This window comes from Achroia grisella, unplaced genomic scaffold, assembly GCF_030625045.1.
Source record: "Achroia grisella isolate CSIRO2021 unplaced genomic scaffold, CSIRO_AGI_Agris_v1 utg511, whole genome shotgun sequence".
Lineage (NCBI taxonomy): Eukaryota > Metazoa > Arthropoda > Insecta > Lepidoptera > Pyralidae > Achroia > Achroia grisella.
In genome coordinates, this window is record NW_026712905.1 from 1,761,002 (window position 1) to 1,905,180 (window position 144,179).

The window sequence follows — 144,179 nt, forward strand, 5'->3', positions numbered from 1 at the left end:
AAACGAAAATGTGACATTCTATGTGACACCGTCTTTGAAACATCCATTTTATTTTCTAAGTTCTTAGGCAACGTATTTGAAAACTCTTTGTTATCGTTCAATGTAGGTTGCCTAGAGAAACGAACATTATTTGACGTTGACCGAAATAAATTATTATTAGTCGATTTTGATGTAATTTGACATGTCAAAAATGGTTCGTTGTCAACGTATTGCAAATATTCATGTTTTTTAGCATTATCACAAGAAAATATAGTCTGAATATTACGGTTGATAGGTTCCGAAATATGATGAAATGAATTACTCACATAATTCCGATCGACATAATTAGGCTCCGGAATTGAACTTGGTAAAAAATGAGCATTATCTTTTTGTTTAGGATTCAGTACGGGCTCATTGATGTCTATATGTGGACAGGTAAAAGTATTATGTGCGTCGTTTATCCAGGACGCAGTACGAGAATGTGATGGACTAACCAAACGAGTGGAGCGGCGCTCTGATTCCTGAGCCGCTAGGTTTGCTTCCATCTCAAGTTCTTCTACTTGTTTAGCCTGTTGAATGAGCTTACGTTCATGTTCAAACCTTTTCTGGGCCAGCTGCATAGCGAACTCTTGCTCACGTTCAAACTGCTCACGTTCCCGTTCCATGCACCGTCGAGCTAACTGTGCCTCTGCAGTCAACCTACGTGCCCTAACTGTGGACGATGACTGTAGCGACCCCGACAAATGCACTTTAGAACTGGAGCCATATTTCTTGCGTTCGGTGCTTAACGTAGGACTCTGAATAGGCGTAATAAGTTCAGGGTGGCTTGTCGCGAGCATCAACGTGGGTTCGGCTAAAACGTGGTCAATTTCTGGTGACCGACCGAACCCACCCGCGACGAGCATATCAGACTCCGAACATACTTCGCTAGTATCCTTCGCTTGCGTATATTTTTGTGTCTTCAATCCCGTTTGCATGATTGTCCTCGTAAATACTTCGGCGATAGAGGACCAAACTGTGAAGGTCGGCTCGAAGACCAAATGTGAAGGATGGAGATCAAGATGACGAGCAAAAAGTAAAAACGGCACCGTTGTAGTTGTAGAATATTTTTGTATTAAATTGACTTATGTCATATAAAAACAATATAATATTATAAAAAAACATAAATAATAAAAAAGGTATAAAAATAGTTTGCAACAAATGCACAATTTTTATTCTATTAGAATGACAAAATTTTAACTACGACTAGATCACGACGCTTATAATTAAAAAAAACAATAGACTTTACGAGAATTGTATGTGATCCCTGACGACTATTACTTAGACGTACAAAATCAGATAAACTTTGTCATCAATTCACGTAGATAGGTTATCCAGATACCTCTTTTTAAACAATTTAAGCCCCCAAACAGCTTGCTCGTATGGTGTGTTTTGATAGAAGTGTGAGATTAAGGCAGTATAATTAGTATGATATTATCATACTTTTCTGGTCAGCACCGTCCTCCTGTAAATGTGGTAATGGTAAGTGGTAAATGGTTGGCATTTACCACATACCATTTGATGTGTCGTTATATTCTTTACCATTACAGTTACCTAAAACAGTAATAATTTTAAGAATATCACATTCCTTGCTATTCCAATTTAGAGTTTTTTTTAATAATATAAAGCTCATGCCGTTAACCAAACAATGTGTGATTGAAAAATAAAATTAAACTCGCGGTCGATTGATTAGCTGTCAACCCACAAAACAGTTGCCAATTCAACCCCTACCAGGTGTTACTTCGAGCTTTCAAACTTTTTGAATATTAAATAAATCAGCATTTACTAATCAAATATTTGACTTTCATTATTGAACAGACATTTCAATAATTAAAGCTTTTAACTATACTTTGTAATATATATAATTGATATATAGCGGCAAGGCATAGGGGTATTTTCAATATTTTCTACTTCTCAAAATTACATCCAAAAGGTCGTTAATTTAAATATGGCTGCCACTAAAATAACTGTGTCTAATTACATTTTATATCTCTTCGGTGATGGAAACATAACAATACCAAGAAAAAACAATGAATCCAAGAAATGGCATTAGAATCGCCCCGTGCCACTTTGAAGTCTAAGTTTATCGAGTATTCACCACCATGAGGTCAAATACTATAGATATAATACTACATCTACACTAATAGTCGTGTCGCTACTTTTGCTTTTTGAAACATTAGACTTGTAATGAGAAGTCGACTAATCTTTTATTTAGTTTTACTATATGGTAACTACCACTTACCATCACATAGACTGATGATGTCTATTTTATTTCTAACCTACCCTTTGTATATAAAAAAAAAGAAAAGTATTTATCCACAAAAGCAAAATATTTTAACAAAAGTTTTGACATTGTACCGTATTTATTACAACCAGTAGATATTTACCATTGTTTGGCGTTCAAAAGACTGCACAAAACATAAAAAGTGAATGCCAAAGCAAAATTGTTTCACATCAGATGAAAATTACGAAACCACCCGAGAAATCTACGTAATGATAGAGAAAAGTTGAAAAATTTGACGGTGTTTTACTAAAGCACCTCAAATACTCGGCAAATACTTCAGTCGTTTAAAATAGAAGTGAGGAGATTATCCGGACCTAAGTTTGATACTTGTGGCACTCGCATTTTTGTTTTTATATACCGCGATTATACCAGTTTAAATTTGTTTGAAATTTAAAGGTAATAATACTTTTGAAGGATTAATTTAATTTTTATTCTTAGACACCGTTTTAATTTCTAATAATATCTATCAGATGTAACTTGAAACCTTTATTAATATCCAACGTATATTTGAATTAAATTATTTTATTATAGAACCTTTATGCATGTTTGTATAGTGGTTTAATATGTTGAACTAACGATCCTAAAGGTTGTGAATTTTGATTGACTTTCTCGTGAAAATATCGATAATAAACCAAATTTCTCTGAGGGACAGCGGTAGATCCATATTGTAAACAAATATATTAAGTAAAATATAGGGATGGCAAGTGTTATATTTAGCATGACGGCGCCAGTTGCCAATAGCATTGCCTACCCCTTATAAGTTAGCAGTCGTGAAGGTACAAAACTTAGTGCTATAGGCATGAAATCTATACTTATTATTATATTATATTTATTAACAAGCTTAATTACCCCTGATATCATATACTTTTTTTAAGATAAAGATGTCCTATTTTGGTCCTTATAACACCATCCATTTTCATGTCTTTCAATAATCTTTTCAGCAATTTAGTAGTGAAAAGATAAGAAGGAAACAGACAGATGTTTGACAGACAAACATTGGCATTTGTAATATTAGTATGAATGTGGATTGTCGTGACAAAGTGCTATAAGATGACCAGTAGCTACAACTGTCTGCCATGCCAAGTCGTATGTGCTTCCTGTCACCATTTCTCGTCTCATGTATATTCATTGAGGAAGCGACTAAAAGAACGACAGAAAGGAATATAATAGCAATAACTATTCTTCAATTGACTTCAAGCGGAAGAAAGTTTGTGAATATGAAAATATGGGGTTTGATATTGGTATTGTGAGTTATTACTGTATTTTATTTATTAAACAAATCTAAATGTAATTACATTTTGAATTTAGAATGATGAACAAACTGAAAGTACCTGATGGAATACGGTTGAGTAATTGTATCCACAACTAATTTAAAGAGTCATTTTATTGAAGCCTTTATTTGGCCCATCCGTCATCTTGCCATGAAAAACTTCTTTCTTTATTTTTTGAAATAATCAATTCTTTTCGTTATATATTTAATTTCGTTTTTGGTTCTAAAAATCATTCATTTATTTAGATCCTTTGTGCCCATTATCCTGCACAAACGGGGACCTAAAAATACGACTGAACGCGCTAAAAAAATTACCCATTACTTGGCGAGGGGGCAAAGATTGTAATGTATAGTGACGGTCTCAATAGTCTAGAGATTAACCACGCCTCGTAATTTCCGATGGTTGCAGATACAATTCCTCGCATAATACAAACATTTATATTCATAATGTTATATAGAAAATATTGAAATCAATAGAAACACTATTGATCTCAATATTTTCTATATAACATATGTATTTCCAAAAAAAAATTGTATCAGTTGTTCAGTATACATAACGCAAATTCAGCTTAGCTTCGGCCTACATGGCGCTGTGTAGGTAGTCCAGCATTATTATTAATATTATCAGTTCAAAAAGACCTCTTTACTTGGGGAGGGACAGATATTGTAATATACAATATCGGGTAAGTATTAACAATTCCCTCCATACTAGGTAATATTAATAAATATGTGAACAATTTTAGTTAGCGGCTTTAAATAAAAACCACAGTGTGATGTGTATCAGATATTTATATTTATATGTAAATACAGAATATAGTCTATTTAAGTACCAAACAGTAATATCCGTCGGGCTATTACGCGTGAATGAAATTCTATTAAACATTCAAAGATCTAAAAATACAAATACCATTACAAACTCACATGTATAATATTAGTTACCTAGAATATATTATTTGTCATGAATTATTATTGATATTTGCGTTCTTCCCACATGATCGATAGGCAATTCCACTTACAGCTTCATTCATCTTGCTCTCATATTCCACCAAAGTAGGAAGTTGATTTTCTCCACCTAGAATTTTCCGTCTGATTAAATAACCCCGGAAGGGTATGTACGAAGGTTTTTAAGGAGATTTTATACTAAACCACCCCGGCGAAATAATTGGATTATTGTAAGAATCTCTATATTTTTTTCTAAATAAAATACTGCCTATATTGTGACGGGTTAGTGGTTTAGCGGTTAAGTACACCAACTTGCTTCCGATAGCCATAGATTCGATTCCTCGCCCGATAAAAATGTTTGTATCCACGGTTGTCTGGTACACAGGTTCTGTTCAGCTTGGTACTAGATGGCGCTGTGTGATTCTTTCTGGTTTAAAATTAAGTTATTATTTAATAATGTTGACTACTGGAGATAAAATAAGTTTTATCTTTAAATAACGGTTAAATCTTCTATCGATCTCTTTGTAATATTTTTCTGGAATAGTGTAAATATAAATAAATATAAAATAGTCTCCGTTGGTACCCCTCTCTCACCAATTTATTCGCTAAAAAGCCATCTTCGTAAAATGTATTTCGAAGGAAAAGTAAGATGAGTTTAAAGGGAATAAGGCAAGGAAATTACAAGCACCACATCATAGTCCTTCGGTATAGCATCGTATGAAATGTACCATTGGAGTTACCTGGTGCTGTTTATGTATATAGGTTAACGCTTACTATCGTAGCGGCCGTAAGCTTGTTTGTTTCTAGTTACATAAAAACAGTTATTTGTTTTATAATTCAACTAGCTTTTGCCCGCGGCTTTGCTCGCGTTAATTTATCCCCTTAGGGGTGGAATTTACCAAAATCCTTTCTTAGAGAATGCTTACGTCATAGTAGCTTTATGCATGTAAAATCTCAGCCCGATCGGTTTAATATTGACAAACTTTCATCCCCTATTTTATCCCCTTGGGGATAGAATTAATCAAATCCTTTCTTAGATTGGATGCCTACATCTTAACATCTATCTGCATGTCAAATTTCAACCCGATCCGTTCAGTAGTTTGGGCTGTGCGTTGATAGATCACTATGTCAATCACCTTTGAGTTATATATATTTATGTAGATTAGAACTAGCCGACGTGACCGAAGTTAAAAAATATGTTTTTTTTCGTAAGACGTTTTGTTTTGAATTAGATTACATAATAGTGGAGAATTCTAGTAATACATATGTGATTAGTAAAACTTCATCAATTAAAATACAGATTTGAATATTTATATATAAAATATACATGTTAAAATTTATTATCTCACGTAATTACGTAATTACTTACCTGTTTATAAAAAATCTATTCTAATAAATTATTCTGAAAAATAATCATCGAAAATAAATATCTAATTTACAATATCTTAATAAATTATCTTTTCATAATTGTATTATATTCATCAATTTCTTAATTAATATTTGAATAAATAATTAATTAAAAGAGACTTCAATAGCGTTTGTATCACCAATATGTTTCAACAACGTCAATATTAATTTGTTTCGTATAAAGGTCGTAAAACAAAATAAACAGTTGTAGAGTTTCCTTCTTTTCTTTATTACTTATAAATAGTTTCTCTATGTTAAATGATAGTAAGTGATTACGGCTGCCCATAAGCACTCGCAACACCAGGGGAATAGCAAGTGCGTTGCCGGCATTTTAAGAAGGAATAAGATCTTTTCTTGAATGTTTCAACGTCGAATCGGCTCGGAATTATCATTGCTGGAAGGTGATTCCACAATGTGGTTTTGCGTGGTAGGCTGATTGGCAGATGTGTTAAGTGAGATATCACTGTTTCTTTTCCTAGTAAATTCATACAAACACCACCTGCCGAGGTTTTCTCGAGAGACTACAGCATGGGGGTTTTCAAGAAGGGTATATTAAGGTTTCTTAAGGGTCGGCAACGCGTATGTGACACCCCTGGTGTTTCAGGCGTCCATAGGCTACGGTAGCCGTTTACCATCAGATGGGCCGTATGCTTGTTTACCACCTAAGTGGTATAAAAAAAAATCTAGCCTTGAGTTAAGCAGAGATATTTTTTTGTAAATACATACATAACACTACCTAACCTCCAGACTAATACAAACGATTATACTCATGAATAAAAATGTATATTCCATGTGAATGGAACCCGTAATCATCAGAAGTAAGTCGGCGTGCAAAACCGCTAGACCACCGAGCCCGTGTTTCCATCACCTTTGACGCTCATATTTGAACTCACAACAGTTTTCTCGAAGTCCGAGTAATCTACTAAGCTACGATGCTCTAAAAGTTTATTATATTTATATTAGTGAGATTATATTGTCCAAGCTATGTAGTATTCCTATACACTTGGAAGCAGTTTATCTGAACAAGTTAGTTGGGGGAGTTAAAAGGAATTTTAAGATGGTGTCGTTGCATTTGTTGTATGCGCTCTCTGGGAAGTACTAAACTAAGTGAGTGGAATGTTCTCGACTTTAAGATTCCAAGTCGGATCGTGTTTATTGAAGTTTCAGTATTGCAGTCAACATTGAAATAAGACGTTTTATAGTGGAAGAGGATTTTATAGAGTGGTTTTATTTATGTTATAATATTGTACTTTAGATTATAATCGGAGGTGGTCTCGTTTCGCAGACCGCCTTTCTTCCGATGGTCACAAGTTCGATACCTCGAACGATGCTAACATTAAAGTAGCATCGTTCGAGGTTTGTTCGTTCACTAAATTTATTATTATGATTGTTTATATAAGGCTGGATGTTTTCTATTATGTATGTATATATAAACTAGTAGTATAGTCATTAATAGTAGAGATTCTATGGGAGTATTAAAGAAGTACAATCCATGTGACCATAAGGACCGTGCGAAGAATCGAACCAGCGACCATTGGAAATAATGCGGTGTGTTTAGCCGCTAGTCAACCGAGGGCGTCCATATTATACTTGTTTATTGTCTTTTTTGTGTTTTTTTTATAAGGGTAAGTAAGGTGATGGGTTATTGATTATAGTGTATAAGGAGTATTATACATTATTGTAATTTTTTTATAATTTGAGTACCTACATTATTTGTTTTATATAATTTGGAAGGAGATGTCGTAGGTATTTATAAAGTGTGTATATGAATACAACAGAAATAAAGTAGTTGTTGTTCACACGCGAGGCGTTTCATTACTTTCACTTCGATACTAGTACTAAAATCAAGCTATATTTTGTTATAGAAAGCTCAGCGGATCAGCAAAACGGTGGCAGTACAAATGAGGGCTCAATAAACGGTCGAGTCCACTCATTGGGGTCGCGTCCCGTGAAATTGAACCACTCATTATTGACAATGGGCTCGCCGCATAGTAATTTATGTTTTTATATAACTTTCCTATTTTCAGATAAACGATAAACTGGCCCCTATCCGAGATGTACCCGTGAAATATATCCGTCTTAAATATAGTCGAAGTCAAGATCATTTGTTCGTATAGCACACTAGTATATACCCGCGACTCCACCTGCACAAACTTCCAACCCCTATTTCACCATTGATTTTTTTTTATATTAGATAGCTTAAATCCGTCCTCGCGATAAAATCTATATATATTAATGTAAATTTCATTCAAATATGTTGAGCAGTTGTTTAGTTCTGTAATATTTGTAAGCAGTCACACAAAGAGAAATATTTTCATTTATTATATTATATTATTTCCATTATTAATAAAAAAATAAATTTTAGGCATTCCACAGAAATTTCTTGGCTTGCGGTTGCAATCTCACGTAATGATTTTTAATATTTTTTTTTACTATGTTACTCTTTTTGTGTGTGATTAGTAACAAACAAATAAACGATATATCTATCTATCTATCTATTAATATGGATTTCATTGCCCTTTTTTCACTATCACTAACATCCAGGCCTGCTACTTCAGTTGAGTAAAACAGAAAACTTAACTATTTTTTTTTAGTCTATTCATTCCATCAGGTGGGTCATCATTTTGCCATTGCGGTTATTGCTTTTTTCATCCACGAACAACCATTCTCCCTAACAATATACGAACTTAAATGCACACCGTAACAGCCCGCAAAGGCAATTTAAAGCTTAAGATGCAGTAATATTTAAGCCTACAAGGCTTCCACTAAAAGGGTTCACCTAAATCCCATATTTATATATCCGATGTAATTTGCGAATTCCTTCAAGCGCAATAACGATGGTAGAAACAAGATTATTTGCGAAAACTGTCGTGTTTCATTAAATTATGTATAACGAGCTCGGTTTTAAGTCGACGTTGTGTCGTGTAAGAAACCGTACAATTAAGGTTTTATTTTATCTTGTTTGTTAATGTATAGGCCCATTCTTGGGGGAGCCTCACCTCTAGTGAATGAGTCCCGTATAGGAGAATGCTCGTGTCAGGTAGTCCTCCAAATGGTCACCTGGAGGGTAAGGGGGAAATAAAATAAAATAGCCCTCGTGGACCGACGGCCGGAAAAGTTCACTTCGTAATCAAACCCCTACGTACGAGCTTCTTTGAGGTAATCGAAGCAGAGGCCGCTGACTGTGGTGTTGTGTGTACATCGCGGTATATCAGGTTCAGTCGCGCAGAAGGGATGGCGGTGGAAGAGATCGACTACAGCCAACGGTGGCGCCCAGAATTCTACTGGTCGAATTACAACCTTGGCGTAAAGTGGGAACCGACCGTAAAAGACAGAGCCAAAACTTTCCTCCTGGCCATTATGAAGCACAAAGATACAAAGTTCTTTGATAGAAATGGGAAACTAGCTAACATCCTACCTGATAAGCGGTAACCGTAACCTATCAACATGTGAGTAGAAGAGAGAGAGAGAAACACTCATCATAGAGAACATCAGTAACACTCATCATGCGTTGCCATTCCAGTGGACTAAGCTAACATGCCTCTTATCTTGTAATAGGAAGCAGTTTGTATTATTTGTACATTAGTCTATAGGTATGGACACTGGACAGCACTGTCTCTCTATTTTGAAAACTAAGCGAAGATAAAAAAAAATTGAAAGTCAAGCAGATTCACCCAATTTTATACTCTGAAATTATACATTAGCAACGTATTAAGTCTGTATTTAGCATAGTCTACGAAAGACCATTAACATCGTTATCAATCGATTTAGTATTGATTACGATTAGTAAACTATAGTAGAAACTAAACGAAAATTAATTAAACCTAAATATTAAGCTGATTCACCCAATTTTATACTCATAAATTATACATTAGCAACGTATTAATTCCATATTTAGTGTATATTTAGTCTCGACTACGTTATAAGTACAAAACGGATTTGGTTTGAAATGTTTGCCCATAAAATTGTTATTAGTTTTTCCATCATTGAAGTATCAAAAATATGAATTGACACAAAGTTTTATGGCGTCATTCATATTCGAACTTAATTAAATCTAAATATTATGCAGATTCACCCAATTTTACACTCTTAAATTATACATTTGCAGCATATAAATTCCATATTTAATAGTACATATTCAGTCTCGACTACGTTACAAGTACAAAATGGATTTGGTTTGAAATCTAGGTTAAAATGACTCCAACTAGACCTGTTAGTTTTTGGTTATAACACATGTCGTAGTGGAAGATTGAGAGAAATTTTAATTAAGAAAATTTTAGTACAGAGTATTAAAAATAAAATGAATGTGAATAAATAATATCGCCTTTGTCTTTGTTATTTGAAAACATCACAAACAAAATAACTAACAATACAAATATACAATTAATTTTCTATAAATTAAAGCAATCAGGAAATAAATCGTTCTATTAAAATCTCCGCTCTTGTGAAGCCCAAATAACAAGAGTTTTATTATAAAACTGATTTGAAATTCAAATTTTCTACCGAATCGCTTGGACTATTAAAGTGATTGTAATAAAAACTGGGCACACGAATGAATAGGAACATTACACTTCGGGCTTTTAAATGTGTTTTTATTGTAATAATAAAAAGTTTACCTTACCATTAAAATTTTATTCAATTATTATTGCAGGACAAAATAATTATTTACGTTCTAAACATTTGTTGATTAAATAAATAAATAACCCTGGACAATTAATACGACACCATATAGTCCCACGGTAAGCCGAGCTTGTATTATGGATACTAGACTATCATAAATACTTAGATATATATATTTTTTTGTGAATATATACCTAATACACATAGAAAATACCCAGACCGGTACAAACAATTATATTCATGAATACAAATATTTGCACCATGCAAGGAATCGAACCCGCGACAATCGAAAGTAAAGAGGTGTTATATACCGCTAGACCACCAAGGCCGTCAAATTATTGTATATTGTTTCTATATTTAATATAATCTCATATAGAATGAAATCAGGTACGAAAATGCTCAGTAATTTGATTTGTGTAAATTAAATTAAATCCAGTCAATATACTTTTATTCATTTAGGTTTATACCACTCATTAATGGTAAACTAAATCTACCATCACTTCGGATGTAGTTTCGTACCAAGAAGAGCAGATAAGTAATTTTGCTCTTACTCTCTTATAAATAAGCTTGTAAATGGTTTCCGTAGACGTATTTTTTTCATAAAGAATAAATTTAATCAGGAACCATAACCCAAATGCTAACTTATCCTAAATAGAGATATCTTATACTAGATATTTCCCACGGGTTTACACTACCATTTATTTCCTGATCCCATGGCAATTTAAAAATCCTTTCACAGTGGATGCTTTTACAAATACTATAAAACAAAGTCGCCGTTTGTTTGTTAGATTCTCGGTTAACTTTATCAGATTTAGATACGTTTTCGTTATCGTTTAGAGAATTTCACATTTATAAATAGGTAAGTCACACTTTCGGTATTATAATGCTGGTGTGTTATGGATTGTGTGAAGGATTAGGTATAAAGGATGGCGAAACAAAACTATATATAGACAATTATTTATTTTTATCTTAGAACAATTACAATGAATGGTATAGTACAAAAGCAAAACAATATACAACTAGATATATTCATTTTAAACACATGTCAAATAAATATAAAAAAGTAATTTATTCCAACGACTCTAAAGAGTTCCGTAACAGATGTCTTAATAGCTTATTTATAATTTCAATAACATTGTAAGCCTATTAATAACCTATTAACGAAAGAAAAACGTTCTATCTTTCTTTCTATCTATTACAATTGATGAATTTGTTATTTTAATATCGTAAATTTTTTCATAACATCGTCGTAGTTTCATGTTATATGAAATTATTAATTCAGTAATTATACTAATGCCTGGAAGGCGTGGAATCAGTCGAATGATATTATTAAAGTACTTAGTAAAGTAGTAAAGTATTTGTATAATATATACTTAAAATCACAATTATATTCTCATTTTAATTGTACATATAGTATTATGTCGTATGTAAAAGAATTGAGATCTTTAACTGTTAGACCTACAATGAGAGTCACAGGCAGTTTTTATATTCGTTTATCCATATTTAAAATATACGAGTTCTTTTTATACATTTTATTTTATAACACTTCTGTCACTGCGATCTGCTATAATAAACATCTATATGTATAAGCATCTCTCTATTTTCATTCATTTTTACTTTAACATAGTGGTATTACACCTATGAGAACAAATTTGGCCAATACAAAAAAAAATGCATAGTACATATTTATATTCTATCACATAATAATGATGGTGCTATTCATTATATAGCATATGCTGGTGGTCACTCTATTCTTCCAAATGTGAATTTAAAAATGAATCTGTATTATTGTAAACATGTACAACATTTATTTGAAAAGAATGTGATCTGAGTTTCTTGTTAGTTCTTCTGATCTCAAAATCATTCCGAGCTGACGGTAGATTTGACATATCATAAGAGTCTGTAGTAGACCTACAAGAATAAAGATATTTTGAATTTGAAATTTATGGACAACGGTTACCATTTACTACCAGATACTACTTAAGAGATGAAATCTTGTTACATGATGTACTTAGTGTTCATGTATATAGACGAGGGTTACCACTTCAGTCTGTTTACCATCGACTTTAATACAACAAAAACTAGGATATTTTTTTTGAGTAATTTTACGCCAGTTTATATAATAGACCTCGTAAGCAAGTAGGGTTAGTTATTTAAAAAGTAATAATCAAATTAATGTTCAAAAACAGAATAGAATACGGAAAAGGTCCATAATGAAACACTTGAAATATCACTTCATAAAATTAATTCAATTTCTCTCCAGGGGACAAATTAACACTTTTCGGTGAAACTTTATTTTGCTAATTCCGTTTGTCACGACAGATATGATTAATATTCATAAAATTTCAGTTGTAGTGTCCAAGACCTAACAGAGATTTGTGTTAATCAACTTGCAGACTTTAAAACTTAGTCATTTTTAAATTTCGAGTTTAGTATACACCAGAGTTAGAATGTAAAAATTTGTCTGCGTTAGCCACGCAGTCACTCAGTCTCACATTATATTTCAGTCACCAGAAAGCTTGTTTTGTAACCTGTGTTTCGATTGTAGGTGCAAATTAGGCAGTGAAATTATTAGTTAAGATACATGATTTGGATACTGGATTCGTGACAAAACTCATGAGTTGCATGATTTTTCTCGGGTACCACATAAGAACGTGATTCGTAGTGCTGTTTATATATGTAGGCAATAGTCCCACTACCATCAGGTGGATCTTCAGGTTGTAAGCCATTCTAACGATGACATCCTTAATATAAGTAGTAGAAGTTTTCTTACAGGACAGACAGAGACACATAGGACTTAGAACAAAGTTATTTTTTATGGGAAATTATATTACAACCTTTCTACAAGAAATGTAATGATTAAATGGAATGAGAAATCACAAGGTGGAAAGTAAATTAAAAGACAGAATTAATTTTTACTTATTTATTATAAAACTTATCACAATATTATACATTTAATATAATCATTACATTAGTGATATAACATTAACGCTAAATTAACAGTCAACAAAAGCACCGATATGTATTATACCATAAATTATTGATAATAATTATATTAATACAATCTATCATTAATTATACAAACTGTTTTATTTATTTGTAAATAAATTTAAATACAATTTATGTATAACGAAATAAAATTTGATATTAACAGATATGTGATAAAAATTATATATGTTTATATAATCTTGTATAATAATTTTAATACTATAAGTTATATTTACAATTAGTGCTGTTGTGTTTATCAGTTAATTTGATAGAAGTTTTATTGTGTGAGATCTTTCAATTATATATACTTTATATAATAAATAATAAAACAGAAATTAATTCATAGTACTATAAATAACGTATAAAAACATAACTTATTTATTAAAAGCTAAAGAGTTTAAATATATTTTTCTCCCAAACTATAATACAATAAAGGTATATAATATATATTATATATATGATACAGAGCAACATACTATTGCTACTGTCTATTATTTGTTATATTTTAAAATTATTTTGGTTTTTATTTTCTATTCTGTCTGCTGAAGATGTAAATAAAACATTTACCTATTTATCTTATAATTATCACATCATCAATAAAAAACAAACATTTAATTTAACGAGTTTCATACAATGGACCGAATTGACTGAGCATTGTCTACCCGTTTTATAATTTTAATCCGTGAAAAGCAATGAATTCCGCCGAAAGTGGGCCATGTTGAATCGTGTTAATTTGTCTATTCAGTGAAAAACACTCGGTTGAACTTTCCTCATAATTATGTAAAATAATATAGGTCTACATAAAATATAACAAACACCTTTTAGTATTCAATTTAACCAACATTCATACAATATTAAAACAATATTTGTTACAACAAAATTTCATAAACTGTATAAGTAGAAATATTGTTTTCAACATTGTATAAAATATGCAATATATTAAATTATTAGTATAAGAATAATATTCGAAATTAAGTAAAGTTACTCATAATATTGATTACAGTTTTATTTTAGTAATTTATAATAAAAAATACATTACTGCACCGGAATTCTGTTTAATCTTAAAAATAACAAATTAATTAAAAATAACACTTAAAAAGGTGTACATTTTATATACTATAATATCTGTGCATAGTGTGATTTTTAGTTAAGTATTATTATATTAAATAATAATGTATAATACAAAATATAGTGCGTCACATAAATCATCCTTTAATTTTCTGATATTTGATCCTATTTACGTGGTTTATTATTAATACTAAATGCTAACTATTTTACAGTCAAAGAAAAACATTTATTGTACGATGATATGTTAGTATGTGTATGAAATAACTCAGTTTGACTGATGTGATAATTCCAGTCACTGATGAAAAATATTTACAGTCATTTATAAACATAATTTAATCATGGTGAAATATTTACAATAATATTTCATTATGAAACACATATTAAGTTACATTTTTGATAGTATAAGTTAATAATAAATTTGTTAAACAAACGCATTTACAATATATTTATGGATTTAAATTGCATTCTCCATTCATATAAATAGGATATGTGAACGATAAAGTATTACAAGAACGTAATATTCTTCAACTGTAAACAATTGAATGCCATTCGTGATAGTTCCCGATATGAATAGAAGGAATGTTCATATAATACCTACCTAGTTTTTCATAAAATATTTTTTAATATAGATATTTACAATATGAAATAAATAGTGGAAAGAAAAACACGATATCAATATGATATGGTGACAGTATTTTGAGATATGTTGTAATTGTATGATATAGCTTCTATTATGTTCATAATGAATTAATAATTATTTTATTATGAAAGAACATGAATAATTAAATACATGTATTATAAGATTTAATCTTATGTGCCCAGAGACAATTCGATAAATGAATAAATAAGAAAATTATTGAAAATAAATTGTTACTTATATATATAACGTGTGTTGTTATTAATAAAAAGATAGATATTTACAATTTTTAATAATATAGCTTTTATTACATCGCAATTATTTATTATTGTTTGTATATTACTAATAAATTAAAATAATAGTAAAGTTATATTCAAACATATTTTCTGTTTAGTAATATGATTCTGATAATCTTTTATATTTAATTTATTTTACTGTAACATGCAAGTATTGTACACATAAATCTTTCTCTTGAATCACTCAGTCTATTTCTGAAAACTGCATTAGAATCCGATGCGTAATTTAAAAGATATAAGTGAAAAGACAGCCATTTTCATATGTGTATATATAATCACAACGACATATTACAACACAAAATACTGCAACCCAATCGAATTTATAAATTAACTTGATTTATGTGGATGATGTCTCGGTTGGGAGATTTTAATCAGCATAAAAATTATAATGAGTTCAAATAACTTTATTTTATGTAATTGGAATAGCAAACAGTTTGACAGTTTATCTAATGGTAAGCAGTAACCGTCGCCTATATACTCATGGCAAGTATGAATACGTTATCACGGTACACTCGCGATACCATTAATACTTTGCCATTCGAGAGGAATAAGATGTCATAATTCTTATCCTGTAAATTGATTGTCAATTCTGTATTCTACACAGCTTACAAATTAAGCAGTTTTGCGTCTGAAATAGGTTGACTGAGGTACTTACGTAGACTTTTCACAGTCTAATAGTTATCATTTCGTGTATAAATAACTGTTTCAAATTTTTAATCTATACATATAAATAAAATTGGAGTGTCTGTTTGTAATAATGAAATTACCATTTTTAACTACATGCATACGAATAGAAATACGGTACACCAAAATAATATTTTTTACAATGTTTCACAGTCAGACAGTCTGTTTGTTCCGGCTAATCTTTGAAATGGCTGGACCGATTTTGACGGGACTTTATTTGGCAGGTAGTTGATGTAATAAGGAGTAAATTAAGCTACTTTTATTTTAGAAAAATGAAGTTAATTGCGGGAATAGCTAGTATAGAATAAAAACTACCTTTAAATACAACCAAATTTTATAATTTCATTAAAGTTTTGTAGACACTTATATGGAGGTCCCAGAAAGCGATTAACTAAATGGAACACCGCACAACACCCTCTTAACCCAGTGACGATTAAATAGACTGAGTAGAAAGTTATGTTACTTGGGAATGATTGTCGAAAACGTTATCTTGAAAACTCGTTTGTTATTCAATAAGGAGACAGAGTGAGTACTTTGAAAGTAGATTAATTACTTAACAACTAACAATACAGAAACTGTTGCATGAGTAGATGTGTATGCCCATTTTGTAAGTTGAGAAGTTATAAACTCATGTATATGGTTTCCAAATGAAAATTAATAATACATAAATAAAGAATCTTTACATTAAACAAAATTGCCGCCGCTGTCTGTTGGTTTATATCTTTCAAATTACGCAATGGGTTTTAATGCAGTTTTAGCAATAGATATTCAAGGGGAATATTTATATGTATAAAACAAGACAAGAAATTCAAAAATTTGTAAAGCATCCGTGCGAAGTCAGAATGGTTTGGTAGTATAATATAAAATAAATATAAAAGAATTCATATATAATTAAAATATATTTTTTATCTTCTAATCCAGAGCATTAATTGTTAATTCTAGAAGAATGAATAAGAAACACAACTGTAACTCTATTCAAACCAATTTACATTTTTACAATTGTTAAAATGTCTACATTAAGATAGATTTTAAGTTTTTTTATATGTAAACGGCAAATAAGTAGACTGCCATCGGATCGTAAGTGGTAACTTGTCACCTATATATATAATACCATGAAAATTATGCTATCAAGTTAATATACCACTATAATACCACTCATGCACTTACTAAGCTTAGATGTCATACTTTAAGAAGCATGACATCTAATCTAAGTCAGTGACTTAGTAAGATAGTGAGTAGTTAGACAGTTTTCTAATTTATTGTAAATTGAAAGAACAGTTACACGGCCTACTACATAAATAAAAATTCAGAACCAACAGTTTATCGACTTATTTAATTAATTTTCAAAATTGTCTCGGACACAATTAGACCAGTCAATATTACACGCAAATGTAGAGAATGTATTGTATTACATTATAGTTACATTACATTAGTACTGTACAGTTATGTACACTCTCACTAATGGTCCGTTTTAACAAAGATCCTTGGACGGTATACCAGCATTAGGATCTTTAACAGCATCCGTTCTACGGAGTACTGGACAAAGAAGAATATAAAAATGACATACTTTTAGAATTAATTAAACCATCCAAAGAACAATAGCCTGTGATCTCTTATTTTTTTAACTCTTTATCAGAGTCCTGTAAATATTGTACTTTAAAATTACTTCTAGAATAAAAGAAAAATTTAGACAAATATTACTTTGTAACAATCTGTATTATTTTAGTATTTCCAATCTGTTGAAGAGTTATATTCATAGTCATTAAAATTATTAGTTTTGATCTGCCTTTTATTATTTAGCGATTAATATTTCATTGATAATGCATATTGTAATTAATAATAATGATTGTTTAAATTTCATCTAGTTATTACTGTTTCAATAAGTCTATTCTCCTTTAGACAACTTAAAATTATAATGTAGCATTAAAAATAAATATTGTTCAATGTAATAAAAAAGGTAATAAGTTTTGAAGTATTTCTTAACAGAATTAGCTTAGTTTTAGAAAGTTGATCTTTGTAGTCCTGAACCACTTAGAGCGATTACTTAGAACAGTACTCAATACTACTCGTAACATAAAACTGTTGTGTTATTTAAAGTTTCAGATTAAACTTTAATTTGAAGTTAACTATAACTAAATTTGCTTCACGGCCAAAATATTCAATAATTGATTATGATGTGATTAGCTATTACTGTGAAAAGGAAAACGTTCGTTAGACCTAATAACAATATTCTTTACGAATATTACAAGATTACAAATAGAAAAATACATGTAACATTTTTGTCAAGAAAGAAAAATAAGGAAAAATTCAATGCCTCCAGATAATTCGTTTACCCCGCGTTGATTGTAGCCGACTGTGTTTCTAGTGTGTCAAATATATTCCTGCGATATCCAATAGTCACCGTCTCTTGTCTAAATTGGTCATCTAACTAGGTCACCTTATATCTCCGTACTCCGTCCCAAATACAACCAGTATGGCTGCTAAGAGTAAACTTATGTAGCTGGTCGTAGTCTTCACACCACTTTGAAGTTCTGCAAGGCTGGATCCTGTGCAAAGAAACCAATTAAGAATCTATCAAACCACATGAAGACATAGACGACTCGCTTTACACGAATAGTAATAGAATTAATTTTGTATAATCTGCCGATGAAACTAAAGGTATACCTCTGGCTTTATCGGCATTCTTACTACATTTTGCCATTTCGTAGGACTTCGATTAACAGATTTATTAATGGCAACGCACGTAGGATCAGTACGTCACCATTTTTATGTGATACACGCAGACAGATAAGCTTAGTTTTCGTCTCGTAACGATTTTATGGTTTTTCTTTCTTGCACTGTTAGATACGGTCAATATTATTTACTTAGTCAATATTAATTAGAGAAGATATGAGCAAAGGTGGGCAAATTTTATAAAAAAAATAAAAAAAACGAATCAATTAATTCACATTAAACAACTCTTAAAAGCAATTGCGTCTATGAATACAGACAGCATGAATTTAGTAAACCTATTTTAGTTAATGCTACTATAGTACATTAATTATGCGTTAGCATTCCTGAGGATTAAAGGAGTATATCCCATTTCTGTATCTATGCTTGTATAAGCATCTAATAATAATACATTTAAGGCTATTGGAATATTTGGAATAATTACTCACAAAAATGTTTAAATAGTTCAAGCATGAAAAACAAAAATTATTTCAGTCACTTCTTTCTAATTTTATCCGTCAATAAAGTTATATTGTTTATGTTGAAATTAAATATATTTTAATCTATGTTTAGAGAAAACTTTAAGTTAAACAGTTTAAATAATTTTACGTCAATTAAAGTTTTCGAAGACTCAGAAATGAGTTTGAAAACTTGGTTATAGTTAGTAGTTTATATTATTAATATGTACTTGAGATATTCTACAGTTGAAATGTTTTATTTTGTGAACTAAATTTATAATTAACCTCGTTAGGAAGCAAAAAAATTATCCCTAGAAATGAAGATTCCCGCTAGGACTGTCGCGTATTATATGTAAAACAAGACCTGAAGCTCGGCGCTTACCGTCGATATACAGGACATGTCCTAAATCAATATTTACAATAAAAAAGAGTGGATCAATCAAAACGCCTACTATCGCGATACGCAGGTGAAAGGCACAGAAGCGTGTCTTATCAAGTCACAAAACTACATTTTTGTGGAAAGGAATGAAAACTTTAGCCAAAGTTAGAGGTTTCATAACATGATCTACGACTGTATCTTGTACAGTCTTAGATCATGTTGAGAAACCTCTCAGCAATACACTTTTTAAAAATATACCGTGGAGTTTTTAGCAGGACTCTGCATCTGATCATAAAGCACGAACTATCCAAGCCTCGCTTGAAATAATAAAGACATTTATTCAGTATTACAGTATTCTTATAAGCTATCTATCTTATATACTATACAATTTAAAAGCTAAAACATACTAGTAACGCTGAATGTGACTCATTTCTGACTCTGAAATCAAAGTTCTGCACTTTATAAGAGCTGAAGACTGGCCCAGACTTCAACCGTTTAGACTTCAAATTATGGTCAGTTTAATAGGACATAGCCTGGTTTAAAGGACACGGCGACTTAAATCTCTAAAAAAGCCCTTGGTGCAAGCAGTGGTGAAATTTCCCTTGGAAACAGTACGTAATTCCACAGATTCGTGACCCAACAGATTAAAGGCTTGTATAAAAGCCAAAGATGGCCATTTCAAATATAATATTATTTTATTTTTTGCTGAGACTTTAATAAATATGTGGGTATAAATTTTAATAATATTACCTTACTTCATTAAAAAACTGCATTTTCGTTTGTAACAAAACTCATGGCTGGACTAGGTATATATGTATATATGTATGTGTGTGTATATATGTGTATATATACATACTATGTATAGTATATTAATAAGTAAAGCAAAAACTGTATGTGCTTAATGTGAAACAGTAAAATAGGTTTGGTAACTGAAAACAATGTCATTTATGTAATTTATCTTTATGGCAGTACCCCTACAATTCTCTCTACTCTCGCTAACAGAGCATCTTTCATCTTCATCCTTATCTGTTTTCCTTTTTCTCTTCCACTTTAATTTCCTTTTTGTTAGATTTGATTTTAAATCCATATATACATATCTTTATATATTATGAAACGAAATCGCTTCCGCTGTCTGTTCACTTAGACTTTTTAAATTACGTAACTAATTTTAATGCAGTTTTTAGCAATAGATAGAGCAATTCAAGAGGAGGAAGGTTGATATGTACAATATATTTACACCCGTGTAAAGCCAGGGCGGTAGATAGTATATAATAAAAATGTAACAATGTCTATACATGGAAAATATATATGAAAAACAATTACTTTTATATTAGGAGTATTATCAGCGTAATATAACTGAAATCATTGCTAAAATTTTTGTCAGTTTGTCTGTGCACGCTATCTATGGTTTGACTGATTTATGAGTAGTATACCAATGTATTGTGGTAAGCTTCAGTTAAAATTAAACTTTTTTAAACGTACACAGGGCTGTCTAGTCCCAAACTAAGCTTAGCTTCTATTATGAGTACTAGGTAACTGAAAGTAACATTTAAATATATATTTTTTTTGTAACTACATAATATACGTAGAAAACACACAGACCAATACAAACAATCATACCCATGAATACAAATATATGGAGACAGAAATCAGAAATGTGGTGTTTTAGTTATATCAACAGTTTATATGTAAAAACGTAACTATTGCGTTACTGAATACCATTGGTAAAAATTTGCGGACTCAATATTAGTAACTATCATCATCATCATCATCATCATCTGCTTCTTCCTTATCCCATTTATTTGGGGTCGGCGTAATATGTTTTTCTTTTCCATTCATCTCTGTTCGCAGTCATTCCGCAGTAATATTATTACAAAATGTTATTATTAGGTACCAAAAGTGTTGTAACTGGTTAATGAAGAAATGTTTAATATTCCAAATTTGCATTTAAAATTTATAGTTCCTTTTGTAGACTCTTGTTTTGTTACTTTCATTCTATTCTGTTACGTCAGTAGTCTATATTAATTAATATTTTTCCCCGTTTACGTAGTCTTTTTTCTTATTACTACATGAATAAACTACAACAAAGAGTAAGGTATAATGGAAATAACATACTTATTAATGTAATACTAAGCTTTAAAGCCTTAAAAATAAAGGCCGCTTTTATTCGACACTTTCTTTCTTTTGACAATTTATTTCATAAATTCATCAATATTTACGGTTTAAAAATCTATATTCATTAGATTTTTAAAGAGTGAATATTGATGAATTTATGAAATAATGTAAACATCTATTTTCTCAAATATATAAGACAGGATTACTTTGCAATAAACCTGTATGTATATGCAAAACATTTTTTTATACTAACTTCATCGTTGTAAAATGTTCTAACAACACACATTGTTATTATTTACTTTACATGTACTCTGTGTGTATTTCCCTATAAAATATACATATGTAAAAGCCCCTAAAACATTAAAAAGAAATCTGTATCCTAACGACCTTTATCTAATTTACTGGTTCGGTATCAGTTCTTAAATTTTTTTTTTTGTATTCGATCACTTTTCTCTCTGGTGACTTTAATTCTTATTAGCTTGTTCCATAATTGTTGTTCTTTATAGTCCTTTTACAGACCTTAACTCTTTATTTTTCCCCATAACCCTATACTTGTTTTCTCCCAAAATTCCTCCCCGCACTACAGAATGTCCCAATTTTGGAGAAAATCTCCAATCTGGCTTTACTGCTTCTGCTTATTTTATGTCAATGAAATATCAACGTTTCGAAATCGGAGAGACACGTCAGAACACGTCAGTACTCGTCTGTCATACTTCGGAACGTTGATATTCTTGTTTATTGGCATCTACAGAAATCTGTCAATAAACAGCGTAGGAACAAATCATGCTTATTTTATAAATTCACAATTGACAGCGGAAATTAGAAAGTCAATATTGATCTGTGGTGGAACTAAGAAGTCAAACGCTATATTGTTATATTTAAAGAAAAAAGACATTCAAGATTCGCTTTGTTGATAAAATGCTCGATTTGACTTTATAAGGTAAGTAAACAATAAAATGCTATGTTCCTTGTAAGGCCAATAATTAAATAGTAGTTGTTTTTTTTTAATTGATCCTATAAGGATCATGGGTTTCCATGGTCCATCCACAGAATATACAGTATTAGTGAATAATACCCGAATGAACGAATATTCGGATTTATCCGCAAAAAAAAAATATCTCAGAAATTATATCAGTTGTCTTGTACCCATAACACAAGCTCTACTTAAGTTGGGACTAGACAGCGTAGTGTGAATTGTCCAGGGGTATTATTATTATTTTAAATCTACTTCCTAAGATTGAACTGAAGTTAAAGTTAACCTGCCTGTAACTACATTGAGCAAACTATATGTAGTCTACAATTTCGACGTTATGTGCGTGCTTCCTTTGTAGTTACACGAACTAATCTCTAGACTTTACTCAACTTTACTAATAAGATAACGAAGTCTCATGTTCCTGTATAAAGTTGTCCTCTAATAGTTGCAAACAAAAGGGTAGACTTAAGTAATTCTTGAACGAATACAACAATACTATTTAATATCAACCACATCAGAAAGAACTAGTTTCTTAAGTTTCTGAGGACGCTCTTCAGAATATGGAATAAATTATTCAGGTCTTTAAAGTCAGGCAATTTATGTATAATTTATTCGTTTGTATAAATTGTTTGAAGTATATTATACATCGGGTTTGAGGAATCTTATACAGTTAGAGTTTTATCCGTCAATTTTCCGCTTTTATTTCATCTCACACTTTTTACACAAATGAAAACAATGCAATGAAAGAATGAATTTTAATACACGCTTTATTTCAAACCTTCAAGTAAACGTATTTTTGTATTGTTTCATTACATATTCTGTATAGGTTTACAACAACGTTCGAGTGCCCTCCTTGTAGCTCGCGACTCTTTTACAAATTAAATTATAATTAATATATGTATTGAAGAATTAGCATAAGAAATACTTATCATCTACATTACATATTTAGTATATAAATAAATAACTATAAACGTCTATTAAAAACAAGTGCAATCCGCATTTCAATCTCACTGTACAAGGAGGTGATTATTGCTTCCTAAAAAGTGGAGTTTTACACTATAAATTCTGTAAAATTTTAAGAATATAAAAATGTATAGTTTGTAAAAAGTAATATAGGTGAACGCCTCAGTCTCGCCTATTTCAGTCACCAAGAATTTCCCATTATTAGATGTATTTCGGTAGAAAAGTTAGTGATATTACAAAACATGGGGGCATGACTGTCCTGCGGAATGGCAATGCATGAGTGGTATCCTGAGCGTCACATGACAACACGATATTTGTGGGTTACCACTAAGTCGATCTCCCGTCCAATTCAAAATTACGACGGCTTGAGTCGAGGTTCGAAGCCCTAGCGGTATCCTCAGACTAAAGTCCTACGGATACTATTTTAGTCTGAGGGCGGGAATTGGTATTCAGCCGCTCTATAAGTCCTTCCGCGCATTTGGAGTGCCATCTGCACTCACTCCCGTTGAAACTGTAAAGCCGAAGTGTGGCCAACAACATTAGAGTAGACCGGAAATCTTTTGAATTGAGTTTATATACTGAACTGGACGGTAGAGAAAAAATATTAATGCGAAAAATGCGACGTTCATAAGCGGCAAAAATGTCCAACATGAATAAATGATTGTTGATTTAAATGCTTGTATATATACAAGCATGGCCTGTCTTTGAAATCTACAAGTAGCACTCGTATACATACATACGAGTGCTGCTTGTAGAGACTGTTCTGATCTAACAATATCTGATTTAGTTACTCAACCAGTTGGTTGTATATTTAATATTTTCTCTATTTGAGTATTTCATTAAATTAGTGTTAGTGTAGTGTGTATTCACACACTTCAACTTAAAAATGTAAAATAACAACAGAATTATTTAAAAGAGCAACACGTAGTTTCTTGCTCATTCTTCTTGATGAGAAAGCTTTGAATGAGCGGTAGATGGGAAAAAAATGTGATAACTATTAGAAAGTGCTTCAAAGTATGCAGTCCAAGTTTATTTCAATAAATTATTTTCTATTCTATACCTTTCCAATTATATATAAAAAATGATCTGCAATTCAATGTGAGTTTTGTAGATTTTGATATTATGTTAAATTACAAGGCAGATCCAGTTTACATATCGCGTGTGGCGTGTGTGCTAATCCAATATATAGCACGACACGGTCATTTAGATTTAAATGACTACGCTAAAGAAATTCCATCCCATGTTAACGTCACGTATGTCACGTGACAGACTGAAATAGTCTCATATAAACATATATTTAACCTAATTAATCTAGTAGCTAATTAATATTTTTCAATGCCAAGTAGGAGTCTGAGAGACTACTATTTATATCTTAATTTGGCTCATGTGTAATCATGATAATGATTGAAATTTATGATTAAAAATATTCCAAATGTAGCTATAGTTTTATTATAAAATTTCTAAGAAATAATATTTTTATATATACATACAACGAAGGATTATATGTATATCAGCAAATTTGTTCGTTTATTTAAGTATAGAAACAACCAAAGTTTAGTATAATAAAGGAAGTTACGTTTTCAAAATTTTGCTTAATAAGTAGCCTGATAGATCTAAATAGTAATAGTATTATACCTAATAGATCTAGATAGTAATAATCTAAATAGACTATTTTAGATTATACTAATAAACATTTCGGTTTTTAGAACTAAAGTTTGAAGGACACTTTTTTATTTTTTTTTACATGTCCAAAAAAGTATATAATTCTTTACGAAATATGATTACTAGAGTCGATTTTTTGTTCGCAAGATGACATTAGTTATTTCTTAAAAATAAAAATAATAAATTTAAATATGGAATGTCTAACGTTGAGCTGTGATATTGTTTTGTTTCTATTAGTGAAATTATAAACACATTTCTTACATCTCACATCTATATATATATATATATATATATTACTATTACCACCACCTATATATATATATATATATATATAATACTCGTATTTCTCCGACAAGTCGTCTTTGATATATACTGACCTTGTAAAACATGTACTCTTGCAACAGCTTTCATGTGTAATGGTGCTTTCAATGCACACGTGTAGTTTCCGGCATCCTCCACTTTCAGTCGAGACACCTGTCATCAAAAATACATCTTATTTTAAATATATTTAAAGTTGCTACACTAAAATCGGGTGCATTTATTATATATTTAATATAGAAAACTTACTACGCAGCTTTCAATATATAAAAAAATCTATTAAGGTGTTTTAAGTTCATCTATTTCAAACAAAAAAATAATGTATTTCCTATTTATAATATAAGGTTAAATTACAAAATATTATTTATTTATTTTAGTTATTGATCACTAAAATTTGAATAAAAGGTTGACTTAATGCTATATCATTTTCTCCCAGTCCACCTTTGGTATGTGCAGATATACTTGAATACTGCTAAAAGAATAAAGATTTATAATATAATTATAATAACAAAATTTACATAAATACATAAATATATTAATAGAATAAACTACTTTTTAATACAATAAAAACTGTAATAATATATACAAAAAAAAATTATTGTAACCAACGAAAGTGAAATAATTTTACAAATAGTATAGTAATTCTGAAAGCTACTTTCCCCGTAACAATATCCGCTCTATATTTGCAATATGGTATACTAGGGACCTTATACAAAACTTCATGTAACCAATTAATATGATTTCTATTATCTTTCCCATACAATAGAGATGCGAAGTTATCTCACAAGGTCCGCAACCTGTGTATACCAAAAGGTACCTCAATTATTAAGTTAGCCTATTGACTATACAATAGTTTCAATTTCAATGGAACATGCGTAACCGTGTATATAATGTTTGCGGTAACAAACGTAAGCAAATTCCAAAATTTCAATATCGGTTTACATTGAAACTTCTGTTTTATATTACGTCAGATAATATGGAGAATAAACGTTAATGAAAACTTTTACATTCTGACTATCTAAGTTCTCGACATTCTTCGTTTAATTTAAAAGAAGTGACAAGTAAATTTGCCTTTTATACAAACATTGTTATATAATATGAGGATAGTAAATGATTTTACTTGATGATAATGGAACTGTGCATCCGTCTGTGCCAATAGTTTACGCTGGCGGGGTACCAATGGAGGATGATCAGATAAAAATATGCTCAGATCAGTTAGCGTTTTGTGATAAATTCATCAGGAATTTCTTATTATGGTTTCTAGTGGGAATCAGGTGGAGATCAACCTGACATACCATATTTCTAGCAATGAGGTCATCAGTCACAGTACTAACAATCCCTTTCCCGCCCGATGGCAAGTGATTACCGCATATGGAAATGCATGTTATTATTCTTGTATTATAAAATATTGTTATTGTTAAACATTTATCACAATATATTAATCTATTAATCACACATATTTCGATCAAAAATGTTGATGTTCGCAAAATTAACAATCAATATTAATGGCAGCCATTTAAGATAAAAAAGAAGAATAAGATTTTGTATCTATATACTTTTTGTACCGGGATATTCATATAATATATTTATTATATAATATAAATATATTTATTATATTTCAGTCCACTAATGGCCCATATTATAATACTAATATAATATTGTTTATGTGGTCACATCACTGACAACGGCAATCTACAGCGGTAGCGGCGATACATAATACATATATACATATATATATGTATCGCCGCAATTTATTTATGTATCGTAATAACTGTACTTACTGTATCACTCCTAATCTAAATATATATAACTCAAAGGTGACTGACATAGTGATCATCAACGTACAGCCCAAACTACTAGACGGATCGGGCTGAAATTTGGCATGGAGGTAGATGTTATGACGTAGGCGTCCGCTAAGAAAGGATTTTGATTAATTCTACCCCCAAGGGGATAAAATAGGGGATGGATGTTTGTATGAAACTTTGTCAATTATAAACCGATCGGCCTAAGACCTTTCATGCATAAAGCTACTATGAGGTAGGTATCCCATAAGAAAGGATTTTAATAAATTCCACCCCTAAGGGGATAAATTAACGCGAGCGAAGCCGCGGGCAAAAGCTAGTTATTCATAAAGAAATATCCAATTTTATTCTTATCTGATCCCTAATTCCAGTCATTAGTATCACGTTACAACTTTTATCTCTATACGATTACTGAAATCTTTATCTCAAAATTTCCTAACAGAATACGTAATATATCTTTAGAATTCCAATTAAAACTCTGGTGAATAGAATAAATGAATAATTCATTGTTAATATAAAATAATGAGAATCCAACTGGCGTCGATCGATCTTTAGACTATTCCGAACAATCGTTTAGAATCGAGTGAGATATGTGAGTAATGAATCATACTATAATTTAATATGATGTATTAGCAAAATTCCAATAAAGTTCAGCCTACTCAGTCTGTCTACATTCATTTCAGGTCACTATATAATACTAGCTGTACCGGCAAATCTTGTTTTGCCATATAAAAAACAGGGGTTGATAGTAGAAGGGTGAACATTTGGGGTTGTATGAATTTTTCAATGCCACATTATAAAAAAATTGTCCAATAAATCCCTTGTCTAATACCCTTATCACTGAATGGTATGAAAAATAGATAGTAGCCGATTCTCAGACCTATTGAATACGCATATAAAATTTATTAAAATCGGTCAAGCCGTTTCGGACGAGTATTGTCACTAACATTGTGAACACGAGAAATTTATATATAATACAACGATGTATTGAAATATTAATATTTTTTTTTTATAACACAGGGGACAAACGAGCATGCGGCTCACCTGATGGTAAGTGATTATCGCCGCCCATGAGCACCCGCAACACCAGGGGAATTGCAAGTACGTTGTCGGCCTTTTAAAAAGGAATAAGCTCTTTTCTTGAAGGTTTCAATATCGTATCGGTTCGGAAATACCATTGCTGGCAGGTGATTCCACAATGTGGTTGTGCGAGGCAAAAAGTTTCTAGAAAACCGTACTGTGGAAGACCGCCGTTCATCCAGATGATCAGGATGGTATTTCAGTTTCTGGCGGGTGGTACGGTGGTGAAACTCAGCAGCTGGTATTAATCCGAACAATTCCTCAGAACACTCCCCGTGATATATGCGGTAGAAAATGCACAGAGATGCAATATCTCGCCGCAAAGCCAATGGGTCGAGTCTGTCACATAGACGTTGATTACCAATGATAATATACTATTAAGTAATATCACAGGTGGTGTTTTAAAAGTATTCACATAGATTATTATTTCAACCATTCAGGGGGATGTTGGCAGCTTCCTAAAGTTTGTATCTTGATCTATAATTAACAGAACATTGTATAAACTCATTCCATTCTTCCCAACTTTTTTTTAAGTAAAACCTTAACATATAGACAGACAGTTATTATATGTAAAGATTAAGATTATCACATACTAAAATATTGCAGGCTTTATGTCAGTGTAAGTATTCATCGGTGAAATCTATTTCTTGAGATAAATGATTGAATCGATGGACGCACTCGGACGCAGGTGGGGTCGTGTGGGGAGATATATCTTCAACAATGGATGATGGATAGGTTGAAATGATAAATGATGATGATAATCATATTTTTTAAGGATACTATAATTATATACTATAAGTTATTTATTAATCATTACTTAAGATGCAAAGTAACGTCGGCATCTCGTTTTACCTATTTTAACTGGCTTCAGTTGAAGGTATCCTACTAATATTATAAACGTGGAAGTTTTTAAATACCTGTAGATGGATATATGGATGTTTGTCACTCTTTCCCGCAAAAACTACCGAACGGATTTTAATATGGCCATACTTCAGAATAACATATAGGCTATAAATTTAATGGTGAAACTGCTGGCACAACAGTCTCATCGCATATGAAACAATAACTACAGAGAAAGACAATTTAGTCGTCAGAAATGGCACCACATGAGAGACAATATAGGCGTCTCTTGTACTCTATAATGTTTATACCGATGTTCATACATCTACAGTTACCATTTTAAATCATACTTACTATTTTATTTAAAAAATAAGTAATGTTTTTTATGCAGTAATTATTCAATAGACCTATATGATATGTCAAATCTACCGTAGCATGTAATTTCGTAGACGACGTTAGGAATGAATCTCAAAAATTTTGTTTTGTGTTAGTAAATTTTTTTAACAGGCATGGAATTGTCTTGTAAGTTACATTTTAACACAATTGTATTATAAGAATTGAGTAAGAAGAACTAAAATCGGAAATATAAAAAAGACGCAATAAATCCATATTACACGCAATAGGTAGAGTTTTTATTAATTATACATAATTTCGTAGAAATGAATAATATTTATACTACATAACCTGAATATATTTGATCGGTATTTCTAGAAACAAGATATAGGGCAAGAGAGTGTTTTTCATTAATTTTACAAGCAAAATATTTTATTAGCCCGTTTAGAGAACTTTTCTTTTTCTTTAATATTCATAATTTATTTGATTTACTCTTTGTTTGTGACAACTTGAAACGAACTTGTTTTTATTTAATATGATGGAGAAACGCAATCAAAGGAAATGCTATTAATATTGTGGTGGTTTTTTTTTATATGGTTAAGACGAATTTATAATTATTAATTTCTGACGACAAACTAAAAGATTAAAAGAAAATTCTAAGCTGAAACTGAAAATCAATTGGTTTAGATAGCGGATAGGTGCGTGTTTGATTCCAGATAGAGCTTACAATATGTTTTATTGTAAAATATTATTATTGCCATTGCCATTCGAATTTAAATACAAATCATTACATAGTGTAAAACAAAGTCGCTGTCGCTGTCTGTCCCTATGTATGCTTAAATCTTTAAAACTACGCAACGAATTTTGAAGTGTTTTTTTTTAATAGATAGAGGGATTAAAGAGGAATGTTTATATATAACACATATGTACAATATACAATACTAATAATATAATATAGTTTTAAATAAAGTATGCAGATGATTTTGTACAATGTCTAGCTAAGTAAGTCCGCTCATAACTAGGTTAGTTAATAATAGAATATCAATTAGAAATCAATGTAAAAGAAACTAAGCAACGAAAATCATAAAAAAAAATGTGAGAATAATAGAACGATAGCGAATTATTCAGTAACACGTTCCAAAAAAAACTAGTAGACTTGTGATCATCTCTCAGAATAACCTATTCAACATTTTATTTAATGGGTATTGCTAATTTGTGGTATGAATTTCAATGTAAGTTCTATTTCTATAGTGTCTACTTTCTTTTGCAAAACATATAACAGGAATAACTAGAAAATTCTAAACTCAATATTGCATTTAGCAAAATGTCTATTTACATAAAATCATCAGATATCAACATAAAGTAATTGACAATATTTGAAAGAATATTTCACAAAAAATAAAACTCTTCTTTTAAATTATTTTATATAGGTATTAAATTAACTTATTACCAGTATAAAGATAAAATTATAGTATATAACATTTCCACAGGACAAAGAATTATATCATACTGCGATTACTTTAATATATTGTTATGCTGCTGATATGGCAAGTAAAATGGTTTAACTGATGTAAAAAGTCGTATAACTCGTCACCTAAATACTTGTATATAAACTGTAACGCAGACATAACTATTGCTACTCGCCTATTCATATCATGATGGAGTTGGTGGTCTAGCAACACAATTTACTTCTGATTGTCGCAGATTCGTTTCCTTGTACAAACAAATGGTATGTACAAATGATGGTACAAACATTTATATATCACTAGCTGTACGCCTCGGCTTCGTACGCGACACCGTCCACTTGAATAACTCCATCTATTGTTAAAAACTACATTAAAATCCATCGCAAAGTTTAAAAGATCGAAGCAAACAGACAGCGGAATCAACTACATTTTATACTATGTAAAATGAGTATGATTGTTCTTATCGTGATTGTATTTACAAAAAAAAAAAATTTCAGTATTTATAGCTCGACGACTACGATCTCGGTGACCGACGGTCACGGGTTCGATTCGATAGATCGATAAATTTTTATTTTCATGAGTATGATTGTTTGTATCGGTCTGGATGTTTTTTTATATGTATAAAATGTATGTATTTACAAAAAAAAATATCTATGTATATGTAGTACCCATAACACAAGCTTTAGCTAGCCTAACTTGGGTTTAGATGGCGCTGTGTGAATTGTCCTAAGTTTACTATATTATTATTATTACTATAGCTCTTGTCTAGTACCCATAGCACAAGCTCTGCTTAGCTTGAGTCTAGATAGACAGACTAGCGGGTAGCACCGCCGCAAACAGCTAGGTTAAAGATTAAAATCCTACTAATAATTTATACAAATTATACACACTGTATTATACGATATTGTACTTTAACTTTATTACTGATAGGCAAACCACTACACCAGCGTTACGCTTAACGACGAGGCTTTTGTATGGAGATCGCTTGATTAATTAAGAGCCTTGGAACAGAGAGAATCCAGTCTAAAATCTCTGAAGCGGAACTATTTATCTACTCCGTCCCTCAAACGACTCACTAATCAATATAAAATTAATTAATACTGATATATATCATAATGATTTACATATGTATAGTTACGCTTAATAGTCGTGCGGATACATTACAAATCTTTTAATATCTTGTGTTTTTAATACTATATTTAGCACGTATTATGCACATAAATCTTCCTCTTGAATCGCTCTATCTATTACTGTGCACTGTATTAAAATCGGTTGGGTAATTTAGGAGATCTAAGAGTATAGACTGCGGTCTCGACTTTGTTTTATACTATTTAAATGTATATATTACTAGTTATATATAATAATAATATACCTGGCCAATTTACACAACATCATCTAGTCGCACGGTAAGCAGACACAAGCTCTGCTTTATGGGTAGTAGATAACTGATATACATAGATTTTTTTTGTATATACATCCTATATCACATATAGAAATTATACAGACCGATATAAACAATCACACTTTTGAATACAAATCTTTGTACCGTGCCAGGAATCGAATCTACGACCATGGGAAGGCGGTATGCTAAACGGCTAGACCACCGAGGCAGTCAACCATTATCATGGTAAAATTGTTTTGAAGATTGATTATTGAGATCTAAATAGTATTAATATAACAGTTTGTCAATTTAAGTAGGTTTTATATAATAGTTTATCACTCACTATAAACTTTGTACTAAGTCCTCTGCGTTACCTCTGTATAAACTTATTCCAGTCGCCTAGCAGGGTACAGGTCCATACCTGTACCCTGCTAGGTCCATACCTGTACCCTGCTAGGCGACCTCCATACCCTGTACCTCCATACCTATGGAGGTATGGAGGTACAGGGTATGGAACTATGATATGACTTTGAAATGGTGCCGCATGGAAAGCCGCCAAGTAATTGCTTTATAAGATTGTGAAATATGCCAGTGAAATTATAGGGTATAAAGGTATGACATGACTCTGGAATAACACCGCAAGAGAGGTACCGTGAAGTTATAGGGTAGGAAGGCATGACATTTTCTCTGGAATGGGCAGCATGAGAGGTAGTACGGCCGTGACGACGTGATGTCTGTATATGTCTGTGCTGTTCATGTATATTGGCAAAGGTTACCACTTACCATCAAGTATACCGTTAGCTTCTTTGCAATTCCAATTGTATACAAAAAAATGTGCTATATGTATTATAATACTGTGTACAGAAATATAATTAATTACCTATGTCAAAATATACCTACAGCGTTTGAAACAAAATATTGTATATGTAATTTATCGTATAATTTGTGTAAACATAATTTATCTTCAAAGTACGTAAACATAATAATATTACATACTCTTCTCTATGTGCTTCCAAAGATTAAACCTTTTATAAAATATACTCAACATATATTTTTCATTCTTCCTGCTTGTGGATATCAAAAAGCTAAATTAAATGCTTACAAGTAATATCAACATATTTAATACAATCCATACCACCCTGTCTGATTTTGGAGGAAGCCTTTAGTTGATCAAATAAATATATTTTATATTCGACGGATCCGGTGGTCTAGTGGTTTATCACACCGCCTTACTTCCAGTGGTCGCGGGTTCTATTCCTCGCACAGCAAAAACTTTTATATTCATGATTACGATGTTTTGTATCGGTCTGGGTGTTTTCTATGTATAATATGTATGTATTTAGGAAAAAAAGTATCTATGTATTTGTATTAGTTATCAGTTATTATTACCCATAATACAAGCTTTAGCTAGATTAACTCAGGTCTAGATGTCGCTGTGTGAATTGTCCTAAGATTATTATTATTATATATATATTTGTTATATAGGTAGATATAAAATAACTTTAGTGTAAATGATTAATTTTGTAACGGCAGTTGAATAATAAACGAACTGTGAAGCACTCCTGTGACATTTATTACCAATATTGATATTTTATTCGCTGTCTGGACATCCGTGGACATTCGTGGCATCCAATAAGATGAAATGCTTAATTAATATTTATATGGAACCTATTTTGTAACTCTTATGTGCCAGTATAAAGAAAAAAGTAATTTATTTTATTTGTATAAAGAAATTCAAGGTAAGTTATTTAAGTAATTATTTTTTCAGAGTTTTTAGATATGTAAAAATTAACTGTCTCTGTAATTAGATTTAGATAAGTGACAGTTATTCTCTCTCTCTATCTGTCTAGCCTTTTCACATTTCAATTGGGGCTGGCTCTCCTTGACTTTCTTCGCCAGGCACGTCTGTCCTAGGTCGTCGAGTCATTTAGTTCCGTTTTGTTTAGGTTGTTATTAATATTGAACTGCAATTTTAGTAGGGGTCTTCCTCGGGACTTTTTCGACAAAGACAAATAAATAACCCTGGACAATTAACACAGCGCCATCTTGTGCCATGGTAAGCAGAGCTTGTGATATAAATATACTGATATAAATATTTAGATATCTTGTTTTTTTTTGTAATTTATAAGATATATAGAAAACACCCAGACCAATAGAAATAATCATAATGTTTGCACCGTGCGTGGAATCGAATCTGCGAGTATCGGAAGTAGCTTTACTTCCTGTGGACCACCGAGGCCGTCTCGAAGACAAGTGACAGTTATTACTCAAAATAACAGGAAATTTTAAATAATTTGATACCTTTACATTAAGTAGTCATTTTAAGTACCGTATTCTCGTCACGATATTAATAATATATAATCTACTTATTTTATGCAATTTTTTTATAGTTATAACTTTAATTTATTATCTAAATTTGATACCTTGTAATAAACGAATACATAGCTCCGTATCCTGTGTAATTTGACTGTCATTTCAGCTTATAAATCAGCTTGGTGGCAAATATAGGTTAGGCAGATGATGATGCGTGAGATCACGCAGACGACTTTGCCCAAAGTTTTCCTCAGACTTTCTACTCTCATCACGAAGTACAAACTTTAATATTTTATTATTACCATCTATATACACCTACATAGCGTTAATTACCAGCTTTTGTTCTCAAATTTACCCGCATGAAAGTTTGTTCCGTATAAAACGGTTCATTGTTAACTTAAGAAGTATAAATGAATTGCATATATCAAATCTATTTTGCATATGTTTGCGTAGAACCTAAAATATTAGGGAATTTATCAGTAGAAGTTAAGAATGTGATGGACACGATCAATGAGGTATGTTTTCTGTATGTTAATTATCTCGTTTACTTTTATAGATTTATTTTATTTACAATATTTATATTATCAAAACGTAATTATTCTATATGCGTCTTTAACACCTAACTCCTTCTTAATAGCTTTATTTTATTTTAATTTATTTTAATGGGATCCTGAATGGTTTGAAAGTACAATTGGACCCGGTAATTGGCACTGTTTTTCCGTCTGCCTGTTCCTTTACGTGTACACTATAAATATTTCCAAAAGTTAAAAACAATTTTATATTGTACTTAAGTATTGTTAGTACCGCTTCGTGAAACTACACTTGGTTGTAACTAATTTCCTTATTTAACAATGTAAATTGTTGCTGTGATGCTTCTTATATTTTTTACCTCAGAAAACTATTTTGTAACAGTAATTCACAGATTATAAGCATAACTTTTGGACTTCACAATTTCAATCATAAAAGAAAAAAAAAATTACGTCTTATTTCTTTATACAAAAGATTAAATGTGAATGTGACTATTATAAAGAGAGAAAGAGATAGAGGTAAATTAAATGCTTAATTATCTGCCATTCAAATTAGAACCCTAAACTGAAAATAGGGCTTATTAATGACATGCAAATTGGTGCAATTAAATAATTTATCTTGTTATATTTACTCGTATAAATTATTTGTATATTTATACACATTTATATAATAATATGGCGTATCTTGTTTATACATTTCGTTGCGAACAATTTAAGTTGAGAGAAACTGCGTATTTCACGCGAGAATGTTCATATGTATTCCAGCTAAAAGATTGTTTATTTTATCTGTATAACCACTCTGGTACTAAGTGGGAGGAAATATTTAAGTCGCCACTTACACTTCAGCTGTAGATGTATTACAGCAATTTAGACGAACCGAGGTAAAATTACAGGGCCTTGGGGCGCAGTGTGGGTGTGGCCTTAACGGCGGCGGATTGACGAGTCGTGGACTAATTAAATTAACTATGTAATGTAATAAATACAAAGCACGTATCTAAGTAAATTAATGCGTAATAGACGTAATAGGTTTGCACTGAAAATAGTATTTATATCTATTAACAGAGAGTTGCTTTTTACGGAATGGAAATAGTAAACAAACTAAGGGCCAAAGCATTAGTAGCTTTTGTTTACTCGTATATATATGAATAGTGCATGCCGCCTATATAAAGGAACACCTTATGCGTTGTTATTCCGGAGGTATAAGATGTCATGTCTCAATAACCTGTACTTTCACTGCTGTATATTACACTGCAACTGAATTACAGCTTACGGAGCATTCTACTTAATGGTTGACGCTGTCTGCTCGCTTAGATCTTTTAAACTGCGCAACGGATTTTAATGCAGTTTTTAGCAATAGATAGAGTAATTCGAGAGGAAGGTTTATATTTATACTAATACTAGCTGTTCCGGCGAACGTTGTTTTGCCTTAAAATAAAAAAAATAATTTAGGAGTGGACTACCCCTAACATTTAGGGGGATGAAAAATAGATGTTGGCCGATTCTCAGACCTACTCAATACGCTCACAAAATTTCATGAGAATTGGTCAAGCCGTTTCGGAGGAGTATGGGAACGAAAACTGTGACACGAGAATTTTATATATAAGATTACAAGGCTGATGAGTTTGTTTGTTTGAACGCGCTAATCTTAGGAACTACAGGTTCGAATTAAAAAATTCTTTTTGTTTTCTGTTGACTTCAATTATTTTGTGTTGGATAGTCCATTTGTCGTGGAAGGCTTTAAGCTATATAACACTACGCCACGAACGATAGAACCGAAGCATCAGTGAAAAATGTTGTAAGAATGGGGAAAACGATAGTGTTTATGATAACCACGCGAACGAAGTCGCGGGCACTGCTAGTGTATAATACATGTACATCCGTGCAAAGCCGAGGCGTGAAGCTAGTTAGAAATATATGAGAGACCTTGTTAACAAATATAAAACAGTAGAATATATTTATTTTTAATTATAATTTTATTGTTATAATAATTCAAAACTGGATTCATATGTTATTATGAGTATATAGCTAAGAAACTAGTTATGCTATGAGGCGCCTAGTAGTCATTACTATCAATCTCGCTTTCCTAGATTAACAAAAATATTTATTCCATATAAAACATTACTGAGAATTTTAAGGCTAAGTCAAGTACCTCGCACACAACAGGAAAGGCAGTAAATGAAATATGCGGCAGAAGGGAATTATTTATAAATTGCACTGAATTATTCTCGAACTTTCGCTACATTGTATCTTAAACGAGGATATACGCAGATTAACTGAAACGCGCAATACAGGTGAACCAGAAAGACTTTCTGGCAATTTTCAGCCATTAAATCTATTCAGATTTGTTTCAATCGATTGTTTTACCTTACCTACATACCTTAGTTCTTGTAAGTTTACCTAAGTAGACCTTATCAAAACTAGGTATTGTATAGAATCTTCTTAGAGCAGTTGCAATCTTTTAATATTATTGTTTTTTTGTTATTTCCTATTCAATTTATACTTATAAGTATAAATTGAAATATTTGAATTAAATTTAAAATTAAATTGAAAATTGAAAAACAGGAAAAATAAAAAAAAACAATCTTAAATCATTACTACATAATTTGAAATACATAATTTATTACTACTATTTATACTTAAAGTTTCTATTATATTATTAAGCACTTCCCACGTGCACTGCACAGATCATCGCCATTTCTCTATTTATCTTTTTTATTAATTTAATTTTTAAATATCTATCTACTTATTTCAACCGACAATCAGCTTGCTTTGTAAGCTGTTTCAGTTGTAGGGTTCTATTAGGCAGTGGAATTACAGGTTTAGAAGTATAATACCATAATACTCCGCTAAGAATGAATGGCAACAAATCATATGTGTTACATAATAATGTGATGTTCCTAATGGTGTTCATGTATATTGGTGAACGATTATCACCATCGATGGATTGTAATTTCAATTACATTAAATAAGTAATACAACTGATATAAGTCAAATATACTGCGAGATACGAGTTCAAAACATAAAATGAATCATACTTCGTTTCATCTTTCCAGCTTTTTATGGGTACAACTTTTTCAAGTAAAATACTCATTGATAATTTAACTTTCTATACCAGAAATTATACATCAGTTATCTATTATTCGAGTTTATCTATTATAAAAAAAGGTTTTCTCTATACGCTATTAGATTGAGATATGAATGTTGTTTTCGATAATTTCCGTAAGCTTAATATTTTTGTTTTTTATTTCAGACCACTATGTTATAAACAAAATTTTCTTAAAGTTATTAATAAAATTAATAAAAAAAATTAATGTTAGTAAAATCCAAAAATATAATTTATAACAAAATAAGACTGGACTATTTTTATCATTGCTATACAACTCCACCATATGGTACAACAATGGTTCATGTCCAAACAGTCCAGTTTGCCTGATATGATGTTCACGATACTGTTGGTGCTACCCAGCGCACCAGATGCAATGCTAGAGGTCGCTTTAATGTGCTTTTACTAAAATAAAATTCATTTTGGAAATTCGACTCTAAATCAAATATTTATAAAATCTATAAGTGTGCGATATTATTTCCCGCTGGCATTAGGACCATACCTCGGGGGTGATTAACTCGTAGCTATCAGACGGTTAATATTATGTAGGTGTAGATACTTTGTACGCAGCTTCTTGTATCAGGATGTGTTATTATTACTCTCTTCCAATAGTTTGCGGTGTCATTTGGGCTAATATTCTATTATACCGGATGATGTTGGTTCCCATAGTGAAAATGGGTCACGAAGGAGATTTGTTTATCTCACTAGCGCACTGCTTGTCTTCCGATGGTAGCGGTTTCGATTCCTCGCACAGTACAAATATTTTACATTTGTATTTATGAGTATGATTGTTTTTATTGGTCTGAAAGTTTTCTAAGTATATTACATGTGTGTTTACAAAAATAAGTAGTATAATATTTGTATTAGACGGACAGACAGATAAAATTTTCCATGCCTATTGAGGCAAAACTTAATGGGACATTAATAATAATAAATTTGATTTAATTTACTACTCATGTATGTAATGTCTATGTCATGTGTGTATTATGAGTTGTAAATCAAATCAAATCAGTGAACTGAACAGTTTTCCCAAAATCATAAAGTAAAAAAAAAAAAAAAGTTACTGTTCACACTGCACCGTTTAGTCTCATGCTATGTTGTAATAGTGTTTTTTTGTTTTTACTTTATGATTTTGGGAAAACTGTTCATTTCCATGCAATATCATTAGCTATCCCTCCACTAATCCCGTATATATATATAATAGGCATAATACTTGTATGTCTGTGGGTTTGGGGAGACAGCCGCCAAGATTGTGAACACACCCCAACGGCAGTTAACCCGTGGCTATCATACAGTAAATATCATACGCTTTGTTATCTACGCCGGTTGTAAGGGTTCATGTAATTGCGTTAGCTTCTGAACAGCAAACATTCGTTATATTAATGTCTTAATTACGTCGTTAAGTACGTATAATTAAGGCTTTGCGGGCGAAAGATACAAAGTTTTTTATTTTTGTAGCATCTTTGTTGTCGATTTTTTTTTCTTTTCAACTTATCTTTTCGGTTGTGTTAAGTGTCGTTATCAATAGTGAGATAATAGTCAAGTTTTATTATTCCATTTTGTTTGAATTTAAACAAAAGAGATGTTATGTAATCGTGAGATGTATGTCTTTCTTGTTTTTCTGTTTACATAGCTTTTCATGAGTCAGTTCAGGTAATGTAATTCTTCTTCCAATGTAATTCCAGGAAGGGTCGCCAGAGGAATTAACTGTCGATGTCATGTTGACCATAAAATACTCGCATATCTTCGATATATTTTCTTTTTCGATTAGTTTGATGTAGTGATAAAATTATTTAGAGACGATTTGAGCAAAGGTGGATATCTCTGCCAGACAAATTCTCATCTAATACAGGGACATAGGTTGTAATGATTGGTTAATAAGTTAGTGCTAAATATTATTAAAATGTCAAATAACTACTAGTAACTAATCACACAGAAATCAAATATTTTAAATAAAATATCACTTTTTCTTTCTTGTCTCACTATTTAAATAGTGATATTTTTAAAATTAATACGTTTTTATTTAAAATTTTATATACAAACTCGTTCTCTAGTAGTAGAATAAAGATAAATTTATTATAAGAGCATTAGAATAGTCATTATTCTAATATGCTCATATTAAATTTATTTGAATAAAGATTATTTCTATTCTATTCTGTTCGAACGTTACCATAATAATCGTATAGATAAGTGAATTAATAATGTGCTACACGTACAGTAATATTTTATGTATTTCGTAATAAACTAGCTGTGAAAGCGGTTTCAACCGCATGAAATAGCCTATATAACTATATTCTGACGTATAAGCTATATTACTGTAAGGTTTCATCAAAATTCGTTTAGTAGTTTTTGCGTGAGAGAGTAACAAACATCGATCTATCTATCTATATATCCGTACTCATATACTATCGCATTTATAACATTATTTATGCCACAAAGAACACAGCACGCTAGTAAATCTATTGAACTATTTCTAAATAGTTTTCTAATGTAACTTTATTTGGCAGCGATTTTATTTCTTCAGAGCAGGTTTGCCAAATGAGACTCTTTAATTGCAATTTGGGTCACCGTAAAAATACCCAGGAAGGCTTTCTTTTTGTAGTAGAAATTGTAAAAGCTTTTTTTAGTGAGTCTTCTTAAGTCTTTAATTTAGTTTTACTAAAGTACAGGAACTAAGAAAAGTTTAATGAAAGTGGTTAGAAAATAAAATATAGATATATAATTATATCTAATATATATTTGGGATACAGGAATATAGATAGAATAAACATAAAATTAATTGTAGATAAAACTGTTTACTATTCTTTCGTTTCGTTTCTTTATATGTGTTAAAGTTATTTGTCTGTGATTAAACGCCGTTAATGAAAAGTATGCTAATGAAGAGGAATAAAATAGATATGTAAACACATCTATTTTATTCCTCTCTGCAATAGAATATTCTAGTATTTCTCAAAAATAAGCGAATAAGACCAGGTCCCTAAAATAACGATTATACGTACACATCATCGAATGAAACCCCAAGGGATAGATAGAAAAGGAAAGGTAGAAAACATATGTCGACTGGTAAACATGTAATTCTGAGACATACAAAATTACAAAGAATATTACTACTTAAAAACGGATATAATATAATAAATTTTATGTCATATTGAATTATGATTACAAATGATAATGATGTTGATTAATAATTAATGCATGATGAATATATATTTATTGAGCGTGTAATATTATATAAATAAGATAATTAGGTAAATAATTGTATCACGTATTGACTGAATAAAAGGCTATATTACTAAATATTTAAAATTCTGATATTGTCACAAAAAATATATTTTATATGAATTCCAAAGGTTTATAAAAAATATTCCTATTTATTTTATGATAAACTCCAGCATGGCTTAAAAATATAAGGTAAAATGCACCGAATTTTTTTTAAAAAAGAATCATTCCATTGTTAAGCTTCTTTAAATAGCTCAATTAAAAATATTTGTACATTTTACGGAGAATAAAAATTAAGTACATAAGTATATATTAACGAACTAGCTATGCGTCGTGATTTCACATGCCCATTTTGCTGAATTCCTGTTGGTACTACCATAGGTAAATGTTTCAGTAATAGTGTCAATTATTGACAAAGGTATCATTCTTCCAATGCAAATAGTTTCCAAGTAGTCCAAAAATTAACACTTTCAAAATCATATTAGAGGTACATAGTACTAGAAATTACCGTTCAGTCTAAAACGTAACAGATTGACAGATACAGCTTCGCATTTTTATTTTAAAGTTTGTAAGAATATATGGTCGTATGGATGGATGTTTGTTACTCATTGATGCAAAAAAATACTGAACGGATATCTATAAAACTTTACAGTAATATACCTTATACGCCAGAATAACACAAATGCTAAATTTAAAGTGATAATATGTAAATTAAGTGACATATAATGATAAATATCAAGTAAGTGTGATGCAGACGAACTGGCTAGTCTAGTTATATATAAAATTCTCGTGTCACAGTTTTCGTTCCCATACTCCTCCGAAACGTCTTGACCGATTCTCATGAAATTTTGTGAGAATCGGCCAACATCTATTTCATCCCCCTAAATGTTAGGGGTAGTCCACCCCTAAATTTTTTTTTATTTTTAGACAAAATTTTTAGTTTCAATTTTTTATGATACAACATACGAAAATACATAAAATCCTAAATTTTCACCTTTCTGTCATCAACCCCTATTTTTTTATAGCGTTATTAATTTAAATTACCTGCAAATGACTGGTGAGCGTCAAATGATCCGTTTCCACTAGTACACCGCCTCTGAGCTCGTCGAGTGACACTGTACTGTTGCCTCTGTACCAATGCATTTCAGGTACAATCTCTCCAGGATGCAAGTGGAGTATTGAACACTTCAGTGACAGAGTTTCCCCGCTCTCCAAGAACGCTTCTTTGCTCATTCTTATTTCCGGCGCTGTGAACATACGTTACAAAGATATTATGGAAGTCTTCACTAAAAATTGTTTCATATAAATCGGTTTATGATGTGGAACGTTCCAGACTCTTTAAATGAGATACATTTGGGATGCCAGCCGGAAATAAGATGTCTATTTCTTAATAGAATATTCAAAGGAAATTTTCATATAGGAAGATTTTTTATTGAATCACGAAAATAACTTTACAATTATTATAAGAAGATTGAATGGAATTTGAAGTTACCAAACATTACAAAGACTCTTTAGTTTTACAGTTAAACCTTATGGTTTAACTAGAGCTCCAAACACTTATCTTTACTATAATAATAACAGCGACATAGTGTGGATACAAACCCTGTTTTCCTAGTAATTTTTACTATTTTTGACGGCATCAGTGTGAACCATTACTTGCAAAGGTCATGGGTTTGATTATCGCACTACGCAAACACTTTGTATTTTGAGTATGATTACTTGTTTAAGATAATACAATGTCTGAATATTTTTTTTGTATATTATACATATATGTATTTATAAAAACATGTTTTTATGTAATTGTATCAATTGTCTAGAGCCCATAATGCCTGCACCGCTTGGCTTGGGGCTAGATGGCGATGTGTGAATTGTCCAGGATTATTATTATTATTATATATAAGCATAAATATTTCTATTTTTATGGTATACTTACGATGTACTACTAATTTAAAACGTCTTAACATAGGCGGATGTGTGGATACATGACAGCAGTAGATGCCAGAATCTTGGACTTTTGCATCTGACAATGATAATCTCCAGTTATCACCAGCTACATCCATTCTGTACCTGTGAATATACAATACTATTAGTAATATAATAGTATCGTAAATACAAATTAAAAGAAATTGTGGGTAATAGTTTTTGCAATAAATTCAGTTATCGATACTAATAGATATACTTGTGTATAATAATTTTAGGAACTAATAAGGGTCTAAAAGAAGTATTATAAAATGGTTTGTATAATTAGAATACTGTAAACTAGCTGACGATCTACTTGATGGAAAATGTTAACCTATCCTATACATGAGCTACTACTATAGCTATCTTTACACAGTATAAAAATAAAGTTGCTTCCGCTGTCTGTTCGCTTAGAGTTTTTAAACTGCGCGACAGATTTTAATTTTTTAGCAATAGATAGAGTGATTCAAGAGGAACGTTTTTATCTATAATACATGTACACCTGTGCGAAGTCAGAACAGGTAGCTAGGAATGGAATAAATTCTGACACTCGTGGTATATACTACACATTGTCTCTCCTGAAGACACAACAACTTAACTTCACTACGCTGTCTCAACCTTTACATAGAAATGGACCTTATGAAGTAAGCTATTTAACAGTCAAATTGGTTAAGCCAAATGTGATGTCTTAGTACAAAAAAATATTGTTTTTTCGTACCTATAATCTGCAGTATGTGTATCTAGATCTAAGGTAAGTAATTCTAAATTTTCCTCATCTGACACTCTAAGCCACGAAACCTGTAACAAAAAAATAATGTAATTTTAATACACTCAACCTACTCAGTATAATAACAAGATATATAATAAACATAAGTTTTAAAATATGAGACTAATCCATTAATTAAACAATAGAAAAATTTAATTCTCATTTTTTTGCCTAACTTTTGGTGGCGAATTGACTAGGAATTAATAACGATGGTTTCCAGAGAGGATCGCAAACACGTCGACCTGACGTGGTAAGTTATTAAAAATGTGGTCACTAATACATTGTCATGTCAAACAGCACCCACGCCCTTTCGTTTTTTTTATAAATGTATTTACTGCCAAGACTGCATTGTCTATTATCCTATTATTTAAACTTGCTATGTGTGTATGATATAGTTTGTCTTAATGAAATTGTACTAGATACTAAATTTGACATAGTGTAGTAGAATAGCGGCTGGATCATTCGACACACTGAAATACAGATGATGTATATTACTTATAGCACAGGTGTAATACTGATTATTTAGGATATCAGAGTCCTCATATTGTATACACAACTTTTTGTCATTTGATTATCTATAACTAACTTCTTAGTTAGTTATAGTTAGCATTAGTTCTTTTTAAATATTGTAATTTTGATAGTATATTAAATAAGCATTATGTATCATGTCAATAAAGCATTATTATGTTTGTAATTAATCATATACAACCTTAAAAATAATAAGGGCTGAGTTTCATGTCTGTTGTTATTGGCTTGACGCGGTAGATTTTACTTATTATAAGTGTCTGTAATAAACCTGCATAACTAAACAAATATAATTTGATCCCTATAAACCTTACTACAAGTTATTAGCATTATTTATTTATTACCATTTTATCCCTTAACGAAGTCACTCTACAATCGAATATGACTGTAGAACCAGTATCCGCATCAAGTAGAGTATCATCTGACTCCTCTCCTTCAAAGGACGGTGCTTTGAATCTGAAACAAATTAATGATATTTACCGATATTTAATGATTTCGCTCGTATTCGCTTAATCTTATTTCCTTACTTTCTCACTTACTTATTTAATCATTAAATACTTATACCACATATTTAATGATTTCGCTCGTATTTTTTGTCATAGTAGTGAGACGTAAGACTTCATAACACTTCATGAATTCACCGTGCGTATGCCAGGTCCATCGTATGGTGGAGAGGGAAACTCCGAGCAGTTTCCGACACTTGTGATCCAAAACCTTTATGTCTTTTAAAGTCGTCTGTGTCGTACCTCAGTATCATCTACTCGTATTTAAGATGCTAATTAGCTTGTTTTGTAAGCTATATTTCAGTTGAAGGATGATGAAGTAAACACTAAACTTATAGAGCAAAAGGTTTCTTAAGGGTCGGCAACGCATACGTCACACCCCTGATGTTTAGGCGAGCATAGGCTACGGTAACCGTTTACCATCAAATGGGCATATGTTTCTTTGCCACCATCGTAGTATTAAAAAGACTAACAGAGATTAACTTTATATAAAGTTAATCTCTGTACCTTTGATATCGATGTACCTACTGTTTTATTCTATTAACTCAAAATATGTAATTCTGTAACCCTCGTACTCCTTTATATATCGTCAGGTAACTGTGGGGCATGTTTGATACTAATTAGAAGCCACTGGATAATTAAAATTAGGTAAGAGGATAATTGGATATAGCATATATAATTAGATTATGGATGAAAAACACTTCTGAGTGAAACCCGAATTTAAGCGTTAAAGGAAATAGAATATAATTGTTTGTTATTTCATTTATTTCAGGGTTAAATATTTTGAATAAATGGACTTTTTTTATGGATGATAATTTTAGATCATTTTTCGTATGTCATGCCTGTCATGACTACTATGATTATAAGTATATTCTTCTTCTTACTATTTATTAATTACTATGATTATGAGTATATTCTTCTTCTTTATATACTGGAGGCTGGCGATCATCCTAACGATCTTAATCTTATCCACCGCTGTTCAGAACAGGGATCTGGTGCTAATCCCGAACCAAAGTCTTAAGTTCTTCAGACATGGCGTGCGGCAACTACTCGGTCTTAGTCGGTAATTATAAATATATTCCACTTATATATATACACTTATACCAACTTAAATATAAACCTTGTCTTTATGTTGTGGAACTGTCTCTTTGCCTGCTTGTATCTCACATAAAATCTATTGGAGAAATTTGTATAAAACTTTTAAGTTGCAGTGTAGTATTTTATCATTATATTAAATGCAAAAACTTGGACCATTTTTTACAAAAATTGAGCGGACGGATGAGTATGACATTTCTCACACTTATAGTTTATATGAAGGAGTGCAATAATAATATTTTGTTTTAATTATACAAAATTAATAAAAAAACATTACTCCAACTAGAGTATATTGTCAAGGATTCTATACTCTCAATAATGATTGTAAAAAATATGACTTTATAATGAACACCTTTTTTTTTTTTTCACGTCAGGAAAATCCATCATGGAGAACCATTCCCTTAGGGAGGAATGGATACTGCCGGACTCCTACCTGCTAAAAACCTGACGACTGTTCCTCCTCGACATAATCGCCGTGGCCATGGGATACGCAAGCACCGGCATGGTTCCCATCGAAGGGACCTTTCCATCTAGGCGTGCAGGGAACAGTCTCTGCACGCCACCTCCAGACCCTAATGCCTCCCCGGTGAGCTTCGGATTGCCTTATAATGAACACCTAACCACTCAATCAGTTGGGAGGTTAATTTTTACATTTCAATAGAAATAAATTCAACAATGAACAAACTTATAATTTAAATTAATTACCGTCGAATTTAGAGTATTGGGCGAGCACAAGTTCTTATAAATTTTTAATACGCCATCTATTATACTATTGTTAGTAGAACTAGTTACAACTTAGTAATTGTATGGGAAGTGTTAAACGTCGTTTGTATACATGAACATCACTATGACATTACATTATCATGTAATGTCCGTGATACCGCTCATGGTTGTCACTTCCAGAGGACTGAAGAGGCTATTCATCTCATTCTGTACTAGCTGTACACGCGACCTCGTCTGCGTGGAAATTAACTATATTTTTCTAAAATACTTGCCAAAAAAAGTCCCGTCAAAATCGGTCCAGCCATTTCAGAGATTAGCCGGAACAAACAGACAAACAGACAAAACTTGTTAAAAATGTTATTTTGGTGTATGTACTTTATTTATATTCATATACATGTAGTAAAAAACGGTTACTGCAATGTTACAAACAGACACTCCAATTTTATTTATATATCTTTTTTCACCCTTCAACGAAAATATATCTTACTGGGCAATCTGTTTAACTCTATAATTAGATCAGACTGAGATTCCCAAATAAAATTATAATAAATTATAAATGTACTAAAATATCATTAAAATAAATCTTCCATAATTCTATAGACTCAATACTACCATCGAATGGATGTCATTATATTTAATACGATGTGATTGCATCAAACATAAGATTTCAGATCCTGATAAATACACTAAAATATTTCTATGAACTCCGCTCAGACGTTCTCTTATAATGAGATATCGAAAAGCTAGACTTTAATTCTAAATATAGCTAAATTAGTATTAACTTACGTCTAGTCTCTCTAGTTTATTCTCGTAAATTAGTGAAATAAACTTTTTAAACCTTTCTATTTTTTTACAACCCACATATAACTTTGAAGTCACTATTGACCTTCCCCATATAGTTTGCAGTCTTTTTCATTGCCCGAAAGTTAATTATCGTATAGATTTATGATTAATTAATAACTTGGTTTTTATAATATGGATATAGATTTCAATATGGTATTTAAGCATTTTGATTAGGAATGCCAAATTTTAACTTTTAACCTTACTTATTACTAGTAAGATAGTGGCTCAAACAGATAGGACGGCGATGACTCATGAGGTAAGGTCGTAATAAAGGAAAAAGTATTAGAATAATTGCTTACATTTTTACCTTTTATTATTATAAAATAATTGAAATTTTAGAGATGTTATTTTGTTATAAAAAGTAATTATCTGTACTTATAATAAATATCTAACATTATTATAATTACGCAGTTAAATCTTACTTCATACTAATATTATAAACGTGGAAGTTTGTGCGTATGGACGGATGGATGGTTGTTTGTTTTTCCCAGAAAGGCTACTGCATGAATTTCAATGAAACTTTACTATATATCTTAGATCAGAATAACATATAGGCTATAAATTTCACGAAGATGAAAACGCAGCCACAGCTAATAAAAAATATGTATTAGTTTGTAATGAAATTATAATTATTATAGCAATAAGAAACAATTTGATTCAATAACTAAACCTTAAGGAGCTTGTTCAAATAAGTAGCGTTGACGCGTAGAGAATAAAAATCTCAATAACCTATAAGGATAATGGATTTTTTCTTTGAAAGAATTTCCGGCGGTAAGGTCCTATCATCAATACATACTTTTGTGATCATAAGCCATTCAGAAGGCTCAGGCAAGTGGCAAACAATTCTATTTCTAAATACGTTTTCGCTTCAGTAATGGTAAAGAAGGAAAATAAGCTTTATTTATTACTGACTAAGAAATAAAATCTGTCTGTCCGACCGACAATGAGACTTCTGAAGTATTTTCTCGTTCTTTTCCACACGTATGTATGTTAGATTTATTGTTTTCTAGCCACTGTATTGAAGTGGAAACCTATTTAGAGACTAGATAAGATTTAACATGTAAATTAGAATCTCTTACATCATTTTCTTTTCTCCTTGCTTGGGAAATTGAGCTATAAAATATCTACCTGTATATATCAGTACCAGTATTATGACGAAGAAAGGTTTGTAATTTTGGATGATTGCTATATTCTTCGATACTATTAGAGTGGTAGATAAAAAACAAATTGTTATGACTATTCAAAAGTGCTTAAAATAAGTTTATTTAAATAAATGATTTTCTATTCTATTCCATTGAACCAATTCAGAAAATTCTTTCATACTCAATAAATGAAGTCTTGTATTTTCCATTTATCGAGGATGGCTATATACAATAATACGGTATGACCAATAGAAGCCGAGCTACAATGAAATGTATTACAAGCAAGAGTAAAACGTGACGTAGTGGAAGTTACGCGGGTCAGCTAGTCAGTAAATAAAGTAAAACTATTATTTTATTTTATTTTAAATTAATCTTTACAAAGTATAAAATGAAGTCGCTTTCGCTTTGTTAGCTTGATCCGTTTAAAGCGGGTATATATATTTAAACATATATACCCGCGCGCAGCCGGGGTGTATAAGCAGTGCTTAATAAATTAGGTTTTTTATATCTTAACTTAGGGAAAAAGACATGATTCTTTTACCAATCCATATTTATTATAATTTTAATGAATGAACAATATTAATTTAAACTTCATTATGTTTATGAAAGGAAGTTTTATTTACCCCAGTGTTATATTTACCTTATGATGATTTATTAATATTTGTAACTGGTATTTGTGTCTCATTGGTAAGTCAATTATTTTATTATTTGTCTCTGGTATGTCCATGAGAAATTAGGACATCATTTTGCAGCCCATGTATTAAAATTTAGCTTGATTTTAGGTATTTTGATACCGTTTAATGTAGAAACCTATACTCTTCCTCAAGTCAAACTTTTCTCAATGGGTACCTACCATAATGTACTCACGTAGTAAGTTCGTACGTACTACCCTCATTTGTAAGGTTTATTACAGCCGCGTATAATTTCGCTATCATATTCTCGTTAAATATTTCCTTTCTCTGAAAAAGTAAATCTAAAGAATAATAGCCTCGTAGCTGGAAAATATATATTACTATTCACTGTTATTTTTATTATAAATATATGGAAAAGAGGCCATGAAATATTCAGAATATAACCGTGGAAGCTGATATTTCCCAGATCTCGGCGAATGGATAGATGCGGTCAGGCATCGACATTCAATTGAAATCGTTAGGTACGAATATTTTGAGTATTTGTGAAAATAATTCATGCGAAATGTGGTAACATATCAATGGATTGACGGAAAATAAAGTTTAATTATGTGTAATAATAATAGTAAGCCGCAAACAATCAAATGAAAACAAATAAATATAAACAAATGATACAGCGCATCTAGTACTAAACTAAGCAGAGCTTGTATTATAGGTATAAATACTTAGACAACGGATATAAATACTTAGATAGAAAACACTCAGACCGATACAAATAATCGTATTAATGAATACAGATGCTTGCCACATGTGAGGAGTCGAACCCGCGACAATCGGAAATAAAGTCAACGTAATATAGTTACCTTGGTTGCTGTGTCGCGAGATTACGTTCACTAGATTGTCTAAGAAAAGACGTTAGACAATACAAGGACGGTAGTAGAAAAACTGCTGTCACCTACCGACATTAACATAGGTGTTACTCCAGTCAGCTCGTGACCACGGCTAGTGCAACTCAGTCGAAACGTCGAGAGAGGTAATTACCTTTATTTACCATAAAATTATTCGTGTTAAGACCCCGTTAACAATATAAAAAACTACAACGTTATTTTTCTTCTACGTTGTACAAGAACTACATAAATATATGCAGATTTATGTGAAGGATTTTTCTTTGAATACATATGTTGAACAAGGCGTCTTATCGAAACAAAAAATACGGTTGAATGAAACTATTTTATTCAAATAGGGTGAGTTGTTACAGACGTGTCTCGGCTGCGAATAACCTGGATGTATATTACACCGCAACCAAGCAATACTAATTTCTAAATAAGTTATATTTTTCTCGCCTAATCCTGCCGCCATCAGTTTCTCACACGATTTGTTTTTCGGTGTGAAAGTTAAGGTATAACGTATTAATACAGGATAAGAGGCGTCGTATATTAGTCCTGTGGAATAGCAACGCATTAGTGGTATTGAGTACGCAACGTGATAACGTGATGTTTGTACTGCTGATCTTTTATATAGTTATGGGTTGCCGCTTGCCATATGTTGTACTGCTGATCTTTTATATAGTCATGAGTTACCGATTACCATAATTATGTAACAGCAGTATGACTGTTCAGGTGCTGCTGTTATATTGCTGAAGTATATATATACATATATAATGTCACTTTCCATCTCATCATGACATCACATTTTCCACAGACTATTCCAAAATTAACGATTTAGGATTACAAAAATGAGAATCATATTCGAAATGGGTATTGAATTAACAAATCAAATTTTTGAGTTATAAAATATAGAATCTAAATGAAAAGTAATCATTCTACGATATTCCTTAGTAGTTTTATATTATAAAAATTATTGTATTAAAACTTATTGTAAAAATTCCTACATTTATTCCTTTCGAAATTGATATACTCGCAGATATAACCTCATATTAAGTGAATAGAATAGTTGAAATTAAGAATGTCTATTTGAAAAAAGAATTACATTATTCATTATATCGAATATTATGATAACATACACATATTAAGATAGAGAGACGGTTGAGAGCCTCCGTTGGAGATCAAAGCAAAGCTTATTTTCTATTATATTTCTTTATTGTTTTCAGATGTGGCCATCATGTTTTTATATTACACGGTTATACAATTTGAGTACTTAGTTTATGGCCAGTACCTTTTTGCATTTTATGATCTTGAGGAGAATCTCTTTCACTTTTATGACTGGAACTAAAAATATGTTTTTGTTTTTTTTTAAATTTGAAACTTCTTTTAATTTTTATGTACTTACAACGTTTTCCAATTTCGTTGTTATGGTATTTTTAACGACCGTCTAGCATTTTCAAAATATAATTTTATGACGTTATGTTATATAAGTTTGATATTATATAAAAATAAATTACTTAAATATAAAAAAAAAATATACTTTCACAACTGTCATATAGAAGTACTTTTTTTAAAAAAAATAGGTGAATTACAAGCATTATTAATATGTGTTTAAATATTCTTTTCATTAATTTTATACCCACATTTTATTTCACTGCAACAGTGGCCCATACATAAGAATATGTACATACATATATGTAAAACTCAAAGTTATTTTATGGTCTCATCCATTATAACATTTACAATAATCAAGGATAGTGTAATAAGTGCCCACACCAATAAGACGTGGAAACTTTCGCACTTTGTCTTAAACAATTATATAAGTTTTGGGCTGAAAATTTTCCAGTAATAAATACCACTCACTTATATGTCTTACTTACTTACTACACAATATTATAAATCCGAAAGTTTATGAGTATGGATGGATGTTTGTTACTCTTTCATGCAGAAACTACTGAACGGATTTTATGAACACTTTATAGTATAGCTTAAAGATTACTGTAAAGTTTCGATTCTGAATAACACATAGGCTATAAATGATGATTGATGCGGGTGAAACCGCAGATACAACTAGTAGAGTTATAAATAAATCTGACTTATAGAAGAAATTTTTGTAACAAAATAAATTTCATTAGTGTGAAATCACAACTAGTTTACAATAAAAGTGGATAAGTAATGAGACTTCTGGTACTGCTAATTCAGACAGTTCAGGATTCAATTTTTAAATTAATTACCTAATATTTTTATTTAATTAGTATTTTACAATTTAATTAATTCGTATAAATTAATAATATATTTATTTATATTATTAACCAGGTCTTAACACGAATAATTTTATAGCCGTTGTCACGAATTAACCAGTCAGCTCGTGACCACGGCTAGTGCAACTTAGTCGAAACGTCGAGAGGGGTAAATGCCTTTATTTAACATAAAATTATTCCTGTTAAGACCCGGTTAATAATATAAATAATGTATATTAACCACGAAAGTTTAAAAATAATTAATACATTTATTCAGCGAAAACGGATCTATAGATAGAGGTGTGAACGACATAATGCATAACAGGGAGCGGTTTTGTAGTAGTGATCTATGGTAATACAGACAATAGAAGAAGATAGTGTAACAAGCCCATAAGTGCACACAGAGGTATGAATAAGACGCGGAAACTTTCTCGCTGCTTTGCCTTACCCAATTACACAAGTTTTGGGTTGAAACTTTGCCTGTAATAAAACCCACATGTCTGTAGTTTCAAGTACAGATTCAAAGAATTTTATATGACATAAAAGTCTTTTTATCATAATTCCATTTGGTTATTTATATCATAGGTAATATAAACCAATTTTAGTGTACTATTTCATGTTTATAATATGTTACTATCAGGATTGGTATGAGAATTATTATTTATATTTCTAGTTAGCATTATACTAGATATCAGCCCAGCTTCGCGCGGGTATACATGTATTATAAATATAAATCTTCCTCGTGAATCACTCTATCTATTAAAAAAAACTGCATTAAAATCCGTAGCGTAGTTTGGAAGATCTAACCGAACAGACAGCGGAAGTGACTTCATTTTATATAAAAAAGCTTTTATTTAATGCAATAATTTGTATAAAATTTATGTATATTAAATTATAAAAAAAATATTGAGTCATTATTCAGTCGTCAGTCCCTATCCGATATTATCATCATATTAATGTAAAATATTCTATTTATTTGTTTTTGTATATTTAAGCCAATGCAGCTAGAAATCCCAGTATCCCTCATAATAACCATGTGGTTGATGATAAAACGAGCATGAGATGTCAGGTCAGTTAGTTCTTCGAAGCAAATTCACCAGGACGGTCCTGAATCCGGACGGACTAGGATTTCATATAGTAAACTAGCTACAATGGGCTAACTGACCTGACGTTTCATACTCGTCTTATAATCCTCCACTGGTACCCCGCTACCGTCAGCTGACCACTTTCATCGTCATCCGTAAAAATATATAGATAGAGAATGTTACATAAAGGTTAAATGACGTCACAGTTAAATGACGACAATATTAGATCTTTAATATAGTATATTTTTTTTTATAAAAAAAAGAAATAACAATGATAAAGAAATAATCATGCTCTATGTAACATATTATATATCCAAAGTCACAGTTTCTGTACTACATATTTCGAGTTTTATTTTGAAGAATTGTATGTATATTGTAATTTTGTATTCAATATGCCAGTATTTATATGAGTCTGTATACAGTTTCTAATGCTTTTAAACTTAAACCTTTATTCCATTTATATTTTAGGTACAATATAATTTGAAACACAATGTTGGCACAGCATTTCCCATTACGAAGATGAATCGTAAAAAATACAAAGGAGGTAAGCTTTTAAGATCCTTAGTGTCTATAAAGTTTATGCATCGGAATTACTGTTATCATGCTAATTTCGTTATTATAGCCTTACTTCATTACTGGAGTCCATTTAGTGAAGATTCATAAATTGAGCGCCGTTTTTAGAATTACCTGCTTTGTTGTTTCCTCGTTTTCTATACAAGTCTAAGGGTAGAATTTAGAGTAGATTTATTTTAAAAGCGAGTATTGAACTCTCTGTTTAAGTAGAAATCATAGATTTTTTTTGTTTTCATTTTTTTTTTAATTTATTGATACCCTTTATCCTGTAGCTTTAATTGAGACTAGCTGTTTCCACGGTTTCAGCCGCGTGAAATTTATAGCCTAGATGTTATTTTGATGTATATCTTGTAAAGTTTCATTAAAATCCATCTGGTTGTTTTTGCGTGGAAGAGTAACAGTCATCTATCCGTCTATCCATCAATACTCATAAACTTTGTTTATAATATTAGTAAGATAAGAAGTAAAATAAAAGATAGCCTATGCTCGTTCTGGTTATGTAAAAATGTAACAAACAGACAGACACTTTCGCATTTATAATGACTACTGAGTTTAATTTTATTCTGTCATAATTATATATCATTATTTATAGACAATAGTAGTAGTTTAGTAATTATATAACATCACGTTTATGTGTCCTGTGCAGCTAGCACTTAAAAAAAGTAAACTATGTTTGGTGGAGGAATATTGCACGTTGTAATTATAAAAAAAAGTTATTGTTAAATAATATATTAAAATCGGCGTTCTATGTCGAGTCGAATGGAATGTCGAGTTCTATTTTCAAGAAGTTTAATTTTATCTATACATATAATAAAATTGCAGTGTCTGTTTGTAATATTGAAATAAACTTTTTGTAATACTGCATGTATTAAAAATGATTATAAATACGGTACATACACCAAAATTAGATTTTTTACAATTTTTGTGTATCTAATTCGTGTAATCTCTGAAATGATTGGACCGATTTTGATGGGACTTTTTTAGCAGGTAGCTGATGTAATAAGGAGTAACTTAGGCTACTTATATTTTACAAAAGCTCTTTTATTTTAGAAAAATAACATAAAATTCCACGCGAACTAAGTCACGGGTACAGCTAGTTTTGATTAATATGTAATGACTATTTTCGATCGCAAACAAATTGCAATATAATAAAATACCTGTATTTTTAAATTACTCCATAATAATTATTCATATAGTATGTAAATGAAATTTTGTTTCTGAATATTACTCTTATTTGACTATTTTATTTTCAGCTGTATTTTTGATTGATGTTTGTACAAAACATACTTTGTATTTGGTACTGTAAATCTATTTAAAATTAATTGAGCATTTATAAATATATTTGTATATGATACATTATATAATAAATAAATGCTCGAGGAAACCTTCTTAATCGTTCACGTGGAATAATATATGAAATTACGATATATATTCAAATTATGAATGAAAAATTAGTATGTATAATATTTTTTTAATATAATATCTACATATAATATTCCAATGTACGCCAATGCGTAGACTGTAAACTAAAGTAGAAAATTATTTTGGAATATAACCTTCTTAATTATTAAAAATAACATTTATATTAACATGATAAAGAGGTAAAGTTTGTGAGTTTGCGTGTTCGTGGTAATCTCCTGTATTATGAATATATATTAAAATAATTTAAATTAAATTCTCTATCAGATCATCATAATCTAATCAGATTCATATATATGAATCTGATTTAGAAAATTATTTTAGTGTTCGACAGTCTAAGAACGCCATAGGCTACAAGAGATCACGGTACGACCAATAGGAACAGTACTGCAAATTAAAATGTATATTGCATCATTATCTGCTACTCCCTTATGTTTTTCTCTTCTATTCATCCCTGTTCGCAATCATCCTATTAACTCCCTTTTTTACCATTAGTATTTTAAAGGTCATATGGCAAAAAGTTGTAATAATAATAATAAACTCTTTATTGTGTACACAGAAGAAACATATATGAAAAACTGTAAATAGAAAAGTAGTAACAAATGTCAAAGAACAAAATATGTTTATAATCAACTAGCTTTTCCCCGCGGCTTCGCTCGCGTTAATTTATCATCTTAAGGGTGGAATTCATCAAAATCCTTTCTTAGGGGATGCCACGTCATAGTAGCTTTATGCATGTAAAGTCTCAGTCCGATCGGTTTGAAATTGACAAAGTTTCATACAAACTTTCATCCCCTATTTTATCCCCTTGGGGATAGAATTAATCAAAATCCTTTCTTAGCGGTTGCCTACGTCATAACATCTTTCTGCATGCCAAATTTCTCTCGATCCGTCCAGTGGTTTGGACTGTACGTTAATAGATCGCTATGTCAGTCACCTTTGAGTTATATATATTTAGATTTCTTACTTTGTAATGTAATTTTTGTATATAAAAATAACTTACTTGTCATGAAAATGTTTATTACTCGTCGCGTAAGAATCGAAAATGTAATTCAACATGGGCGAGTCTCCCTTCCCTTGTCTGTTTTGTTGTCGTCTAGGCTTGGTAGTTATTCTTGTGTTACGGAAGACAGTTGGGGGCGGCATAGTGAGCGATGTCAGCGGGGACGTGGGTTCAGTTCCTTGGATTTCTGAAAAAGATTGATAGTTATAGTGGGATGGTGACATATCGCGGCCAGTTGAATAATTTCTGTAGTTTCAATTTCTGATTTGTAGAAAAAAGATCGTGTTTTGTTAGCGTATAATGGTGGACACTATAGTCAATTGTGTTTTTTATTCGGAACACCGTGTTTATTTTTCTAACATTTCTATTAAATATATATTAGATTATACATATATGAACGGATTTTAGTCACCTGTATTCGTGCTTATAAAAATAGACAGTGGATATTTTTTTTAATATAACATAGAAATACCTAGACCAGAAATAATATGATTACAAACATTTGTGTCACGCAGACATCAAATCCATGAAAATATGAAGAGATGGTGTTTTAAACTGCTACCGCCAAAATATTTGCAGTTGGTATGTTTTTTATTGTTTTGTGTTTTTAATGTTTTTTTACTAAAATTATTTTTTAGATTTATATTAATACTATTAGAAACCTACTCCGAATACTATTTGAATTAAAACAACATAATAGATTGTAAAATCATGGAAGCCATTATATATTTTGTAAAATTTTTAAAGTAATAGGTACTTCTATATCTATAAACATAAATCTGCCTTAAAATAATGCCTAAAAAATAGGCAATTATATTATTCATATAATAATATCATTGCCTATATGATATTATTTATATACTTATAACACACCCCACAAGCAGCACCCGTTCACGAGTGAAGGTCAAGATGAACATGATCGTGACTTTAATGTTGGTATATCTTTGCTATCCTCTTTTAATTTAACTTTCAATACCTATTAGAAGCAATTTGGATTTTACCTGTTATGTTTTGAGGAGCGATGGCCCTGGTGAGCATCGCCATCAGCAATACGATGCGGTTCATGCCGCCGCATCCTACCCGCTCAGCAGGCTCTGTAGACAACACATGCCACTTATTAATATTATAAACGCCAAAGTTTATGAGTATGGATGGATGTTTGTCATTCTTTCACACAAAAACTACAAAACAGATTTTGCTGAAACTTTACATATACTTAAGTTGTAGTTTTTGTATTATTATGACATTATTCTTTTTTTTTTAATATTGTTTGACATTTAAATTTAATATTTTTCGTAGCATTTAAGTATATTGTATGCCATCTAGGCTAAATGCGAAATGTCGGACAAATTCCTTCTATATCTAAAGTTACCACTTACGACCAGGTCGATCATCGTTTGCCATTTTATATATGACATATCCAACAATTATTTTTCTCTCTGAAGCAATCGTAATCTTAGTGGATACATAAATGGTCACTTAATGCAAATAGTGTAAAAGGAACGAAATTGTAGAATTTCGTATGAACTCTGTACAAAGTAATAAAATGCAATAAAATGAAGAAGAATGAAATCCATTGTCATTCTGACAATATGACATGACCAAAGGTATTTATTTTTGTAAATGATATATATATAAAATATATTTCAATATTTCATGTATAATAAATTATATTTATCTAATACATCATTGTACAATAAATGATTTAACTTTGTCCGACCACGGGAGACTACAATGTAGGTACGGCCGGCTTACCGTAGCAAATATTTATTATGTTACACAAAATAAACATGGAAACACACAAACCCCTGGGTTTTGGTTACCCCTAAAATGAGATTATGTAAATAAATATGAAATTAAAACGGGTCATGCTTGTTTTATTAGCTTAGAGGAAGCGAGAACAATGTTTGTATTGAAACTTTTAATTTTAAAACGATGATTTAGTGTTTATTTATGTAAATATTAATTTTAATGTGATTACATCCTTTTTTTAATTATATTTAGGAATAATTAATTTTTTTGTCATGCAAAATTTTTAAGAGAAAGCAAATTCTCTAAGGGATATGATCTGTAACGAGAAAATTCAACGGAGGACCAAACTGGACGATATAGCCCTCAAAGTATGTCAGCTGAAGTGGCAGTGGCTCAGGCATATTAGCAGAGTCAGCGATGATAGATGGGGAAGAAAGGTTATGGAGTGGATGCCGCGTATGGGTCGACGGAGTGTCGGGCGCCCTCCTGCAAGATGGACCGATGACATTATGACGGTGGCCGGGAGTGGATGGATGCGGAAGGCGAAAGAGCGCACATGGTGGAAGTCTTGGGAAAGGCCTACATCCAACAATGGATAAACACAGGCTGATGATGATGATGATGACAAAATCTTACTAATATTATAAACGCGAAAGTTTGTGAGCGTGGATGGATGGATGTTTGTTGCTCTTTCATGCGTTTTGTCTAAACAGATTTTAATAAAACTTTACTATAAAATAGCTTATACATTAGACTAACACATAGGCTAATAATTTCATGCGAGTGAAACCGCTGGCACAACTAGTACTAGTAGTAGTATTATGTACGATAAAAGTGGAGCAGCAAAACCATAATAAGAACAAAAAAATATACATATATGTATACAAGTATACAATATAACTCAAATCTAAATCTTTAGACTACTATCAAATTAATTATATCACAAAAATAATAATTTGAACAAATACATGTTAAAATGGAATGAAAATATTTTGAATTAAAAATGTTGTACATATTTTTTGTTACTCTTTTTTTTTGTCACATTGTTTTCCCTCTAGTTTTAAGTTGGAATGAAGTTAGAAACTAAATTAAATTTTTCACCGAATATAATTTATATAGTTTATTTTATTATCTACATAATATATTGAATTTTGACACTTTTTTCAATAAATGCATTATTTTAACTTTGTGAAATTATAATTCAATAAATTTAAATTATATTATTAATAATATACCGCGGGCACAGCTAATGATAGCTATATTAAATATTTATAAAGATAAATTTACAAACAATAATAATTTGTTTTTTTACTCTAATTATATATGTTGTGCTAGTATATAGTATAACTACAATCTTCAAAGTTTTCATAGTTATATTAATAATTGCGATAAATATGAATAAAAGTAAAATTAGTTTGTTTTTGGGCACACAAATAGCCTATGCATATTAATAGGTACTATGAAGCGAAAGAGTGTTTTTTCGTTAGGAAACGGATATGAGAAGTTCGTTCATTGCTTGATAGGTAGATTATTCCAGAGCAATATAGGCTATATACTATAAAATATGTATAAAACTAACAAATTTATAAGCATCAGAATGAATCGCCTTCGCTGAAACTATTAGTACAAAATATAGAGAAAATAAAAATCAATTATATGCTCATTTTTACATATCTCTCTTTCTTGTCTTCATTTTATGGTTGTATATATTTGATTTTTTAATAAATATATAATTTATTGTACTTATTTTTAATAATCTTATATATAAAATTCTCGTGTCACAGTTTTCGTTCCCATACTCCTCAGAAACGGCTTGACCGATTCTCATGAAATTTTGTGAGCGTATTGAGTAAGTCTGAGAATTGGCCAACATCTATTTTTCATCCCCCTAAATGTTAGGGGTAGTCCACTCCTAAATTTTATTTTTTTATTTTAGACAAAACTTTTAGTTTCTATTTTTTATGATACAACATACAAAAATACATACAATCCTAAATTTTCACCCTTCTATCATCAACCCCTATTTTTTTATAGCGTTATTAATTTATATGGCAAAACAACGTTTGCCGGGACAGCTAGTTACATATAGAAGAGACGTGTTACATAACAAGCAGTACAAATACATACTACTAAACTTACAATTAAATTTGATCAAAACACAACTTATATGATGACCACTTCGCCATTGCAGAAGTCGTCAACATATCTTCATTAAAACTTAACGTCAATTGGACTTGATAACAAATATTAATACTCAAAATTGAATTTCCCTCGGGACCATCGCACGATATGTTTAGTAAGTTGAAAACCCTGTTATTTAAAGGCAACTTGGAATGGGAGCTTCGATTTTACTAGGAATATACATTTACGCTATGTATATAGCGTAAATGTATTCATGATTATGATTATTGTACTGGTCTGTGTGTTTTCTATGTATATTATGTATGTATTTACTAAACGAAAAAAAATGTCGTAGATTCAATATAACATAATATAAATTTTGACCGACTCCGTAGGTAAAAACCTCGTACAATATACTTTGTTAGAGAATGAAAATGCTCTCGTATTTCTACAAAGATTTTTGTATTAGCTTCCCTGTACACAACAATCATCTCATTTGTCATTCCGATTATATAAAAAATACCTGCAATATTATTGGAAATATAATTCGATTCGTGATGGAAACTGCAATGGAATGGAAATGCAATGGAAGCTGACGCATTAGCCGATAATACAGAACATCCCATGGGATGTTTGCAATAATAACAAAGTTTGCGGAATACCGGTATATATTTTCAGAACATACAATACCGAATACATTCGAAAATCAGTTGTATTTTTGGCATTAAAACATATTCAGAACTTTAAAATTATTTCCTTGAGAGGGAAAAAAAAATAGTACTCTTGCAATAAATTACTTGAATTTTGGCATAAAGATAGAGTATATCAAGAGAATGGATGCAGACTATCTTCAGTATCAAACATTAATCAATAAGGACTGAAATAGGGGCTGAAAGTCCGTACAGATAAAATGGCGGGTAATATCTTGTATTTTATAAATAAACTCGAATACTTAATTAATATTAAAATCAGATAATATACCGGCTTCATCTTCAGACACTCCGTTTATTTTTTGCATATTTTCAGGGTCTTATTCATACTCGTATATTTTAATAACAAAAGCTTCCTAGAGAATAAAGATCGTAGAAAAATACGAGCCAGTGCAGATGTGCATCGAATTTGCATAATTCACCGTCGGCAGCTCTAAACGCTTTTCAAAAACCATTTTAATTTCACCAACACATCTGTAATATTCAAATTTTAGTGTTGTAAAACGTAGAAAGAGAATGGGAAAGAAGGAAAAACTAAATTACAAAGAGGTTAAAATAATATAAAATTACTTCAAGAGAAGTAGAAGTAAGCCTTTGTTTAAAATAAAATTATTCTAGTTACGATTCCATTAACAATATTAAAAAAATAACAGTAAAAGCAGTAATAGTAAAAATAAATAAATAAACTGTTAAAAATATAACTATTTCAAAGTTTTTAATGGTAAATTTATTTCAAAAAGAAATATTCGTAGTTAATAATTATTATTTATCAGTTGTATAGTAACTATAATAACCTTTTACTATAATAACTATATGTTTATTGGGATTAATTTATTAATCAATAATTAATTTTTATATGAAATTGGAATGACAAAAAGCTGAACCTTATTATTGTTTCTCTGTGAGGGAAAAGAGATGTATGTAAATGTAATGTATTAATCAATATTTTTTTTATGATATAGGAATGGCATAAAGCTGACTGCCAACCTGACAGTAAGTGGCAATTGCAGCCTACATATATATGAAAATCACTATTGGTATCACGTCATTATGTGTAATAATTTTAGAATACAAAGATGGCCTGATGGCATAAACGGAACTCTGTAATTTCTAACGTTTTAATCGTTACAAAACAAGTTACTTAGCGCCTGAAATAGATAAAACTAAAGTGTTTACACTGACGACTTTGACAAAGTCTACCTTGGTAAAATGTTTAAAAAGAAAATTTTAGAATACAAAAATCTCATGCCTCCGAACTTAGAATTTCTACTCAGAAAAGCAATCTGCTTGTTTACGGAAACAGATGTGAGTACAACTTTGTACAAAGTCGATAAAATTTTTAAATAAAAATAATCTGTTAAAATACAATATATATTCTATTATCCACTATCCGAGTATTCTATTTTGTAACACGTCATCAGTTTACATAACTTCAACTTTAACAATGGTTTAAACTAAGCTTAAACTTCTAAGCGGACAATTTGCATAAACCCATCGTTTATACTGTATAGGTACTGCATGAGTATTCATCCTTATGAATCTAGTTAACTTAGTTGCTAGTTGCATCTCTACGGTTTAAACGCTTGTGACTATCTCTTACTAAAACTATTATGTTGATCATTTATCCGTTAATACTGTTATTTGAAGTAAACGTAGACTAATAAACTCGAGTTATGTTAAACTGAATTAAATAAAATTATTTATTTTCAAAATACAGTGCTTATAGTTTAAAAAAATTGAATAGTATGTCCAGTATATTCAGCCTTCATACAAAAGTTTCGGATTGTATGTATTTTTAAAAAACATAAAATAATCCAAAAAATTATGTAAATAATTTTAAGGTGGACAACCCTTATCTTTATATTATAGTATTAATATATATAATAACCTACTCTCAGACGTACCGTGTCTACATACAAAATGTTTTAGGCCGTTTCGGAGAAGTGTTGCAACTAACACTGTGACACAAGAATTTTATATATGACCAAAAAATTGAATTTACAAATGTTTATGATTGGGAATCAAATTTCAGATTATTTCATCGGACTTACAACAATGTCTCTTAGGATTTGTAATCAAATATCTCCTATAATATTTTTTAATGTAATCAAAATATAATGGTTTAGGATACCACGGATATCACACTATCATTTTTACATTTTCGGATAGTCGCACGTAATCGATTCCTCTTAGTACTCACGAAGGCGATTTTTACAATCTTTTGTATTTATGAGTATGGTTGTTTGTTTTCTCTGTATATTATGTATATATTTACAAAATATATGTATGGAAGTATTTATATCAGTTGTTTTGTACCCATAATAGATGACCTAGATGACCCGAGATGTTATTATTATTAATCATTTAAAAATCATATAAATAATCTTTATAAAAATATTTTTTACTAGCTGTGCCCGCGGTTCACCCGCGTTGATTTTCTATAAATATTATAGTCTATGTGTTATTCTGACGCATAAGCTACTCCTATATTACTCTATCCGTTCAGTAGATGCGTGAAAGAGTAACAAACATCCATACTTACAAACTTTCGCGTTTATAATGTAATATTACTTTACTCGCCCCGGCTTGTATACATGTATTATACAAATACTTCCTCTAGAATCAATCTATTAAAAAAACCGCTTCAAAATCCATTGCATAGTTTTAAAGATTTAAGCATACATAGGGACGGACAAGCACCGACCGCGATTATGTTTTATACTATGTAGTGATATATATTATAATATAACATAGTATGTTATGATTAATATTAACAATGTCAACAAATATCAAAGTCACTAATAACCCTATCTGAAATTACAGGTATAAAGGTGTATTAATTAATTTAATATTTTAGTACTCACACATATTTAACCCCATCTGATATCATACATACCACATGTCATTGACCTCGTACACGTTAGCAGTATATTATATTTCCACCGCCAAATTGAGTAGATTAAAAAATATAACAAAAGAATGTCGAGTGCTATTCATAAAAACATCAAGCATTTTGTAAACAACAGTTACTATCTTATCAATCAAACGAGTATATTTCAATCAATCAGTTGTCTCGTTTGTACCCATAAATACAAGGGACGTAGAGTATGTTTTATTTTTTTAATTTGTAATTGTAATTGCTAGCAAGCTCATAGGCCACCTGATGAGACAATGAAATAGACCAATTTTTTATAGTTTTAAATTTACATTTTTAAAACTGTACTTAAAATGTCTATTCTATTCTAGTTTTTAATTATTTTTCGCTCATAGCCTGTCAGATAATATATATAGATATCAAAGAAATAGATAATATTTCAGTATAAAACCATTTTAGAGATAATTAAGTTAAAATGTAATTAACACTGTTATTTACTTAATTCAGGCTATTAATGGCCCATACTATTATAATACCTTATAGTCTAACATACATATAAAATACTAGCTGTGCCCGCGGAATCGCCCGCTTTATTAGTCTATGTATTATTTTGATTTATAAGTTATATCACTGTAAAGTTTCATCAAAATCCATTCAGTATTTTTTGCGTGAAAGAGTAACAAACATATGAATGTTTGTTAATCCATGCTAACAAACTGTCACATTTATAATATAAATAAAATATAAATATAATGACTATGGTTTTTGCACAAGGAATAAAAACAATATACATTTTATTGACCCCGGTGGCAGTATATAATATTTCCTGCGCCAAATCCAGTAGATTACAAAGTATAACAAATGAACGTAGAGGAACCATAAGCTTCTTAAATCCCGTGCCAACAGTTGTGAGGATGTGAGGGGATATGCGTAATGTATGGGAATGAATATATATTTACAAATGGCACAAAAGGGTAAACAGTAGCCTTGTAAACTGGTATGAAATATTAACATAATATTCAGTTTTGCGGCGTAATAAAAAGGAGGTAATTGTTCGATAAAATTATACATTTAGGTTTTCTTTACGTAATGTTTACATATTCGATACTTATATATTTATTTATTAATTTATTCTACAATGCTACTAGGCCCATATTATAAATACCTTATAGACTAACATACATATGAAATAACTAGCTTTAGTCCGCGGCTTCGCTCGCGTTAATTTATCCCCTTAGGGGTGGAATTTATCAAAATCTTTTCTTAGGGGATGCCTACGTCATAGTACATTTATGCATGTAAAGTCTCAGCCCAATCGGTTTAAAATTGACAAAGTTTCACACAAACTTTCATCCCCTATTTTATCCCCTTGCGGATAGAATTAATCAAAATCCTTTCTTAGCGGATGCCTACATGATGGATGTTCCACCTGCATGCCAAATTTCAGGCCGATCCGTCCAGTGGTTTGGGCTGTGCGTTGATAGATCACTATGTCAGTCACCTTTGAGTTATATATATTAGATATAAAATTAAGACATTGAAATTGTCTGTGAGATCACGGCACTGACGGCGGCAATCTGCCACGGTAGCGCCGGAACACCACACCCATCGGCCAGTAGTCTCCTTCATGAAGGTGGGCAGCATGTTGGTTGGGACCCGGGCTACAAACGCCTTGAAACTCGCGTTCTGGCTCGACTCCAGCTGCGTCACCCTCAATGTCAGGTTACTCTTAGTACGTATAAAATCGACAATGTAATATGTATATATATAAAATTATTTACTCTTATTCAATCATTCACTCAATTTCTCATACATTTACTGAAATTTCGGTATTAAAAAGTTTGAAGATACTTATTTTAATATTAAAATAGTGAACGCGTCATATGAAAAAAATATAGTACTTCATAAATTGATTCCTCTTGTTTCACAAAACAGACAGTGTACGGAAGCTGCGAAAAATATTGCGTATTTATATTAAAATAATACATAAAAAATAATATGTCGAAATAATTTGGATTCATTTAGTTGTTTTTATGATCAAAGAGTACCTCAGAAATGTAAATTGAGACACAAAGTTTTTTGGATGTTGCCCACATTCTAATTCCTTATTCTTTGGAATTTAGATGTGGAGGCTGTAAGTCACTAGACCACGATGCTTTCAATGCGTATGTTTGTATAGACTCAATTTAGAATTCTTCTTAAGGGCACTGCCTTTAAAACATAGTACTTATTTCCTTTCCTTCAAGCAGCAATGGAAGTGTTTAAAGAATTCATGACGAAATTATTTACAGGATGGGCATGAAAAACGGCGAAATAATCCCTCCATTCATGTATTGTGTTCACCTTGTGAATAGTTTAGTCCGCAGAATGTGTATTTAGAAAAGGACTGGGATTTCAATACAATATACTATGGGAACGAGATATCTACTTACTTTTAGAATGAAAGGCAAGTATCTGTAAGCTTTTTCAGGGCTCTATACGTCTTTGTTGTACCAACGATATCTATTATGGCCTAGCTTCTAAGTGGAACGAAATAGGGTCTTGAAATTTTCGACATAATAGCCTCAACGCCATTATTATTAATGACTTAAACAAGGTTTTAAGGGTTGAGTGGAGGCCCCATTCCGCATGTATAAGTAAACGGGAGATGAGTGTGTTTCTATTTCTAAAAACGTATGCAAATCCTTTGTGGAATTATTAAATTATTTTTTGTATCTACTCGCAGAATATGTAATCAGTCTAAATTATGCATACAAAAGAACGAGACAGGATGTGCAAAGTTTTTCTGTGAATTTTAGTGATGCTTAAACTTATTTCATAAATAACTAGTTGTTGCTCCTCCGACTTCGTACTTACTCTTTTCGTAACCTTTTATCTCAACTTATCGTAACTTTTTTTATTAAAATATTTTTTTTCTTCTAAAGTAGCCTGAGTTATTCCTAATAACATCAATTATTTACGAGTGAAACTCCTGTCAAAATCGGTCCAGCCGTTTTACAGACTAGCCAGAATAAACAGACTGTTTATGTGTCTGTTTATTCTGGCTAATCTGTAAAATGGATTATTATTTTTAAATTAATATATTAATACTAATACTACCTACTTAAATAATGTATATACTTTTATAAGAATTTATTGATAGAATGTTAAATCGACAACACAAACAAACACTTCAATTTCAATTATTTGTATAGAACATAACGTAGTAGTTTTTGACTTTTGAGTACCCTTTGTTTTCTGAAATTACAGACAAAAACTTAACCTTGTTGTTCAATATGCTTGCATGAACTTGAAATTTTCCAGGTTTAAAGTGTATTAGTGTCTCCTTGGACCATGTTAAGAGTTTCGGAGTTGCCGAAGAATAGAGTTTTATAATACTATTATACGAGGCATATTTTTGTAAGAATCGAAGTCCGCCATTGATGAACAGGGTGGTATTTTAATTTAAATTTAAACGATTCTTCCTTATTTTTATTTTTTTTTATATACTACGTTGGCGACAACCAAGCATACGGCCCATCTGATGCTAAATGGTTACCGTAGCCTAAGGACGCCTGAAACACCAGGGGTATCACGCGCGCGTTGTCGACGCTTGTGATAACAGTATAGTGATAAAAAAACAATATATATTTTATACAAAAAACTACATAGACTATATAGTTTTAATTGTTTTTACGTAAAATATATTACAATAGAATTAAATTATATTCCAATGTATTGATTTTTCTTCGCATGAGAAAACACTAGCATTAAGATAATAGCAAATTGAGTGTTTGGAATTAAATACCAGATAAGCTGAAACTAATTTCCAGCATAGTTAGGAAATAAAAAAATATATATGAAATATATTCCCTGAAATCCTAGCGTAAGTAAGGAAATAATTTGCTTTATTTGTATGATAATACGCAAATATAACAAGGACAATGGGTCTGTGACACGAATAATAGCGGTCGTTATTTGCTGCCAGGGTTGTCGAACTAAAAATATTTAGCCTTCCTGCCGAGAGGTCAAAAATCCATACTTCCATAAACATAAATGTTAAAAGGTACTTCCAAGATACTTTAGTTATTTACTATAAAGTACATCAATATTATATTTTTAAAGTATGTTCTAAACTAAATTATTGAACGTTGAAAAATGAAATGAAGATATATATTTTATCACGAGGACGGAATGTGTAATGGCCCTTCCAAGAAGGAAGGGGGTGAAATAAGGGATGAAGATTTAAGCAGATGAAGTCGCAAGTAATTTTTTTATTTATGTATGTAAAAGTATTTTTGGTTCAAAATAACAATGAAATTGGACAGACAAGTTAAAAAACATTAACAGGATTGGGCTATATTTTATCTCATAAAATCCTCTGAAAGGGGTTGAAATAATAGAGGACAATTTTTATAGATGAAATCCAGGATAACAGCTAGTCTTGTATATTATTACAATTAACCTCTCTAACAGCGTATATCATAGTATATCGACCGACTTCCGTAGGTACAATTTTGTAAACAGCCGCCTTACTTCCGAAACGGTCGCGGGTTCGATTCCTCGCGCGGTACAAATATTTGTATTTATGAATATGATTGTTTGTACCCGTCTGGCTAGCTAGTTAGCTTATTATTATTATATTATCACTATTTATTTTTTTTAACTTTTATCTTGTATAAAAGAAAGTGATACTCACTGACACGGGACATAGCCAAGTGTGAGACAGGTCGTGCTATGTGAAGATATTATTATTATTATTATTGTAAACATACAAAAGCATCCGCGTAGATAAAAAAAAATATCTGTACGAGGATTTTCGTACGGTCGACAACCCTGGTTGCGGTTGTATATTATTTGTTAATGTAATATTTTCGCAGCTACGAGTGGCACGCATGAACCCCATTTATGTGTAACAAAAAATATGTACATACGCTTAATTTACGCATGTCTCATTACGCAGTTCGAATAATTTCACTTGAACCAGTCAGCAAGTAAAAATGACTTACTACCAAAATTAATGTGTATCAATTCAGCAATCTCGCTATACTTACCGAGCATTTTAACTGAAGTACACTTTGTACAAAGTTGCGATTGTTAGAACGAGGTTTGCAATCGATGTCTAGACTGGCTGATATGGCCAATGAGAAGTATGTTTGAATATTTGAAAAGAGAGTGTGTTTTGTCATCTTGTCTGTCGTCGTATTGATGTATCCGTATAACTTATCTATATATATATATATATATCTATCTTATATATTATCTATATATGTATATTGTATTAAATGTATTTTTATCTTATTTTACCTTCATTAGAAATATATTTTGTTTATCTTATTCTACGTTGTTTCCATGGATACCACTATAGTTACTCTGTTAAAGTGAGAAGTTCAGAGGTAACTTCCCTCACAGCGATGACAATATTTTTTTTTTACATACAAATAATATTATAGGTATACAAGTATATATACACATAAATCCTTATATTTATTTTTAATTAATTATTACCGTTTGCATCTTTTCGCTGGTCTTGCTGGTGTAATGAAAATCGGAGATTTTTGGCTAGTTTCCTTGAAATTGGTCAAATTGGTTTACAATAGCTGCGTATGATTATGCGTATGCGATAGTTAGTAGATTTCGAAAATGAACTGTAACCGTCGTTGTTTTATCTCTGGCCCGGTGAAATCCCGATGTTGCAGTGTAGCTATAGTAAAATAATATTTTGGGCCACACATTCGTACACCCGCGCCTGAATTATTACATTTTTATTGAATTATTGTTTGTACATATTGACCTACTCACACTTTCTATGTCACGCTGTATTGAGTTGCCTGGAAAAACAATCTTTTAGAGATAAGTTTTCCTTTGTTAACATTATTTCTAATGAACATACCTAAATACCGTATTTAATATGCAGGAAAGTATATAATACTATATATTAATTATATTATATAATTATAAACATAAATTCAGAAATTATAGGCTTTATTATTATACTACAGGCGAACTGTAACAACATTATTAATACGTACAAACAATATGAGGGAAAGGTAGATTGATTTATAAAATTCAACAAAGGAAGTTATATAAATTAACATGTGGAAACATTCGAACTTTGCACTCTATATTACCATATGAAAGTGAAAGTGTAAAGTTTGGTAGCTTTTAGACAATTCATAAAGCTCACTCATTCAACTTTTATAAGCGGTGGTATGGGGAAAAATTTTCTTTGTACAAAATGAGATTTGACTACATTCAATAATTGCGGACAATCATTAATTCTCTGTTAACTATAACTGACTTATTTTGTTTCTCAAGTAACGATTTATTAATTACATGACTCTGGTGTAAATACTGACAAACAATTTATATGATTGGGCCTCAGATGTAAACCAATATAAATCAAATTAGTTCAAAACACGAAGCGAGGCTCGCCTTCTGCCACAGTGAATTCAAATGTACCTAAAAATTTGTTTATGTAAAATGTTTTTTTCACCAAGACGTCCTGTATTTCACTATATTATTATAATATCTCTAACTACCTTATGTAGTATAACAGTCGAGATGACTATCCCAGATGGCGCAGTTAATGGTATTATCAGTATTATTAAACTAAGTAGTTTCAAAATATACTTCTCAAACAAATTGTAGACAAAATTGACTACAATTTGGACTAGATTCGGACATTAAAACACACTAATAAACATCCCTTTTCTGACTGTCGGCTAAAAACAACAATTACTCAAAAGTATCGTAGCATTCCAAATTAATTAGCCCCCTAATTTTGGCTTAACTGGCGGTCGCACTGTCAGGGTGCCGTCACGAACTGCCTATATGCGAGGCGTGCCGATCCCTAAGGTCATTAGTATAATGTGTTTTGTGTCTCCCTTTTAAATAGACAATGCTTCGGGCCCGTTTGCTTTTAGCCGACTTGAAAATAGAAGGAGAGTCTCAAGACGGTTGTTTTTTAATGTTAGTTACCTCAGAATCTTGACTTATGTTTTATTAAAAAGGATCACGTTTTAGATTGGACACATAGAAATTGCATGTATAACATGAAGCAAAAATATTGTATTTATATTTACAAAAACACGGTAAGCGCAAATTAAACAACAAATGCACGGTTAAACTGTGATATATATATTATAAATTTAATATTTATTTATATTAATACTTAAAAATATATAAATTAAAATATGAACATTACGCATGCACTATCTGTAATGTTCTTAGTTCAACACATACATATTTGACATATACACAAACATGCATATGACCAAGTTAGAATCAATAATTGCCAACCGCCATTCACTTATGGCAGAAAATAAGCGTTTTAATGTTTCAGTTTGTTGTTGTCTTCACCAGAAAGTCAGTCAGGAATATAAAAAGACATTTCTTTTTGCTAATAAACCATAATAATAACATGTACCTTGTATGTCCCTTTTAAATAAAAAATGCTTTGGATTCGTTAGTTTTTCCTACAAATGGCAACAATTCCGTTGATTAGCCTGTTCTCTGCTAGGCGTACTTAATGAAAATTGAATTCAAATTGAGTCTTTGAACTTCAGCTCTGGATGAGCGGGTCCAAAAGATCTTTGATTTCAATAGATGCTTGATTACAATTTCTCCGATTGTATAAATCTTTTTGACAAAACTGTACCTTTTGGACGTGGTAAATTAAAAAGATCATAGTAACTGAGTGGTTAATAACTCCGACTGGAAGATAAAAATGTAAGATTAAAATTAACTATCCGATGATAGTAAACATCTTTAACTAACACATTATTCTATTGTTTTATCTTATATCTAGATTATTACAATGCATCTGTCCGTATGTACAGATTAAGGCTGACAAACTGCTCATGAATACAAATCATAGTTAATTCCTACTGTTTTTCCTAACTCATCTGAATTCCTACTAATTCTATCATTCTATACTGCCCGAGATAACTGCGAACAGGGATGAATCGAAGATAAAAACATACTACGCCGACCATTAATAAATTGGATAAGGAAGAAGCAGAGGATCCATCATTCTACACTCATATCCAGTATGTAAGTTACTGCAGGCAGGTGTATTATTCAATTAAATAAATACCCAAATCACATTTTAGAGAGAAATATTCATTAACTTATAATCACGCATTCAACACTTTGAAAGTTCTAGAACTGTTCCAATATCACAAAGCTATTGTCTGTTTTGTTTAGATAGGAAATATATCAAACGCCACGATGTCTATTCCTAATACAAGTTCATTTTGTATGCACTCGATGTTGCTGTTCAGTGCACACTCAATGTAGCGAGTTGCAATGCACATATAGACACAACAGCCCAGCGTATTGCGTACAGCTTGGATTTCACATGTCCGCAATCCCATAGCTTGGTGTTTGCTTGTTCCGATTCCATGGACAGAGAAATGATACAGTCGTTGGTGGCTACAGGAAATATTTAATGCATGGTAAGTTTTATATCCTTACTAGTATCATAAATCTATATATAAGTATCTGTTTGTTACTGTTTCACAAATATTCGACTTAAAATTCTAATTAAAATTTGAAATCAAGATAGGTCATTGTAGGAGAATGGCAATAGGTTATTTTATATTTATACGAATAACTTACAATACACTTTGATATTACCATTGACTGTACATTGAATGTAACGAGTTGCAGTGCACATATGTCTATATGTGCACTGCAACACGTAATAACAGCTCAATGTATTTCTTGGATTTCGCATGTCCGCAATCCCATAGCTTGATTGATTGCTTTCTCCGATTCAATGTAAGAATAACAGTCAATAAAATTATTATTCCATCATATATCCGTCATATTCGTGAACGAGTGCTGCTTGTAGGGACGATCTTTATTTAATCTTATCACTATAACTGATTTAATCTTATTATGTTTTTATATATGACCCTAATAATTAGTGCTAGTTTGTAATCACACGTTTCGACTCGTAAATTGTGAACTTACAAGGATTATTTAAAAGAGCACATACAAGTTTACTCGTTCTTCTTGTGACGAGACAGCTTTCCGAATGAGCGGTAGATTGAAAAAATAATTTTGTTATGACTATTCAAAAGTGCTTAAATTAAGTTTATTTGAATAAATGATTTTCTATTCTATTCTATTCCCATTGACTGTACATTCAAAGTAGAGAGTTGAAATGCACATATAAATGCAACAGCTCAGCGTCTTACATGGATTTCACATGTCCGCAATACCACTGGTGTTTGCTTGTTCCGATTCGATGGACAGAGAAACGGTATAGTCGGCAGCGTCTTATTTTCAATAGATTCTAAGTTTTAGCTTTATTTCTGTATCCGTACCAAATAAATTCGAAAACGTGTCTGTATACCAAACTATTTTCTACTTTTTCACGAATAAACTGCTGTTGCATCTTAATGAAATTGAGATGATTCTATCAGGAGCATGATAATCGGTTATATATATTTTATCTAAAAAAGGTAACAGTTAGTCTATGTTAAGTCACGTCTACCGTTAATTCAGAATGTAGTAACTAACAACAGTAATTAATAAGATATCGCGATGTTGCCATTTAAACGCAAGAGGCAAGCGTATTGCAAGGCGTAGCGCAAGGCTGCTTGGATTTAACATGTGCACTATCCTCTTACTTGGTGTTTGTTACAGTCGATAGAAAATCAGATAGAAGGAAATATGACATGCATGGATCATCTTCTATGCATATAAAGTTATAAAACATGTTTCTGAATATATCACATCATAAATATGTTTGTTTATATTAAATAATTTACTTTAAAATGATAATGTAATACCAATTTAATTCCTATGGTAGCTCGCCCTTGCTACCTCGCTTTGGATTTAAATATATACTAGAGTTGCCCTCGATTTCATCTGCTTATATATTTTTATTTAATTAAGACAGTTTATTTCTAAGAGTACGATGTAGAAAGTAATAATAATACTACATTAGTATACAAAACTCATATCAGATTATTATTAGATCACTGCAAAACCTCAAACACTAAATTATTTAGTAAAATAACTTTAAAAAATTATGTAGTGTAAAGTGTAATGAAATATATGTACAGATTATATGAAAATTGACAGTCAATTAAACAATCTCAGCGTCGATGTACGCGTTATAAGCAAATTATGCGTTACATTACATTACACTTTACGCAGGTTTACACTACACTTAGTTGCACCCTCCAATATATCATGTACATTCAACTTGTTTAGCGAATATTTGATGGAGTGATACGAATAGTGGAATTCGTGTTTTCAATTTAATTTAATTTGGTGATTCAAAAATGGAACCATTTGTTGTATCTGGTTAATCAGAAATGTATTTTTTATTCTAAATTTATAGTGCCTTTATAGTGCATTCTTGTTTTATACTTCGTTCTGTTATGTATATAGTTTTTCCCAATATATACCTATACTATACTATATGTACTATACCTAGTCTTTTCGTTTTACCTATACACAAATAAAATAAAACTACAACACTGTTACAGTGTTTATAGGAACTTTAAAAACGAAGAACGAATAAAACTACAGTTTACCTATAAATATTGTAAAGAAAAGCGTGTTTTATGTGAGAATCGGGAACAGACTGACTCTTCCATCGTCACTAAATACGAAAAATTTAAAAAAGAATTGATTTGAGATGCATTAACTTTATATACCTAATGTACATATATCATTAATCCTTTTCAATTAATTTTAGAAATACGAAAGTTAATTCTCTCCATGTTAATAGGAATGAAAAAATTTGTTGGTCTGTTTGTTATCTTTTCACGACCAAATGACTGGAGGAATCTTAATGAAATTTGTAAATAAAACATATGAAGTCGCAGAAATATTTGTGGAACTCTAAGGAGGGCTTAAAAGGTGAGTAAATTTGAAGAAATTCCAAGGAACGTAGTAAAAACAACAATTTTATTTTTCCTCGTATGGAAACTGTTCGTACCTGTTTCACATACAAACAGTTCTTGAACTTTGACACATTCAATTCAAGTGGAACGGAGATCGCCGGGTCAGCTCGTAAGTTATAAAATTGTATTGACGACGTCAGAAAAGAAAACTTTCAGTGGTATTTTCCATATCACCAAAATTTTAAACAATAGGTATATTATATTACCATAGTATTTGAATTTATTTTAGAAACGTCATAAGTTAGAATACGTTATAAGTTAATTACTGCCCTACAAGTTGAAATTGTCTTGACGTCAGACATGAATGTGTGACGTCTTTATTTAAATTTTATAATAGTATCATTGCCTTTTTTCTCTTTATTTATTTAGGGGCTTAGAGCCCACGCACACAGAGAGCGGTCAGAGTTCTGCGTTCTAGTGAACGTTGACCACCCCAGAGTTTCAACGCACACAAGCGGCATGCAAATTCTCGCGTTCTAGTTTCGTTTGGGTCGTTGCACATGAAACATGTTACTAGAAAATTCGTCATCCGATGAAGAATTATTGCTCTTGTGGAGCTTAGCAGCTTCTAAAAAGAAAAGAAAGTATTGGGTGCACCCAATTAACACAACGCGAAAAGAACAAGGCGAATTTCGCGGTTTTTATAGTCTATATAACTTAAATCGTATAATAAACTCCTTTCCCTAACCAATTCAATCAACTTTTCCGTGTTTCCAAACTCAGACATCGCAGCGTTACGGCGTTCCCTGTCTTGGCGGGAAAAGAACTCTTGGAAAGCGAAGTTCCGCTTTGACCGCCGCGGTCAAACTGCCCGCTATGTGCGTTGTTGTTATAGACTCGGTACATTCTAATAAACGCCGAACGCGGAACTCGGAACTCCTGACCGCTCTCTGTGTGCGTGGGCACTTAGGATCACAGTAGTGAGCATGATCACAGTAGTTAGCTCTGTTATAGCTTATAAATTAATTACATATTTCACATTTATATTACATCGAAACTTTTCCGAAGAGATATTACTGATTGAAACCTTTATCCATAAATTTATAAATTAAGACAGATTGTTTTGATTGAGGTTCCAATAATTTGAAAAATTCCTAAATTAATTTTGTGCAAATTTATTTGTTTTAGCAAAACTTATATTTCTGTCTCATTTTTGATGCATAGATAGAAAAATAACTAACATTTAATAGTCAAAACGGCTAATTAGTTAGTTAGTTTAGCAACAGAAAGAGAGAAAAGGGGATAGTTAGTAATGGGAACTAATAATCCCATTGCTTGTAATATACCATGTCAACTTTACCTCCACGTGGTTCCCTCTGAAAACCATCGTGATAGTAGACAGTAGGAAAAAAACTATAATAAAAAAAGTACGTTTCTAAACGACTAAAATGTCCAACTTGAATAAATGATATTTTATTTGATAAATTCATGCTGAATTTACCACGATGTGCTAACTGATTTGACCTCATCCTCATCTTCTCGTTCTCCAATGATGCCCCAGCGTAAACCGTTAACGCAGGCAGATGCACCATTATCATCCATAAGAAAAAAAAATCACGAGAAAAACTTAGTATAAAGAATTTAACAATCACTCTGAAGTATACAACCGCAGGTTCCCTCAAGTCGATATCAATGAGCATAAAGTATTTTTAATTTAGATAACATTCGTGAAAAAGGGTGTCGACCAATGCGTTAGATGTTTGCGACCAACTTAACGCCCCCGGGGATCAACCCAACCCTTTTAGCTTTATTTATCAGAAATGGAACGAGAGTCCGTTGGGAAAACTTCGTTTTGCATGACAGCTCGTTTTTTACGTTTTCATGTCGAAATGACGATTTTAAAACTATTTATGGTATACAAACTACGTACGGATTTTTTATAGCTGTGTAAAATGTGTAGTAATATTATGAATGTTTATGTTATGTTTTTTACATTTTTATAAAATATACAAGGTTTTAGTTAAAAAAATGAATGATAGAATTTAAAAGCAAAATGTATAATAAAAAAATAATAAGATATATGAGTATGATACCAAGAATACGTCATATATATATATATAATAATATGTATAAAAATCTGACATAGTATATATATATATATATAATGATACGATATAAAAGATCTACATATGGTCAATAGATCCAAGCAGTGTGAATATTGGATTTATTGTGAGTGAATTATTGAATCGCAGTGTGAATATTTATAATATTATTATACAGAATAATATTATATTATATATTATACATATAAACAAATAGACGTAAAATATTTACTTTCGATTTTTCATTATTCATCTTTTACCTATTTACTAAGCATAATGGTTGGATTTTTCCGCAGAAAATTTGTACAAGACGCGAAAAATAAGAAGGCGCTTTTTACATTAATAAAATATGAAATTAATTAATGTGAACATACCCTTTAAGAATTTACTACTTATTTTTATAAAAATAAAAAAAACAATATACTTTATAAAGTATCGAATGATCCAGCGTTGACTTTATGCAAATTATTATGAAACTTAACAATTAACAAGAAAGCCTATATTCCACTGTTAATATTTTTATTAATTTAGATATTTTTTAATTGTATTATTTTTATTTGTAAATTTTCGTATATAAGTATCCTTTAATAGTCTCTAGGTCCCTGTGTATATATCTGTAACAAAATTCGTTACAATGGATTTGTTGGTTCTAACAAATGAATCATACAAAACTCTGTCGCATTTATAATATGTATTAAAATTTGTTACGATTGTACTGTCAGTATTTTTGTAAAACTTCTTTCTTTATTATTGTAGTTGTTGTTTGAATTGATTGAACTTTTTCTTCACATCAGAGTTTAAGAGATTCAAAGCGAAATCCCTTGGTACTTAACGAAATACCCGAAGTTGGGTTATAGATGAGGCTTGGGGCCTATTACGTGAAACTACTGTGTGACATCGAATTCGTCATTCTACCGATTACGTCTATATTTGAAAGCTCAAATTCTTGACTTTTTCGAATGTTTTCTATTAGTATGTGTGTATAAAAGTGTACTTACATATGTATATATTTTATCGAATTCAGCCCAAGTCAACGTGCTGTCTCTAATATGGTTTAGTGTAGTGATGGTTCATCCGTCATACTCATGAACGGGCTCTGCTGCTGGTCTGCTCAGATTACGGACACTTATTAAATTATTTCCTTTTAATAAAATTGCAATATCATAGCTTGTGGTCACTCTATTCTCCCAAATTAGAATTTTAAAATAAAAAAAAATGAATAAAGTAGCATTATTATTAGGTATTGTGACGTAGACTAAATCATGTCCAGAAATTGAATTAATATTATAATAATTATAAACACACTATTTCAAATATATTTACATTAAATATTTTTAAAATGGTCTGTTTATTATTAGGCGTGAAATTATATATTCTTTAAAATCCAATAATCTAACTGCCGTATAGAACTCCTAAATATCCATGTCACACGATGTAAATAAGGTAACAAAATGTGGTGTTACCGACACAAAAATATATGATACAAACACATAATTACATTTTTTTAATTACTATTGTATTACAGACAATTTGTTATTGTAACCTGAAAATTAAATGACTTCATAATTAAATTTTTAATTATTAAGTAGTGTAATTACTAAGTTATTAAATTGTTACTAGTAAACAAAGTGTGAAGCATTACGAAATAGTTAATTAGTTAAATTAGTTTTTAATTTAATTAAAATTTAGATATGTATATTATTATATTATAGACTTCGAGCTATATTTGTACCATGCGTTACTTTTTTTGTCACTTGAATGGCAAATAAGCTGACGACTCGCCTGATGGTAAGTGGTAACTTTTGTATAAATATTTATTTGTTATTAATAGAAACGGTATTTGAAATCCACAGGATGCATTTCTCATCTCATTCATATTCTCTCCTATTTATTTTGAATTTATATACATATACTATAAAGTGTTATTTTTGTTTGTGATGATTTGTAGAAAATAAATTAATTATAAGAAAAAATCACGTATAGAATGCTACATTATCAGGAAAAATATATGCTAAATTATATTTTCATAATAATAATGATAGATATCTACATGGTCAATTGTTAAATACATCAAATAACTAAAATACTACCCAGTACGGAGAGAAGAAATATTTCTTCTCTCCGTACACCCAGTACGGAGAGAAGAAAGATAAGTATTTTAAAAGTAAGTATTCTTACTTCTCTGAATTTCTTTTTTTAGTTTATAAGTGTAACGTAATTTGCCAATATCGGGTACTACCAACGAATTCGTCTTGTGACATATTGGCTTCGACATTTAAGTTCGATTCGATTTGTTCCCTTGAAAGATGTGATTTCCGGTATACTGATACGGCCTACGAAATTGTACATTTTATTACATCATACTCGTAGTATACCTCGTATCCGATCGATCTACCGTCCCTTTCAAACGAAATTCAAACTGTCCATTGAAATTACGACGGCCCGAGCCGAGGTTCGAATCCCTAGCGGAGTCCTCAGACTAAAGTCGTATTCGTCAGACGGGAGTTAGTCTTCAGCCGCCCCATAAGTCCTTGTGCGTCTTTGAAGTGCTATTTGCACTCGTTCCTGATCATCCAGTGCGAAAAAAAAAACTCGTAGCAGGTACGTATTATTTACTATGACGTCACAAAATGTGTAATTACGATACGTTAAATCACAATTGATCATTTGTAAATATAATGGGTCATCTGATAGTAAATGTCAACTGTCTGTTTATGCAATACATGAGACATATATGTCATATATGTACATATGACTCCCATCACCATACTAGAGGACTAAGGTATCGTGCCTCATTACTCTGTAATTTCACTTCCGTACCTTACGGTTTAGAACCAAAAGACATCTTACAAAATAAACTACTTCGCAGCTATAATAGGTAAGACAAAGGTATACAGACTCCTTTCTGCAAAGTTAAATAGATTTATTCTTTTTTTAAATGTATTGGAACTGACAATTGATATTTGTAGTCTTCAAACATTTAAATATACTGCGTAATCTCAAACCTTTGCATTCCAAATTTAAATTTTAATGCCAATAAATTAAAAAAAAGAATATGACCCAGTTCCTTAACTAACAACGTTAGATACAAATCCGTCAAGATTAAGAAATCTGACAGCGACTCTATAGTTTTTATTTGCAATGAACTTTTGAGATAAATTCATCAAGATTAAGTTTTGGAGTAAAGAGATTCGACCATAACCTATTTAATTTTTTTTTGTACATGTCAAAGGTTTTGTAGGTTTTTTTTTATTCATTTAATAGAAATAATAATATAATCTTTTTGTTGAATTATTAATGCTTGTTAATTTAAAAAATATATTAAATGTCTCAACTGTGCATACTTTTTTTTTTAACTACTTTGCTTTTCTATTTTAAATACTATAAGTTGCTTCACGTATTAATAATTTGATACTTTTAGGATAGTAATTCCATATGATGTATTGTTGCTATTGTAAAGAAATAACTAAAATCTTCTACATATTTCACCCCACATATTTAAATACAAAATTTTCGGAGGCAACCCTATCATCATATATTTCATTGATGGTGTTCTTGTATCACTCGACAGTAACTTACAAATTCATGAAATAAAGTTTACATTTATAAGATTAAAATAAATGCTATTTTAATATTATTAAAGTTAAAGGAATATAAGTTGTTTGATTGTTAGGCTATATATCACACTATAACGACTAAACAAATGATTGTGAATCTTTGCATCTGCACAGTATTTGGCATGGTATTTCATACAACATGGGTTACTATAAGTTTGCAAATGAAGTCGCGGGTAAAAGTTAGTGTTAATATATAATAATGTTATTATTACAAGCTAAGAAGAGCTTCATATATTTACTATAGGTACATAACCAGAGCTATTATTATAAATACGATCATTAATGATTATACAATCAAACATGAGTACAAATGTTTGTATCGTGCGAGGAATCGAACCCGCAATCATCGGAAGTAAGTTCATGTGCTAAACTGCTAGATCACCGAGACCGTGTTGGGGCGTTAAATACTACAATAGCCATAGCCACTCCCAATCACTCAATCAATTAAAAATTATTGAATTTCTGTATAACAATGTTTTTTTTTTCAATAAAGCAAATTGATTTCAGTTAAAAAGAAAACGTGTTAGTACATAAACAAATTGGCGTACGTTTTAAAGTATCAGTTTCATTTCAATGATTGATACAATTACTCAGCATTTTCGTTATATCGTGTACAAAACCCATCATGATACAAACCTTTCAAACATACAAATTGGTTAAAACATAATTCAAATAAGGCATTTCGGTATAACTAAGTGACATGGTAATATACAATTTTACAATCAATGCCACGATTTCTAAGTTAATTTTAGATTGGTATACATAAATAATGCGGATGATCGTAGCTTTTGTATAAGGGACTTATTACGCTATCAGGTTTGTAGGATCATACTTGTAAATATGACCTATCTACATATATTATTATTAATATTATAAAGCTGATAAGTTTGGTTGTTTGAACGAGCTAATCTCAGGAACTACTGGTTTGAATTGAAGAATTCATTATGTGTTGGATTGTCCATTTGTCGAGGAGAGCTTTAAGCTATATAACTTAAGCTACGACTAAAAATGCTGCAAAAACTAGGAAAATTATTCATGTAATAATAAATATCAAATAAGTGAGATGCAGACGAAGTTGCGTGGGCCAGCTAGTTATACATATTTTGCAGTAGTACCATTATAGGTTCGAGTAAAAACTATTCTATGTATTAATGTAAGTATCTAAGTTATTTATTATCATTTTTATATATATTTCATTGTTCTGTGATGGACATAATATGATGTATTTATATATAAAGTTTCAAACCAATCCGTATAGTAGTTTTTAAGGGATACTGTAACCAACATTAACTAGTTTAGTCCAGTTTAGGTTTAGTTTAGTACACAGCCTTGCTATCAATGATCGCAGGTTCGATCCTCGCACGATGAAAACGTTTATATTCATAAGTATAATTATTTGTTATATACAAAAAAAATGTATTTAACTATTTCTATCAATTTTCTAGGACCGATATCACAAGCTTAGCTTAATTGAGGACTAGATGGCGTTGTGCGAATTGGTCAGCGTTAGTCTTATTATTATTATTATTTACGTCATCGTAGAGTCAGTCAGAAATACATCATCAGTCAGAAATATACATTAAAATGTTTTTTTTTTATTAGATTCGATGTTATCTTTAAGAATTATAAGTGCCGGTACCTACTAAACTACTAGGTTGCGATTCGTAAACGACACTATACTAAATTCGCGTGGGTGTTCAATTCGTGGTAAACAGAAAGGAAAATTTTTGTCCCTCACTAGTTTCGACCACTTTGTTAATTGGAATGAATGACATTACAATTAACAAAGTGCTACGCGTAGATATGTGAATGCGACAATGACCCGACTAATGACCTAAAGTCCTACCTTGCCAAGGTAGTAGTCTGAATGATGATTAGAAATTAAAACTATAAAAACCCCCCAGAGGGCGAGATTATACAGGCGTGTTTTACTTCACACACGCAATATTTAACCAAATAAATATAGGATTATTAATATACTAGCTGACCTGGCAAACGTTGTTTTGCAATATAAATTAAAATCGCAAATAAAAATAGGGGTTGATCGTAGAAGGGTGAAAATTTAGGGCTGTATATATTTTTAATGTCACATTATGAAAACATAAAAATAAAAATATTTGTCGTAAACCTGAAACAAATATAGAAATAACTAAAAAAACGAATTAATTTACAATGCCTATAAAATTTTATTATCGATACGAAATTATAAATATGAAATAAGATATTACAACTCATACGACACATTTTCTACAAATTATAAATAAATCTTTCAGAACACTTATTGCAAAAGGCAAATATAAATTATAGATAATTAATAATAATAATAATCTCAGGACAATTCACACAGCGCCATCTAGTCCCAATTTAAGCTATCTAAAGCTTGTGTTACGGGTACTACATAACTGATACAAGTACATAGATATTTTTTTTTCGTAAATACATACATATTATACATAGAAAACACCCAGACCGATACAAACAATCATACTCATGAATACAAATGTTTGTGCCGTGCGAGGAATCGAACCCGCGATCATCGGTCGTAAAGCGGTGTGCTGGACCGCTAGACCACCGAGGTCGTCAAAAATGATTAGATACTCAAGTATATTGATATTTAAAAATAACAGTTCGTAATGGATATTAAATTACTATAATTTTACACATTATACTAGCTTATAAATATATTATAGGAAATAGGCTACTTAATATAAATAGCTGAATACTAATCATTTTCATATTAATTCTAGGAAGCCAATATACGTCTGCTCTGCTTTTTAGCACTGCACAAAGTGAAATGAGAGACACAAATATCAAATTCAATATAAATTTGTATTCACTTAAATTTATATTTATATAAGTAGGTAATATTACCTAGGTTCCATTCCATCACGCATAATAATTAGAAGATTAATATTTGCATTTCAACTTAAAGAATCCTGTATCAAGATGCAAAATCATAATAACACTGAAAAAAATATATAATTGCCAGGGAATCGAACTCTAGACCATCAGCAATTATGGCAGTTTCACCGCCATTGTAGCCGCTAGGCCACAGAGGTGTTTAAATTTTTTTTTCATTTACCTCAACCCATTAAACGGCTTTAGATAAAAGTCAATTTGCCACTCGCTAAAAGAAAAGGTATTGCAGGCTTCAACAGCCTGTCCAATTAAAATATTATCAACGGTAATAGACGTTTATAAAAGCAATATAATATTTCTACAATAAAAATTTTTCAATGGAATTACTTCCCCTTTTGTTTTAAAACCATAAAATATTTTTTACTGTAGCCAAGTTGTATATACAAATATCTCTCTTTCACGCAAAAACTACTATATGGATTTTGATGAAACTTTACAGTATATAACTTACTAGCTTTAGACCGTGGCTTCGCTCGCCTCAATTTATCCCCTTAGGGGTTGAATTTATCAAAATCCTTTCTTATGAGATGCCTACATCATAGTAGCTTTATGCATGCAAAGTCTCAGCCCGATCGGTTTAAAATTGACAAAGTTTCATACAAACTTTCATAAGCTAAGAAAAGATTTTGATTAATTCTACCCTCAAGGGGGTAAAATAGGGGATTTTACCCCCTTGAGAGTAGAATTAATTAAAATCTTTTCTTAGCGGATGCAAGTTATAACATCAACATTGGCATGCTGGTGCCAAATTTCAGCCCGATCCGTCCAGTGGTTGAGCTGTGCGTTAAAAGACCATGATGTCAGTCACCTTTGAGTTATATATATTTAGATATATCAAACTAACATATAGGTTACAATTTAAAAAGATGTTATGTAAATTGAGTGAAATATAGTGATAAGTTTCAAGAAGTGTGAATTTAATAATTTACGTAGATGCTATACTCGTATATTCTAAAATACCTTCAGTAATCAGAAGCATATTAAATATATATGTGTCACGGAAAACGCAACACTTGACATATCACTGCGTATATTTGAAACTAACGTGACAGGGGACGAGCCTACCGATGTCTTTCAGTACAATTTCTTTTTATTATCACTGATTTATTATCACTGTCCATTATCGTAAACAGAATTGTTACACAAAGTTTAGCTTTTTAGATTCGTACAGATTCGAACTCATGACGTTTCGACTGAGACTAGTTACCATTAAGCCACATCGCTCTCTTAATTACACACTGAATATTTACAATTACGAAATTCTAAACATCCAAGTACATGCAAATAGTACTTACGTGCATCTCCAAGGTTATCTCGTTTTCATTTGTTTTCCTTTGTTCCAAATAGTAATTTACCATATTTCTAAGAAACAACCTTAATACAATTCAGGCCCTTCAAGGTTTCCTCAATTAAAACCTTTGTAAGAACTTTATTATTATTTGCACCTAATGGGATACTCAGTATTGTTGACTTGTTTCTATAATAATCTCTTAATGATTTTCTGTTTATTTTAAGAGCACGCCCCGGCTTGTACTGAAAACAATTGAGTATTTACAGCTGACTGGCTTTTACCACAGAATATTTAATGATACTGCGTACAGAAGGTAGTTTAATTAAAAAGCAACTCTGGTACGAGCGAAATACATTACAATCCAGATTGCGCGACCTCTAAGCCTCTTTGTTATCGTAAAGTATGTGCGACTACATCTTTTTGAAGAGGTACTATTAGGATATATATACATATATTATTCGATTGTATCTCCCTTAAACCTCCTAAAAGTGAGAACAATTAATTTCCATACATCTGATTCCATTTAGTTATAATTGAACTTAATAATTCTTTGTTTTTATACAAATTCAATTTACCTTAATAATCAATTCCCACGAGAAAGTTTACAACCGAAATCCCTGTAAAAGAAGCAGCGGATACGGCTATAAAATTGTCCTCTCCTAAGAAATAATCCGGAAGTAAATGGCGGCCACCGGTCTTCAAGTCAAATACATTGTGATTTTTATTTGCACCGCACAATTTCGTATTCAGATTGCGAGAAACGAGTTAAAGTCAAACGACGGCAGTAAGATTGTAATCTAAAGCCCTCCAACACTTACAGCCCTCTTCCTGAGTTAGTTTGTTTTGCCGCATCGACGACAAATATTTGTTTATTTCACAAATATTTGTCTTATTGGAAACAACATTTGTTGTATTCACAACGCTTCGCAAATTTGGATTGTGAAGAGTCTAAACATAAAAAAATATAGAGGTATTAATAGAATTGGACTTGAAGACTAAAGCCAAATTGAGTAACTATGAAGCGAAATCTTTTTTTCAGCTAGTAATATTATAATATCTCAGAATATTTCACACAGCGCCATCTAGCTCCAAGATAAGCAGAGCATGGATACTAGACAAATGACATATTTTTGTAAATATATACATACATATAAATCACCCAGACCGATGTAAACAAACTTACTAAAGAATAAAAATGTTTATACCGTGCGCGGAATCGAACCTGCGATCATCAGAAGTAAGGTGGTGGGCTAAATCGCTAAACCACCGAGGCCGGCAAAGAATAATAATGAATAATAAATACGATACAAGAACCTAGTTGCACACTGCTAGCTAGGAAGCCCCAAGTTTATTAGTCATAGAAAGAGGATTGAAAAGATCTACAGAAGTTCCCAAGATACCGATATAGTTCAATGGTTTAGTAAGCTGAAGTGGAAATGACCAGCTACATGGTTCTAGAACCGATAACCGATCCTTTGACCTAATAGACATCTTCTTCTTCTTTCTTTGTCGTGCAACTTTTGAAAATTTTAGAGAAAATGACTTAAGTATTTTTGACTAAAGTTAAATAGGTTTCCAGGAAGTTAGATATTATAAATAACATAGAAATTGTATATGAAATAAATTCTCTTTGAGAGACTACCTCCAACTAAACTACTATCAAATGACAAACAGCAATGTTAACATAAAAATTCTTATAATTTAAACATGAGTAAGTAAACTATAAATGAAATGTTGCCGCAAATATTAAGAAACTTTTCAATTTATGAAAGCATACTTTGGTGAAGTTAAGTGGCTTCTATAAACAACGATAATAAGCTGCGGTCGTTTCATTTGATGCCAGCATTAAGTTTGTTCCAGATACTTTTATTGTAGGTACATACATACATACTCGACATACATACAAACCACCTACTATTAGTATATTTTATCTGCAGTGTTGGAACATGAACGAATTACTGTCCCTCAAAGATTTATATAATACTAGCTGTGCCCACGACTTCGTCCGTATGGAATAGTAACATTGGTTAGCATTTTTAATTATTTAGGCTAATTGTAAAAAGATAAAGAAAAAATTTAGAAAATTACGAAGTCCTATACAAATATTCATTCCCTATTTTATTTTGAGGGTAATTTCTGAATGTCATATTTATTTATATTTAATCAACAACCTAAAAATAGGTTTCAAACTTTTAGCTTTAAAAATGATACTTCCATACAACCTTTCATCCCCTCTTTCAACCCCTTAAAACCTATTTTTTGTATTATAAAGTAGCCTTTAAGCAAAGGGTATTCTTCACATGCGATGTTGCGTGATACAGCTAGTGTTTAAATATAGTAACATACTATATGTAAACCTTAAACAGCATATAGCATATTCACTTAGTAGTACTCCTTAAATAAGTAAGATTAATCCAATGTATGTAACAAATACATCTTCATTTAAATGTAAGGAACCTGAACATTCTAAGGCCTAAGCTAGGCCGTTATCTGAGAAATATAGCCAATTTGAATTCTGTATAATATACCGTAGGTTAAGTGCTGGGCGGTGTGGAAGATAATCAACTCTATATTTATGAGAATATAGAAAAAAATACAATAGCACGTATATAATACTGTGATATCATTTTAAAGACAAATTAATCAAATGACTAATAGTTCACCACTGTTTCTACTCTCTAGACGATTATTAAATTATAAATATTATGAATTAACTTTTTTTTTTATAATAAGAATGATAATAATTAAATGTAAATAAATAACCCTGGACAATTAACACAGCGCCATCTAGTCTCACGGTAAGCAGAGCTTCTATTATGGGTACTAGACAACTGATATAAATACTTAGATTTTTTTGTAAATAGACACATAATATACATAGAATACAACCAGACCGATGCAACCGTCATAATGATAATGATGATAATAATAGAATTAAAAAAACAATGGAAAACACACACCATTCATATAATAATAAGAAGAATAATAATTTCAGGACAATTCACACAGAGCCATCTACACCCAAGTTAAGCTAGCTAGAGCTTGTGTTATGGGTACTAGATAACTGATACATATACATGGATAGTTTTTTTTGTAAATATATACATATTATACATAGAAAACACCCAGACCGATACAAACAATCATACTCATGAATACAAATGTTTGTGCCGTGCGAGGAATCAAACCCGCGACCATCGGTCGTAAAGCGGTACTTGACCGCCAGACCACCGAGGTCGTCATATGGTACCAATAGTTCTGTCATCTACAGGAATTATACCAAGAAGTCTTAGCAAACACCTAGATACATTGCAATCCCCTCCTCTACAATAGACCACATGCAGTTTCATTCTTAACACATAGCCATATTGTAAGAAAATTTCTTTCTTCATCACTTTTATCATCATCATATAACTCATCCACGCTTGGCTAAGGCTCGTGTGTTTGAACGTATTACTCCCGTAAAAAGGGCGATATTATATATCGAATATCTTTAATGTATACCGGAATTTAATATTATATCCAAAATAATTGCTATAATAAAGAAATATTATATCCCAGCCTACTGATATTACTGGAGCATTAATCGTCGTAATTGTTGTTAATGTACATATATCCGTCTGTAATGTAAATAAATGAGGTAATTACTTATTTGAAAGAAAGAAATAAAGAAATAAAGAAAGAAAGAAAGAAAAATCTTTCTTTCTTTCTTTAATTACTTATTAATATTGCTCTCACTATAAGAACTATTATATAGTTCTTTAAAGGCAACGCCAGTATTAATTAACCGCTCGGTAATCGTGTTTATATTTGATGAACCGAACTGTATAAACTCTCTCTATAAAACTCTACTGCACACACTGATTGCAATGCTGGATTAATGATCCAACTAATGGTTGTGTACGTTTATATAACAAATCGCGGTTTGGTCGCAGAACAGTCAACTTCCAAGCTATATCTGAACTCTATTCAACGACTGATGATGCCTCATTCAGAGGCGAAACACGTGTCGCAATATAGGTGTAGACCGATAATAGTCGGAATTTAATCGCCATTAGAGAAGTTCGTAACTATATATTTCCACACTGAATATTTGTGGTGTCACACAAGCTAATTGTAGCGGATTTAAACAAAATAATTTAAATTAAATAGTGAAATAGACTTCCGCAAATTAACACCTAATTCGATTAAATATATAATGAGAATTAAATTTAACTTTAAGAAATTCATATTTATATTTATGACGTGTGTAATATCTCAAATACAGATATGTTAATTTATAAAGCCGTACCAAAATTAATAAGTAATATTTTTTACACCGTCGATTCCAGTATCAATGCTCGTTTATGTTGAGGCGTAATTTATTCTTGACAGCATAGTAATTTCGTATATGAAACTTCTATAGTAATAATACAATAGCATATTGACCACTATTATTATCGTGACGTGACAGGGGTATACTGCCAGTTTGAATTCATAATAACAGGCTCGATGAAGCCCTTGTCAAATTTTTTTCACAAAACAGCAACTACTGCTATATCAAAATCAGTCTCAAGTTAACATGTACCAAGAAATTATTTAGCTACTTATTGTAAATTGTATTGACTAATATAAATGTAATCATCATATGCCAACTCAATAAAATTTACAATAAATAGCTATATCATTTCTTTTCACTGCTGGGTACAGGCCTTTCCCAAGGCGTTCCGTAAGGCACGATAATCAGCTCTTTACTTCCATTTATAGTTATCTATCGTCATCGTCATCGTCATTGTTCTACTTTACTTTACGTCTTTTTAATTTATGATTGTCGATTTTCATTTTAACTCGTATTTTAGAACACATTTACTTTTACATACAATGGCTCTCAGTTCTTACACTGATATCATCAATCCAGTCTCCTTGTAAATTCGTTAAGTTATAACTAGTTCTTATTGTCTCATGACTTACTCTTTCATTTTTTCTAAAAATCTGTGCATCATTAAGTACATATACGTTTTATATTATTTTATTATGTATATGTACATGTATATATTTATGTTTATTACGTGTGCCACCCACCTCTTTACTTTCTCTATCCAAAAAGTAGTCTGGAAGACATTACTTAACGATAAGACTATATTTTGTATCTGTTTATGTAAACTTATTATTTTCTGTATCTGGTGCAATAAACAGTATAAATAAATAAATAGATCTGTGACTAATTATATTTTATCCTAGAGAGAAATTCCATAAATAATTCGGTATCTCGCTGTAACTTGAAATTGATGGACTAGTCGTAACTGTTAATATATGTAATGTCAGAAATGAAGTACAAATAGACATGCCCTTTTATAAGAATGACGTGAGTGTTATTATTATAGAGAATGATATTTGAGTTATTTCCCTACAACACGTCGCTTTAAAAGGTCACTGGAACCCGATGGCTAATCAGGACCATTTGGAGAGACGATGATTCTACTAAGAATCATACTGTACCCGCGACGTAACTTTTACTACATCTGCTCTTAGTCTTCAACTGATTGCAAGATGGATACAGAAAAAACAAGGATATATATAAGAGTGATATATTAATAATATAATAAACTGGAGTTAAATATATAAAATTGATTGTATATTTAGATAAAGCAAGAGATATATCATCCACTAAGGATACGTTAATACCTAAGGGAGTACTTACTGAGATTTTCAGCTTTGGTACCAACGTCTCTCCTAAATTTGCCGCTAATAACATACGTTGTTAGCTACATTTTGTAGTTTATGGTATGAGACACTGAGAGAAGAGATGGGCTTTATTTGACTTCCCTTCTCACTCTCCATTTTTCTGATTCTAATACTAACACTTATTAACTAATAATAACCCTGTAGTACACAGAGATTGTATTATGAGTACTAAACAACTGATATATATGTACTGACAAATACGCATACTCAAACAATCATTTTCATAAATATAAATGTTTGCACCATATGAGAAATCGAACCCGCGACCATCGGAAATAAAGCGGTATGCGCAACCGCTACACCATCAAGGCCGTAAATTTTCAACACGACTCGACCACGAACGTCTTTATTTTAGAAATAGATAATATTATACATAGGTATATGAAAGAGAGGGTTACTATTCAAGTTTCTCCCGTCAGTCCCTGTTACTTAGATTGTATAGTCATTAAAATAACAAAGGCAGACATTTAAATTGAGTTTCCTTAACTGCGGTTAGATTGAATTGTTGCTACATGTACGTGACAGCGGCAATGAGCAAAGTACCCACTCCCACCGAGTTCCACGAATTCTTTATAAAGCCACAATGCTTTATTTAAAGGGAACTTTAAAAATTTTCTCTCCGGTTGAATAAATTTCGCCAACCTAATGTACAATAGCCGAAAATTGGCAGTGGTAATGAGGAAGGCTGCGGAACTTGTGACATTTATCATCAGCTTTCTATTGAAACTTGGATAATTAGTTCGTAACTGTACATCTTCAGGTAACGCCGTGTTTTTTAAACTATTGTTTAATTGTTTAGCTTCAACTTCAGTTGTTTTGCCATATAAATTAGCATTCCTATTAAAAATAGAGGTTCGTGGTAGAAGGGTGTAAATTTAGGTGTGTGAGTATTTTTAATACCACAACATAAAAATGTAAAAAATTATGTATTGGCTTAAAAATTAAAAAAAAAATGAGGTCGAATAATCTTATCACTTAAGGGTATTAGAACAGAGAGCAAATGATTTTCAGACATATTAAGTATACAAATAAAACTTCATTAAAATCAATTCAGCCATTTCGGAGAAGTATAGTAATAAACTATGAGAAGAGAAGTTTATGTATATGTATTTAAAGAAATTTAAAACAGTACAGTTACTTTTATAAACATAATTAAATAACATTTATAATAAAACATCAGTAGCGTCGCTTTGACAGTTTAATATAAGTTGAAACTTCAAACCTTCAGGGACTTGGTTTCTAGGTTTAGTTGCAAAACTTTTGGTACTAAAATATAAAACCTAAACTAGGACATTTCAAGTGCTCATGAAATATTTCAAGTGGAGGCTATTACCCTTCAACACATATGTTTAAAAGACTTTTGAAATGTAAATGAGGACTACTTTTTATGTTCTTTTATTACTTACTAGCGACCGGTCCTGGTTTTGCACGGATGCATTACAGATCTTTAAATTTCTTGGCTTTTTCCATACTATAACTTTTTCCATACCTCTCTATAGCTCGTGACCACGGCTAGTGCAACCTAGTCGAAACGTGTATTATACGGTTAATAATTTAAATAATGTATATTAAACACGAAAGTTTAAAATTAACTATAACATACATGTATTATACATATATATCTTCATCTTAAATATCTCTATCTATTGCTGAAAACTATATTACAATCGGTTGCGTAATTTAAGAGATATATGCGAACAGACAGCAGCGTCAACTTTGTTTTATACTATGTAAAGATAATAATTCTGATATTAACTGTTTTCCCAAATTAACTTGCCTAAATATTATTAAAACAATAAATATAAACTATTTTTATTAATTAATAAAAGATTCTCAATTAGAAAGTTGGTATGATAGTTTGAAAATCTATTTTTTCTATTTTTATCTGCAACGAATTTAATAAAAGGTTTAACTCATGATAGTTAAACATTTTACTAAAATCATAATGAATTTGGTTTCATTGAGTTTCAATAAAGTGATCTTATTTATATATTATATTAGTCTGATTTTGATATATAGCACTGTTGTTAATCATTGATTTTCATTGTTCTCATAATTAATGATAAGGAAGAAGCAGATGATGATATTGTTATTAAAATAAATCCAAGAAATTGTGAAACTCTTTCTTTTGTCTGCGTTCTGTTTTATACAATCAGGTACACTTCGAATTTTATTTGTATTTTTATATAGCATATTAAAACATATGAGATATAAATTAAAGCAACTATCTATGCACAAGCAAAGTACTAATGTATGCCCAGTGATTATGTACATTTAATGACAAAGTAGATACTATAAATTTTATGTGAATGAACTCAAGACACATTTTAAATTTAAATTTTAATAGTGTGTCATAAATGTGTTACATTTACGAATAGAAGTTTATGGAGACTTGGATCAGTATTACAGTTCTAGATATATAAAATTCACTCTGAACTTTTTAAAAGTTGAAGATATATATAGGTATTATTGAGATAGTATTGACGACCTCGGTGGTCTAGCGGTCTAGGATACCGCTTTACGTCCGATGGTCGCGGGTTCGATTCCTCGCACGGCACAAACATTGTATTCATGAGTATGATTGTGTGTGTCGGTCTGGGTGTTTTCTATGTATATTATGTATGTATTTAGGAAAAAAAATGTATCTATATATTTGTATCAGTTATCTAGTACCCATAACACAAGCTTTAGCTAGCTTAACTTGGATCTAGATGGCGCTGTGTGAATTGTCCTGAGATTATTATTATATTAATATTATTATTATAGTAATGTAGTGGTTTTATTATAGACCTCTAAGGTCATAAATTAGCATCTGATAGACACTAAAAAACTGTGTGAATCAATAAACACTAGTGGTCGCCCACTGGTCGAAATTAGACCATATTTAATTTATCATTCAGTAAGACTATAAGCAAGTAATATTAAAGGTAAATATTATTATTCTATTCTCAATTACAGCACAGGTTTTAACAGTAAACCATGTCCAATACATAATAATGCCTGTAATGTATTTTTTTATTGAATAATGTATTTTATATACGATTTAAAAAACATACTTATTAGCATTCTGCACTTCTCTATACAATCCATAATACTGCAAAATTTCATTCTTCTCCGTGCGCACAATTTTTGTTAAAATTGTTAAAAAGTTTTTGCTTCACGTATTATGTAGATATCTGACAAATCTCCGGTGATACGATATAGACTGAGTCAACTTTCAGAAGATCGAGGGACATAGATGTCTCTTAGACATAAAGTTACTCTCCTTTGATGGAAACAAACAAACCAAACAATAGTTGTAGGTCCTAACTCTGACACGTTTGATTTAAATATACATATACCCATGAAGCATAGCCATGTCAAATACATCCATAAAGACGTTAAATAACAATCTCTCTCACTACCCTGTTAAGGCTTATAGTTTCGAAGCTTCATTTTACTATGAATAATTAAGGTATCTTTTTTTTATAGCATAGGGGACAAACGAGTTTGGGGCTCATCTAATGGTCAAGTGATTACAACCGCGGTTTTCCAAGTGCGTTGTCGGCCTTTTTGAAGTCATAACCAGAATACCCTACAATAAAATCTTTTTCAAGTGCTAATGTACTGCTTTACATTAAATTACGAAGTCAATTTCAAAAGTTTTGTTACCAAAGTATCTTTATATTAAAGTTGTACGGCCACAATCAAAGTCTTTAACTCTTGTTATTGAATCTTAGATCGTCTGGCGATTGATATTTGAATATAATTTGTTGTGAATTACTGTATTTGTTATAAGTACGATTTGAGATATAATAATGATTCGCAATTATACAGATATAAACATACAAACGTTCTTTAATTTTATTCAAACTCAAACTTAAAAATATTTATTTAATTTGGATCTTTCGGCCACTTGTACACGTCATATTTTTTATTACTATCAATACAGTACAGTTCGGCTAGCTACTTCAGTTTGGTAGAGATGCGGGTACATTTTTTGGCAGTTTAAATCTTTATATACTGCATAGCACAATATAACCGTGTACCAAATTGGTTTAGGAAGTGTGTAGTTTAAATCATCGTCTTTTAGGAGACAAATGTACTCTGTACAAAATTATCTGAATGGATCTCAGTCTCATTTATTTCAACCACCAGCCTTGCAGCTTGTTTTATAATCCATATTTCGATTGAAAAGTGGAGATATGACAGTGAAATTAAAGGGTAGCAACTCTTTCTCTATCAAGTTAAATATAACCGAATAGCAGCGCAAGGAAGACTGTAAGCGTATTTGCCATTTCAGTTAAATAAAAAGAAGAAATAAGAAGTACGCGAGTATAAGTTTTCTCTAGAATATGAAACACTCATAAATAATATTTTGATATTCATATAAAAAGGAAACAGCTTACATTATCCACTTACACAGTATATAAAAAAGCCAATAAAAGCAATTCCAACACATATAGATGCGATGGATTACATACGAAACGTATATTAGATAGGTAACGGAATATCGATAATATGTCAAGAATAATCGAGTACTCTCGCTTATCGGTTAAAATTCAATTTAAAATTAAGTCGAAGCTGTCAGCTCTTCGCGTTTTCAATTAATGATTGTGAATAAGAACGCGGGGCCTTAGTGTAAATCGCTCGAGGCAATCGACTGCTCAGAACTTCGTATTGATTGTTTAGATGTCCTACTGACTAGGTACATAATTATAACTTGAGAAACAGATGCAAAGATTCCCAAGCCTCTAAGTTCACCCTCTATCAATAATATCAGGCGATTTCATTACCATCCATCTATACATAAGAGAATCGGTATATAGAGTAACTTTTATAGTTATAATTTATAATACATAAATACTTTGGCGTAATAAATAATAATTAGGTATGTGAAGTAGGTAATAATATTTATTATGAATGAAAAAATAATTAGGTATTTTGTACTAATTAGTAGTAGTAGTAGTAGTAGTAGTAGTAGTATTTTACTTAATGGATTTATATTATTATTTAATTTAAAATACCTACAACCTCCACTATCTTTAGGACTAAATAATTAAAGTTTGATTATAGTTGAACGTTATTACGTCTTTATATTAAAAAATAATACGTAACCATAGTGTAAATGATTTTAAATTTCTTAGTTACCTCATGAGTTAGATATCCAATTATTTATTTATTTACAACTATACAACTTATTCATGTTTTGTGAGACTAAGAATATTACTGATTACAAGTTTATTATAAAAATAAAATAGAAGGCCATACAATGCTCGATCACATCTTATTAATTAGAATTACTGTTGTATTTTTTAGCCACACTGCAGTGATCGTAGGAAAAGGGAAATAAGAAACTCACCCAAATTGCACAAATTATAGTATAGTTGATCTGCGTCGGCGACTTGAAGCACTTGAAGTTTTCAATTACAATACACCACACTCGCGACACAAATACAGTTTGTTATAATATTTAAGGAGCTCCTTGATTAATTAAAATTGATGCATGCGATGGTTGTTTCACTTGTTAGATGGCGGCGAATAACGAATTGTCCATATTGTGCCGGGGAAAGGGGGGCGGGAAAAAGCAGTGTGGCGGTTTACCAACTTATTATTATTATTTTTTTACGGTTTTAGAAGACGCCGGAACAATTACACTATTGTTGTCAATTTAAACTACATTAAAGTTGTCTTAATGCCTATTACTAAATTTTCGACTTAAGAAAACACACGAAATTTTTTACAATAACATGTTTTTTATTTCAATTTTCGGCGCTGAGAACTTGCTTTGTAAGCTGTTCCGGTTTAAAGGGAAAGTGGGTTGTTATGATGGTAGTTATTCCTATAAATATGGCTACAAATAACCGGAGTATACTTTGTATAAAATCACCTGGGGATCTCTCTCTCACCAATTTCAGCCATAGAGCTCATACTTTGTAATCTGTATTTCTATTTTAAGGGCAATATAGCATTTTACGTATGTACGTTGCAAGAATTGTAATAACGGCTTGATAAAGCGTGACATCCTGATTATCACACTGTATTTTATGATATTCATAATGAAGATGATGTTTACTATTTCCAATAAAGCAAGCGGTTAGTTTCTAGTCATCGAAGGTTCAGTTTAGGGCTAACATTCTTGGGCTCGAACAACAAAGCGATAGACAGACCTTATAAAAACAGCTACAAATTATAACAGATAAAAACAAATTACGACGAGCTCTGTCACCAAGAAGGACAATGAAGACAATGCACTGATACTATCATGAAAGCCACGACCACCAATAGTGTATGACTAAAGAAGAGAATGCCGTTAGTTTCCTGTAACTATGTTTAAAAGAAAACCAAAGAGTCTTCAAAAGTTAATTTGGCGAAACATCCCTATTTTCTAAGTAGCGACGTAATCAAATTTCAATCTGAGTGAACACAAATTAGTGGACGTCACATTTCCTCTCCTAAAAGCCAGACTAAGTAAGATGAATGTTTTTTTTTACAAGAGCCTTATAAAAAGATGCCTTTTTGTACACAAGTCTTGTCCTCCAACGAGTGACGAATTCAATTTCACCGACCTTCCAGTCTGAAAGTCCAAATTACCCTTTGGGTCGGCAGAATTTGTGAACATCTTAAGTAGGAATGTAAGTGGAAAGTTTAAAATGCTTTTAATCTATTACAGTATAAAAGTAGATACTTTGTGTTTTTTTCTTTTCGATGTTAAAGTAGAGGATTAATGCTCATTTTTGAATATATCGTTAGAATTTTCATTACTTTCCTAACTTAATACCAAATGAAAAAAGTAGGTATGTAGCAACTTGCCTATCTTTTCATTTGGTATTAAGTTCGCTATGTATACAATTTATTGTACAAAGAAATAAATGAGTAAAAAGATAGAAACCGTGGGAGACAATTGTTAGCAATAGGGTTATATTTCAGAAGGTCACTGCTAATCCAGTGTAACCCTAAAGCAATGACCATATAAAATATACCCTACCAGATTAATCTGAACCACGATACACAAACTGCTATGACTTCATGCTCATCCTGTCATCATCCATTGGCGGTCCATAAGCCTATATCATTACCGCAAATGGTTACACCATTCCATATTCATCCATTAAAAATATGAACTAATCAATTGCTCTTGCTAATAATATTTTCTCTCTCTTTTGCGAATTTAGCAACATCAGTAAGTATAGGTTTGTAACCTTTTGAATTACAAGAGTAATCTATTATATTTGTAACTTTGTATTTGTAAAGATATCTCGTAAGATATCTAACTTAAAAAATTACAATTGAATTAGTAACATTTTCCTTTATGAATTTGGTTGAAATATCTCTGTTAGTTGGCCTGATACTATGCCAAATGCCGTAAGAAATGTTGAGATTCATGAATTTCAATGAATAGCTTGTTCTTAAGTAACATCTCCATTAATTATTAAAATTAAAATACAATTATTAAACACTTATTTTAAGTTGTAAACAATTTTATAAAGGACTTACATTTTTTTAAATTTAGTTTAGTTTTCATTCAGATTTTGCCTGGAATATAATCACGGGTTCTGAAAAAATGATTTGTCGTTTTTACATAATACAATAAAAACTAATTCAGAACATACCTTAATATTTAAAAAAATAGTGCCTTAATATTCAAAAAAATTAAAGTGTTGTCGACTTTTTTAAAATGAACTGTAAAGATTTTATGTGGAGGGTAGTTAAAGGTACACGCAACACACACTAAAACGATCGTCATTGAAATTGTCGGTTGTTGTTTTTATGTAGTTTCCCAATTATTATGTAATACGTAATAATTAATAACAATATTTAGAATAAGCGTAATTAAAATAATTGTATAATGAAGATCTAAAACAAAAGGCCACGTATAATATAGAAACATGATTATTATATACATATATAAAACCTTGAACGGACTATTAAAAATAAGCAAAATGTGTAGTTTTAAAGATTTAAGCATACATAGGAATAGACAGCGACAGCCACTTTGTTTTGTACTATGTAGTGATAATGAAGATCTGCATAACCAGCAAACATGATTATATTATTAAAACCACAGACAATAAGTAGAATATGTACTTTAAACGTTTCCACTTTAAGAATGGTGTAGTGTAGTCGATTGCAATGATTATATCCAGATAGTATTTTAAGGCCTTTTTTTTGTAATTTTGAATGGAATACCAGCTGATGGTAAGTGGTAACCGTCTAGAATACATAAACAGCTACGACATTGTGTTATCATGTGACACCCGCTATACCACTCCCATTATGGAGGACTAAGATGTCATGTCACTTATCATGTAATTCACTACCTCATATTACCTTTCAATTAAAATATAGCTTCCGAAGCAAGATACTGCGAAAATAGGTAAGACTGAGGTACGACAGCAGACGACTTTTTAAAAAGTCTATCTCTACCTAAAATCTATGTTTTAGAATATAAGAAATTTCTAGGTTGAGTACTAGCTGAAAAGCTTTCAAAGTCTATGGATTCTCTTTTATTTTAGTGTTTGGGTTTAATCTCACTTCGACGTCCATTTTTCATACTCAAATTATCTAATTTAAATTTCAATTTTTATGTTTTAAATTTTGTCCATATTTTCTCTTTTTTTATTGCATTTATTTCTGTTGATGAAGTTTATTAATTTAATATGATCAGCAACATGTAAAATTACTACGTTAATCTTTCCTAAAATAAATATAATAAAAATCTTTATCACTGAAAATAAAAAACTTGTATAAATAAAAACCTACAGAATAAAAATATTTTTACTTCCGTCATCAAACAAAATTAATAGCTATTTATTTATATAAGACATAAAATTAGTAATAATCATTACCTTATCCAGGAAACTCCTCTTTGGTGTCCCTGGATTTATAAAAATCGGGGAAAATATTTATACTTTTTTATAAAAAAAAATCACTTCTTTAACTAATAATTTTCCAATACAAACACTTTATTTTCACATTATCACGATTCAATAATGTTGTTTTATTGTCCAAAGTCCACTAAAATTCTGCAGTATTTTTCATTGAAAATACCATCGCGTATTTTAAAATGTAAACTTTGAAGCGAAAATCGCCTATATACTATACACATCCGTTCAGCACGAAGGCTGAAGCCGTACTGAAATTCTCCCTTTCTGTAGTCGTAATACACCTATGGATTGAAGAAAATATCGCTGTATATGATATACATCGAAGCATTTGATAAACCAGATTTGAAATAATCTGTATAGAACACGAAATGGAAAGTAAACGAAAATTTTGTGACATCCGATCGCACTGAAAATTACCACGCGTTGTGGTATATAAATATGATGAATTTAATTTGATAATGTGTTAAAGCTTGTTAACAATTTGTACGGATAATTTTATGGCTGCATATTTATAATGTAGGGAGTTATTATAACTTCTAATCAATATACGAACTAACTTTTACCAATAAATGGTTATTATACTTAACTTGTGGAATAATAAAGTTGATAAATTCATACTACATACTACAAAATCTGTCTGTCTGTCCATCCGTTACATTTTCACTATTAATTGGTTGGATTGATCTTAATGAAATTTAGCATGAAGATAGATTGAATCACTAGAACGGACGTTACCCGCGACTTCGTCCACGTGACATAAAACTTTTTTATTTAATTTTACAAATAAAAATCTACATTAAAAGTAGCCTAAGTAATTAGCCTTATAATATTATCTATCTGCGAACAAAATTCTTATAAAAATTGGTCCAGCCGTTTCAGAGATTAGCAAGAATAAACAGATAAACGGACAGTTTTTTTTTAAATTTTGATTTTGATATAATCTCCGTATATACTTCTATATGAATTTAGTGAAAAGCTATTAATTTGAAATTACAAACAGACACTCAATTTTATTTATTTGTATAGATAAATTAAAGTTACTTATTTAATTTTTAACTTGAAAAGTTTAAATTCATTAATTTTCATTTATTCGTTTATTTGTTATCTAATAGCACTTTAATGGCTGAACCAATCGTCATAAAATTCCATCGCAATACATGTAGTATTTAGGACACAGGCAAATATGTAAATATTTACTACGTTAAAAATCTACTTTGTTATAAAATAAGATGGAAACATTACTATTCAAAAGGGCGCGTAGTACAACAGTTTGAAATTTACGTCATTCCATCAAGCAAACCATAATTTACGCAAACCATAGCTCCATAATTCACGTCTGCAGACTTTATGGTCCACATAAACACTAAATAACAAAGTACCTAATTAGGAACAGTTGTAAAACCGTCCTACGGAATATACTTACATAGGAAGCCGCAGGATAAGCTGACCGAATATAGGTTATATTCATCTCCAAATCACGAAATCTTTATTTCGATCCACACTATTAGGACTGATTCATTGTTATCAAATGTGAACTTACAAATACATTCTGATTTATATATTATACATTTTTCAAGCAAAACAGAATTTGTTATTAGTCAATGTGTTCACATGCTCAACCAATTACCACATGGCGTATAGATACATAGTGAGGGACACATAGTGAGGGAGATATAGTGAGTGATACATGGTGAAAGATACATAGTGAGGGATTCATAGAGAGGAGCTTGGCTGATTACTGTCGTAGTCTCGGCTTTACACGCACAGCGGATGAAACGAGAGGGTAAATTCGAAAATAAAGTCCAACCTACGAAACGATTCGATATAGTAGTGCGTAAAAACTTAACAAACAAACCAATTTTAAATATATAAGAAGACTAAAAAACTATATCTTAAAAGTAAAATGATTTTTATACGACAAATAAGAAAGGACTAGTCATCTCCGTTGAGATTTCATATTATATCTTCTCCATTTAAATTCATCACTGACTACATTAAGTTGACAAATAAGCGTGGGGCCTGGGGCCGAATTTAACTAATATCTAATCTACCGAGTGTCGTAAATCACCAAATGTAATACAATGTAGAATTTACGATGTCGGCCTGGTGTATGGGTTGGGGTACAGTACCGTACTTTGCATAAATAGCCCCATTGGCGACTCCTTTTATTTGACCCAATAATGTTTAAGTCAGATAGGAACCCGTAAGACATATGTTCATCCTTTGTAAAGGAATTCGTTACATGTAACTTTCTCTGACTTCAAAAAGGCGGTTGTTTATTTAATTATTTTTTGTTTGCAAACTGTACCATATATCTTAGCTTTTTAGCCATGTTTTTCCTTGTTAAGGCAGAATAATTGTCATATGTGGACTAATAATAATAGTAAACCTCAACAGATCACATAGCGTTGTCTAGTCTCAAGATAAGCAAAGCTGGTGTTAGATAACTGATATAAATACTTAGATATTATTTTGTAAATACATAGATAACATAAAAAATACCCAGATCGATATAAACAATCATATGAATACAAAATGCCACCGTGCGAGGAATCGAACCCACGACTATCAGACGTAAAGCTAAACTGCTAGACCACCGAAGCCATCGACTAACAAAAAATAAGTAATAACATAATATTTACAAATTACATTAGTAATTTTACAACTCTTGTTATTTATAAAAAAAAAAATAGTAAAAAATAAATGAGTTCTGTAAATAAAATGAGTGGACAATCATGTATGTCGGCGCACAACACTAGCGATCGGCTCGCTGTAGGTCCAATCCGGTTGAGGTTGGCTCGCCTGTACCCTTTTCGACGTCCACTACATATGACGTGCGCATAAAATTTATTTGTAACTTTTTAAAATATAATCATTTAAAATTGGAGTCAGATTATCATTCATATCCACCTCGGAACATGGTGACCCCGACGTGATTTTCAAGATATCAATGAATATAAAGTAATATTGCTTGAAGCCAGCCGGTCAACAGTATTAATAAAGCACCGCAGCTAACGCTTAGCAAGAAGAATATACATCTACCTCAGAATTACATGGGAATATATTGAAGAAATTTATATATCTGTTTCTGGAGAAGCTAGTTACAACGACTATAAAATACATCAACAATTACGGAAGGCTATCCACCAATTGCTTAAAGCCAGCCGGTCCACCAGCAGACTACGAGCAGTGCCGCAGCCACAGCTTAGCAAGGGAAGTGCCTTATCCTATCTTTCCTACCTAATATTATTGTAATCATTCTGCCTCAATTTGCTTTTAGTTGCCACTCCTTAATTAGTGATTTTTTTCCATATAAGTTGATTACGTAGATTTAATTTCTATTCTTTTTTTTGAGTCTATTAAATTAGGGGTACCTAATATTATTTAGTATACCTGTAGTTATTAGCACATTATATAAAAGCTTATCTATTAATTGTAAGCTAAACATTTCAATAGTTGATCGTATAAACGTTCGTACATTCTTTATATTATTTTATCATAACTACCTACGATCTCAACTTAGAAACGTAGAAGTCGATTAAAATAGATAATTGTAACACTATTATAGTGAATAACCAATAGAATAGAATAGATACAATTGTATACTAATGTATATAATATAACAATAGTAGGTATAATAATTAAGTAAAACATATAAAAGATATCTAAATCCCTAAGTAGAAAATTAATTTAGTAGTAGTAAATTATTTTAGTAGCTTTGTTTTATTGTATCTGTCTATTTGAGTATTATTTAGTTAGAATATAGATTGTTGCATATTTGATTATTAGTGCTACGCAAATACTTTAGTGAGATAATTATATCACATTCAAGTAGTTAGTTATTTCATTGTAATTTTATTACTATTCACTATGAAGTAATAATAAATATTATAAATGCAATATTAACATTTTATGTTTGGTACATTTTTATAACATTTGCAATATTTACACATTCCAGTGCGCCAGCGCAGTTGCAATAAGTACCTACCGCTTACCTGGCTGCTGCGCTCGCATCGCCCGGCCCTATTGTTTTCGTGCGTCGAGTGATCTATTACGTCATCGTCATAGGCCGGCTTGGTTACATTTACGTATCATTTATTTTATTTTTCTTTTCGTACATTTTTAGTTTATCATAGTCAATCATTTTTAAGTTTATTTAGTAAATTGTTTAAGTGATATTTATAATGTCACACACCTCAGATCGATCTGTGAGAACACCTTTAGAGAACATTAAATTAGATGTTCCAACTATGAATCCTAGTAATATAAAGGATCTCATTACCAAACGAAGTTCAATTAAAGGTCGCATAACAAAATATAGTAATTTTTTAACTAAATTTATTGATTCATATGATAAATATGATAAGACTAGTTTGCTTATGTTAACACAGAGATTTGAGAGATTTAAAGACTTAATGTCCATTTTTGATGATTGTCAATCACAAATTGAATTTGTGAATTCAAATAGTTTGGAATCGGAACTTGATACAAGAGAGGAAATCGAAACTGATTTTTCTACTCTTATTGCTAAGACTCAAGTAATTTTAGAGAAAAATCAGATTGTAGATGATTATAAATCGATTCACTCTGGATCAGGTTCAGATTGTAATAAGTCATGTGGTCATAATAAGAGCTTTCACTTTAAACTTCCCACTCTAAAAATTGGGAGCTTTGATGGGACTTATTTTAAATGGATTGAGTTCAGAGACACATATACTTCACTAATACATAACAATGATAATATTGACCCTATCCACAAATTTCATTATCTAAATTCTTACCTAGAGGGTGAAGCCTCTCGTGTCATTAGTAATTTAGAAGTTAGTGCTGTCAATTACAAAGAAGCTTGGCATCTCCTATGTGAGAGATACAACAACGAGAAGCAGTTAATACACAATCATTTAAATTCTTTGTGTAATATTCGGCCTATCACTCGCGACTCTGCCAAGGGAATAAGGTTTTTAATTGACCATGTATCAAAGAATTTGCGCGCTCTTAATAAACTAGGTGAACCAACTCAGTCCTGGGATACTCTTGTCATCCATTTAGTCTCAGCAAAACTCGACGGCAGTACTAGTATTAAATGGGAGGAACATAAAAATAGTTTTGAGAAATCGCCTTCTTTAAATGATTTTTTTTGTTTTCTTAAGCGTCGAGCAGATGTTTTAGAATCATTTAATCACATCAAGCCTGATCGTGTAGATCAAGTAAAGGTAGATCATAATTCATCTTTTAATCAAAATAGAAGATCTCACTCCAAATCTTTTGTGGTTTCAGCTAAAACCCAAGCCTCTGCTTCTTCACCTTCGTGTGTCTTCTGCCGCGGTAGCCATCGTTTGTATGATTGTGCATCGTTCCTATCCAAGCCAGTAGAGGACAGAATTTCTGAAGCATCAAGGTTAAAGGTTTGCCTTAATTGTTTACGTAAGGGACACTCATCACATCAATGCAGATTAAGTCGTTGTTCTATTTGTGAGAGACGTCATAATACCTTACTACATAGGGAGTCTTCTCAACCTGTAAACTCATCTCAGGTACATGCAGTTACTTCTAATACTGAAACTGCCTTATCTGCAGCCGGACATAATTCTGAAAGCAGTATATGTGGCTTCACAAATCATTTTTGTAGTAACAATGCCTTGCTATCTACAGCTTTGATAGAAATACAGAATCCAACCACGAATAAGTCTATTACAGTTCGAGCCTTGTTGGATAGCGGAAGTCAGTCTTCTCTTATTACAAAAAGAATGACAAACTTATTGCAATTAACTTCTCTGCCAGTCCGGGTTGATATATTAGGCGTTGGTAATTTATTTTCTTCTAATGCGTTAGAACGTTGTGTAGTTAACGTAAAATCTAAATATAAAAATTTTAAAATACAATTATCATGTCTTGTACTTCCACAAATTACTAGCAATATACCTAATAAAACATTTGATATTTCTCAACTTCACTTGCCTTCTAATATACAATTTGCAGACCCTAACTTTAATCGATCTGCACCCATAGACATGCTATTGGGCACTGATATCTTTTGGGACCTGATTGAGTCTCAACAAATTAAACTTGGTCCAAATAAACCAATAATTCGAAAATCCAAACTTGGTTGGATATTAGCAGGTCCAATGTATACCAGGAACACTAATTCAGTATTTTGTAATCTTGCTATTGAACATAAAGATATTAGTAATGATCGTTTAAATGAAACAGTAAAGATGTTTTGGGAGTTGGAACAGATTCCGACAGTTAATAATAAAAGAACTGAGGAGGAAATATTATGTGAACAACATTTTTGTAAAAATACATATAGAAATAAGGACGGTAGATTTTGTGTTAAATTGCCCCTTATTACTGCACCAGACTGTTTGGGAGATTCATTCAGATCAGCCAAAAGACAATTTTTAGCTTTAGAAAAACGATTCGTGAAAAATCCAATACTCAAGCAATCTTATTCAGAATTTATTAAGGAGTATGCAGACTTAGGACATTTGACGGAATCACCTGTTTTTATTCCGAATCAATCCTTTTTTATTCCTCATCATGCAGTATTTAAGCCATCTAGTGAATCTACTAAGCTACGCGTTGTATTCAACGGTAGCGCTAAAACTACATCTGGTTATTCTATTAATGATATACAAATGACTGGACCTTACATTCAAGATTCTCTATTTAATATTTTAATTAGGTTTCGTCAATACACATATGTACTGTTCAGGACAGTGATCGAAATTTACAAATGATATTATGGCGTTTCAATGAAAATGAACCACTGAAATCTCTTAGACTTAATACTGTAACTTATGGTTACACTAGTAGTAGCTTTTTAAGTACACGTTGTTTGTGGCAGTTAGGCGAGCAATGTGATAATCTAAATATAAAATTAATAATACAAAATGATTTTTTGGTTGATGATTTGTTGACTGGTAGTGATAATATAGATGATCTAGTGTATATTAAGAAGTCGGTGGAAAGCGCTCTTTCCTCTGGTTGCTTTAGCTTACGCAAATATCGTTCGAACTTACCGTCTATTTTGGTCGATTCACAGAACGACCAAAAGGATTTAATTATCAGTTCATCATCTCACACATTAGGTATAGGGTGGAATCCTAACAAAGATTATATACATTTTCCAACTAATTATTTAAATTCAAAGGACATTCCAACTAAGAGATCTATATTGTCAGATTCATGTAAAGTTTTTGATCCTCTTGGTTTGTTGAGTCCAATTACTATTAAACCAAAAATCTTAATCCAACGATTATGGTTGGATAATATTGGCTGGGATGATCCCGCTCCAAAGGATATAGCTAAATTATGGCAAGAATTTATTTATAATATAAAATATATACAAGACATACGTATTCCAAGGCATGCTTTGTGCGAATCCCCTGTAGATGTTGAACTCCATTGTTTCTGTGACGCGTCAGAGTCAGCATATGCTGCTTGCATTTATCTTCGGTCTGTAAATAAGCAAGGTGATATAACTGTTCGTCTCCTATGTGCTAAGGCTAGGGTAACTCCGGTAAAACCGTTAACTGTCCCGCGTCTCGAACTAAGTGCATGTCTGTTAGGTGCACAACTTACAAGCGCTGTTTGTTATGCTTTACGATGTGTAATTACACGTAAGATATTTTGGACTGATTCGTCCATAGTATTGGCTTGGTTAGGTACGAGATACGACAAACTAAAAACTTTCGTGGCGAACAGAGTCAGTGCCATTCTTGATTTAACTAGTACCGCTGATTGGCGTCATATTCCTACAACATTAAATCCAGCTGATTTAGCTTCACGTGGTGCCAATGCGGAAGAAATTCTTAATTTTGATTTATGGTGGCATGGTCCTTCATTTTTGCGTAAACATGTTTCTTTATGGCCCACTTCTATTCCAACAGGGATACAGGTTAACAATTTGCCTGAAATAAAGGTGAATGTTAGCATGTGTAATGAAAGTGCAGAATCAATAATAGATTTTGATCGATTTTCAAATTTTAATCGTCTACAACGTACTTTCGCATATTTGTTTCGATTCATACATAATTGTAGATACCCTTCAAATAAGCAGATTGGTATTTTACAACCTGAACACTTAAATTACTCGTTTGAATTTTTAGTTAAAGTAGCTCAGGAACAAAGTTTTCCTAATGAAAAAACATTATTACGAAACAATAAATTTCTTAGTTCTAAAAATTATCTATGTTCACTGAGTCCTTTTATAGACAGTAATGGTATCCTGCGAGTAGGCGGACGTTTGAATTATTCTTGCTACACATTTGATAAACGTCATCCTATGTTACTTCATGCTAAGCATAGACTTACCAAGTTGTTTTTTCAGCGGGAACATATACGTCTTCTTCATGCTGGTCCTCAGCTACTTCTGTCCTCGGTTAGAGAATCTGTCTGGCCTATAGCTGGTAGAGATTTAGCGCGTACTGTAGCTAGACAGTGCACTGTATGTAGAAGAGCAAGCGGTAGAACACCAACACCATTAATGGGTGCACTACCCAAGCAACGCGTAAATCCAGATTTTCCTTTCATTAGTACTGGTGTCGATTTTGCTGGACCATTCTTTATAACCAACAGAAAGGGTAAAGGTTCTCGAATAACAAAATGTTATCTATGCGTTTTTGTGTGTCTTAGATACAAGTGTCTGCACTTGGAAGCCGTGAGTGAACTTTCTAAAGATGCGTTCATATTATCACTGCGTCGTTTTATCTCTCGCAGAGGTAAGCCTTTAGATATATTTTGCGATAATGGTCGCAATTTTGTGGCAGCTTCTAAAGAAATTAGACAGTTTATTAGCGCCAATACTGATGACATTTCTGATTTTTCTTCCAAAGAAGGTATTAAATTTCATTTTCAACCAGCTTATGCTCCGCATTTCGGGGGTTTATTTGAAGCAGGCGTGAAGTCAGCAAAATATTATTTAAAGAGGATTTTAGGTAACTCTCATCTCACATTTGAAGAATTGGCAACGTTGTTTAGTCAAATTGAGGCAATTCTTAACAGTAGACCCCTATGTCCCTTGTCGTCCTGTCCCGATGACCTTCAACCCTTAACCCCAGGGCACTTCCTTATTGGAAGACCACTTTTGTCGTTACCTACACCTAGTTTGCAGGATAAAAACATAAACCGTTTAAACAGTTTTCAACGGTTGGAGCTTTTACGGCAGCAATTTTGGAAACGCTGGCAGTTAGAATATGTGTCCGAATTGCAGCAAAGGCAGAAATGGCGGATCCCAGATAGACAGCTTCAAATAAATGATTTGGTGCTGTTAAAGGAAGATAACTCCCCTCCCATGTGCTGGAGAATGGGTCGCATCTGCTCTCTGTTTCCAGGTCAAGATGGAGTGGTGCGCGTTGTTGAAATTAAAACTGCAGCAGGCAATTTCCGACGTGCTGTAAAGTATATCTGTCCATTGATGGAGCCATCAGAGGAGACTTCATTGGAAGCCGATGCTTCCAAGGCCCCGGAGGATGTCGGCGCACAACACTAGCGATCGGCTCGCTGTAGGTCCAATCCGGTTGAGGTTGGCTCGCCTGTACCCTTTTCGACGTCCACTACATATGACGTGCGCATAAAATTTATTTGTAACTTTTTAAAATATAATCATTTAAAATTGGAGTCAGATTATCATTCATATCCACCTCGGAACAATGTATGATCTCTTATTTTAATAAGGACAAAGAGCAAATTTATATATTTATCATCATTATTATTGTATGTCATATTATATTCTATACTAACAACAACTCATACAAAGTGTATAATTACCATTGAACACTTTCAGGCACAGGCAACAGGCACTTTCATTTTTAATTTTCACAAATAAAATCAATTTAGCCAAGGAACTGGAAAAAATATATTGTAATTTATAAACAAGAAGACATTATTAACTTAGGAATTCGTCTTTAAAAATAGCAAACAATATAAAACTATATTTCAACGTGCCTAGTACTGACGTGAATACATAAGTATCTAATAAAAATATAGCAATTTTGGCATTCCATTTTGCATTCACTTATCAATAAAATACCAATTTGTATGTCAACAAAATTGTACATATTTGCATATTTTGATTGATCGTATAAAATTTTAAGATATTGCAAATATTTTTTGATAGAGATAGTGATGCCTGCGACTTCGCATGGATATTTCTGAATTGTCACCTGTTGACGATAATCAAACATGAACAGAATAAAACATGTATTTGTATAACTGCCTTATTTTTTATCATCCTTGTGTACATATGTAGAAACCATATATTATTTTATTAATTAATAATATTGTGAAGGGCGTATTAAAAACATCCATAAAATTAATTATTGTTGGGTATTTTTGTCAGTTTTCTTAACCTTCTTAGTTCATACATATAGCCATATTTAACAACATATTCTGTATAAAAATAACCAAATTCCTCCAATCGTTTTCACGGTAAAACCTTACAGACAAACAAATTATTTTTGTCTCGTTACTATTTTACGATATATGTACATGATAAAGATATAAAATAAAACGCCGCACCAATAAATTCTTTGCTATAAAAAAAAATAAAATGTTACTAGCCGTTTGTATATTCTTTTTAAAATAATTTATTTACATATTCGTTCTATTTATGACTTTGACATTCTATGACGGAGTGAAAATTTTTGCTATTAATCTAACACAAGAAAGCATTTCAATTCTTTTCTCAATATTTCTTTTATTATATTTGTTGTTTTTCGCCAATATTTTTATTTAGAAATTCAATTTATTTGGGTAATTGAAAGCGATTTGATGGCTAAGTGTAAAGTGAGAATGGTAATATTATTAAATGGTAAATATATTTTGTAAAAATACTGAAAACCTGTTAGAAATTTGGTGATGGATATGTCAATTTATAAAAATTGAATAATTTATGGAAAATTATCATTGTTTCATAATCATCGTATCGTTGGTTGATAATTAAACGTTAATAAGTGTAAAGTATTTGTTTCTCAATTAGTTCAGAAGTTGAGTAGGATGTCTCTCTTGAAGATATATTGTAGCGTTGTTTTGTGAAAATGTATTCATAATAGCTAATTTAGGTATTAGTCTGTTTCGTCCTAATCTTTCAAGCTATTTTCTTTTATTTGAAAGACAGTAATATAGGATTGTTAAATAGATGCCTATTGAATTTGACGTGGCGTAGAATTTGAAATTGATATTTATGAATAAGAGTACTTGTCTTTTCTTATTGGTTTGTCAAGGTTTATGATTGTCTTCGCTGTTTTATGGTCTGGTATGAAGTTGTATAAAATTTATCTTATTGGCAATAGATCCTCAATTTCTCATACGCAATATACATATATCGATCTTACATGCATGAATACATAATAACTATACGATTAGATTTTTTTTAATAATAAATAATAATGAATGGAAATGAAAAGATTTTTTTTAAAAATTAATAATAATGTGTCATAGGTTGCTTTGTTTCAATTTTTGTAATCGTCAAATTTACCTGTTACCATCCTGGATTAATTTACGGTTTTCTTTTCCTTCTAAATACACCTGTTGATTAATTAAATAATAATTGAATTTTGATAAAATTTATTACAAATAGGATTATACAAATCTTTTTTTTATATTAAGATTATTAAGTTTGAAACTGTGATCATTGAAAGGTGAGGCAATGTTTTAAACCACTACATCACTAAGGTTTTCGTTGTCTATTTATATTATTATAACAACACCGCACTGACCGTTAAATAATAAGTCCGAAAGTATTTCGTGAACTGCATATCTTTTGTAAATACATACACAGTCTATATAGAAAAAACCCAGACGATGAATGTAAATGTTTAAATGTTTGCATTGTGTGATGATTCCTAACGCACCTTGAAACGGTGTGCTAAATCGACGCCATTATAACAAATACCCAGAACTACGACCACAGGAAAAACAATTCTGACTTTCAAAAACATGACACGCCTAAAAGTATCCAAAATATTTTAAAAGTAATACAAAAAATAAAAGTGACTTTTAACGGTCGGCCGTCAATAGTAGTTTTATATTTTGGCATTTTTAACAACATCCATTTATTCTTGTCACCATAAAAACCGCAATCAACACTATATCTGCTGAAAAACGGTTATGCAATCACGTGTAAATACGTGTAGTTCCGTGCACTTCAGCCCGGCTCTAGGATTTGCTATTATTGTTGTTTTTAATCTCGCAAATTGAGTTTTATTGAGTCCTTTATTTGTGATAGCTCTCGTATCATAATTGACTTTTACTATCGTATTAAATATGGAGTAGCAATAAATATTATAGTTACCATGTTCATCTGTCATTTATACTTATTTGCATGACATATGATATAAAACGGCCTCAGTAGTCTAGCGGGTAGGTGGTATAGCACTTTCCTTCTGATGTTCGCGAATTCGATTGCATTGAGCACAATTTTACTCATGAGTGTGATTCTTTGTATAGATCTAAGTGTTTTCTATGTATATTATGGATGTATTAACAAAAAATGTATGTAAGTATGTATCAGTACCCATATCTCAAGCTCTGCTTGGCTTAGGACTAGATGGAGCTGTGTGAATTGGCCAGGAAGATTATTATTATTATTATAATGCTCCTTATATAGTAACTAAAATGGTAGAAGGAAATTGGAGTGTCGTAACCTAGTGGCATAATATCATAACTTTGATAGAAAGAGCACGAGTTCAAATCCGACTGATATCGAACAACCTTTTGTTCATTTATATTTCTGGCTTACTTTCTGGCGATTAAATAACTGATAACATACCAGACTAATTTGAGAGGCTGTGAGCTGACACCCTGCCACATTGGATTTAAATACAATATATTCTTCTTAGTTGAGTCTCGCGTTGTCGGTTGTGCTCTCAAATATATTAAAGCCTACGAAATGTAGGCATATTAAGTACTCCGTTTACCACGACGCGACAGTGACAATTGATAATGCCTCCTGACTACTCTATCTGATATAACGAAGGTATTTATTTATTTCATCGTTGAACTGGAACGAATTTTTTTCTATGTCTCTGTGTATTCGCAAGGACCGCATTGTATTTTATATGCTATGATAGCAAACCGTTGTTGTAATATTGGATGCACTGTTGTATTGGGCATATGCTTGTGATGATAGTGTATATATAAATAAATAAATAAAAAAAAACATTTATGTATATATATATACTCGTCAACAAGTTCTGCTTATAGGGATTGGTCTGCTCAAAACACTACGACGTTACTTTTATTTAGTTAGTTTTAGTTAGTTGGTAGCTTATATTCACATATTTCGACTTAAAATGTAAGGTTACAAGTAAACAAAGTTTCTTGGTCGTTCTTCTTGTGAATGAGATTAAAAAAATAAGTCTAATTAATAACTATTCACTAAATAATGACTATTCAAAAGAGCTTCAATGTCAGTTAATTTTAATAAAGAATTTTATATTATTTTCTATCCTATTTATTAACTCTTTCTTGTACCAGAAGTAAATTATAAAGAACATTAATTAGAGTAATGTACAAAAGGCGGTCTTATCACATAAGCATAGTTGTATTATTTATATTAATGATATGGCAACAAGAAATAAATTTAATTCTGTTACTTTTTCTCTTTAATTTTCTTTTCCTATTAAATTAATCATCTATTCTCATTTTAAGACTATTCCCTCATGCAAATTTCTTTTGAGTATTCTTTGTCACAAGTGAGATTGGTTTCAAGTCTTCTAACCCAAGTTTAGGGCAGGCAAGGTAAATTATCCCGGCAAAACTCGCCGACTTAATTAAAACTTTACACTGAAGGTACATAAAGTGAACCAAAATTAATATATAGAGTACTCGTTTGCATATATAGTGGGGGTAACCTAAACTTTCGGTTCGCCAAGAAAATAAACTGATCGTGATACTCGTCACCTACTTTGACTTTGTGCGATAAACAGGAGTCTGAAGTTCTTGAAATTGTTTTGCCAGAGGTAGACTGTAAAAATTCTGTAAAACTACCTTAATCTCTCATATTTCAGACACCAAGTAACTTCCTTTATAAACTGTAACTTTCTGTTGTAAAATGAGATTAGCAAATTTACTGTATAAGAATCATGACTACTGGTTCTCCAGGATGATAAGTAGTATCACGAGCGTGACATGATAACGTGATCTCTATAATGCTGTTTATATGTGACGGTTATCATCAGGTCAGCTTTTCTACTTTTCTAATTACATAAAAAAAATCTTATCTAAACTCATATATTATAGACAAAATATTTATTGCAATTAATAAATAAAATAATAGCTAAACAGTACGTACAGAAAGTTTATTTTCAGCGTGTAAATAGGCTATATTTTACTTTAAAATATAATTATATATACAGAACACATTGTATTATAATATAGTACCTAGCCGCGCCTGCATGCTATGTTATGTATTTTCGATAATCTCAAAAACTACATTAGTTTACGATAACACGTATAGAAGCTATCAGTTTCAGTCGTCTATCGACACCGTAATTAATAATATTAATAATAACAAGTTTAACACCCCATCAAAGGGAAACATATATATATATATATATATATATAAAATAATAATAATAAACTCTTCCTAAATGCCACAGAATAAACCATGAAGCAAAATAATGTAACGAGAGACTAGGCATGTCCCGTTCTCGGTACTAATCACCAGCTTAAGCTGTGAAAAACAGTTAATAATAATAATAATTTTTATTTTGGATCCAATATTTAGAATTTACAATTCCAAAGGGAATTTTAGGTTATAATATTCTGCTATTCGTGCAAGGCCGGGACGGTTCATTAGTTTAGCATTGAAATGCTTTCTATGAAATCATCCCTAAATGGAATATTGTTTATCGCTGCGAGGAAATCCTAGTACAAATATGGGAGTTTAATTATCCCCAGTATTTATTTGTTCACAAGTCTTTCATAGTTTGAAATCCTAGGATGATTACAATCCATATTGGTTGCATATTTTCCAGAAACACATGCTGATTAATAATAAACTCTATATGAAGTTTATTATATATTGAATTAAAAATTCAAGGATCTCCTCCTGTGGAATAAAAATTTATTACAATTGCGTTATAAAATCTTACAAGTGGAGAATGGACTTACTTTATCCTATTGTCTAATTTTAGGACAACTGGATTGTCTTCGGGGACAGGTATGGATGGTGGTGGAATTAGTGACCGTTTAGTGCAGAATAAGATAGAGAAATCAGGGGGCAGGGCTCGCCAGTGTTACGAAGCTACTCCCTTCCTCGGAGCGCCTCTCTGGAGCGGAACGGTGGTGGAGAATTCTCTAGGTCGAGGCGTTATATGCTTCATTTAGTCAATGTGTTGCTATGTCACGATGCCCCTTCAATTAATACTTGTTCTTTTTCCAAATAGTAGGCTTGTATTTTGCATTTTTCAGGCTCTTCTCTCCATATTTTACGTTTATATAGGCGGCGGTTGCCAATTACCATCATGGCTAACAAAATAATCACAATGGTTTTCAGATAAATGAGAATAGGGCATCCTTATTTCTTAGTTTCTTAATTCTTAGTAATTGCGTTAAATGATAGGACATTAAAAACACAGTTGTCATACTATTATAATATATATATATATACATATTTTCCTAAAATTACTAACATTTTAGCCTCTGTTTGTATGTAAATATGTATTCAATCCTATACTCAAAGTTACTGATTACAACTAAATACTTTATAGTTGAGTGGATTGATGGGACTATAACTTGAAACTGCTAACAAATCTGGAGCCCTCAAATAGGCCTTCTTGATTGGTGGTTACTAAGTGGTTGTCTTATCGCTAACTTAGAGCTCCCGTTTAAGTCAGTGTTGCCATGTTTTTTGATTACCACTAGAATTGGTGCCCAAAACATATTTTTGAATTTATAATAGGTTTGTGCAATTAATTGATACGTTTTTCTTAAACTGTTCTAATAGTCCGCTGCTCGATACCTTTTTTTTGACAATTTCAACGTATTCAAAGGAATTCATTGTAAATCAAAAATATATTCCACTCACTAAAACGCTCATTGAAAATAATATTGAAAGTATAATAGATATAAGATAAAGTATTGGAACTTCATAAATCTTTTCCCTAAGACCTCAAGAAATCTACCAAATTTTTTACCTTTATAAATTTGGTAGTTTTGTAATATTTTAAGGAGGTCAAGTGGGCTTGTTCATTTTTTGTTGGCAACACCCTCTAACAATGTTAGAGCTTAGAGACTCTTGTAACTTTACGAGGACAAACTACATACTAATGTGATAGACAAATTTACGGCACTTAGTATTCAACAGCGTCGTTTGAGATATTTGTAGACTTTATAGCAGTTTTAATATATTTAAGCTAATTATTAAATGAAATTGTAATTTATAGAGCTAATTATCGAGGTAAAGGCAAATAAAGTATTTTTTATGTAATTGAAATAGTAAACAAACTGACTGTTAATAATCATCTTTATTGTATGTATACTAATTAACCCCGAGAACTCTGTTCCACCTCAGAATTAATTATATGTCAACGGTTTTTTGAAGTTTAGTTACGCAATAAAACTCTGATCAGACTGTTTGATAGCAATTAACACTGTATGGGAAAATAAAATTGTTGTTTTTTTAATATCTTCCGTGCAATTTCTTCATATTTTCTCACCACTTAAAACTTCCATGGAGTTCTAAATTCAAAACCAACATTAGCTAAATTACTACAGCAACGGCTGTAGTATCGAGTTTTAGCGGGACTACCAAACGTCATTTCATTTTTATATATAAGAAGATTTATATTATGTTTCTTTTTCTTTGCGTATAATGAATAAATAGCGAAATATTTTTGCAATCATTATAAAAATCGTTGTGAAATTCTAATATCGTATAGATATTAGATTTGATAACTTCCATTGCACAAATAACTTTAAGGAAATTGAAAACGCTAGAAACTGAGAACGCATATTTTTAAAGGCGTTTTTATTTGTGAAAGTTTGACAGCTGGCCATCCATTAAGTGCAGGATAAAATCAGTATCCATTTGCAATTCTTTGCTTTCTTCTTCTTGATGCTATTGAAACAGATTAATGAATGGAGTTCTCACCGTTTCTCATTTATTACATCCTGTGAGCAACTTTAGTACTTAGCTTTTTGTTATATAAATAAATGTATCAGATACAAGCACCTTTTCCAATATTTAACATTATTTTAAAATAACATAACATGCTGTTATGTATGTTGCTATTGGTGTCCATGAATATACCAAATGTAGACAATATGAGGTGCCCACATTTCGCTGGGTAACTTTGTGACGTGACAGGGAGTGAGCCTATTGCAATTTTTCTGATTAATTTTTAGTTATTGTAAAATATGTACTGATATCAGTTATTTGAGGAGCACAATAAAATACGTCCTTTCACTATATAAGATTTAATTCGAGAGAGCGCAACATACCCTACAACAATTGTATTTGTGATTCACTTAACTACCTACATATATTACACCTCCACCCTTATATATTAGTACAATTATATTTTACAAATAAAACATTTTTTTTTTTACATTAGTCGAAGTCGAACCCATGTACAGACTTCCTACATCGTTTGAGATGGCTCACCGGTGTTTCTATGGGGTTATCAATATCCGATTTTGTAGAAACTCCAGGTGATAATGCCAAATTTGAAGTTACGGGAACCTCACCTCCGCCTGAAATTTCTACATCTGCTCCTAACTGTGTAATAGCTTGCTTATCCAGGGACTCAGTTACGGAATCATCAACACCCGTGTTCGTATGTTGTGATGAAACTACTATATCTGTAGTTGAAGGCACACTGGATGTTTTCTTCACCCTTCATTAATGGAGTCTCCAGTCACAAATATAAATATAAATTTTTAGTGTCCGCCAAATTTGAACACAGAATCTGTGTATAATTCCGGTTTCTTAGTGGTTTGACTTGAAGTTGGCATGAAGCACTTCTTTTATTTTTGTACTTATGTTTTTCATGTGTGTTATATATCCAAACATTGGAGGGATTGAAAATCGATGTTGTGCGGTCTTTTAATTATATATATATTGACGGCGAGATAAATTAATAAAATGATACTATAATACATATTCAGTTTTCTACATATATTTTCATTGTAATATTTTTTGACATATTTATTTATTTTTATATACAACATTAATATAGGCTGCAAATACAACTTAGGGACTAGATTTTTCAATCTAATCCCATTATAGCACAGTGCTATAACAAAGTGTTTTTAAACCGCATATTTTATTATTATCGTTTATTTTATACTTGTCAGATATTATGTCTTATTTTCAAAAACAATTTTATATAAATCGTAGATTTTTACTCGAAGAAATTCCATACAAGCGTCGCTTATTGTGATCTCCATAGTAAAGTTCGTATATGGTAGATGTTTACCAATTATCACCAGGTTTACTGTATTTTTTTCCAATTACATAAATCATATTAATAATAATATTAAAGTAAAGGAACGTGCTGACATAAAACGATAATATATAGGTAGTAAATACATTAAAACATTGGCTTTATTTATTCTAGCTTATAAACAAATACTAACATATATTTGGTAAATCATACATGGATATTGGGTTTATTCGCAATCAGCAATTCAATCTAACATCTGTTTAACAATGTAAATCCCTTGTTATCTTAATTCGGTTAAAGCCAGTTTGAAAATGCTGACTACATTTTGATTGTGAAACAATTTATTCGTTGATTAAACATCAGATTGATATTTTAAATACTATAATATTCATATTTCATTATTGTGGCTTTGAAAAGAGTGTGTCCACGCAATAAGATTACGATATAGGTATTTTTCAGTATTCATTTTATATCTGTTCAGAGACCTTGCGTTCCCCTCACTAATGCTAACAATACTTTCAATCGAAAATTTGACGTAAATATTTACGTTCCTCTCTACTCAACTTGCTCTATTATTACAGTAAATATGAATGTATTTTGGGCAAAGGGGAGAAGACAGAAAATATTAGATGGCGCAAAAATTGACCAGAGAAATAAAAAAGGGCATTTTTAATCTCGTGTTTTAATGTTGTGAATTTTTGGGGTCAACACATTTTTTCTATAATTAGGTAAATTAGCATCACGAAATGTGTTCTGAATATTGCTAGTTATTATACATCTGTATTAGTTTAGAAAATCAATCTCACAATTTTAGATAGGAGATAAATTATTGAATGCATTTTGTGAACGAGGTATAATCAACTCTCGACTACGATCAAAGTTAGATAATTCATTACTTTACTCCAAATATAGTGCTGCAAATGCTTCGCTTAGATCATCGTATTATGTGGATGCATTGCATAAGCGATTCGTGAATGTTATCACGTTATATAGAGACAGATAAAATATTAAAAGATAATAAGAATATAATCATAAAAAATATTCAAAGTAATATAAAAAATACAATATAAAAAAATCTGGGATGAGGAGGACGCGAGGCTCGGGAGGCCCCCAAGGGGCGGAAGGCACCCCAGCTTGCTAGTCCACAGATACAAAAGATAGAGAGGGAATATAAAAATATAATTATAAAAGAATACAAATAAGTATAAAAATACGAGTATAAAAACACAGTATAAATACACAAAGCTGATGCTTCCAAGGCCCCAATTCTTAATAAATAAATACGAATAGAGTAATGTTTGTTAATCTAAAATATAACTTATCTGTTCTTACAAATTAATAAACATCCTAATAGCTGGCTTTTTATACGATTTTCGTCGTTCGTCGTCGTCTCCTCTTTCAAGAGAATATCTATTAATAATTGTTAAAGGTTTAGATGTATATTATAAACACGTGCAAAGTCGGTACGAATTGCTAGTTATACAGTAAAACTTTCAATATTTATTTAGAAGTTCCTTCAATTAATCTTTATAGATAACTAGTCTTATCAGTCTTAGTGCTAGACTCGGCCAACAGTTAATTGGAAAAATTTTCTCTGCCGTCAGAAATGGTATTTTTCCGTTATTATTCTATGCAATTGTATACTTATTTGAAAAAGTATACGTTTTTTTTGTATATTTGTATATAAGTTGAAATATTCAGTAATCAATAATAATAAACAGGGATCATCATCACATATATGTCACGATTCATTTCTAATTAAAAAAAAAAAGAGTTCCCATTTATATAACTAGGGAGAAATTCAGATGTAACAATTAAAATAAAATTCTAGAACTTCTCAAAGAATAAATATTTTAGTTTATTTTTAATTATTTATGATATTTTATTGAAATATTATTTACACATTTTAACCCACTCAACACTTCCAAGTTGTATTGGGTTGACTGGATCTCTAACAGAGATAATTTTTCCTTTGTTAACATTATTTATAACTAGCCGGTCCGCACAACTTCATGTGTTTCACATTTACTTGACATTTATCATTATATTTCGCTACATTTACATATCTTTTTTTAAATTATTGCCTATGTTTTATTCTGATGTATAAGCTATATTACTGTAAAGTTCATCAAAATCCGTTTAGATGGTTTGCGTGAAAGAGTAACAAACATCTATCGATGGATATGATGGTCCTTAAACAATGTATTTAAAATGCAATAATTTTGTAATGACCATAGTGCTGTTCATATATATAGACTACGGTTGCCAGTTTCCGTTGAGCGTCAGCTTGTTGGAAAGTTCAGTTAAATAAAAAATGCCTGTAAACTCAATTGCGACAAACAACTGTCCGAGCCATAACCCTGTCTAACAAGTAAGTAAACAAGAAGACCATTATCAACGTAATGTCCCCACAAAGCAAGTTGCATTAGTGAACAGTCAGCTTGTCAGCAGTAATTGTATATCAAAGCAACTGTGATTTCACACGGTGGTTGTCCTTTGACACATTTACTCGTATAGTTCAGAATAATTTGTGTAGAAACTTTGCTTAATGGGACTGCTGGAGATATTATTTGGGCACATAATAACATATGTTTATTTTAATTTTATATTATAGGCCTCGTTTAGCACACCGCTTTAGTTCCAAAGTCGCAGGTTTGATTTCTCGCTCAGTACCAACATTAATTTTCATGAGTATGATTGTTTGTATTGGTCTGGGTGTATCCTATGTAATTAAAAATGTATTTATAAAAAAAATATCTAAGTATTGATATCAGTTATCTAGTACCCAAAAGACAAGCACTGCTTACCCTGGGACTAGATGGTATTGTATTAATTGTCCAGGGTTATTTATTTATTTAGGTAATGTGACTGTTAGAGATATTATGTGGTCAAATAACAACATATGATTATTTTAATTTTATATTATTGTCCTTGGTTAGCACACCGCTTTATTTCAAAAGTCGCGGATTTGATTCCTCGCCCGATACCAACATTTGTATTCATGAGTATGATTGTATCAGTCTGGATCTTCTCTGTGTACCTATATTATTCATGTATTCAAAAATATATATAATTATGTATTTGTACTTAGACTTACGGATAGCAACTATTTATCATAGTGGTATTTCGTGAAGCTCCCACGAGAAACATATTCATCTGCACGAACTTTCATTCCCTGTTTTATCTCTTACTAGGTATTTTTTAAATAACCCTGTTCAGTAGTAATCAATGCTTCCTCTCTATAAAATTAGTATAAATCATATAGAAGCAGCCATGAAAATGCTATAATAAATGATAATGGGAACACGCCGTATGATTTCTATTCGATTGTGGTTCTGATTTGTGGCGATTTGATTGACTACCGCTCGTATTAAATTCCGACCGCAGCAAATGTAGCTACCAACGCCTACGGTAAATTGAGGCGGACCGCATATAGAAATCAGTCTAAGTATAAGATTCCACGAATATCTTTCACTATACACCGAGTCAGGCAACTGCTACAGCTTGAACGCTCGTGATGGCCCTCCAGCTAGCCTACCTCTCGAAGACGATACAAGCGTTGCAGAATTCGGAACTCCAAACTCTTCATGATGAGAAGAAGATCCAGATCGAACGGTAATAGCACCAGGTCCGTTGAATGTCTCAAAGAAGTAACTTCTACACTGCTTCTATAAAACAATCCCAGATTCTTTGCCTGGCACACTCATTTCACTGCCTTCAAACTTGTGATCACATTGCAATTTTGAAAATTTAAAATTGGAGTAAATATGTACTATTGAATTTAAACCGAAAAGAACCAAAATATGTGTGCGGTAAATGAAACCAGGGAAGATAAGAAGAATAAGAATAATGTCTATTGTTCAGAAAAGACTATAGGTATACTGAAGGGAACAATTGAAACACGTCTTATATATTAGAATTTAGTGTTGTTCGAATAATAAGACTAAGTGGCCTGTGTTCCATATTCATAATACATAGGGACTGTTGAAAATGCTTCGTTAAATACCAGTGACAAAGAGCAATGGGTAAATATAATTAATTAAATAAACATCAAGAATATCGTAGCTGTTATCGTGTTTGCTAGACATTGTACATTAATTTTCGTATATTTGTTTAAGAAAGCTTCCAGTTTATTTTAACTTTGAACACGTAAGTGATATGAGTTAATTTAGGCGTATATGTTGTTCTTTTATCTGCGAGAAATTTAACAATAAAAAGGTGTGGCGAAGGAAATCGGTTATATATTTTATGAAACCGATGTTAATACCGAAGTTGACTGTGTACACTTTGCTTGTTACTGCAACAGTAATTTTAAACGATATATCTATAGGTAGTAATAGCATAAAGAGGTAATGATTGTGAGTTTGAATATTCACAGTAATGTCTAGTAGTACTAATTCAATACCAATAGGAAACCTAAAAATGTTGCAAAAACGTGTAAAAAAAGACGAAGACGAAGTTACGCAGGTCAATTAGTATACTATATTTGACTTTATTACCAAAACAAGAAACCGCAATTTTCTGTAATACTTAAAATAATTTTATAACAGGGTGTTAAATTTTACGCTTAGCACATAAACTTGCCGTATTATTTTACACTGTTCGCTTAATGAAGTGTAACTAAATCGTGTACCAGGAAATTCCTTACGAGCCATTCCTGAAACTACTAATTAGAGCCCTATATTGATTAGAGGTGCAGTTAATTGCCCGGGTTACTGCATGTGAAATAGCTGCTCGCGACAAAAGCAGTCAGGTGTTATTAATCTAGCCTTTAATCAAGCTAAGCTCATGCAATCTGCCTCTGAACTCTTAACTTTGCTTCTTGCCAAGGATGCCAGTCGTCTAAGAATACTTGTATAAGATTATTGGTTGTCGATATAAGGACATTTTCATCCTTGTACAAGTTTGTGCGGGATCTTGACGGTCAAAATACGGTGATGTAGAAAATAGACATATGATATTTTATTAGATTCTTTTATTTCATACGAGGACAAATGATTTGGTTCGTAACGTTTTTTTTATCGTGTGGAAAAATCTTCATAAGACCGTACCCTCACCAGAGCTGTGATGAGGGGATGTGCGGGATTCTTAGTGGTAAAAATCTCACGGTGTCGCACACCAACGAGCGCTATTGTCAAGAGTCGCGAGATCGCGGTAGCATTCTACTTCTTCTTCATTGTCACCGAAGTCTCATTGCTTAGACTTATATTAGTGTAGGGGTTGAATGCACAGCGGCAAAAAATATAGCGAAACATAAATGAAAAACATGTATATATTTGATAAAAGTAACAAGGCTTACACAACATATTAATAAGAAATATCGCGAACGATAGAAGACATTTCTAAACACAAAATTCAAGTTGATTTCTATCAATAATGGCCAGATATAAATTTAACGAAGTTCCAATAATTAGCCCGCCCTGTAAATGGTGTAGGGCAGGCCCCGTCTCATTGTTAGGGCAACCTATTTTGCCTTAATTGTGGAAGCGTGTGTACACGCGTACGGCTTAGGGAGCATTTAGTTGGGGTGCTGCCTCTCTCAAGGCGATCACCCCGGCCCCAGATGAGGCACAGTTAGGCACGCTACGGCCTTTAGGCCGGACTTATTTTCTGCGCCAGATTAGTGGAGCGGAAGGATCAAACTCCCGTTCCTGGTTGGCAACCCTACTTCTTAAAGTTGTCTCAAATTAATCAGTGCAGTCAGCTTCATAAAGATTTGAAGTTTAGTGATTAATATTATCTTTAGCTCTCAACCCAAAAAGATTTGGTATGCATTCGTGTTAGTTTCTAAAGCAACAAAGCTCGTTCATGAATGGACAATTTTTTTTTTTAATCGACGTTATCGAGACCGTCATATCTACATTTTTTTTATTCTTTTTTATTTGGAGGTTACTTAAAATTATATAATTATTTATTTTGCTACAAACATTGCATTGAAATTTATTATTATCTATCTGTTAATGTATGAAGCAAAGACTTGGTAACAAGGTTACGAAAGTTTTTCAGACGAAAAAGAGTAATAAATTTTGTCCGCTTAGTTTATATGGGGAGGACTGGCAGGTAATTATAATAAAATTTTATAAAATATATATATAAATTTAGGTTTCTGTTATTATCTACCATCTATCTATACTATATATATACTACGAGCGTCACATGATGACGCCTCGGAAATAACCGTACCTCTTTCCATATCAGCCGTCAGATTGCTTACCATGTTAGTTACTTAAAAAACAATCATCAATGACTGAGATTGATGAAATCCACAGTTAATATTTATCTATGCTATCTGGGATAGCAGTCATAAAGATATATTACTATTATTATTATCCTTCTTAACTTCGGTGACATTCGATGCTATTTCGTATCTACATAATTGAACATTTTTCCTCGAACTGTTGAAGAATCTCGTAATTATAACTTGTTGTAGAATATCCTTCGTTACATGCCGGGAGTAATAGAATAGCTTTAATCATAATATTTGTATAATTGTGTAGTTCTTTCTATTTAATAAAAGAGTTATTTCAGATGTAGTAAGATAGAGGTACTGACTTACGACAATTTCATGATACGAAACTTACTTCAATTATATTGCAAGAACATGGGAACCTTGGACTGATGCTGAGGCATCACCTGAAATCGACCATGAAAAGAAAAATTGTCTACACTGACTAAATTGTCGGAATTTGACAAAAATTTTCAATTTTGTTTAAGATTACTTTATAGAATAATATATCTCAATATCTTATATTCCTTATAGGCAACATTTGACGTAAATTCATTCGGAACCTGGACTATTTGTCCATATTCTTTGTTTGGTTGGCTTGACTTACACGGGAGAAAGCTACATAGAGCTGGCCATTCGAGAAACAGCTGACACTGATATCTACGCCTGCAATACGCAGCGTCTGTCCTTGGGTTTTGTTAATTGTCATTGCGTAACGCAACCTCACCGGGAACTGTATACGTTTGAAACGGAAGGGGTAATTACTCGAAATCAGTGGAATTCAGCAAAATCTCTGTCTCTAATATTGCAGGTTGCTGATTATTATGCAATGGGACTAAACTGAAAATTACTTCAATTTTCAGCCTCTCCAGGAATTTATTTCACTGGAAAGTTAGTAGCGTCATCTTGTCGAATACTCGGACAATAAAAGTGTACTCCACTAATTCTCCTTCAACATTGGTAATTGTATATATATCCAAGTTGATTCTTGCGGATTGGTCATTTTGCGGAGCCAAAATTGATCTTTCACAAAACCATTAATTCTTATGACTGCTTATTTGCCTTTGGTCTCGATATTGGTTCTTCAACTGTAGTTCAATTGAAGAACCAATATTGATACACATTGTGGTAAATATTATCAGATAAAATGACTTGCCCTTTTTCCGAATACATTTCTTTAAGCATGCTTTTATCTCATCGGCCTTTGTTACCCTTAATACTACTGTTAATGTTTGTTTAAAATTTTTGAGCAGTTTTACCGCCGGGTGACACAGTGTCCGCTATTCCAAACACCATGACGCTACAGCAAGAGCTATTTTGCCTTGAACCAATATTATTATAGTTGTAACATTAGGTGGACAGGTATGTTGAAGAAGCCAAAAAGGAGCGTGGAATACAATTTATTGCAGAGTAATGGTGTGACTGAAGAGGGAACACAACTATTATTTTATTAAAAGAATGGTAGACAAGTTTATAAAAGGAATGGTAGATAAACTGCCAGCAAGATCCCACCCTCCTGTGACATAGTCACATCCTATTAAATCTATTGGCAACTTGAGCAGCCTTTCCAGTGGCCGTCGGGGTATGCCTCCAGAGGTGCTTACCTCCGCTATCCTGACTATACTATCACGATCCGGAAATACGGTGGCTATCCGACCTAAAGGCCACGTACCTCGTGATAGCGAAGGGTCCACAAATAGGACCATGTCTCCTACCGTCATCAGTGTTGGCAAATACTCCTTAACCCAGCGAGACCAACATATGCCGGCTAAACATTGAGCCTTCCGTCAATCACTTCTTCCGATAAAATCGCCCTCATCCAAAACAACTGGGACTGGGTGATATGGGAATAACTATTTTATAAAAAATCAGAATAGTAGTAATAAATGTGTATAATTACCAATAAACACACAGCGAAAAATTAACAACTTTCAAAAGAGACAAATAAAAAACAGATATCAAAAATACAAAATTTATAAAAAGGATGGTAGACAAGTCGCCACCAAAAAACGGTACAAAATCTTATAGAGAATAAACCTAATCTAACCTATCGGCTACTTTAGGGTTAATTAGATCGTTTTCGGAAGACGGCTGTGGATAGTGAGGATGTTACTGATAGCGTAGCCATGTAGCGTAGAGTCAAATATAGAAATCTAGGGGTCTTGCCTACGTGTCGTTCTTACTTTTTGCCTTAAGTCAAAATGACTTAATAAGTTACTATAAATTTTTAACTATCTCACAGCAACTCTTTGACGTTTTTTTTCTATGTACACATATTCGATCTGTTTTATTATAGATAATTTAATTCATTATATAATTAATTTGAATGAAATTCTTTCTACTCTATTTTGTTACTTCATATTTCTATACCTACTAGATATAATAGAATTGATATTCACTGCTTATTTGTAGCCATTTTAGATAAGGGATTTAATTTCCACGATTTCATTAAGAGAACATGAACCGGTATGAGCCGGTTGGTACCAGTTTCATCTGTTTTCGTATTCGGTGCGAGGCCGCAACGTTAGTGGGCACTAACGAGTCTCACATTCAGTCCTATTCAAATTAAGCTTTTGACTGCAAATTTTTCGTCGTATTTAGGCTTTTTATATGTTCTTATTTTCTCATGCTACGAAAGGAATTTGGGTGGCATTCAATGGATTCCAATTTAAAAAACTATGTAATTTGCATGATATTTCTATTTCAAGTATCAAGACAGTTTATAAATATATTTGTAATTAATTCTAAAATATATGCTCGTTCTAATTATGAAAGTTTACTTATATTTTGATTGGTTAAGATCTTACGATATTCTGTTGGGGGCCAAAAAGAAGATAGGTAGATAGATATATAGACGAAAAGGCAATTGTGTATGTAGTTGTGTAGGTACATAATCGTACCAATGTATTTTTATTAAACGGTACCGATAGTAACTATGATGAAACACATAACGCCCACCCAAGCTGATTGTGGAATTGGACCAAAATAATAAGTCTGAAAAAGGAATGCCAAGCTTAGAGCAAACCACATAAATCGAGGAGTTGTTAGTAATATGAAGCAGTGAGTCGTTTGCTGGAAATGAAGGTATCAGAAAGAAGGGATATCAGATCGACCCCCGGTCCTCCCTTGAAATTCTCCCTTTTGTGTTTAATACCTGATAAATTAGTTACGATGGGTTAATTGACTTGTTTTTATGACACTCATCATTCTCTATGATGTAGCTTTTTAAATAGAAGGAAAATATTATTTTTAAATCATGGTGTACTGGTTAGATTCTTCCTCTTGAAACTGCCTGTAGAACAAAGGGCCTCCTCTAGTGGAGACATGAGGTATAGCCCGCTTTCCACCCTTTTGTTACGCCACTGGCCCTGAAACAGCATAGCGACATAGAAATATATTAAATAAAGAATTTTTATATACATTTTGGATATAATTTGTGTTTCCCCTGAGGCAGTTAAGGAGTCGAACAAATTAGGATTATTATTATGCATAGAAACAAACTTCTGAAATTACCATATACAGTCCATATTTTATTATTATTATTTATAGATTTTATATTCTCGAAATTCTTCGATGTTATACGTTAGAGTTACGGGTTATACTGACCAAATAATTCTAATATGTTTAATTTAATGTTATTTTATCTTCCTGTAACAAAATACGTATGATATGCTATTTAATATTGCTGCTTTCTGTATTGTGATGTAGGTGCCTACCTATATATTCGGTGGTAAATTTAAAATATGATTGTTTATTATTATTATTATCGTTGTTGTTTCAACTGTCTAACTCGGCTTTTGCTGGTTTTTTATGCTCTATGACGTTTACCACTCTTACGGACCAAAACCAATGTGTATATGTATGTGAGTGTGTGGGTACTTGTATAACAGGTGTTATGTCCTTTTTATCTATTTCCAGAAATTTTATTATTATTATTATCACTGTTGTCTCATTGTCTAAGCTTTATTATAATATTTTATATACAGTTAAACCCAAAAGGCCGTCGTCAAGTTAGATCCTCCCTGTTGTTGGTGGAGTAGTATTTCATGACTTGGGCATTACATAATGACGTCATGTCCGTAGTGCTGTTTATTTATATAGGCGACGGCTACCACTTACCATCATCCCGACTGTCAGCTTGTTTGCTATTAATAAAAAAATATTCATGCATTTACGATTGTAAAAAGCATTTTATAAAAACAATTACAGGCATCGGTACAAAAATGTATTACTGTCACGTATTCAGTTCTCTTTGTGTTTATATATAAGTATAAATATACATCCACAAGTTATGGTAGTTATTTTTATATAATATCACTCGTTGATCATTTTCAAAATCAGTGGAATTTTTGTTTCCAGTTATTACTTTCAGTTTGCCTTTTTGTCTGAAACTATTGTCACCTTAGGTGGGGACAGGTAACAAAAAGGAGTGTGGAATAAAATTTATTACAGAGAAACGGTACAAAATCTTATAGGAGGAGAATAAATCTATTCTAACCTAACGTCTAATTTTAGGGCCAACTGGGTCGTCGTCGGAGAACAGGTATGGATGATGATGGGATATTTTTTTTAAATGATGGGCTTACTAAGGATTACTGACCGTTTAGCGCTGAGTAACATATAAAAATCTGCTCAGATCTTCTCGACACGGCTCTCTAGCGCGGATTGGTATCGATATTCTTCATTATAATGTTGCTGCCTCAGGATGTACCTTCAATGAATATGCTCCCGAGTAAATATAATTGCGTTAGAGAGACTCCCAAATATTACGCTTGAATTTTTGTAATTTACTCGGGGTAGTGGCTGTATGGTCTGGTATTAGAAACGCCTCTTGTATTTCTCGTCTAATTCTTTTGGATGTTCTCCTCAAGTTCACTCTCCATTGCCTCTTGCCCCAGAACAACCCGACATCTGATTTCTCTCTCTTTTTTTATTTTCGAATTTGACATAAGCGTATGCCGTTAGCGCAGGCGAATACATCTATTCATTATCGTCTATAAAAAAAATCCAATGTTCCAACTTATAGTAGAAATTAATGAAAATAGAGAGATACTTGTATAAACGTTTATTATAGCAGAGCGCAGTGAAAGTAATAATAAAACAATTGTATATACACAACATCATATTTTAAATATGGATAATAAAAGAATATATAAAAACTGCCAGTGACTCTCATTGTAGGTCTAACACTTATCGCTATCTTTCGGATAAAAAGTATGCTTCATCGGTGTTTATAACACCGTAGAGTCAGACAATTAATAATAATATGAAAACATTTTTTTATATAGGCTAGATTTACATTCACGGCCTTTTTAAGTCATTTTAGTAAACCACTAGGTCAAACGCTCCCATATCTTTCCGCTCATGAAATATATTTAAAAATATGTCAAGAAAACGGTTAACCGGAAGAAACCTAAACATTTCCTAACAGACTCATTAATATTAACTTAGCTGAGTCTCATATCTTATTCATTCAAGTGGAATTTACGTTGTACTCGCTTTAGCAGCGTATGCAAGTACAGATTGTAGACTCGATGAAACCACTTGGCTAAACGACCTAGGTCAAACTATTTAGCATAATTACCCTATATTATTAAAAATAAGAATTATACTCAGAACTCATTTATTAGCTCTATTAGGCTCATAGAGATAAATTTGAAAATCATCAATGATCATTCATCACTCAATCAGAGAAAAGGTATCTTTTTATTCTGGTATACTTGTATATAATAGGTATGTATTTTATTTTATGTTGTAATTATACCAAGTTTCTGTATCACAGTTTTTTTCTGTATAAGTTTGTTTATCAGATTTTTTATTTTAATTATCATCATTAATATTTTAAGCAGTGCATCTTTTTTGTGCCACTGAAACCAGCGGAATATTCGTAACATGAAGCCGAGTGGCTATATATATGTAACAATTGTTTATTTTTAACTATTATATATACAAATTAAGTTTAATTTATATTAAATATAAAGTTTATTTTTTTCTATTTGTACAAAGTCATCTCTGTGGGTACTGAGTGGGTGGATGATTCTATCTCAGTCATTTAAGCTGTCAAGTATGGAGTCATGACATGTTAGTCCTCCAGAATTGCAACGCTTGTGTGTAATAGGCTGTTCATATATATAAGCCACGTTTATCACTTACATCAGAAGGATTGTCAGCTTGTTTGCTATTACAAATCAATCAAATAAAATAAAAATCTCTTTATTTATGTATGTTTATTATAGACTTATATGTTAAATCAACTGCCAGCTCAACAAATTTCAGTACAGGAAAGCGAGAGGAAATATGTCACATATATAAAAACTGTCTTGTACTTAGGATTATATGATTATAGCAATGTAAAATTAGGAATTTGAAATTAGTCCTACATTGAATAGCGCGTGGGACTTCATTAACGTGCCGTTTTGTGTCATATCCAAGGAAATCGTAATTAAATGTAAATTCCTTGACATTTCCACGAAAACCACACGGATGGTTTTCTGGTCGATATCCACGATATTGGAAACCTTAATGTCAAATTGAAGGAAAATTACAGGTGGGTTCATGTAATTACTTATATTTAGATTTAGCCACATTCGAGTAATTTATTGTATACTAGCGACCCATCCAGGATTCGCCATGGTACTCATAAGTTTGAGGATATTGTGTATATTAATATAATATTTTGCTCTAAAATATAATAATATAGGCACCTTTCAAACGATGAAAGATAACTCAAAAATAAGTGACCAATTTACTTTCACTAAAATTTATAAGTACCCACTCCATAAGGATTCAGGATTTTGTGTATATTAATATAATATTTTTATAAATTTTAGTGAAAGTAAAGTAATTGGTCACTTATTTTTGAGTTAGAAACATTGAAACATTTCCTTTTTATAACATTAAAGTGATTCCCAATAAATATACTAATTTCACTAAAATGAAAACGAAATGAGCATACTTACTTTTGCATTGTCACGTTACGTACAGGCATAAGAAAAAATATAAAGTTTCAGAACTACCGTGAAAAGCATTTGTGTATATTACTATATAATATGTTGAATAACAAATAATTCAAATTCAAATTCAAATTCAAAATATCTTTATTCATGTAGGTCTATTACAGACTCTTATGATATGTCAAATCTACCGTCAGTTGATGGAATGATTTCGAGATGAGAAGAACTGACAAGAAACTCAGCTCGTATTTTTTTTTAATGTTGTACATATTTATAATAATACTATTTCAATTAAAATCAAATTTGGGAGACCACAAGCATATGCTATATAAAAAAAAAATCAAAAAAATCAAAAAATCTAATCATCGCAACCTAAGTATGAGCCAGCCATCATTGCACTCAAATTGGCCCACCACGCCGCCACAAGTCTGGACATTTTAGTGAGCATGACTACTCAAAACACTAGACCACGTCATTTATATTATTTACAGCATAGGCTGTAACAATCACAGTTTTCACCCATTACAATATTTAAATTACAATATGTCAATAAATAATAGTTTCTTTAGTGTTTATTACAATCTATGTCAATGAGAAAGTTATATATATAACAAATGTAAAATAATTAAGTTCAAAGTTAAAATAAGTAAGTAATTAAGATACATTTATTTTTAAGTCGTTTATTTTAAAAAACATTCAAACATTTTCTTTTTATAATATTAGTAAAGTCTAGCATTCCATCTCAGCACTGTAAATATATGCCTAATTTCATTGACAATGATTAAGCAGTCAAGAAGTGAAAACGAAATGAGCATACTTACTTTTGCATTGTCACGTTACGTACAGGCATAAGAAAAAATAAAAAGGATAAATGGTAGCATCTCCAGAACTACCGTGAAAAGCATCTTAGTCCTTGGGCGAAGTGAAGGACAGATTTCCTAATGTTCAGACTATTTTAATAGAATGCCATGTTGAATAACAAATAATATAAATTTATAATTTATATAAGCCCACAGAGTGTCGCACAGACGCTCGTTATTTTTTTCTAGCTCGAACATTCGTTGGAATCGATGAGATTTTGAATTTATATATATTATCAAAAGCTCTTCTCTTTAGCTTAGGATATACATATAAGTTCAAATGAACTATTATTTTTAGTAATATTTCGTATATAGTGTGTAGGCTCTATTATTATGTGGGATGAATATAATATAATTATAACAAATTAGAAATACATACTCGTATTTCTAATTTGTTTCTAATTATAGGCAAAAGAAAACTAGTAATTGGAAGGAAAATAGTTTATATTTTAGAATGGGTTCAATGTTCTAAAAATAAAATTACTTTAAGACTTCATTATAAATTTAGACCAATTGTCACTATGTATAATCCGCCTACAAAAGTTATACATATAGTATGACAAATTTAGGCTAAAATAATCTTGACTATTAGTCCTACAGAACCTTAAATGAAAAAAAAAACAATTGAGATACTAGATATTATTGAAATCATTGATGAATATACAAATATTAAAAAAAAAAACAGAACAAAAAATAGAATTGTTTCTTTACTAAAACAATAACAATAAATATGTTCCCGGAGATTTAGTAAAAGTAATTTTGTATAAGAGGATAAAAACAGAAGTAATGTATTATCTAAATCACACCAATTTCATAAGAATTTCCTCCAAAGTATGATATGAATTATTATAGGACAAAAACTTGAGGCTTAATTATATTTCGTTTAGAATTCTCATTTGAAATAGAGTGAAATCTACAATTATGAACGGATCCTTTTATACTTACAATTGCGAACCGTACAATTTAGTTTCCATCGGCTACTCGTATCCATAGAATACCTATAGATTTTAATCTAGGTATATTTAATTTAATATAAATTTAGTCCCTCTTATGTATAATTATATACTGTTTTAAATTTGATGCGGTCATTATTTATACGAATAATCAAGAAAAATAACAGGGCCTTATCACGGTTTCTTTATTTTTATTGTATTCCCGATATTTCGGCAGTGCTTCAACCGCCATGATCACGTGTAAACTGAAGAGCGTGTAATATTTGTCTACCTTTACACGTCTTCGCTTTTTGTATAATTGTTGTAGTTTCAGATATTTACATAAGTAAACTCATAGAATTCTGCGATAGGTCATCTCAAAGGTCAGTCATACGGTATATATACATGAATTACCTATTAAATATTCTTTTTCATACAACGTGCTGATAACATGTTGTTATCTTTGATATTTGTGTAGGTAAGTAACAATATAATAATAATATCCCTGGACCATTCACATAGCGGCGTATAATCCCAAGCTAAGCAGAGCTTGTGTTATGGGTATTACACTACTGATATAAATACTTTTTTTTTTTTTTGTAAATACCTACATAAGATACATAGAATACACCCAAACCGATACAAGCAATCGTACTCATGAATACAAATGGTACCGTGCAAGGAATCGAACTCGCGACCATCCGAAGTAAAGCGGTATGCTAAACCGATAGACCACCGAGACCGTCAAATATAAGTAAAAAACTTTAAGTATGGAGGTACATATCGGATGTTTAGGTATCTACAATACCTAAACATCACAACTGTAATATTACACAAATAGTATCATTTTTATTACTTAATTTCAATAGCGTTATATGGATCCAAATTAGCTGAATAAACATTGGCCCCAACATAAGTGTATCTAACATAGGAAATGAAAATATCACTAAATTAGTATTTGCCGTCTCGTTATAACAACCACTTACAATAGTGGTATGAAAGAGATAGCATATCCGCTGTTAATGTGGACGAGAGGCCGTTTCTGCAGCTGTAAAAATATAACAGTTCTATATTATTTAGTTTGCTTAAGGATGAGGTAGTGATGCCAGATTGAAGGTTTTCTGTCTAATTTTTGGGGGGATTTTGAGGCGATGAGTTAGTAATTAGGGGAACAATTATGTGGTGGGGACAATATGACAGATAGAGGAATACTCTGATATACTAAAAAAATATTAGAATCACGATTCTAGAAAAATATTAAAAAAACCAATACTAATGTTTTAAGAATAACAAACAAGAACAAGCATATTTTATTTTCGTAAACAGTTTATTTTTTAATGGATGATAATGGAATGGTGCACCCGCCTGCGCTAAAGTGGAGGATGATAATATGAGCATGAGATCTAGCCAGTTAGCCCATCATCAAATTCACCAGTAATTTATCACGATGGTTTTCAGAGGGAACCGCGTGGAAGTCAACCTGACAAGGTACATTGCTAGCAATGAGATCATCAGTCCACATTACAAACAATCCCCTTTCCCCCCTCGTAAAAAGTTAATACTAACATATACTTTATAATTGAGGGCGATTTACTTCATAAGCTTAATTTTGTGTGGATTTTAGCTTAACTTTGGGGGAAAATAAGAGGATGATCTGGCAACACTGGCACGAGGTACCGTACTCACAAATCGAATGGACTGCCTCCTACACATTTCTCATGGATTTACGTGAGGTCTTTACAGCAGCGAACGTTACACTTTATCTCAGCCATTTATCTCGTACAGATATTGAATTGCTGAATCATTCAAAATCTAGCACATATTTCTCTTCGATTGTTTAAATATATTCTTTTTTAAATTGATATAAGGCAAGAAAGAAAATATAATTTGTTTGACTTGTTTAACACATTGTTTATCAAGGAAGACTGGGTAAAGTAGTCTGTGTCTGCGTTAGGCCTCTATTTTATGACCTCTTTTTTGTGTTGAAGTCACCTATGATAACATAACGTGCGTGCTGCGCCATAATATTCTCGAAAATAGACTCAACGTCGTAGAAGTAGTCAGTGGAAGGAGGACAATAAACAGCCAGAACAATCTTACTTCCCTTAACATGAACCGCCATGCATAAATATTCAGTTCCACCGAACGTGGTAGAGGTAGCTAAAGTTTTATAAGAGATACCACTCTGTAAGTGGCTTAGCTTTATTTTAGCTACCACGCATACATTTTGTTTCGGTAAAATACTGAGATAAGGTAGTGAACTTACAGGATTTGGAGGTCCTACGGAATAACAACTAATGAGTGGCATCACGGGCGTATCTTGATAACGTAATATTTATAGTGTTGCTTTTGAGAACATATATATATATAGGCGATAACTGGGTAGTGGGCCATCAGCTTCTTTGCTATTTACATTACATAGGTATATCAAAAAAACCATTTTTTTAATAGCAGCATATTCTACTTATAAGACTTTTTATGTACTTACATTTACATACTTGCTTCTTGTGATCATTGATATAGAAAATATAAATTTTATTATTAACCACAAATTATATTCACTGATGATTTTTTTATATAAATTATATATTAAATATTTTCTTCTCATGTTGATAGCGTGCCGTATTTTGATTCTTTTAGTATATTTTATGTGGGCAATAATAATATTAATGTATCTTCCTACAGATATTTACTGAAGGAAATTGTCAAAAGGAAACAAATCTGTACAAATTATAAAGACAGAATTATAACAGATTAAGTATAAATTTAGAGTGTAAAGCGCATATAATTTCGAGATCAGTTCTGCAATATATTATATATATTAAATTATATTACTGTAGTATTGTATAATAGCGATATGTATATTCCAATATTTATTCATATACGATACTTTTTAAGCGACTACAAAAAGGTAAGAGTAAGTAAATTCGGCTATTTCTTTATTTGATATTTTGTAAATCTGTGATTTATAAACTTGAAAATATTTGTTTTTTTTTATATTGAATGAGTAATTTTTCCCATACTTTACTTCACATTTGTCTCTTTTATTTTAAGTTTAAGAAGTCGGTTTTTAAGTGAATTGTTATTTCTAAAGTAATTTATTTATATACAAAACTTTTTGCCACTTGTACTACATTAAAATGTTTATATATCTATCCTTACCATCCATTTCGGATAGTTGCCTATTTTAGTTGAACACAACTGTCATTCTTGATTTCTTCACTTTGTTTTTTCGCATTAACAAGGCGTTATTGGAGGTTATAGGAATAAAATATATTATTTAATAATTAATATATTTATATCATCAGTTATATGCTCTATATAGTTCGTGCGTTTATTTCTATGTTTATGTAATTTATTAATATATTTCCAATTGTATCTACTTGAATGTAAGCTTTTTCTTTTTATTTATGAAGTAATTTTAGTGTACGTTGTGTTTTTATCTATTTTTAATTGTCATTTTTGTATTAAATAGGCAAGATAATTTAATTTCTCCTATGATGCGAGTTTTGACTTCAACAATTCGCTCAGTTGCAACAAGCCTGGCTCGTTGCCTTTTTTGTAGAAATCTTCACCAGAGAAGCGATCCAGCCACGCCTGTAGATTAGGGTACCTGCAATAAAAATTTACTATATAGTAACATAAATAGATACTAGTCAGCATTTGCATTGCTAGCGTTCTCGTGTTTTTTATTTTATGGATGATATAGTAATGGTTGCACCTGCCTGCGCTAACGGTTGACGCCGGCGAGGTATCAGTGGAGAATGATAAAATGTATATGAAGTTAAGTCAGTTAGCCCATCTTGGTAAATGAGAATTTTCCACGGAGAACCGCTTGGAAATCAACCTGACACGGTTGGCTGGGGTTATTAGTCCACATTACTAAAAGTCCCCGTCCCTCCAGTTTTTTCGGTTAAGTCAAGGGTCAGTGAAATTATTGTGTACCGAGATATAATTCCTCAGGAATAGCAATGAAAAATGTCTGTAATCTGTCATATTATAACAATACTCAAAGTATTGTTACAGTATGACAGATTACTTCCAATAACTTGCTTTTTCGGCTAAGAAACAGATGATGAAAAAGTCAGTCAGTCACGACCCTCACTTAAAAACTTTTTTCGCAATATATATAAAAATATAAAAAAGGTACTCAGTAACAGTAACTCTGTGTCGTCAATTTCGATAGCCAACCAGCAAAAGCTACTTTGTAAACTGTGTTTCGGTAGAAAGGTGAGATATGGCAGTGAAATTACACGATATGAAACTAGACGTTGTAGTCTTGTGGAATGGCAACTTATGAGTGGGACTACAAGCGTCGTGACGACCTGGTGTTCCTAGTGCTGTTCACGTATATAGGCGACGGTTGTCACTTTTCATCAAGTAGGCAGTTAGATAGATTATGCTTTATTCGCAATATACAGTGATAAATATATAGAGCCGCACTCTTGACGACGAAGTTCTTTCTATTTTTCACGATTTTCAATAAATATCTTTATTTTCCTTGTTCTATTATTCCTTGATCAACTTAATATAGCTGAGTCTTGCTCTTCCCTTCCTCTCTTTCTTTCTATTTTTCCTTCGGTAATATTATTCATAACGTAGTCGTATCGTAATCATGTGCCCCAACATTTTTCCCGCCTTTTCCCAATAATATATATGACTTGTCTCTTTTCTTTAACCTTTTGCAGTACTTCCGCATTTTTTAATTTATTTTTCCATCCTTATCCAACACCACATTCAAAAGATTCCTTTTTTGTCCCTTTCCTTTTCAATCAATGTCCACGTCTCACAATCATACAAAAGCTATACTCAAAATGGAGATAAAAGATAAGTACTATAAATTAGTAAACTAAACATATATGTATAAATACAACAAACCTGCCATCGGTTCACATAACTCGACTCACTAATATAATACACTAAATCAACTTACAGATTCCTGTCAATCGGTATGATTTCATTCAAAGTACTGATGCTGGAAACGCAACAAATATCAGCTATTGTAATTTCGTTCCCAGCTATCCACTGCGAGTTGAAGAATTTTTCTATAAGCGCATAGGCCGAGTTTATTTTCTTAACATCTTCCTCTTTGACGTTCTTGTTGCCAAAGAAAAGTATGGGCTCCTGAAATAGAATGATATCTTTATATTATATGACTATATATTATATCTTCACGACTTTTATCCCCGGTAGTGTAGTCAAAGGTATATTTTTTAAAGAGATAATAATGGAATGGTGCATTCGTCTGCGCTAACGGTATACGCTGGCAGCGCACCAGTGGAGGATAAGTATGAGGTCAGGATAGTTAGCGCATCATGGAATTTAGAAACAAGATGGTTTCCAGGAGGAACCGCGTAGAGGTTAACCTGACATAATACATTCCTAGCAATGGGGTTATTAATCCACATTCATAACAATCCCCTTCACCCGTAGTATATATAACTATTGAATTTATGCTGAATGAACATTTGACAGGTTCACTTTTAGCTGGTTTTATTTGAAACCAATTCAGGCGAGTCTATAACCATATTTGTTAAGAAATATTTGATAAAATGTTTTTACCGGGTCTAGTCCATACCTAAAAATCAATATTCAATTATTACTAAATAATAATAAATCAATAATAGCATAATAGCCTTCTGGTTCCAAACTTTACAGAGGTACTATGAATACTAGTCAAATAGAAATATTTTATATTTTTGTAAATACATTACACGTAAAAAACTCATACCATACACAACCATATAATAAATATTTGTATCATGCGAGAATCGAACCCGTTACCATTGTAAGTAAAGTGCTGTGTTAAAACTGTAGATCGTCATCAACACAAGAATAAATATTTTTTTTATTCCCCACTACCTCTATATCATTTCATAGTATAAAACAAAGTCTCTGCCGCTGTCTGTCCCTATGTATGCTTAAATCTTTAAAACCACGCAACGGATTTTTAATAATTTACTCACCAAAGTACCACGGATCGTCGGGAATAATATGCCGCTATCGAAATGCAATCTCTGTTCGATAATCGCTCTCTTCTTCAGATCCGTCGGGTAAAAAGAATCATCTTTGCCGTACTTCGTAGCTAAATATCCGCAGATAGCGTGACTTGTTGATATTGAAATAAAAAATAAATTAGTGTTTTAATACCATACTATTAATACGATGTGAGATAAAATACTGGCATGTAAGTATTTTTATATTCATAACAAGAGGAGAAAATAAAAATAATATTACATTTTTAATTTTCAACTATCAAATACTATATTTTTTTTATTTGATCTGGAACTATGTTTTCCTACGGTATAAGCTATTCAGATATTGTTAATTCTTGTTTCTGTATTAATTATAATTAATTTTATTGTGTAACGAAATCCTTAATGCTTTTTATATTATTTTTAAATTTCATAGTATATGTTTTTGTGATATACTTTTTGTAGCATATATCGCTGTGGTTAAATGTTTTATTGATCATTTTTTATTATGATTTCAATATTTTATTAAAATATGTATTACCTGTCCCAAACTATGAAGTCATCGTCTTTCAATGTTGGAATAGTGTGTTGAGGATTAATCTAGAAAAAATAATTTAATTTTGTAATAAATAATATAACATAATTTAATTATATATATAATTAAATATAACTGAAAGATTATAATTCTTTTAATTTTATTATAACACCAATGGAATATTGCACATAAAATAAAATCACGGTAAATATTCCGGTTACGTGCATATAATGTGCACAACGATACAGAAGACTGTTTTAAAAATATAAATAAAAAAAATAATAAAAAAATCATCAGAAACTAATCTTTACATCTTTTCAGATGTATGGAATTTATTTAAATTTGACATCAAAATAAGTTATATCACAAATACGTACGTAGATGTTTTATCGCAAAATCTAATCTTTACATAGTGTATGGTTAAGTGTAGTGTAAAAGATATCAAGTGAATATCACTTGATATCTTTTAAATTACCCAATGGATTTTAACGCAGTTTCAGTAATAGATAGAGTGATTCAAGAGGACAGTCTATATGTATAATACAGTGTTATATAGTTAGAATAAAATAATATGAAATAGTTGTTAGAACGATTTGTAATGCATCCGTGCGAAGCCGGGACCGTTTGCTAGTATTATATATAGCTGTACCGGATCCGTTAATTGTATGGTTCTCTAAAAGATGAAAACATATAGCTTATAATAATAAAATATATTGATATGCAGCTCCGAACTATGGAAAGGCAATGATTGAAATGTATCAAATAACATGACGTATAAAGAAATCTGTTTTAAAAATATAAATAAAAAAAATAATAAAAAATATCAAAAGAGTTTGCGGCTGTCGGTCAGCAACGATAGCAATATCCTCTCTACTTGTTTCTGTTATCTTTTCAAGGATAAACAGCAGTATGGAATTTAATTAAATTTGACATCAAAATAAGTTATATCACAAATACGTACGTAGATCTTTTATCGCAAAAAGAAGTGACGTAGTTGCAGAATTTACCTAGTATAGATATAAATTAAGTTATAATCAAAGAGATCATGTATTTACTATATCTTCTATATGTCGTCGGAACTAACATAGTAACTAATGCATGTGACATATTGTAGTTAACTAGTTTATGGATCGCATGAGAGAGATATAATCATATCATTGTAACGAGGTCCTAACAAACTGAGCTTAACACAGGGCGCCTCGGACCCATACTAATGTTGTCAAGGAGGGTTATTTTTTTAATATATTTAATTATTGCTTTGACGGCAGCGATGTTTTAAAAATATTTTTCCTCCAAAGACATATTGTTCGTACATATCGACAAAATTGTTAATAATATGTTCTTACATTCTTGTCTAAGAGTGAGGTCACCAGTTACGGGCTGTACCAGGATTATATTTATGTATTTATTAAATAAAATTGCAGAACAAACATTTATATATTTTAATTTTTAAGGCGACAACAGATTGACAACAATCAGTTGCAGCTTCGCATGCACGCAGCTTATACAAATAACGATTCTTTAGAAATGACATTTCTCCTATACAACCTTGCATCTCCACTTTCAACCCCATTTTTCGCATTAAAAATGCCTACGTCCTTTCTCGGGGTCTAGACTATATGAATATTAGATCTGTGTACCAAATTTCATTTAAACCGGTTTAGTAGTTTTGGCGTGAAAGCGAGACAGATAGAGAGTGTGAGAAGTGAGAAGACAGAGTTACTTTCGCATTTATAATATTAGTATGTAATGTTATAAATGCGTATTATTATCTGTGATATTAGTATAAGAATTACGGATAGAAATGTATTTTGTTACAGAAGCTAAAAAGAATAGAATGATTAAGCTTATTAAAATAAATTATTTATAAAAGGAAATATGAGCAAGCAAGCAATAAATATATAGTTTTTTTTTATTAATTATATTTGCAATATAAATGCCGTAAAATTTTAAGTCTGATATATGTACTTTTACTTTCGTATGTGTGTGAATTGAAATTATATATAAATAAATATACAGTCTCGTTATAGAAATACTTAAATAGTAAACTATCATCACAGACTATAATCATAGTGGTGATGACATATCCGTGTCTCGTTTTATTTATTTAAATCCAATTTGCTATATATCTTGTAATGTATCTTGAATTAATTTAGTTTCCGTCAACGGAGAGTAATTTAGAAGTATATAATAAATTAACACAAGTTTTTTAATGGCGACCAGATTCAAACTCACGACTGTCTGGGTCTGTAGTGAATTACTAAACGACGACTAATGTTGGTACAGTCCGAAATGCATTTTTTTATATAAATATAACGTTTGTATTTCTTTCTATCCATATTTAAGTACTTATCAATATGGCTAATATTTGTTTATATCTAATCTAATGATAATGTATTATAATCCCACTATCTATAGAGTTAAAGTTTGTGTGTCTGTTTGTTTGGGGCAATCTCCGGTTCTGCTGATCCGATTTTAAAAATTCTTTCACTGTTAGATAGGTATATATCCTTAAATGCTACAGGCTATATAACATCATCATCATCATCAGCCCACTGCAGTCCACTGCTGGACATAGGCCTCTCCCAAGGCACGCTACTGGGCACGATCTTCAGCCCTTCTCTTCCAGTTTTTACCCGCAACCCTACGCATATCGTCACTCCACCTAGCTGCGGGTCGTCATACACTACATTTGCCAATTCGCGGTATCCACTCTAGAATACGCCTACTCCAACGAGTATCGGTTCTGCGACAGATATGACCAGCCCACTGCCACTTCAACTTGCAAATACGAAGGGCTATGTCGGTAACCTTAGTTCTCTATTATATAACATCACGCTACGACTAATAGGAGCATAGCAGCAATAATAAATGTGTCAAAAAAAAATAATTTTCAGTGCTCCCGTTGCGTAACAGGTTAAGTTACGCCAATAACATGTATTAAATAATTGTTCTCCTTTAAATGTGTGTCTATCTTTTAAGGTAACTCACTATAGTCTTTAATATGGTAATAAAATTTCTTTTAAAATAATGCATCAAACATTTGCGAAGGTGTATTTATGAACATATTAACACTTATACAAATAAATTGGGCCCGTGCGAAGCCGGAGCGGATTCCTAGTTAAATATTAAAGTATAAATTGTACCTGTAGAAACTGTTCAGTGAGATGCTCTCCTTTAAATAAATTGGTATCCACGTACTGTACATCGGGGATATTCAGTATTTCAATGGTCATATATACGGCGCGGACTGGCGGGCTAGCGTCCAATTTGTATAGAGTCAACACCATTTTTAATTATTTCTGAAATTAAAAAAAAAGGTATTTTTATCTATCGAACTAAATTTTTTTTTTTTTTATATTATTAATTTTCTTATATTTTTATAAATCCACATCGCCATCTGGACCTAAACTAAGCAGAGCTTGTATTATGGATACTAAACAAAAGACAAAAATGATAAAACAAAAAGTTTGACTATGGATACTAAACAACTGACTGAAATAGATTTTTATGTAAATACATAGGTATATATGCATAGATAATACCTGGGTATTATCTATGCATATATTTTGATGTTTGCTTGTCCTAATTATAATCGTACAAAAGTTTATATGATGCAAAAATCGTATAAGCAAACATCAAAATTAAATCGACCATAAAACTACCAAGCTAGTCGAGATAAATAAATATAAATACTTACATGTTAAAATTCGTGCCAACAAACTATATCGTTGATAACTTTCTTGCGACTGACTCGATGCGATAAAAAGCTGGTCGCCGACTTTCACTTATCGCAATACAAACATATCACTATATACATTACATTATAAGATTAAATATTTGTGCAGTAAGGCATAAATTTGCTTGTCAAATACTGGTCAACTACATAATTGCAGTTCATATGGATGTGGTATGTTGATTTTGTCCTCATAAATGCATAATAATATGCAAAAGTAACTCTCTCTATATGCTGTATTTATGCACCTAACCTAAAAAATAATTTTAATAGGTTTCGGTATAGCGATAGATAAGACCTTAGCGAAGGATATGGGCTACTTTCTGCAGCGATAATAAAATTAGAAATTGTTGAAATATGGTTTTAAGGACTGGTTCTTTACGTTATATACAGATACTAAGATAGTACAGTAAGATATATAAGAAATATGATAGTCGTTGATGGTTAAAGACCATTTTGAAGGTGACAATTACATAACAAAAAATATTGTATATGATATAT

The 144,179-nt window shown here is 31.3% G+C and overlaps 4 protein-coding genes across 4 annotated transcripts; 2 read left to right on the forward strand and 2 right to left on the reverse strand.

Moving 5' to 3' along the window:
* Window positions 1–18,533: 18,533 nt before the first annotated feature.
* LOC131846609 (uncharacterized) lies at window positions 18,534–100,085 on the reverse strand. The gene is made up of 9 exons (XM_059195946.1): window positions 100,031–100,085; window positions 58,246–58,338; window positions 57,245–57,431; window positions 45,450–45,561; window positions 44,533–44,612; window positions 43,789–43,922; window positions 42,900–43,102; window positions 25,851–25,947; window positions 18,534–18,760 (listed from the first exon to the last, which is right to left on the reverse strand). Exons 2-9 carry the CDS (start codon window positions 58,307–58,309, stop codon window positions 18,648–18,650), a joined length of 990 nt encoding a protein of 329 aa, XP_059051929.1. The 5' UTR covers window positions 58,310–58,338; window positions 100,031–100,085; the 3' UTR covers window positions 18,534–18,647.
* Window positions 100,086–104,253: 4,168 nt separating this feature from the next.
* On the forward strand, window positions 104,254–106,809 carry LOC131846562 (uncharacterized). Its single transcript, XM_059195897.1, has one exon. It carries the CDS (start codon window positions 104,254–104,256, stop codon window positions 106,807–106,809), a length of 2,556 nt encoding a protein of 851 aa, XP_059051880.1.
* A 1,748-nt stretch (window positions 106,810–108,557) lies between these two features.
* On the forward strand, window positions 108,558–109,562 carry LOC131846563 (uncharacterized). Its single transcript, XM_059195898.1, has one exon. It carries the CDS (start codon window positions 108,558–108,560, stop codon window positions 109,560–109,562), a length of 1,005 nt encoding a protein of 334 aa, XP_059051881.1.
* Window positions 109,563–136,749: 27,187 nt separating this feature from the next.
* Window positions 136,750–143,696, reverse strand: LOC131846545 (glutathione S-transferase 1-like). Its single transcript, XM_059195880.1, has 6 exons — window positions 143,643–143,696; window positions 143,089–143,244; window positions 139,949–140,007; window positions 139,399–139,540; window positions 138,366–138,556; window positions 136,750–137,045 (listed from the first exon to the last, which is right to left on the reverse strand). Exons 2-6 carry the CDS (start codon window positions 143,230–143,232, stop codon window positions 136,928–136,930), a joined length of 654 nt encoding a protein of 217 aa, XP_059051863.1. The 5' UTR covers window positions 143,233–143,244; window positions 143,643–143,696; the 3' UTR covers window positions 136,750–136,927.
* Window positions 143,697–144,179: the final 483 nt, after the last annotated feature.

Bases quoted from the DNA above. Each gene is read 5' to 3' on its own strand.
- LOC131846609 (XM_059195946.1), bottom strand. From the start codon at position 58,309: ATGAACCGCATCGTATTGCTGATGGCGATGCTCACCAGGGCCATCGCT. The intron at 57,432-58,245 runs GTAAAATCCAAA...AATCTTTTTCAG, and splicing joins CGCTCCTCAAAACATAACAG to AAATCCAAGGAACTGAACCC. The intron at 45,562-57,244 runs GTAAGTTATTTT...AATTTGTTTCAG, and splicing joins AATAAACATTTTCATGACAA to ATTCAAAGCACCGTCCTTTG.
- LOC131846562 (XM_059195897.1), top strand. From the start codon at position 104,254: ATGTCACACACCTCAGATCGATCTGTGAGAACACCTTTAGAGAACATT.
- LOC131846563 (XM_059195898.1), top strand. From the start codon at position 108,558: ATGGGTGCACTACCCAAGCAACGCGTAAATCCAGATTTTCCTTTCATT.
- LOC131846545 (XM_059195880.1), bottom strand. From the start codon at position 143,232: ATGGTGTTGACTCTATACAAATTGGACGCTAGCCCGCCAGTCCGCGCC. The intron at 138,557-139,398 runs GTGAGTAAATTA...ATTCTATTTCAG, and splicing joins CGACGATCCGTGGTACTTTG to GAGCCCATACTTTTCTTTGG. The intron at 137,046-138,365 runs GTAAGTTGATTT...TTTTTATTGCAG, and splicing joins ATACCGATTGACAGGAATCT to GTACCCTAATCTACAGGCGT.